Below are 118,324 nucleotides of genomic sequence, written 5' to 3'. Positions count from 1 at the left end.
GTTACGAAACCGGCTCGTACCGACGAGCAGAGCCTTTCCTCAAACGAGTGGTTCCGAGCGCTGATTGCAGAAGCCCCGTTTTGAGGAACCACAACCACTCGGGCTCATCGCTCCCTTCACCACGGCAAAGCCAATATCCCCACAAAGCCGGGCTCGTGTTCCCAACGAGCCTGGAAAGCCCTTTTATCAGGCCGCTGCCCTCTTAGAAACGCGCCCAGTTAACCGCCCGCTCGCGGGGAAGAGCCGTTCCGGGTACGGCCCTCACCCGGGCTGCTGGCCCCGTGCCTCGGCCTCGTAGCCAGATAGTCCCGTGGTTTCCAGGCTGAACCGCAGGGACCGAGCCGCCGGCTCCTGCCCCCTCTTTGGTAGGGCGTTAACAACAACTACTAACAGCCGTGGTTATGCACGGGGTCGTTGGCTACTCTGGGGCATGGAAGCGGGGAACCTCTGCACAATTCCATGCTATGATGCGACTAAGCAATCCTTCCAGGCAATATACGTACAATAATTACGAAGCTGGGAGCACGCTCCCTAAGCGGCGGCACAGCGGGTGCAGCTGGAGGCCGGGCATCGGCACGGGCCGTAGCTGGGTTCTGGCAAACCCCGCCGTAATTAATGCCGCGGCCAGCCTCACCTCTTCCCGGCTGCCATCCCAGCAGCAACCGGGACTTGCGTTTTTGCAGGCCCTTCTCGCGCCCAGCCTTAATACTAAGCACCACCAAGGACTCAAATTCCACCGGAGATGACACTCAGGGTGGGTTTTCCCGACCACGAGTGAAAAAGCAGCGTTGCTACGCTTGCTGCACCAACCACTGCAGTTTTTCCCAGCCCTTAAGCCCTCCCAAGCCCTTGCAAATGCAAAAGCCATCAGGAACCCAGCCCAACTCGTCCCGTCCCCTGGCGTGAGTCAGCGCGGCACAGCCCTGCCTCGGGGGCACCGGGATGCCGGCTGGAAACCCCAGTTTCCCTGCATCTCTCCCCACCAGCACAACCCCCCAGGGAGCCCGCTGGTATTTTCCACTGCCTCACCTGCCCCGGCTCCTCCTCCCGGTGCATGGCAGCCCTGCCCTTCCCCGCTCGCGATACCTTCCTTCTCTAACCAAAGGCCAATTTCAAGAGCTGTGCTATAAAACCAGAAAAAAATTACCTACATCTGCATACGTTTTTTTTTTCCCCCTCATACAGATTGTTTTGCATTTTCAGGCTTGGCCACCGGCTCAGGCACATTCCCCCCGGCTCCTTCCCCTCCCCGCAGCACCTTTCTGTATCAAACACAAGCCTGTTGGCTCGAGCAGCTCCATCAGTTGGTGGCTATAGCAGGTTATTGTCTTCTCGGCAGGTTAGCTGCGAGAAAGCGAGGGGAAAAAGCACTTTAGACAGTGACTGTCACCGATCCTGCGCGGGGAGAGCCCAGCCCGAGCCGGAGCAAGGTCACCCACCCTGCAGAGGGGCCCTGGAGGCCGCGAGCACAGAGGGGACATTCATACAGCCGCTCCTCGTGTTCCCGCTCTGCAAAGCTGAATATTGGCCAGAAACGGCCTTTTCCACGGCAGCGGGGCCAGGCGAGCCGGAGGCGGCTGCACGTTTCTGCGTCGCCTTGCTCGAGCCGTTTCGGCTCTCCCTGCACTCGGTTGTTCCCTTGGGAGCAGATTTCTTTCTCCTCTCCCCTGGCGCTGCTGGCCCCGGCTGCTTTGCCCATCTTTAAATGAAGGGGGCTCGCTCGCACCCCTCGGAGGGCAGAGCCTGGCCGGCTGCTAATGCCCCTGCCTGCTCTGCCATGCACTTTGCTGTGGGCTAATGCATTCGCATGCATTTCTTAGGCTCGTTTGCCTTTCTAGCTCCAGTAGCCATCCTGGCATGGGTATTTATCTGAGGGCAGCTCGAATCCTCCCCGCGGTAACACACACTGCTTGGTCCAGGGCGGGCTGGTACCTCTCCAGGGTGTTTATCCAGCCAAATATATGGGATAAAGCCTTTGCTTGCACAGAATCACCAAGGAGGAAACAGGAGCCCCAGCGGGAGCCATCAGCAGGCAACAAAAGGGCCTTTCAGAGGGGCATTTGATGCCCTGGTGCTTGCAGGAGATGCCAGGCACTCATGTTACTCTACCTTCGTGGCACAAATCGGTCACCAGCCATTTTCCCCTGCTTTTTTCTGCCCAAAGGAAGGTGCTCAACACGTACGCTAAAGTCACTGCTGCAAAGCCCAGCCCAGAGCGCAGCCACGTCCCGGGATTCCTCCGAACCTTTCCAACAGGGAGCCAAAACCTCTGCTCTGGGTGCCACGCCGCTCCTGGGTACCGGCAGCCAGATGGCTTGTCCTGAAAGAGGAACAACCCGTCCATTTGAGTCAGGTCAGCAGAGCCACCAGGTTATGTATGTGGGCGAATACAGAGAGTTATTTTTCACAGTTATTTAGCGCCAGAGATACAACACAACTGGGGCAGAGAGGATGCTCAGGTCTCCCCAGTCCCACAACCCTGGAGCCACCCCCTCCCCTGACCCCCAGCCTGTCAGGAGGGGGGAGGTTTGATTTCCCCCCTCCCGGCTGGGGGACAGTCTCGTCCCGGGCACTCGCACCCCGCCGGGGGAAGCGGGTCGCCAGCGGCGGGGACGGTGCATTTCTGCCCACAGCCCGCAATGCTGCGCCAGCAACCGGCACAGGAAAACAAACCGGGGGGCCCGGGGCAGCCCGAGTACCGATCAAACGATCGGCTGCGCTAATTAAGCGTCGTAACGCTCACGCGAAGCACGGGCCAGCGCGGCCCTGTTGCACAGACCCAGGTGCAAAAGCCCCTGCGGCGGCGAGTCCTGACATGCCACACACAAACCTGCCCTCGGGGGCCGCATCCAGCCCCTTCCCCAGCACCGCCAGCCGAAGCGCCCGGCTCCTCGCTCGCCGCGGTTGCCAGCGTGTGGGTAAACACCGGCACAATATTTGCCAAGCACACCATCTGCCCAGGGAGCAGCTGCGCCGCCGTCTGCACCGGCAAGCTGCCCGCTCCCAGCCAGAGCTTGGCCCCGAATTCCCGGCCCCGCGCTCCAGCCCGGGAGAGTTTTCCTGGCGTTTCCCAGCATGGCAGAGCCTCGGCTTTGCCCCTGGGATGAAAGTCCATCCCGGCCCGCTCTGTGATGGGCTCCCTGCCCAGCTCAGGGCTTCACCCTCAGATCCCAATTCCCAGCCCACATGCACTGGTCTATACTGGTATCTCTCTTCCCCATGCCTTGGTAGCTACACCCCATTAAAGAGCGCCTGCTGAGGCTGCAGGTTGGGAACCTGCTGGGCACGTGGGAAAAAATGGGAAAAGCAGCAGCCCAGGAGGCATCTCCGCACGCTCCTGCTTGGCACCATCCCGCGTGCAGCCAGGGGAAGGATGTGACCCGCCGGCATCTCCCCGGTGAGGCGAGGAGCCAGCTCTGCCCCTGCGCTGCCCTTCGTGCCGGGACCGCGCTTCCGAGGCGGCGCAGGCAGCGGGCATCCCTGGGGGCTGCCGGGACGCGGCGTAGAGGACGACGGTTCCGGTACAACCAGTCTAACCGCCGCGCCAGGTCGCCGTCTGCCGTTTCAAGCACACGCACGTCTGCAACCTGGAAAACAGCGTAAGTTCAGCTGCTGTATTAATAATACGAGTAAGAACTAACCCGCAGCTTCCTCCTGGTGCCAGTCTGGGGGCTGCTGCCTCTCACCTGTGATGCTCTGGCTTAGGCCTGCCTTGCCAAAGCGCGGCTTGGCTAGGCGGGACAACCCTCCCCTCGCTGCCGGTGCAACACATGGGAGAAGGGTGAGGAACTTCTTCATTTTCCTCGGGGCTTCTGTGGCCTGGGTTGTGCCATCGGGAAGCGAGTGGCTTGATCGGGACAAGAGAGGGCTTGGGAAAATGAGATCCAGGGCTTGAGGCTAACAGGGCTGGAAAAGAAGAGCTACGGTGGTGTCGCATGGCTGGATATTTAAAAGAGCTGAGCAGAAGTTTAACATAGCTTTGCAGAACTAGGAGCAGACGGTGAACGATGGCTTGTGCCTGAGAAAGGGGAAACGCTGGGAAATCACTCGATAATAAAACGCCAAGGAAACCTTATTACCTGGATACGGGGCCTGACCACAGCTCCAGCATCCTGGTCGGACAGAGCGGAGCAACTTGGTCTGCGCCGGTGCTCATGGCTGCATCAGGTCAGGGCAGCGGGAAGCCAAGGACAGGGGCTGAAGTGGGGGACAGTTGCAGGGACAACGCTTTGGGATGTCCCAAAGGCCACGCGGGATGCCTGCGGCAAGGGATGCTTTCGGGCACGGCCGCATCCCCTGGGCAGTGCCGGCGAGGACTCCGAAAGGCATTGCCAACATCGGCTTCGCACGCACAAAGCAGCAAGAGTAGAAGACACCTGCAAGGAAAACACCGAAAATGGGGCAATAAACAACAGGGACATTTCCAAATTTTCAGCAATCCCAAGCAATAAACCAGCAGCTTCAGCGGCGGCCTTTGGCCCTGGCGTCTGGGGAGATGCCACCGTTGGCGGCCCCCATCCCCCCCAGCCTGTGACCAACCACATCTCAAAGCCCACCAGCCATCCCGATGATTTATTCGGCTATTCAGCACACACAGGTCTAGCCCTTCAATGCAAACAATACGGCCCAGGGAGGCGAGATCACCTGAGCCACGGGGTGAGTCAGGGCCAAGGCAGGACACCTCCTCAGGACTCACCCCTGCCTCCCTGCTGCAACCTCTCAGCCCCGCTCCCGACCTACAGGTGTTAGCGCACGGCTGCGGCACGACGGGTAAATGCGGCTTCGGTTATAAAATCACCCAAAAACCAAGCCGGGATGAGCACCGTTTGCTTATACGCCGGTAAAGGCGCGCAGCGGTCCCCGGGTACCCCCCTCCGCAGGGCACCCCGGCCGTCCCGGCACAACGCCCCATGCCCTGGCACGGAGCAGCGATATTTTCCTTTCTCGGTCTAAAGTCCTCGCTGGGGAAACGCGCTTGTGACTCCATCTGCCCAACAACGTTATCGGTGCAAAGTGCACGAACGCGTTGAGCTAGACCTAAAATAAACACATCCCGGGCTGGGCCAAAAAACTACCTCACATTGCATTTGTTGGGCTGCTTTCTGCGTCTCTAAGCCATGGATGAGTCTTAGTTTCAGGCAGGAGTGCTGCGGGGGGTTCGTTGACTTTGGGCATCAGAAGTCAACTGGCCGCGCAAGCCTTTGGCCATGGCAGTGGGATGCAGCGTGGGTGTGGGGATCCACGGCGGGCAGCAGGGCGAGCGGGGCGGCCGCGGCCTCCCCTGCGTTTCCCGGGGTGGCTGCGGCGGCAGACGCGCCAGAGGCACCGCAGCGGGCGGGAGGCCTGGATGTGGCTCGGGGACTGCTCACACGATGGCAGCATCGCAGCACGCTGCAGCGGCGACGCAGCGGGGACTCGGCCGACATGCAAGGGGAACGCAGCAGCCATGCAGCGGGGACAGGCTCCTGCAGCCCCGGCGTGCCTGTCCCCCACTGCTGGGGAAATGCAGGTCCGGGGAGGGGACGAAGCCACCACGGAGACACCCAGGACATCATCCACGGACCGCAGGGAACAAGCCCGCTCCGCTCGCCCCGGTGGCAACCAGCTCTGGCGCAGAAGACGACACCCATTTCCCCCTCCCCGGGGACACGCGTGGGCCCCGGGAGACCCAGAGTCCCCACGGCACAGGGACGCGCTCCTGCTAGCACCAGCGAGCCGCAGAAGCCACGCCGGGACCGGCGTTGCACCTACAGCTCTGAAGCTGCTGAAGGGCACCCAGAGCTTTTAAAACCACGGGTGGGGTGGGCGAGCACCCGCACCCCATCCCTTGCACGCTGCAAGCGACAGCCAGAAACAAGTATTTGCAGGGAACCGCTCCAAGCGCGGCAAACACTGCCACGGCCTGCACCCGGCTTATCTCCGCCACCCTCAATAGCTACGCTTCAGTGCAATGCTTAATTCTCATGCAGGTGACAGAGCTGCGTAGCCAGCTGGCTCTAGGTTTTTTTCTTTTTTTTCTTCCCCCGCCCTCAAACTCTCCCCATTTCAGACTGTGGTGGCTCTTACCTGCTCTGCAGCCGCTCACCAACCCAGAAGGACGTTTCTGTTAAAAAAAAATAAATAAAAAAAGTACATCTCTTCAGCTCTACCCTCATTATGGTTTTGAAAAACAGAAAATTATTGCAGGTCTTGAAATGGCTTTTCCTCACTCCCCCGCCCCGGTCAATTGTAGCTTGAGTACCTCGAGCGGCTCCGACTGCAGAGAGCGGGTCCGGGGGATGCTTTCCCGACCCCGCCGTACGCCCTCCCCAGGGGTGCCACCACCACCCGGCGCCGGCCCCGCTGCACCCACGAGCCACGGGCCCGCAGCAGCCCTTGCCTCCAGCACGCCCGTCCTCCGCTTCGCTCCAGCCTGCCAACGCAGCCACAACCCCAAGCCAGCGCTGGGCCCCGCTGCAAGTGCTGGCACAGCCCTACAAGGGACAAACGCCATCCGTAAATCAATAATAATAATTTATCCACCTGTAAATTATTAACAATAATTTATCTACTATAATAATAATATGTATCCACTATATATATAATAGTATTTATCTACTATAATAATAATTTATTATAAATAATTTATCTCCTAGCAAGTATTAGAGCACAAGAACAACTCCTTTCTGTCCCACCTGCTTTTCTTGGCTGTACATCTTCCATATCCATGGGGGACATCTCCTGGCTGTTCCCCCCCATTCCCAAATCTCCACTTACCTTAAATCCTTACATCCCCATTTCATACGGATGCGCTGGCAGCCCCAGCCTCCCACCAGCAGCACCGTGGCCAGGTACAAGCACTCGGCTGGCAGCCGCTCGTGGGAACGAGCTGGTCCAGGGATGCAGCCTTTGCCTGCATCCCCCCATCACCCCAGGGCCCCCGATGCGCACGGCAGCCGGGGCAGCGGTGACGTGCACCCAGCCCTCGCACTCACGTGGCTCGTGCCCGGCGCCACCACAGCGATGCCCGCCTGCCGCCGCCAGCTCAGGATCTCCGTCAGGCAAGCAATTAAATCACATGGAGGTCATCCGTACTTTAAAATAAGCTTTATTTAGATCTTTTATAATTTTATATTTGCATCCATGCCTTCAAGGATTCTCCCCCACTCACGCGGGGAAAAGTTAAATCTAATGTTACCCATAATTCATATGCTATTTATCGAAGTTCTCTTTTAAATAAATCATCCTCTTAGTAATTTTTAGAATTATTTCCTAATTTACAAAAAAGCTGAAATGCAAAGGAAACTACTCGATAACAAGGAGATTGCTCATCTGTTCCCGTGGTTTATAGTTTAAATTATAAAAACGCAAGGAGAACAAAAAAAAAAAAAAAAAGAAAAAAAACCAAAACCTGAAAACCAACAAAACGTATAAAAATGCTTCTCTGCAGAGAAAAGATGCCACGGGGCAAACCCTGCCCTGCCACCCCCCGTGGCCTCTCCGCATCATCCTGTTCGCAGGAATACACAGCACGAGGGCAGCGGCGGTTTAGTTCGGTGACTTCAGACAAAATACCCCTTTTTCAACCAGGGCGCGCGTATCGGAATTAAGAAAAATAATACACTATGATAGCATCATTAAATAAATCTTAATACATTTTTTTAAGAGCTTAAAATTATATCGTAAGCATTAAAGCATAAGGTACTTATCTTGGCATAAGCAGAGCGCGGTGCGTGTTAGTGGAGAGGGGAAGCGGCCGCCGCGCCGGGGGGGCGGTTTTGGGGCATTTCCAGGGGATTTGGAAGCACAAGCTCCACCTGCGCTTAAAAATCGCCCCGGCGCCAGAAAAACCTCCCCGGTGGGGACTCGTACCGATTTCCCCGGCCCTCCCCGACGGCGATACTGCCCCAAACGGGAGCGGGGCGACCGGCCCCGGATGGGCGACGTCTCGGGATACGGGGATATCTCGGGATATCTCCTTTCCCCTCCTCCCAGCTCATGCCGGATCCCCCAAAATTTTACTCAAAGCAAAGGGCGAGCCCCCCACATGCGGGGAAAAACAGTGGGCAAAGCTCCCACCAGCTTCCCCCACCGTCTCATTTCCCAGCACGGATTTAGGTTCGTGTTTTCCAAGGCGTTAAGTGCTCCTGGGGCATCTGCGGCCGCGGGGCCGAGGGAGCCCGGGACGGGGGGTCCGCGGCCCCGGCCCCCCCCCGCAGCAGCTTCCCAGGACAGTACAGTACAAACACACCCTTCCTCCTCCCCGCCCCATCCCAACCGACGTGGAAAAATATAAAAATCCCAAAACTTCTGCAATAATTTAGTTAGAATAGCTCCTCTGGGTTTGTGCAAATAAATTAAAACAACTAAAAAGGAATGTTAAAACACTTATTTCCAGACCGGCAGGCGTTACAACCAGCCCGTGTCGCCTCCGCGGGGTTCGGCCAGGAAGACATCACAGCAAATGAGATATCGCTTTTGTGTGTGTGTGTGTGTGTGTGTGTGTGTGTGTGTGTGTGTGTCTTTTCTCTCTAAGGTCCCTCAGCTGGGCAGGTCCTTCGTCCCCGAGCGAGGACATCCCGCGGGCTGGGCTCCAGAAAACAGCGGGTTTCGGACAAGAGACGTCACAAGCACAAAGTGCACAATATTTCTGGTATTTACAGAGACACAGCAGTCCTTCAAGTTTCAAGTTTCGTCAAAAGAAGGAGGAAACAAAAAAAAGACCAACCAACAAAAAAAAAAAACCAACCCAAACCGACAAACTGAAGCGACAACGAAGGAGTTACCAGTACGGAAAAAAAAACCACGAAAAAAAGGGAAAAAACTGAAGTTACGACACAGCTGCATCGCTCCCAAGACGACAGGTAACACGTCCACAGGCGGGGCTGGGTGGGAGTATGTACACGGGCGACGGCGAGGCCGGGGAAAGGCGCCCGGCGCTCGCCCGGCGCGGGGGGGTCACCAGTCCGCGTCCTCCTCGATGTAGTAGTCGGGGGCCGTACCGTCGAAGAGGCCGGGGTCGAGGGACTTGCGCTGCTTCCCCCGGGCAAACACCCTGGAGATGGAGCCGAAGCCCATCTTCTCTTTCTTCTTTTTCCGTTTTTGGTCTTCCAGGTCCTCTAGAGACTGCGGGAGGAGAGGACACGAGCTCAGCCACCGAGCTTTTCATTTGCCACCCCCCCAGCCCCACACCGGGGACGATGGACCACAGGGTCCGGGTCCAAAGCAACGTTGAGGGATTTTGGCCTCTTAATTCAACCAGCTCCGGATTTCAGCTCCAGGCACGTACGGATGGTCAGAGCAAGGCTCTGTCCACGGCTTGCTCGAATACCCTGCCGTTTTAGGATCAAATACAGAAGAATAACCTGATCTAGGTCGTGCCTTACCAAAATCAAGACCACGATGGGCGCTGAGCACAGCAACCACCTATGGCATTACCTGCATTTTGGGGCAAATCATGGCAACCTGAGACATCCCAGACTTAGAATTTAGGATGACTTGCGTTCCTGTTTTGTAAAAACCCAAATCAGTGCCCCTGAGCCCCCTCAAATCACTCACTAGCACAGCACCGGGTCTCACGAGCAGGATTTAAAGAGAGCTTTGTGCCCTACCTGTACGATTGGGTTGTGCAAGTTCTTCTGTACCGGTCCGGGACTGTCCCCCTGCGGCAGAACCAGACGGATCCAGTTGCATCAGCCCCAACACAGCCCGGGACCCCACCACCACCCCAGCAAAAAGCAGCTCGTCCAGGCGGCTGTGTCCCTGGGAGGCTGGGATAAACCCCAGGAAAGCAACTCTCCAGGTCAGCAAACCTCCACCCCATACCCAACAGCATTTTTAGAAGCAGAGGACCCACTGCATCCTCAGCCGCACACAGCGACGGAGCAAGCCCCCCATCAGAGCAAGCCCCCCATCACATAGCGCCTTACGTTGCAGAGCGAGTGCGTTCGATGCCGGGGCGAGTTGATGTCGCTCGGCGTGGACGAACGGTCACCCTCGGCCGCTGAGGCGTCGGAGATGATGGACGGCTGCCGGGAATGACAGGGGCTCACTCTGACCGCTGGAAGGCAGGGGAGCATCGGGGGGTTAGCATCAGGCCAGCAAACCTGACCCCACGCAAAGCCTCTGAGGCACTTCCAAAAAACCTAGTTTTGGGGTGTTTTGCCCCTTTTTTGTCCTCTATGGGGGAATAAGGCAGCTCCCCAAAATGGGTTTGGCCCTGCGCCCTGATCTGTGCTGGGGGGGCTCACCTTGCCGGTCCGCCGAGTGCTGGGGGTGCGAGTGGTAGAGGGTCTGCTGGCTCTGCCGGATGGCGGCCGTCAGCGGGAGGTCGGCCTGCATCACCCACTCCTGGTTGCCGTTCAGCACCGTCTCGCCCGGCATGGCCAAGGAATGGCGTTTGGGGACGTCCTTGGTCAGCGTGGCAAGGGACTGCTTGGCCTGGGGAAGGACACCAAGGTGGTGGTGGTGGTGGGGGGAACGGGACAGACGGACAACGACACACACACCATATGAACATCTCCCAGAGCAGCAGAACCAGCAGCAACCCACCCGCCCCTTTGCAAATAAATACCCAAATTGTGTCGCTCCCTGCACCGAGGATATCCAGCTCCTTTTTAGCGATGGATTTTTTTTTTCTGCCAATATTGCAATAACACAACTGCTGCAGCAAACGCATGCAGGCAACCACTTAAATACAATATTGCAATAAATATTTAACTTCAGCAAAACTCGCCGGGGGGTTTCAAGCACTCAAGCTGCTGAGCCGAGCACCTGCAGCAGCGGCGCAGGGCTGACCCTCGAGTCGTGCCCGCCGTGTTATCGAGCTCACCATGGCCAGCTCGGCCTCCAGCTCCTTCATGCGGTTGTCTTTCAGGTCGAGCTGGGAGCGGAGGGCGCTGGCGTGGTCCGTCGCCTCCTTGGCTTGCCGCCGCAGCTCCCACTTCTCCCGCTCCAGGAGATCCTTCTCCTTCGCCAGCGCTTTCACCGCATCCTCGCTCTCCTGCCGGGACACAGGGTGGCCATCAGGACGGGGAAAGCCCATGCGCTACTACAAACCCCTGTCCGACCCTCTGCCGTGACCCCCTCGGGGGCTACCCGACTGCCCAAAGGGCAAGCGGTACCTTTGGGTGTCACGAGAGCCCTGTGCTGGCAGGGACGGCAGCGGGCAGGAGTGCGGAGCTGCCAGAAGCGGCCAGTCCCCCAACAAGGGATGCCCACTCTGCACCTGGTTAAAATTACATCAAGTTGCCCAGGTCTGGCTCACTGGCTCGATTTCCTCCAGTATTTATTTACCCTTACCCTGCTGCGGTCCAGCCCTCGCAGCAGGGGAGCGTCTGCCCGTTGCAAGAGGCCGGCTGGGGCTTCGGGGGGTTTTTTGCCCGCTTACAAACTGGGTGTCGTGCTCACGCTCCTGCCAGCCCCCCATACCACGAGACCACGGTGCTGGGCTCCCGCACTCACTTTCCTGTGCTGCTCGTAGTTCCTGATGAAGTCGCGGAGCTGCTCCTCCCGGCTCTCCAGCGTGGCGTACAGCTGCTGCATCTGGCTCACCAGGTCCGTCTTCTCCACCTTCAAGCGCTTGCGGTCAGCTTTCATGGCTGCGGGAGAGACGACGGCTCAAGCACTGGGGGCACGGCAGCCCCCTCACCTCCACTGCTTTTATTTTTCAAGGAAAAAGCAGCACAATTACGACTCCAGGGGCTGGGCTGGGAGCAGACGCCCAATTCACCCCCCGCTGCTGCACCTCCTGCATGCACCCAGCAGCCCCCCGAAACACCCAGCGCATCTCCACTGCGTCTCCTTATCATCGCCCACCCTCCACGGGGCAGCTTGGCCCCTGGAAGAGGAGATTTGGGAGCAAAACCGCCGCCGCAGCCTCAGGGCCCAGGGCAGGAAAACCTGCTGCTCCCTTTCCAGGATAAATAAACCACAACCGGTTCTATTTTTAGCAGCTCGGCAGATTCCTGCAGCGTCCCACGAGCCCAGGGCACGGCTCCCTGCGCGTCCCCTTCCAGCTCGACGATGCTGCGGCGCAGACGAGGGGACAGAGCGGGAGGCTGGGGGAGCAGGAGGACGCGATGGGGGCATTTTGCCAGCCCTGAGATGAAACCAAGACCTTCGGGTTTTCCTTCTCCCACAGACCAGCGAAGGATGCTTGCTGATCACTGACACAGAGACAGCTTGCTGGAAGCCTCGTAAAACCCAGGAGATGTACAGAAATACCGTATAGGACACGGGACTTCAGTAATTTCTGCACGTTAAGTGCTTTGCCTGGCCTTGAACCTGGTCCTTGGCGTTGCTGCAGAAATGTCCTGCGGCTCCCTGCTCCAGATACACCCCACCCCACCAAAGTAAGACCCCATTTAGGATTCAGAATACAAATATTGCTTCTCACTACAGGAAAGACTTTGTGTGCTTTTCCACCCTGAGGAAGTGCTGCTCTCGAGGGAGCGGGACGGTATGAAACACCCGCTGCCCCTCCAATGCTCCCTGCGCTCGCTGCATTGCAAGCAGCTGAGCCTTGCAAGTCATTCCTCTATATTAAAAAAAAAATCCTAAAGCCCCCAAAACCCACCAGAAAAACCAACCCCAAAGCCACCAAGAGCCGTCTACATTACAAAAGCCGCCAGAAGACGGTAGCACCATCACGAGCAGGACCCGTCCCCACGCACACACGGTTCCAACCTATTTCTATTACAGAAATCCACGACGAGCGTTCCAGCCCACGCGGCGTCTCCTACCCTCCGCTGCCCCCTAATCAGCCACTTCTGGGGCTTAAACCGAGCTCCTCCCAGCGAGACGCATGTGGGATAAAGACCTGACTGAGGAATACAAGAAAACCATTACCGTGGCATGATTAAAAGCACATTAATGTCGTTCGTGCCATTCGCACCTCCGGTCCCCTCGGCTTCACGCCTCTGCCTTCTCCCAGCACAGGACAGCTCGTGCCGGGGAGCTCCGCTCCCACCCTCCTACGGCTGGGGACCCTCGTCCCCCCCAGCTGCTTTCTGTTACATACTCTATAAATGCATTTCCACCTGCGCGTAAGCAGGGACAGCGTTACTATTAGATAGGCACTGCAGACCTGAGGCAGAATAACCTCAGGAGGGGGTACCGCCCGGCCCCGCGTACCGCCGGAGCGCGCTGGAGTAGCCCCCTACAGAGGGGGGGCACCTCTGCTCTGCCAGCTCTACCGAGCGCATTTCAACCGCCCCCCGCATCCCACCCAGCAGAGATTTCCTAGGGTACGAACCCATTTCTGCGCACAGGTATTGCTGTTAGCATGTGCCGGGAAGACGTAGAATAAAACAAGTGCTTGGGATGGAGCCAGTAAGGAAGGGAGAGGGCTTGCAGGTTAGTGGAGAAAAAGGTGTGCGTGGGGAAATCAGACCAAATAGCGGAGGAAGAGGGAGATGTTTGGGACAACTGAGATTTTTACCTGTTCAAAACCAGGAGATGAAACTCTTTGGACCAACTACTCTGCCATTAAGCATCACATATAAATCAAAACCCAGAGAAACAACACACCAGCTAAGAAATGCCGGAGTGATTCACGCTGTCCTGCGACAGGGAGCGCTTGGGGTGCTTCCTCGCTCGCTTCTGTGAACGTGGCTCCTGGGACAGCTCAGCCCCTTCCAACGCCGGGACCTTCCTTACTTTATTTCCAGCTTGGGAAATTGCTACAGACACCCTCTAAAAATAATCACGTCCGGACCACATCTAAGTTTTTAAAAAAGCACCTTCCCGTCGCCTAGGCGTATTTAACAACGACCTTCCCCTGGCCCAGTTATTTCACACAAACTAAAAACTTGCTGAAAAAGAGAAATTAATACTAAGTTGACCGAGCCATACTGGGGTGAGATCCGGACCCCACAGAGGCGGGTACCCCGCGGTACCGACTGCACTGGCCGCGACTCGAGGACACGTCAAGGGCAGCCATCACTGATTCGGGTTTTTGAGGGGGAATTTTCAGCCCCCGTAGCCCTTCCCAGACCAGGTCAGGCTCAGCCCCATCCCTGCAGGACAACGCACTGCTGAAAACCCCTCTACCTTCAAGCTCTTGAACGCTTTGCGACACACATACACATATTTTTAATTTCCTCGAGGATACTGAGAGGCTCTTATAAAATTTGAAGTCACATTTTCACTCCCTGATGCTGGAGATGACAAAATGCTCCTAACGAATTTAATTACATAGCCAGTCCCCTATAGCTTACAACCTGCTTTAATCAGTGGCAGCGTTCAGGGTCCTTAAAGATTTACGGAAAACACTTCGCCGCTTCCCCCCCAAAAATATAAAATGCTTGGAAGTACTATGAGGAGAGGAGTACACACCATCTCCCAAGGTTGAATATTTACCACTATTCACACCAACCAGTACCGCAAGAGGATGATGGACTTGGGGTATTGCAAGAGCAAGTTTTTTTCCTGTTAACCCAATAGGACAATTTACCATTTGTTTCCGTTCCTATGTGAGAGATGTGCTAAAATTAATACACTTTTTTTCCTCCTCTATTACCACCACTCTCCCTCCTTCAAAACCGATTAGCTCCTAAGCTTAAAGAAGATTTATCAGTCAATTGAGAACTTCATTCCAGACTCAATTAATAGGAAATTAATTGAAAGAGGCAGGAGAAAAATAAAAAGTTATGCAGAAGTGAGCTATTAGGGCTGCCAGCAATTCCTGGACCACGCACCGCTCGCTGTGGCGGCTTAATACATCCTTAGCAAACAAGCCCGGCTAATTACTTGGTCAGGGAAAACGAGCCGTTGCGATCCACGGCACGACGGCAGGGGCAGCCAAGGAGGAATAAAGCAGGTTTCCAACAGCCATCGGGACCATCCAAGGAGGCAAAATGGCTTTTTTCTTTAATCTGATGATCCAGGGCCAGTTTTCCGTATCCCTACCCCCCAGGAACATCTAAATAAACTCTCCTACAGCCCATCCGCATGGTGGGCTCTGGCAAAACCTCCGACCTGTTCATAAACCCAAGACAACAAGAGAAGCAAGAAATCCTAAACCCTGACCATGAGTGGAAAGTATTTAGCTCACACAGCTTATTTGCATTATTTATTTTCCCCTCCCGCCCAAAGCGCGCGACAGAAGTAGAGGGGGAACCCACCAGCCCTGTCTCAGACTTGGCAGCTCGGCACCGACCCCGGCAGCAAGCGATGGGAAGGACGGGTCGGGAACAGCCACGTGAATCCCCCCAGCTCTCATAGAATCGTTTAGGTTAGAAAAGACCTTTCAGGTCATCGAGTCCAACCCAGCACTGCCAAGTCCACCACTAAACCATGTCCCCAAGCACCACACCTGGGCCCACTGCTGGCTCACGTTCAGGCGGCTGTCAACCAGCACCCCCAGGTCCTTTTCCGCCGGGCAGCTCTCCAGCTGCTCTTCCCCAAGCCTTCAGCGTTGCCTGCGGCTGTTATGACCCAAGTGCAGGACCTGGCACTGAGCCTTGTTGACCCTCACCCAGCTGGCCTGGGCCCATCGACCCAGCCTGGCCAGGTCCCTCTGCAGAGCCTTCCTGCCCTCCAGCAGATCGACACTCCCACCCAACTGGGTGTCGCCTGCAAGCTTACTGAGGGTGCACTCGATCCCCTTGTCTGGATCATCGATAAACATATTAAACAGAACTGGCCCCAGTACTGAGCCCTGGGGAACACCACTTGTGACTGGCCGCCAACTGGATTTAACTCCATTCACCACCACTCTTTGCACCCAGCCATCCAGCCGGTTTTATTACCCAACGATTGTGAGACTTCTCCCAGCTGCTTATAGAATATTTCACCTGCCTCTTCATCCTGGTTGGGTGGTCTACAACAGACTCCCACCATGACGTCTGCCTTGTTGGCTTTCCCCCCCCGATTCTCACCCATAAACGCTCAACCCTATCATCACATCATTAAGCTCTGGACAATCAAACCACTCCCTAACATACAGGGCTACCCACTGCCTCTCATTCCTTGCCCATCCCTTCTGAAGAGTTTGTAGCCATCCATTGCAGCACCCCAGTTGTGCAAGTCATCCCACCATGCTTCTGTGATGGCAACTATACCATAGTTTTCCAGCTGCACAACGGTTTCCAGCTCCCCCTGTTTGTTGCCCATGCTGTGTGCATTGGTGTAGATGCACTTCAGTTGGGCTGTTGATCCCGCCACCTTTTTGAGGGAAGAAGCCTTAATTCCTACGTGACCATTCTCAGGTGCTTCCGTGGTTTCTAACACATCCATAACCCTTGCGTCTTTGCTGCCGCATGGATCTCCATCCCCTACCTCCACTGAGTCGGCAGACCGAAGGACCTTGCTAGCACGCCATCCCTCAAACATCAGCATGCTGTCCACAGGCTTATCTCTAGTAAGCCTGGTTTTATCCCTTTCCCCCTTCAAATCTAGTTTAAAGCTCTTTCAGTGAGCCCTGCTAACTCCTGTGCAAAGATCCTTTTCCCACTTTGAGATAGGTGTACCCCGTCTGTCACCAGCAGGCCTGGTGTCGTGTAGACTGACCTATGATCAAAAAACCCAAAATTCTGCCGGTGACACCAGGCTCGGAGCCAGGTATTGATCTGCTGGCTCTCCCTGTGCCTTCCCCCATCGTTCCCTGCAATGAGAAGGATAGAAGAGAACCCTACTTGTGCTCCCAATCCCTTAACCAGTCGTCCCAAGGCCCTGAAGTGCCTCTTGATTGCCCTCGGACTTCTTGTTGCAACTTCATTGCTGCCTACCTGAAAAACCAGTAAGGGATAGTAACCTGAGGGCCGTACCAGGGTAGGAAGTTTTCTCTTTGCATCTTTAACCCAGGCCCCAGGGAGGCAGCAGACTTCCCTAAGCAGTGGGTCCGGTCTGCATATCAGGCCTTCTGTTCCCTTCCGAAGGGAGTCTCCCATGACAGTGATCCATCTTTCTTTCTTTACGGAAAGAGTTTTGACGCAGGGCGTAGGCTGACTTAACCTCGGCGACACCTCCGAGCTAGATGAACCATTCTCCTCGTCATCGTTCGGTTCCGCTTGCAGAGCCTCATACCTATGACGCAAGGGCACCCGGGAAGGTGGGGTAGTCAGAGAGGAGACGCGCCTGCTGCGCCGGGCAGGGACTTGTCACCATCGCTCCCCATCCCTTAAGTCCCTGTGTTCAGCCAGGTGGAGAGAGGATAGCGAATCCTCCGTATCACGCGTCCTCTCGCCATCACCCCCCACATCCCCGCCTGCACCATTCATCCTGCACGAGGCCAGCTCGCGCTCCCGTTACTTGAGCTTCCACCTCCTGCCACACGATCCGTCGTCCCCCGAGCATCGCTCCTTTGGGAGAAGGATGACGGACACAGAGCAGTAATGGGACCCGCTCTGCACAGGGCTTCTCTCGCAACCAAAACTATCAAAAATCCCTCCCCAGCGCCTTCTGTTTCTAGCTTTACCTAACGAGCTGACACCTAATCACTCCGATGTACCAACAACCCAAGGGGCACAGCCTTACCCAGGGCAGCAGCACGGCTGAAACCCCCCAGTGATGCCACCACCCCGTGGCCCCCGTCTGGCCTCAGCTTCTGACAACTTCTGGAGGGGAATTAGCTACCACGTGCTAAAACCAGGCATTTTCCCCCCTAAACTGAGGGCTGCTGTAAGTACCATCCCCTCCTTTGAAATTAATAACATCAAATTAAGGGAAAATGAAGTGGTGGTGGTCACACCATCTAGCCCAGGTTTGCCCAGAGGGCATCCAGATAATTAGTTTGACTACCCTGGTAATGAGACAGATGAAAAACGACTATGTTGGAACCATAGAAATAGTCTCTCTGCCTGGCTTCCCACTCCTGGGATGAAGTGGGAGAGCCCAAACACAAGCCAGGGTACTGGCAGAGGACGCAGCCCACCTCTGACCCTCCCAAAGAGGGGCTCCCATCTGCTTGTGAGTACTTCTCTTGCCCTGTGCAACGTGAATTTGCATGCCAGAAATAGAATTAGAACCGACATTATCACTTACTGATCCATCTACTTATTTTCTAATACTGGGAAAAGTGTCCTTGGGGGGCACTGCTCAAGCCCTGGCGATTCCCCATGCAAGAGGAACGCATAAATCCATCCTGTCCATTAACATTCACTTAATTTCTCCTGTTTCTCCATCCCAACCGTGAAATTCAATATTGTCGCCATGACTAACCCATAAAATCGGTCAGCCCTGCGCAGGAACTGCAGCGCCGCTCCTTGCTACGTAAACAGGCACGCGCGCTCCCCGGGCGCAGCCGTCTCCATCTGCAGAGAAGATCTTGCCGCTGAGGATGTCAACGTTACGCGGCGTCAGGCAGCGCCGGCACTCGCTCCTGGGCGTGCGGAGGTACGGTGCAGGCAGGAAATTCGAGTGCAATGTTGAATTTCAGAAAAAAAAAAAATCAGGTGAGGCATTTGCCTCGGGGGAATTGACCTGGAAACGCCCTGCTGCGAGGCCAAGGGCTTTCCAAACCAGACCTGCCATGGTTATGACAAGGTGATCAATGACTTCTGCTGTGAGTTTAAGGTCGGTCTTCAAAGCAGCACAGTAGGTTTGCTGACCAGAGCCCCATGTCCTTTAAGGGGTAGAGGGCTTCCTTGGCCGGGTCCATGGCTGGGACACCCATCTGCCGGGACACCCATCCGCCCGTTTCTTTGCTACCCACCCCCTTGCTGCAGCCAGCCAGGGATGCTGAAGGTTTCAGCAGGAGGCTCGTCCCAGCCCAAATGCCATCCCCAGGGGGTCACAGCTCCGAGCCCCAGGTCTGGGAGGGAGGAGACCAGGCTACAACCTGTTTGTGGAGCAGACGTGAAGTCGGTTCACGCCTTCCTGAGCAGCAGGGAAAGCCAGCCCGAGGTCTCCACCTTGGCACTCGAAAAGGAAACAGAAACCAGGTTTGCTCTCCGCGTGATAATCCCGCAGGCAAGCTCCAGCATATTGGATAAACCTTCCCAGAAATGGGGTTTCTGCCATTAGCCCACACGCTCGTAGATGTCACCCGGCCAAGAGGCTCCTCGAGTCCTCCAGGCGCTCGGGCACGGTCCCTTCCCGCAGCAGGACCCAGCAGTAATAAAGCTGTCTGCAACTTCCCCCATCGGAGATTTCCACATCAGAAATCCAGATCACATCCATCCCTTTCCAGCTGGGGCTGGGGAAAATATAATTGCGCTAACACTGTAAGCACGATCCCGACTCCCAGCCCCAGCAAAGGAGGAGAGGATGATAGGATGCAGTGCTACAGGATTTTTATTTGGATGTTAATTGATCAAAAAAAAAGTGCAAGAGATGGAATTAGCCCAGAAAAAGCAGCAATACAGACGCATGAAGTACATGCTGCCAGGGATACAGAAACTGCTGGAGTTACTCCCGCAGAGCATCCTGTGCTGCTCCGGATCCCCGCTCCCTCCCTCTGCAGCAAGCGCTTGTTAGCACAGCACCGGGAAGACGCTCCAGGGGCTTATCGCCAGCTTTACCCCTGTGCTACATGCTGTCGGAAAGGGCTGGAAATGCACTGCCGAGGGGGAAAGGTGAACCCACCCTCCTCCCTCCAGATCATCACAAACCAAACCCTGTGCAGCCAGGCAAAATGAAGGCTGTTAGAACTACTGGCACCCCCAAAAGTAACTCCCGCCGGCAAACCCTCTCCGCTTCCCTCTGTCTTACGGCCTGGTGAGCCAATATCTATCTGAACGGGCTGTGTTGCACTTCCAGGCTCAGAGCCAGCAGCAACGACAGATTTCCATATAATTTATCCGCTAATGACATTACACACGACCTAACGCGGGGCGCGCGCCGCTGCAGGGGCAGGGATGCCGATGCTGCCGGGCGCGGGGCGTCCTTTAGCGAGGACCGCGGGGCTCCGCAGCGCTGCGAGGCGATCCTGGGAGACGCTCTCTGGCTGTGGGACACGACCGACACAAACCCGTGACCTACACGACGGCACGGCCAGGTTTCCCCAACCTCCTTGCGCTGCCTTTCCCTGCACCCCCTTAACATAAAGCTTAATATAGAGCCATTATTTCCCCAAACGCCTCTATCGGCCGATACGTTTCTCCTGGCAGAACCATTCACCAGGCACAGTTATCGCCATTTTTCCTCCCCTTTTGGCTATGTTTCTCTATGGACAATTTTTCACAGAAAGGAAAAAGGATTTTTTCCCCTCCTCCAGCTGCTGATCCCGTTTCCCCATCACCCGTCTCCGTATCCGCTGCCGTGCTAAGCCTGCTCTGCTGCCCAGCGCCTCCAGCCCAGCTCGCGGGGCCGGAGCCAGCACAGCAAGCTTTTCCAAATTACGCAAAAGCTTTCCAATATTGCATGGGAGGGAAGGAGCACGGATTTTAAAAGGCTTCTTGCCTTTCCAAGTGCAAGCCGAGAGTCCCTCTTCCTAGCCATCACACCTGCAAAGAAGCCCTGGAAAACCAATCCCAGCGGCTCGTATGGCGGCCAATAAAAGCCCAATAAACCCCCAATATTATACTCCTTAAATACTCACGATTCTCAGGCCAAACTCACTTTTTCTCTGCACTATCCTCCGCAGAAGCGTGTATGACCTTACTGCAGCTTCTTAGATGACTATTTTTTTTGCAAATAGTCTTAAAATAGTTCTGCTTGTCTGTATTTTGCCTTTATCAGCACTTCCATCTCCCTGTCCGTGCAGAGCAAATATTCTCTAATTAAGGTTTTTCTTCTCCAATTACGGTTTTATAAACCCAGAGCATTTCCTGCTGCCGGAGGCTGCATCGGTGGCGAGGTGGGCAAGATTTTGAAGATATTTTGGCTGTTCCTAATTTATAGGGATGCTTTTGCAAATCAGAGAGCGATAAAATAAAAAGCACGTAGACTGGGGTAGTTTTTCCTCTTCTTTTTCCAAAATCCTCCACCCAAATACAGACTCAGCCCAATTCCCTGCCCCTCCCTGTGCATCTCCGCATCCCGGACGGGGGGGGGACGCGATGGGCTGGGGCTCTCCCCCGCCGCTGCTCAGCCTCTGAGCCTGAGAACTTTTGACAGCTTCTTTTCATAATCCGCGAACGCGAGCTGACAAGTGGAAGTTAGACGCGGTATGCTGGGGATTTGAGATGATATTTAGAGCCGCGGCGCTGCCAAGGTTTGACGCACGAGAGCTTTCCCCTGCTCAGGATCATTCCCCGGCTCCTGCTAACAAACCGTCCTGGCTGGACGTACTGCCAGCTCGGTTTGGGGAGGAAAAGCTGCAATATTGCGTTTTGCCCTGCACACCCCAGTCCCAGGGCTCGCGGCGAGCTCGCCGTGCAGCTGCCAGCGAGGGAGGGAGAGCCTGGCTCTGACCACCGTGGGAAAACACCCAAATCAATGCACGAAGAAAAGAGGAGAACCTGCACGTCACCTGGAGACCCAGCCTCTGCCTTCTGCAGCGCTCCCGGTAACGCTCACAGGATAAGGAACATCGCACTCACCAGGAAACTTGCTGCTTCCCTCCTAAAAGCGTCCGAGGGGCTCAAATCCAACCCGCCCCCACCTCACAAATGCTTCCAGCTGCATTTCAGCTGCTCTCTTGGCTCTACTCTACAGCTAGCCGTGGAGGAATTACTTTGCAATGCTGCAAACGCACCCCGCTTCCCAGCACCCTGGTCCGTCCCAGCTCCACGCTGCTGGGGCAGGACAGCGGCGGGGCCCCGGGGAGCACTGCCCTGCGATCAACCCCCCGCCACGTGTACATGGTGAACGCACGCTGCGTAGTCCCATTAAAAGGGACAGCTTTTCCTTTCCTTGTTAATTAACTTCTTGAAACCGGAGGGTCCCGGGGAGAGGTGCAGGAGAAGAGGGACGCGCAGCCCTTACCCTGCAGAGCCTCCTTGGCGCGCGCCAGCTCCTGCTCCTTCTGCGCCAGCTGCACCTTCAGCTCGGTGGCCGAGAGCACCTCCGGCGACTTGCTGCCGTGCGTCTCCTCCAGGTCTTTCGTCAGCATTTCCTTCATTTGCCGGAGCAGGTGAACCTCCTCCTGCAGCTGGGCCACCTCCTCCCGCAGCAGCGCTGGAGGAAGAGGAGACACAATGCAAGGAAGTGACCGACGGCTCCCGGCACAGCCCCGCGCCCCGCTGCAACCTCAACCCCGGGGCGAACGCCGCCGGGACGATCCCCCTGCTTGCAAAACTGCTTTGCACAGCCCAAAACTTGCAGCGGTGCCTGCGGTGCCCCAGGACTGGAGGAAGAGGAGGAGGGACGCAATGGGGAGGCACCGGGTAGGGAAGGGGGAGCCTCCACTGGGTTTTGGTTCCCAGTTTTTGCATTAAAAAAAAAAAAAAAATCAAAAATTGTTAATGTTAATACATAATAGCAGTAATAGCAATAGTAGCAATAGTAATAATAATAGCAATAATAATAATAATAAACCCAAGAACCACCTCCCCATCCAAACCACTCACTAATGGGGTGCTCATATGGCCAGCGTCCAACAGAGGCTGCCGAGCTCCGCTGCACCCCATACGACGCGCTCCAGCTCTGCCTCCAGCCATCCCCGCCTTCAGGGCGTACTCCGCACAATTTACCAAAACCACTCAGACCGGAAAGGGGAAGACGGCACTTTTACCCACGCACCTGAACCTTGCATTTTTCAGATGTACGCCTAGCGACCGCTCTGCCCCGCAAAGCAGCCGCGTCGCGGGAGCATCCCGGCGCACCCCAGCCGGGGTCCCCTCTGCAGCGAGCACTGGAGAAAAGCTCCAGCAACCTCGTTTCCTACGGCTGCACCCTCTCCCTAGCGTAATAAAGTGCTTTTCTGCTATTTCCACATTGCACCCATCGCCCTCCTCTCCCCTCAAAACACCTTTTGGACGTGCGTTGCCACTGCAATCCTCTACACAAGCCAGATACCGCGATCCAAAGTGATTTGTGCAAGCGTGTGAACAGTTTGATTTTGCTTTTCCCCCTCCTTTGAGTGAGAACACGCGGAGAAAACCAGTTACTCATCCAAAGGGGCTTACTGATTTCTCAGATTTACATCACACCCGTGAACATGGGGAGAAAAAAATAAACCCCTCAGCATGCACTCTACAGTTAACAGAAAAATAAAATCGAAATAAAAAATAAACACCCCCTCTCCGAGCTCCTACAGTTGGGCCCTTTCCCCACCGCCACCATGTATCAGCCAGCCTGGGGGACGCCAGCCGGGCATGAAATATAGGGGGTTTTCCCCCTCTTTTTGCCAAGGTCCCCCTGCACGCCACCGCTTGGGAAGCGAGGCGGGGAGGCGACGCCGGCGGCAGGACGGGGAGAGGTGGCTCCCCCCGGCCTGGCCGGCAGCTGCGCCAGGAAGGCATAAAATCTGGTTTGCATACTTGAAATGCTTCCCGTATGAAAACTGGCAAGGCCCCATTCTGTAAATTATTTAGCAATAAAGTCACTAACGAGGAACAGTCGGGCTCCGGGCTGGGGATTTCGGTGCGGTCCAAAGCGCTTGCTTGAAATCCGTGCAAAAAGCAGGAACGAGAGGCGGCCAAGGCCAAAGTCACCTTCCCCTTCCCCGGGGGCTGCCGAAACGCAGCCTTTGGGAAACCGGGGAGGGGGATGCCAGGGACTCGCGTCTGGTGTCATATTTACCGTGCAAAACCCACCCAGCGCCTTCGCCGGCCACGGAAAGCCCCACGTGGCCCCACAAAACACCCGTGGCTGCCGCTAATTACCCATTTTTCCCCACTGATAATTCATTTGCACCTTTTATCGCAAGCTGCTTTGCTCGGGACGTGCAGCGGGCTATTCCCTGGCAACTCATTAACCCGCAGAAGAGGATCCAGGCAGGGCAGCTTGCGCAACGGCCACCGACCCCACGGGATTTCTGAAAATTGCAGCATTTTGGTAGGAACCCCAGAAAATTCCCCCTCCCCGGCAGGGATCCCTCCAGGGACGGGAGAGGGGAAGCAAGGCCAAGGAAGGGCAGCGCGGGGGCAATGCTGCAGCAGAGCGTCCCGGAGGAGTCCTTTGGCACGGCCCAAAAGCAGATTTGCAGCTGTTTCTTACAAAGCTCCTTCCTATAAAGCGCTGCACAACGCAGCTTCCCCGAAACCACGCCATTCCCCTCTGGTCCCGGTTAGAAAACGAGGGGAAAAAAACCCCAACTCAAACGCATTCCTCCTCCGAAGCATGCAGCAAGGCATTTTAATCCCCAACTTAGCACTCAGCTCCCGATGCCGGCAGAAACTACTGAAAGATTAAAATCCAAGATCTATACGAAGCTATAGGTGCAATCTGTAAAGGAGCATGCAGCACCGCGCTCCCCACCCCACCGGCTGCATGTCAAAGCCTACGGAGAAACCTGAATTATTCAACTCAGGATCAGCCAGATATCCGAGCTTCTGTTTTTTATATATTTTTATATATATATATACACACATAAAACAAATTTAAGATATATATACACACACAAAAAAATGGATTGCGCTTTGTAATATACGTTTATTTTTGCAATATATAGCTATTTTGCAATATATAGATTGCAAAGCACAATCCATTTTCTGTATAGAGAGAAAGATATGTATAAAAATTGCAAAGCCCAATCCACGCAGCCAGGGTTTGAGGGGAAAAACCCTACACCTCTTGCTAGGCTCAAACAGCAAAAGACGCGCCCGTCAGCTCTTTCACTACATCGCCAAGTGCTGCGGTCCTTGCTCTCTTCCCAGCTCCCTCCGGGGGCTCCCGCCGATGCCTTCGCCGCAGAAGCCAGGAGCGGGTTTCGAGGCAAGTCAAACCCTCCGCACTCTTCCCAGCAAGTTTTTAAAGGGTTTTCTGGGAAAGAAGCTGGCGTTTCAGGGAAGCAATGGGGATGACGACATCTCCTGCTCTCCTCAGTTTCCTTAGGAAACCACGTAATGCGCAATTTCTTGCGCTCTATCAAGCACCTGCTGCCAGGAGCACTGGGGCTGGACCGAAGCGGCCATCCCATACGCTGCCCTCTCCTGTAATTACCCTCATTCCGTACAGGATTTCCATCCCGCTCCGACATTCCCCTGGGCTCCCCGTCCCCCCCCAGTCCGTCAGCGCTCATCCACCAACTCCGCACCAACACCATTATCCCCCCAACGCCGCTCCCTCGCCCCAGCACCGAGCATCTGCTCGCAATCCCTCTCCTGCAAGCTCCCATCCCATCTTAACCGGCACCTCCCGCTCGAGAGGGTGCTACGGAGAAAGCCCGTTTTCTTTGCATAAATTGCATTAAGAGAACGACTCGGCTCGAGAGGAAAATTTTAACTTCATTTTAAGACGGGGGGAAAAAAAATCCCCGCTGCTGTGCCAAGTTTAAGCACCTAAATAAATGATCCGAAAAGCACCATTTGCAGGCAGCTCTTTGCGATCGTTACAGAAAAGTTCCAATAACCAGGAAAATAGGGCCAATTATTCAGAAACCTCATTTCAGCCTCTCTTTCTTCCACGTACGGACGGCTCGGCGGGGATTTCCATATGCCTTCCTGCGAGCTGGCTGGGTCCGTGCCTCTATCCAAAACCCTGCGGGAGCTGTACGCAGCCCGAAGTGAGCATCAGCCCTCTCCCACGGGGACCGGGGCTCAGCGCCCCGCACGAGGAGGTCCACACGCATCCGCAACACGATGCAAAAAACACAATCCAGAGAACAGAATAATTGAAATTTTTTTTTTTTTTGTAGTTCAACCTTCCAAATATTGGTATATTGGGGTGCAAAGTTAAATTTGCTATTAGGAATCGCCTCCCAAATGCAACAACCCCCCTGCACAACGCTGCCACGGCACGTTTTCCACAGCATTTTTGCCCTTTTTTATTTTTCCCCCCTCTTTTTAACCTTTTTTTGGGGGGTTGTCTGCACACTGTAACTCCTGACCAGCCGGGGCGGGGGGAAGGCGGCACCGCCGGCTCATTCCAGCGCCTTCCCAATCTGCCGCAAGTGGGCAGTGATGAAATTAATGCGATTTAAGCGTTTCCCGGACTAATTGACAAAAACTACCATTCACACCAAAATAATTGGCTGTTAATTATATTTCAGTTGATAGCATTAAACTGCCACGACACTGTCGGATTCTGCATCCTTTACGCTTTAAGCACTGATTAGTGTCAACAGACAATGTAAAGAAGATTTTTTTTTTGGGTTTTGGGGTTTTTTTTAATTGCCGTGACCACCTCCAGACAGCATTTGGGGCTGATGTTTCCACTCTGGTTCCTGCAAATCCCATCTCGGACTCTGCTCGGCAGCAGATCCACTGGCCGTGCAGCAGCAAAGCCTTTTACTGGCCTTGGAACAGGCATCCCTTTAAAAACATCCCTTTAAAAGCCCCTTTTTTTTTTTTCCCCATGTAACTCAGCTGACACAATTGCTGTACACGCGCTTCTGTCTTTGGAGGCTACATATTAAAAATGAATGCAGTATAAACGACAAGGTTTATGTTGGTGAAATCAGGATCTTAGGCGAAAGCTGCATTTTGTGCCGCTTTTGCAAGTTTACCGGCAAGATGGTTTTTGCTTTGCTGGGTGCAAGTCAGGGTTTTTTTTCTTTTTTTATTCAGGACATCAGCAGGAAAACGGCCAAAGACACAAACGTGCCCTGGGCTGCAGCAGCGGCACATCTACAACGGTGGCCAACAGCGGGCAGAGAGAAAAGCCTCGCTTGTGGGCCAAGAGCTTAAAATCAGCAGTGGATCACCCCAAAGGGTGATTTCACAGGCACTGCACAGAGACGCAAACGGGGGAAAAAAAGGGGCGAAATGGGAAAATGCAAAACCTCTCTGCTAACAGCATCACCTCACAGACCCTCAGCTGTCGAGAGCATGGTGCAACCCTTCCTCCCTCCTCCCTCCTGCAGAGCTTTGGCCCAGAATATATCTATCTATTTTTTATATATATATATATATGATATATATATATAAAATATATATATATATAAAATCTATCTATCTATCTCTATTTTTATATATATATATATATATATAAACACAAATATACATGTACATACACCTCTGTCCTGGGATGGGAAACAGAAGGGTCATAGGATGAAGAACATTATTAGAAGAAAACAACGATTCAAGCCCTAGGGACGAGTCCAGCTAGTATTTTAAAGAGCATCTCATCACCTTTGATTATTAAGTAGCTCCCCAGCTTGGAACCCGAGCCCCTGCAGAGAGGTTCACCCAAAGGCTGTTCCCGAGTAGCCGGCACGACGTACGGTTTTCCCCTCTCGGTCCCTCTCTGCAAGGAGGGATCTGGAGGGAAAGCACTAATCGCCAGGCACCGGGCTGGGCGGCAGCCGGGGCAGAGCAGGGAGACCGACCACTGCCACCCCCAGGCGGGCAAGCAGCCAGCCTCTCCACGAAGCACAGGTCACGCTCAAAAAAGCATTGGGCCAGCCCAAAATACACTCGGGTTTGCAAAAAGACCCAGTTACCGCCGCTGCCCGAGACCTACCGCTGCAAAGCCAACGCGTCCAACCTCTCCCTTCGACACCCGGACACCACGATGGACCTGCAGCGGCTCTAAACCGAAGCCCACGCAGCACCGTCTCCTCGCGAGGACAAACACGAGGGCCCGTAATTTGGCCATTCGCACTTTCAGCTGAGTCCCGCTGCCGCGCATCCCGGCTGCATCCCTGGGTACGGCGTCTCCCGCAGCACCGCGGCGCTCCGTGACCTCAGAGGAGCTGCCGGCCACCACCTCTCCCTCCTCGGTGGGCACCGGGGCACTCAGCCACACGCTGCAGAGCCTCTCGGGCTAATAAAGCAAATTCTGGCTCCATACATTCATCTTTTACTTTTAAAGAAGGAAGCTTTAGACTCCATCCCTTGCTACTGCTGCGATGCTGCAAGCAAGCGAGCTGTCACACCTGGGCACAGGTACGGACGCTTCTTAGCAAGTTTGGGTTCAAGTTTTCACCTACCAAGCATAAATCCCTGCAAACACCATCACCGATCATTTCCCAAGTTGGACACCGGCTCGGCCCCGGCGCTTCCATATGCTCACAGCCCCGGGACAGGACCCCCAGTCGCACGCTCGGACCGCGCACCATCAACCAGCGCTCGCACCCAGCTCGCTCGCGGCCATGGGGCAGGACACGCAGAGACCGCCTGCCTGCAAAGTTACCCCCTGTGTCCTGGCACCCCCCCAACACCCCAAAAAAAGGATTATTCCCAGCAAGCCTAAGCCTGCTCGCTCGGCTGCCCCGTCCGCACGCTGGCGGGTCTCTCACAGCAGATGTAAAGAAATAAAACCTGCTATAAACCTCTCGTGCACGCCGGCGGGAGTGGGGGGGGGGCCAGAGAGGTTCAAGGAGGCAGGCTGGAGGTTGCAAAGGCTTTCCAAAGCACACACGGTTTAACAGCAGCCGGCCGGTGGGCTGCGACCTCCGCAGCGGCCCCCGGAGCCGGCCGCCGAGCCCTCCGCGAGCTCCCGGCGCGCTCCAACTTCTCCACGAGACAAAATGGACTACGGGGCGCGGGCAGCCGCCCGCCCACCCTCCCCGCCGCTGCGGGGGAGCCGAAGCCCCTTGGCCCCTGCCCCAAGCTTCGCCCTCGGCGCGGGGGGACAGCACGGCAACCCGCAGCCCCCCTCCTGCGCGGCCCCGGCGAGCTTCGAGGCGCGCTCGCCAGCGGCCCGGCGTTGTTTTGTTTCTCCCAGGAGGAAGCGAGCTACAACGGCACAAAGCAAGCAAGGGAAAGAAACGCACGCCGGGCTGCATCCCCCCCGCGCCGCCACGCAAGACAGCAGGACCCCCGGGGACCCCCCTTACCTGCGTGGGCTAAGCAGGGGCACAGCACCCTGCCCCGACCATCGTCCCCGGCTGCCCCTCGCCGTCCCCAGGGACCCGAACAATAGGCCGGGCGCGGAGCAAAGCCGTGCTCGCAGCGGCACGTCCCCGGTTTGCTCTCCTCCTGCTCCGACTTCATGGCGGGGGACGGCGAGGTCGGGGGTCCCCGGGGTCGGGGGTCCCCGGGTGGGCAGGCTCCTCCCCGGCACGGAAGTACGGCAGGCGCTACCTGTGCCGGGAATTTGACCCCTCGCAGGTCGCCGAATTTCCCCGGCCTGATGTCACGCCAGCAGAGGAGTGGCTTTGCCCGCTGTCGAGCCAAGGTGTGCGGGACGGGGGCCCGGAGCAGGCGAGCGCTCTCCCCGCTGCCCCGGAGCAAAGGGCTGCGCAGGAACCCGGAGCCCGGTCGGTGGCGGAAATGATTCCCGGCTCGCCGGCCATCGCTCCTGCCGCCACCCACCGAGCAGGCGGCAGCGGGTAACGCCGGCGATGTCCCAGCTGCACCGGCTTGGCCACCGCTCTGTTTGCAATACTCAGCCATCACCGGCAGCACAGCGGGGAAACTGAGGCACGAGGAAGGTAACACACCGCAAAGCAGCCCCATCTCTGGCATAGCTACAGCTTGTGCTAGCTGTTCCTTGTGAGGGAAGTAGATGCAACGTTTTTTTTGCCACTGCAATTATTATTTATGTTGTCCAGGCAGGTTGCAATTGCGCGACACCCGTGGCTGCGGGAGCACCGTCGCAGACCGGCCTCACCCTGCAAACCGCCGCGACTGGCCCTGCAGCGAGTAAGGGCAGAGAGGGGGAGCTGGAGGATGGGATGAGCAGGGACGCAGCAAAACCCAGCAAGAAAGTAGGGGCCACTTGCTTTTAAAAGCTGCATAAATGTACACCAGAAAAACCAAACTCTGAAACCCAGCTGTTTTGGGTTCCTTGGGTTGTTTGGGTGTTGCTTTTTTGCAGTGGCCGCTCCCCCAGAGCAGGGACACTTTGCAAGCAGCTCCCAGCCCGCTGCCTGCGCGCACCTCTCGCCCTGCCCAGGAGGGCAAGACTTGCACCAAGTTCAGAAAACACAATCTGAGATGGGAAAAAAAAAAATTAATCACCATATTCTGCTTTCCAACAGTGCCCGGCACGCAAAGCCTCCGCCAGCCACTGCAAATCTGGCTCCCCCACCCTACAGCAGCAGCATCTTAGGCATGGGGAAACTGAGGCACACCCTGCGTGCACTGGCTTTTACATTTTTGGGAAGCCGGTGACAGAGTGCAACCATGGGAGGAGCAAGGCGCCCCTGGCTAGGAAGAGATGCAGCCACGGCCGTCGCATACGCCAAATGAGCTTGGGTCAATAAAACAGGTCCTTACCAGCCCCACGCCCCGCTGCCAGGCATTGCCCCCCTCCCCACTGCTTCCTTGCCAGCGGCTTGCGACCGGGAAGGGAGTTGGTTTTGTTTTGCAACAAGCCGTGGTTCTTATTGCAACAAGCCCCGGTGCATGCAATAGGGTGGCACTGACACTGCTTCATGTTGCTGGCAGCCCGGTGCATGCCGCAGCAGCACCTGCGGCATCGCTGCCGGGGCGTGCAACGCACCCATTGCCCCAACCCCTGCCACCATCAGCCTCGGCTCCTCGGAGCCCACAAAACCTCCGCTCTTGGCCGCTGCGTCACCTCCTATCGCTCCTTGTTTGCACAACTCCCCTCCTCAGGGATCAAGTCGGAGCGCGCCCGCCGGTGCCGACTCAGCTCCCGATGCGGTGGGGATGCCGTGGCAGCCAGAGCAATCCCACACGAGCAAGGAAACACCGCCAGGTTTGGGAGAACCTGCTGATTTAAATCTGCTTTACAAACCAGCACAGTGCAAAGGTAACTGTGCACCTCTTGGATTGATCTGCCACGGCACGGGAAGGTACAGAGCGGCGATGCCCCCAAACCAAAGCAGAGAGAGGAGGTTTTCCACGTCACGGGCGTTGCACAAGCCCCAAGCTCCCCAAAAGCAACTCCTGGGAGCCTCCTCCGACCTGTCACGCTCCTCCCTGGCTGGGCTTGCGTCCTTGCTCGTGCTGACTAATGACGGACCAAGCGGCATTACTCACACCCGCAGCACCCGTCCTCGTCCCCAACGCACGCATGCGGCGGGTGCAGTGCTGCTGCTCTTTAATCCAGCAATGCCGCCTGCAGGGATTCCCTGCAGGAATTTTAATCTTACTCCATTAAAAACCCCATTAGAAGGTGCACGGAAAAAGGGTGCCAGTTAATTAAAAGGCGACGCATGCCTTGGCCGGGTGTGCGCGGTGCAGCCCGGCTCCAAGCGCTGAGCGTGCCCCTGTGTTGGGCAGCAGTTGCGCTTTTGGCTGTGCTTAAATTGGGGCTGGGGTCTGGGTTTCGTCTCTCTGCTTTGGAGCAACCCGTTACTGCGTGCCAGAGGCGGCTGCCGCTGGGAGGGAGGCGATGCGTCCCCTCCGGAGACACCACATGGAGAAGGCATCAGCCCTAACGAGAGCCGGCTTTCCTGGTGTCACAGCACACCTAAGCGGGAGGCTGGGAGGGACGAGGTCGGTAACGGAGCCAGTATCTGAGACTGGGATTTCCACGCGACCCCAGACACCCGTATTTCCGCATGAGGCGGTTTTGCTAATCAGCAAGTAAGCGGCTTCTACAAAAGATTTATCCTTGCCCACGCACGTGGGGTGCTGCTGCACGCAGGATGCCTTGGCCGGGGCTGAGTAAGGGTGCGAGCGGGGCGGAGAGGGGACGCCGGCCCTGCGCCGGGAGGAAGCCGAGGCCGGGGGTATTTTTGTCCACTGAGTCACTTCCCGCGGATCCCGGCGGCCGCCTGTGCAGAGAAGGGGACAGGAGCTGGGTGTCAGGGCAGACGGGTCTGGCCCTTCATCCCAAACCCCGGCGGGGACCCGCTGGCCTCCGTCAGCCCTCCTAGCCGAGACCCTTCTGCAGGGTCAGGGCAGGAGGGACCGTTGCCACCCAAGGCCGACTCAGGAGGTCTCTGCAGATGAGGCAAGAGGGGGCTGAGCCAAACCGGACAGCCTCCGCTCCAGGACAAACCTGCATCTCCGGGTTCCCGGGCTTGCAGATCCCACCAGGGTTATGGCTCTGGAGCTACGGGTGGTCACCACCAAAATCTCCCAACTCCTTCAAGGCTAGGCGGAAAATCCCAACCATCACCAACAAGGGCAGGGGCCACCATCGACTTGCAATAGAGAGTCAAGTTGGGGTCAAGAAGCACTTCAACTTCAGCATCGCCCCTCAAAAAGTTACCCTTCTCCCCAAAACTTCACGGCAGTTGGTGGTTGATTAAATACAGCTTGACCATATGGATGTCAATGGACATTATTGCCCTGAAGGCCCAGGCACCTGCAGTGACTGCTGAATAACCTAAGCCCCGTGAGAATTATCTCTGCAGAAGGTCAGCAATGCATTTATGTACCTCTGGACAGGAGCTGGTCCTTGCAGAGCTGCATTTGACCTGGAGAACAGAGCTGTCCATAAAAACCACACCTCCATCGACTGGAACAGAAAAATCAGGAGACCTTGCACGAGGTTCCTTGTATAAGATCTTGTACAAGGTCTCCTGCACCAAAACGCCATCTACTTCTAGCAAAAGCTGCTAAAACATGTCCCCCGCGCCTGTGGAAACCCCCTTCCCCATCCTCATATCTCACCAAAAAATAAAATAAAAAAAAAAAAAGCAGCAAGGAGATGTTTCGAAACAGAGCTGATTTATTTCCCCCCCCTGCTTTTTCTTTCAAGGAAAACTTTTCTCAGAAATGACACATTTTTGTCAAACATTTCACTCGTGACAAATTGGCGTTGTCACCGAGGAGAGCGCTCGGCTGGGAATTTCGGAGGCACTCCGGGAAGCCTCCGTCTGCTTTTACCGAGTTAAAAATCGACGGCGGCGAGACTGCAAAACGTTAACGCGTAAGGCAAAGGATTAATTAACATAGATCTGGCTCCAAAACCAGAGGCGGTAAGAGTAATTTTCATTCAGGATCTTGGCACTGCTTGGCACCTCCTCCTCCTCCAGCACTGCCGGAGTATTTTAAGCTCCCGAAAATTGCACGTGCATCGCCGAGAGTTTTTGCATTGATCAACTAAAGCCAAAACGGAAAGAAAAATCCCCAAGTGTTTTTTTCCCCGTCCCCACCCAGGCCATACACAGTGACTCTCCCCGTCTTTAAAGCAGCATTGCAAAAGCCGTTTCCAACGTAAAGAGGCAAAGAAGTAAGGAGTAAAGGGCAAACATCATCGTGCCGGTTCCCGTGCTCCCGGTTGCAATCTCATTTGGTACAGTTTCCTGAACTCGTCACGGTTATTTCTGTTGGGTTTTTATTTTATCGTGAGAACTATGGTTGTTATTACAGGCGTTTTATGCCTAACAACTTCTGGCCTCCTTACGATCTTTTCATTCAAATGCTAAACGGCTGTAATGACACTAAGATAATGGCCCGCAAAAATAAACGATACAGATCAGAATAGGGGAAATTTGGTTAAAAAAAAGAAAACAAATAGAAATTATCCATCCTAATTAGCCTTCAGAGAAAGTAACCGGGGAAAGGAAAAAAAAAAAAAAAAGTGTATTCTGGGGAAGGTTGCTTCACCCGGCAGCCAAACCCCAACACAGCCGGCCCTGCTCCATCCCGAGCACCTCCGCATTGGGGAGCGGGTAGAAGGGACCGAAACCCCAATATCCCCATTTCTGAGCTCGTCGCCAGTTTATATTCACGGCACGTACGGGCCACGCACCCCAAACCCCAGGTGCGCCCTTCGCTCGCGGCCCGGGGCGGCACCAGCTCCGTGCTCCTGCCCCACCTGGATCCGGAGGCAAACGTCACCGACTCCCTCCCGCCCTCCCCAGCTTCGCCAGCGCCAACGAGCGCGCGGGGAGGCGAGGGACGCGCCGACAGCCTGTCGTTTGCAGCCGGGGAGGGGACAGGACGCGGCCGGCCACCGGCTTGGGTATCGATCGGCGAAACGTGGGCTCTCCGAGAGCTTTGAACCGCTGAACCCCACCAGAATCAATATTTTCCTTTTTAAAATAACGCTGGGGGGAAAAGCACATCTAATATAGATTCAGTGTTATTCTGGGTTTTACATTATTCATTGAACCTCATCCCGTGTCATGCTGCAGCGAATATATTACCATATATGATGACAAAGAAATTACACAACTCCTGCAAATATACGATAAAGCGGCAGCCCGGGCTGCTAAAACAGCCTGCTCGATTGGCAGCCTCTCATTAGCAACATGTAATTAAGTTGCCATACATTGAGGTTGTGCCTGTGCCACCAGCCACTTTATGGTGAAAGAGGAGAATAATAAATCAAAATACGAATATATCGAACAGCAAGAAAACCCAGGGCTGCGTGGCCGGTCTCAAACTTTTGGAAGCATTTTCTGGTCGAGGTTTGCAAAGCCTTATCTCGCCCGCTGCGCAGCCGGGAACGTCACCGCAAGGCCACCGAGGGCCATCACGTCCCCAGGGCCAGCCCGCTCAGCCCGCCCGAGCAGGGAACAGGCTGCATGCTCAGAAATAACAGGGGGGAAAAAAAAAAAAAGCCGCCTCCCAGGAGAGGTTAATAATTTATCCCGATGTAAAAACGTGCTCCCATTCCTAAAAATCCCTTTGCATCCTCAACGACATGCATGATTTTAATGGGGCTGAAGGTAAGCAACTTGCCTTGGAATTTGGACGCTATCTTTACTAACCAGATGTTACTGCCTTTTTCTGATTTTTTCAGAGCTGCACTTTAGCTTCCAGAGAGTTTCAAATAAGCAATTCTAATCATCCCTCTTCACGAAGCACTCCAGCAATACATGCACGCGTATTAGGGAATCCAGTACAGAAAACATCCTTTTACGACACCTACTGCCAGCCAAGCTGCTGCCCACGCAACCCACCGCATTTATCGACACGAAAAGCACTTACCCAGAACCCATTTCTCTCCCCCCAAACCTGCCGCTCACCGGGCGCGGAGGCGCGGGACCGGGAGGTTGGGCAGAGACCACCCGCATCCCGCTCACGTCCCCATCCGCGCCTCCAGCGGCCCCAAAGCTGCAAGGAACCAACGTTTCACCTCCTAACGTTTTTGGGGCCCCGTGCAGCGGTCCGATACATATTTGGGAGCAGATGAGACGCACCAACGGAGCTGGAAACGTGCATCACGCCGGCACCTTCTTTGCCACTGGTGAAGCTGGCAAAGCACAAACCTCTCCTTGCTGTGCCCTTGGTTGTGCCCAACATCCCAACGGCTATTCAACTAGGACCACAAAAAGCAACAAGGTTCGTACCTGCACATCAATAATAAAGACTCAAAATGACGCTACAGGACAATTTTTGGTGGCTGGCGGGAATTGCAAATAAAAAAAAAAAACCGCTCGGCTTTGCAAGGCAGGTTAGGAAAGCCCGGGGGGGCTGCACGGATCAATGACCCCATGTGCCCGGACATAGCCTGTTCCCCTCCCATCCACTGCGTGTATCAACAGAATATTTATAAATCAATTGAAAGCAATTAATCAGCTCGAGGAAGATAAGGGATAATGAAGAAAAGAGATTAGCTGGCGATGCACAAACAGAGCTCCTCTGGGGAGGAACCGCTGTGGTTGGAAGCCTCCCCTGCAAAGCCTATTAGCTCCACTTAAAAAAGAAATTTAGAAAAGGCAACCTGAATAATTAAAAGGAAGAGTTAATGGTTCATGCTAACAGATTATAAAAACCCGTGGCAGCCGTGTTTGTTAACCAACGTGGCCCACCGACAAGAGGACCTGCAGGACAGCCATCGCCCCGTGCTGCGGAGGGCTGCTGGGCTGGGGCTGCATCCCCGAAGCCCCACAGCCGCCCCGGACCGCGGGCGCCGGAGCCGCGGCTGGAGCCAGGGAGGCTGGCGCAGGCGCCGTGAGCCGCACGGGGCCGACGCTGCCGCCCCGCTGGGTTCGTTTATGTGACCCACCCCTCCTAGCTGCGTTATAAATAACGGAGAAATGACCCCAGGACTCGAGGGGAAGCCTCCAGGGATATACAGCCTAATATTACCCATGCGACATATCCCACGGTAGCCTTCCAATCACCAACCTCCTCCATGTCAGCAACGCCGGTACTAAATATACTGTCATTTCGCTGGCCGACTGAAAACTTCACCTCTGGGCAGAGCAGCCAACAGTCCCATTTTCTCTAAGTTTTCCTACCAATTTTTCCATCCTAATCCTTTCACCCCAAACTTTGGAGAGCGTCAGGACTTTCCTTGGCCCTATTTCTACCATCAGTTACGTATTTCACAGCCACAGAGGATGCTAACACCAAGGCTGGGCTTAATCCAGACTGCAGGACCAGCATCACCACGATGGCGCTACCACTTTTCACCAATATTTACACCCCTGCGCTGCTCCGAGGGGGGATCACAAGCTACCATTTTGTTGGAGGAGCACCCAAAAACACCCCGTCCCCCAGCTGGGACCTCCATCCTACGGGAACGTTCCCAGGGATGCCTACAAGAAACTTGCCCAAATCCGTGCTGCAGGATCCCACCCGAGAGCTGACACCCGGGTGGGCATCTTAACAAGAAAGGGCTCAGAAAGAGCCGTCTGTTCCGAGGACTAAAGGCAGCATTTCAGTACAATACTCGCCTTTTTCAAGTAACACTCGACAAAATTGCCAGGTCAGGGCTGAAGCCCACGTTTTGCGGAGGGGAAGGAGAGAAAGCATCTCCCCGTCTTACTCGCCAACTTACGAGGTAGCAATTTAACCTTCAAGGAAGAGCTCAAACTCATTTAGTAACAGCCCTTATCTACAGGCTGGGGGCAGAATAATTCTACCGAGAACAATATATAATAGATAAAAATAACTGCACTGCAGTAAGGAGACGGATAGCACGGTGCAGGGCAGTACCGAGCAGCTTTCTCCCTGCTAAAGCAGCCCATCACTTTAACGGCAAGTTACCAGCCGACAGCAGGAAAACTGCCCCCAGTTCTGATGTTTAAGGGGCTAATGTCCTTATGGCTAATGTAAAAACCTCGCGCTTGTCTCGGCGGGCGTGAATTCGCAGGCTGAGCCCACGTCGCGCGTGGCTGGGATGCTCCCCAGCAGCCCCGCTGCATCCCTGCTCCCGCGTCTGCAGCCCATCACTGTGAAGTGACTCAGAGCCCCGCTTCCAAAAGCTTTTTTCTTTTTTTAAATAAAAAATAAAAATAAACCTGAAGATCTTTCCAAGTTCCTAAGCAGCGAGGGAGACGTATTTTATTTATGTGCCACTTAACGAACTTCCAAACTATGTTTATTAAAACTTCCTTCGCAGCAAAGCTTGCCTTTCCCTGCCAGGAGGCGTAGGACAAAAATACAACACCTGAAGGTTTTCAACCATTTTCTTCCCCAAAACTTTACCACCACACTAAATATCACGGCACGCTTGACTGCAATGAAATGAATATACCCCTGCACCATAAAAAGACCAGACCGACCCCAAATCGGCAGCGGCAGGCTGAAAATGGGGAGCCAAACCCCGACTGCTACCAAAAACGTGCTTTTTTCCAAAATACCCGCAGCGTTACTCGATGGGAGCGTTGTGGCGGGCAGCCTAACACCGCCCCTTGCACATGTATCTTACGCGCATGCACTAAGGCAGAAAAAGCGATTTAAAGCTTAGAGGGCTGCACTTGGTGCCTGCCTGGAATTAAATAACGCACTAGGTTGCAAAGTTAATAAAAGTGACAGCCTTTTATTAATCTTAGCTCGCCCCGCAGCGCGTGGAGCTGGCAGGCAGCCGCTCCCACGAAGGTATCGGCGCTTTGCGCCAGGCAGACCCAGGGCTGGGAAAATAACATATAAGAAAAATTTTAAACAAAATAAAAATCAAAAAGGAGCGGCAGAGGCCACAGAAGATGCACGCCAATGCTGGCAGCAGAAGCCCAGCTTCTGGCAGCACCAGGTTGGAGCCCGGGACTGGATCCTCATGGAATGAGCTCAGTGTCAAGACCGCTGGGGAGACCACTCCTGCTAGGGTGGAAAATTGCATCCCGGAGAAGGCAGGCGTGCGAGGAAGCAGAGCAACCCAGCTAAGCAGAGAAAAACCTCCTATTTTTTATTTCCAACCAGATGAAGCAAAAAAAAGTGATGCTTTCTGGAGGAAGCCATGCTCTGAAGTGTTTTATCTGGACACGCAGAAAGCCCAGGGAGGCCGAGCATCGCAATTCCTCTGGCGACAAAGTGCCAGGGGAGCCCGGAGCGGCCGAGGACGTGGAGCTCCAGGAACACACGGCATTTGCACCCGCTCCCGATGGACGCAAACGCTGCACCGTGGCTGGAAAAAGGCAGCCGAGGGCTCGGTTTGATTTTTAAATTGCATTTAATACATTTCAAAGCTCCCCAGGAGGCATCCAGTGCTTAGTTAAGGTTACAGGTGGATGTGCTACAACCCTTGATGCCTTTTCTATTTTAACGGGTCCTGCTGCCCTTGCACGGGATGGTGGCCAGGGGACGGCAACCACGGGGAGGGATCCTGGCTCCGACGTGACATCCTTGATACTCCCAGCATCAGGGCTCGGGAAGAAGGAGGGGCACCGGGAAGAGAGGTGGAACAGGAGTTTATGGAGGGAGTAAAGACGAAAAAGAGGAGAGAGATTATTGGAGCAAGATGTGCAACAACGGGAGCTGCCAATTTTCATTTCTTCATCACAAGTCTCACAGTAATTACAGGGTTTGGGTTGTGTTTTGGTTTGGGTTTGTTTTTTATTTTGATTTTGTTTTTTTTTTTCCCCCTCCCAAGCTTCAGTTTCTTAACTCAAATGGACCCTTGAAAATCTTAGCTTTCAGCTTATAAATAAAAGTTCACAACCCCGCTTTTCGTGCAAAAGACTTCTGCCTTTCCCTCCCACCCATGTCCTCCACAGGCTCAGAGAGCAAAGCAAATAAAAGGAACCCTTATCTCTTCCAAATATACTTTATAACCTCAGCCATGATTTCCGAATAGCTAGAGTTAGAAAATGAAAAGAGTAATAAATGATCCTAGGAGACAGGTACCCAAGAAGCAATCGTATTAACTCAAAACTAAATGCAATCAAGAATAATAATTCAAGTACGGGTTTTCAGCACCTTACTCGAGCAAGACAAAAAAGATGATGTTTCCTGCTGTTTACTCGCATAAAGGCTTCGATGTCGTGCACCTTTTCTACGCTGCCCTCGCAGGACCTCTCCCGAGCTGTGCCCAGCACTGGGCACCGCCCCAGAAAAAATATTGTTGTACTGAAAAGATCAGGCCAATAATAACAAAAAAACCTGACCAGGGCCAACTTGGGGATTTGGAGGGGAAAAATACGCCATGAAGGAGCAAATGCAATGCATCTAACTGGGTGCAAGCAACGGCACGTGGGAAAAAGACGCCCAGCTCTGTTTGCAAGATGCATCAGGCGCGGGGTGTTTGCAGGGGGGGATGAAAGAAGGAGGCGTTTCTGGGAGAGCCCAGCTGCGTGCACGGACCGGCACCAAAGCCCGGAGCGACCCGCGCGATAGCGTCGGCGAGCGGGAATTCAGCCGGGTTAGACCCATGGCTTAGGTGGCTGTGCCCTAAACCCTCAGCACGGTAAATCAGGGTTTCCGTGGATGACTCGGAGCCCGGAGCAGTCCCCTGGAGCCAGGGATGTGCTTGTCACCCAACGATGGCTCCACGATTAGGTTTAAAACTAGAAAAATTAAAGAAATAACTGGTCATTCACACACCGGACACACCCCCCCAACACACAGCTCAACCAAAAGCTCTCAAAGACTCAAAATTGTTCAAAGCTATTTGTTTCCTTAGTAAGATAGGGAGGTTTTTAATATTTCAGCTGCTTTATGCCTTATGCGTGCTGGGACAGGACGCGGGCCAAGGCCCTTCTCCCAGGGGCTGCCTGCGAGACCAGAAGAAAAAAAAGTATCTAAAAATCAGGCTGGGTGAAAGGGTCGCCATCCGACAGCTCAATATTTCCAAATATAAAAGCCTCGGGCAATGCTTCAAATACCCAACTAAGAGGCATTAGGAGAGGCACCGCGGAGCATGGCCCCTACCTTCGCCAAGCTTAGCCGTGTTTGGTAACCGCTCTTTTCACCAATTCCCCCCCTGCTACACTGCAGAAATTATTAAAAAAAACAAAACAAAACCAAAAACCACCCCTTTGTTTTCCTGAGCGAGATTCACCCTCGCATCACAGACCCCGCAGGATTACAAATATTTGATGCAATCAGAAAGAAAACAAAACCGTCCCGAAATGACAACTGAGAGGGAAACAATCTGGGAAGTTTTAACCTTCAAAATCTGTCTCTTAATTCTGGTTGCGATTTCTGCAGGCGAGGGAGGAGAAAAACACAACCCAAGTGGTGTCTGCTGCGTTACAAAGGCAACTTTCGATGGGATTTTAAAATAACATGACTACGCTATAGTTAATGCTATTAAAATTCAAAGTACAAAGACAACCGATAATCCCAGCTGGTTCCTGGGACAAGAATCAAAGCATGCAACGCGCAGCTATCCAGCGCTGCTCGCTGCTATCGATTTCCTTTTATTGGAAGGGGAAAAAAAAAAAAGTGAATGGTCAACAGGGAAACCAAAACCTCTTTAGTAACCCAGCCTGCCCACTCGCATTCAACGCCAGCAGCTCAGCAAGCGAAAAGAAAACCGCTGGCAAACTCTGCACTAAGTTTCCAAAGTTAAAAACAACAACCAAAAAAGATTTGGAAGCAAAGTCATTCCCCCAGGCTGCTGAACCTGCCCGGGCACGGATTTATGTGCCTGGGAGAGCTGCAGACCAGCAGCAGGGCACGTCCCGGAGCAAAGCACGGACCAGGCTCATCCCAGGGGCTGGGAAGCAGCGGAGCAGATGAAGAACAGCCCCAGAGCATCCATGGCAAGGCACGGCCTATAAACGCGACAGTATTTCCATCTAAAAATCTTGAACCTGCAGCACTGCCCCGAGAGCAAACGCTTTTGACGCCTGAAGTCCCAAACTCGCACACTGTTCTGCACCTCCACGTTGCTGCACCCGTAGATCAGGCTCCGCACGTGCAGGAGCCACCGAGGGATCATTTAAGAGATAACACGCAGAAACAGTCACTTGTATTTATATAGGGTTTGGGTTTTGGTTTTCTTTTTTAAACACAGGGCCAAATACAAGCTTGATTTTATACCAATTGATCCTATAGCCAGAGATTTTACTCTGTTCTTCAGCTACTTGCAAAATCCTCCCGAAAGATTGCTGGGAGTTGTACAGGATTAGATTGTTTAGTGAGCCAGTTATAATCTCTCCGATAAGAGGAGCTGATCTAGGTGGAGAGGCATTGGCTATTTGCAAATAAAAGTTATCTCCAAAGCGTGGCAGAGAGCTATTATTTGATCCAACTCCAGCCAGGGAAGGAGAGCAGGCCTCCCAGGGGAATTCGGCAAAGGCAGCTTTTGCAGGCATCGGCAGCCCTAAGCACCGCAGAGAAAGTCGAAACGCAGCCCTAGAAACACATGGCGGGACCTGCACACTGGGAGTTTTGGGGACAGACACCTGGAAATTGGGTGTTCTGTGCCCATGGTTAATTATATGGGGAAAAGCACCTATAAGCCGTACCAGCCCGGCCCACCGGCACAGTTAAAACGTTATAAAATCCCTTTCTTATTGGAAATACCCAGCTGGCTGGCCAGAAGGCAGCCGGTCCCCGCTGGCAGCTCCCTGGGGCGGAGGCTGCGGTCCCAGCCGCCCGCCTGGGGCTCGGGGAGGGCTGGAAACGCAGGCTGCCCTCCGGAGAGATCCCCGGGGAGCCGAGCTCAGCTCCACGGCATCACCAGCGACATCTCCAGCGATAACCAGTCCAAAAGAAACTCCCCCCACCTTCGCAGCTATAAATAGGGTAGGACTGGATGGTATCTGTGATGCTTAACGTAGTTATTTCGGTTAAGTCACCCTTGGGAATTGCAACCGTGACTCTTCTGCTGCTGGAAAATTATCTGCAATTAATAAAACATTTTTTTTAAAGTATTTTTTGCTCTTTAGATCTAGGGTCACAAATGAAGCTGCCTGGAGCAATTTGTTTCCTTAAGCGTGGATGAGGAAGGGCCAGCACCACACAAATCACTCCTCGACTTTAAATGAGATTACGAGCGGGTGCAAAAGAATGGGGGTTGTCCCCAAGCCAGCTTTTCCCTGGAAATTGCATGTTCGGGAGCAGGTTCCTTTCTGCCCTCCTTAGCGGCCGTTGTTATTTGGGCTCAATCAATAGCACCAGGTCCCAGTTACACCTTCGAGGGGATTTTTTAAGTCTTAAATACCCCGTAACAGTAACACGAGCAGATTTACACACAGGAGTATCTCTCCAAATGCCTGGAGGAACTGTGTTTCGGGAGGAAAAGGGGGCTTTTGGGGGGATATTCATATTTTAAGGACTGCTGCGACTTGAGGACCAGACAGCCAGCATCTGCTCCAGCCACTTCTCACGCCTCTGCTCTGCCATCACAGCATTGGAAGGGCGGAAAAACGGATCAAAAGAACCGTGCGGGGAAAAGAATGAGTTTGGGTTGTGCCGGTGGCACGAGATGCAAGTACGGAACGAAGGAGGGCCAGAGGAGCCCACAGCAATAGAGGGGGGATATAACGCACGCCATACAATTGCACGGGCACCCGAGGCCACGCTGCGCGCAGCCCACGCTGACGCCGTGCAGCCCCGCGTTTACCCTGCCCCGCTCCGAGGGACAGGTCAGGGCATCGCCCCTTGCCCAGCCCGACCCCGAGCCGCATCCCCAGCCCCCGGGGACCAGCTCAGCCCCCCTCCAGCCGAGGAAGGGATCCTCCTTGCGCTTACACCAGCTTCGCCTCCGCTCAGCTCCCGCCGGCAAGGTGCTCGCTGGTTCATACCCATGCAAATGAAAAGGGCACCCACTAACAAAGCGCTCGGAGGAGATCCTGCTACACCCCCCTAAAAGAAAAGCATCACAGCCCGGGGTGCAACCCTACCAAGCCACTGGCTCTGGGCTTGTCACCTCCTATTTACCCTACATCTCTGCTCGCTTGCCGCATTGTGGGGCTGCCACCCGCAGAAGAGCACTCGGCTGCACAACCACTAAATGTACGGTCAGCAGCAAACAGCCCCTGCCCTGCAAAACCATGAAACCGCCTTAAAAAAAAATCCCAAGAGTAAAAACGTACATACCGAGTTTCTTTTCCCTGCTACCAGGCTTTTGAGCACACCTGATTTTTGAGAAAAGATACGGGGAAACACAGAGGAACTGACAAACGCGTTGCAAACAGTGAAGCACCGCGTTCCCGGGCACTCACGGGCACAGACATACAGCGCGCTTTCCGAGAAAAAACAGCTTTTCAGCAGGGGCTGCAACCAGGTTTTTCAAAAATATTATCCTAACTCAAACACAACCCTTCTATTTTTTTTGATAAAAAAGATAACTATGTAATGATGCCACGGCCCTGAATACTCCCAACAGCCTCACTGAATGGCAGGGTATGTTGGCATGCAAATATGAATTAAAAAACTCATTTTTATGTAACCAAGGGTTTTTTGGGAAACAAATAACAGTGCCTGCTCTGAAGAAGCAATAGCGGGACATAAAAATAAGCCAACCGCTGGGCCCTCAGCGCCGGTATCCTTCAGAGCGAGCGCACAACGCGGGATTAGGGGCGACAGAGGAAGGCAGCAGCAAACCCCGCGAGGGGAAGCACGCCGGCCGAGATGGACAGCCCCGAGATCCCGGCCAAAATATTTTATGAAGCAGCTGTGCGTTAACAACAACGCAGAGAATCACCCCGGCTTCCAGCCTGAACCCCAACCACTCACGTACGACATTTCCCTGGCTGCGTAACCGCCACAAAGCCTATTATCTTCCATGCCAGTTGTTGAAGTGCCATGAGGGCAACTGAAATGAGAGGCTAAATTCTCCTATACACACCATTTCAATAATTACAGCCCCTTTATATTCAGCAATACACAGCAAGGGAAGGACAGGGGAGGCTGCCAGGCTGACGAACGGGATGCCCAGGCCCTCCAAGGGCTGCAAATTGATTGTTTCCCCCCCTCATCTTTTACAGACCAATTCCTTCTTGCTCCTTTAACAGCTCCTTGAGCAGAGCTTTCCTCCATTTGGGGAGAAACGCCGATCACCGGTACGATGGAGATACGCACCTCCGCCACGCCGGGGGGATTTCATAAGCTGGCATAAACCATGCATAATATTGCCTCGGTTGTGCAGGACTTTACAGCCTGCTGCAGGCTGCGATCGCTACCCCCGCTCGCCCGCGTCCACCGGCCCCCGCAGGTCCTGCGCCACAAGCGATGCTCCACGGAGGCTGCGCTTCCCAAGCCCTCTCCATCTTCCAGAGGGGTTCCCAAGAATAATTTAATGCAGTCTAATGCACTCTTTTACCGAGGGAGGCCTTTTTAATTTGTGTAATTCGAAATCAAAAGCACGTTTTAAATTAACGCCCAAAACAAGCGGGAGGGGAGAAGGAAGCATACTCCAAAAAAATTATATTTGCAAGAGATAATTCCACACATGAACATCCTCAGTCATCTCCCCATCCCTCAGTTCTCCCTCTAACCTGTCCCCAAAGCTGCCAACAGTAACTTCAAAGCCAAACCCCGTTTTCAACTGGAAACGCACGGACCGGTCCCCAGGGAGCCGCAGGAGGCGGCTCAGCCGCAGGGCAGCCGGGATGCTCAGCCCCAGCCGACACGTCCCCGGGGCTGGGCGCGTCCCCTCTCCGCTCAGGGATCACCAGCCCCAAAACGACCACCCCACCTTTCTGCAGGTATGAACGTACATATTGCCTCGACTGCACCTGCCCCCAGAAAATGCCGAGGACCAAAACTCGCCCTTCGCAAGGCAGCATCGCTCCTGCTCGGCAGAACTACGCAAGGACAGGACGCTTGGTGCTCCTCAGCATACCAAGACATGCAACATCCCAGAAATAACAAGCCAAGGAGGATGCGGGGACCCGGGGAACACGCCGTCTAACCAGATTAAGCTCCAAAATCATCTCCCCCGACACAGCAATGCAGCAGTTCTCCCCAGAGTGGCCGGGGCACTAAAGACGCAAGCCCAGACCTGATTTCTCTCCATCCAACAGACCCCTGGCATTTATCTTTGCTGCCTGAAGACCTGCTGACATCCAGAGGATCTCACCACAAACCAGTGTCAGGCAGGGCTCGGCTGACGCGGGCCCTCCTGCAGCCGAGCAGCACTAACTCCCCCCTAAACGAACGGCACCAAAATCCAGGCCGAAAAGTGCCATTTCAGAAACGCTGCGATCCTGGGCTTTTCAGCTCCAGCATCCCACATGAAAGAGAGGAATTTCCCTCCCAGTGAATAGCGGTTTTTACATTCTTTGGCAACGGCATTACCATTAGCAAACACAATCTGTATTTCTGCCTCGCTCATTTGTTTGCCAAGCGCATTTAAAAAGGAATATTTTATCCACCACGAGATAAACGCCGGAGGCTTCGCCTCCCGATGTAAGCGACCGTGCACAAGTTTCGCTGCAGGCGAGAGCCCTGTTCCCGCAGAAGGCCACCTCGAGGAACCCCACCTGAATAAATCCCATCTGCAAAAGGCATCTGAACAGCTTAACGCGAGGACGGGGGGTCGAGGAGGTGTCACCCCAGCCACCGCCTCTGCCGACAGCATCCCAGCCCCTCTTCTGACCCAGAATAAAACGCGGGGGGGAATAAGAAGGGGGAAATTGAGCCGCACCAGAGCATGGTGACAAAGCCATGTTGGATCACGGACAGAGAAGGTAAACCCTTCTGGGTCCCCAAACCCAGGACTGCCACCTGCAACGCTGCTTCAGCAGGCACCGGGCCCCCGCCGGCTCATGAAACTTTCCCAATTTCTGCCTTTCTATAGGTTTGGCCTAAGCTCAAGTCTGCTTCCTAGAAGCAATAACATTGGGTTTAAACTAAGCCATTTTCAGATTATGGCCCAGTTCATTTTCCTAGGGTATCATTTAAATGACAAGACTCCCTTAAAACACAAAAAATGGACATTTGTGGTTCCAAAGAATTTTTTTTCCCCCCTCAGTGATCTGCATATCAAATACACTTCATTTATGAAAAAAGGAGATGGAAGAAAGGGCTTGTTTGACTTATTTTCTTTTTCCTTTAACCCAGCAAGCTCCTGCAGGCCAGCCAAGCCTTCCCAGCATCGCCGGGGCAGCAGGAGCGATGCTCCCAGCCCTCGGGCAGAGCAGCTCCCGCTGCAGCCTGCCTGGGAACCGCCAAATTATTGCAGCACCTGCATAAGAACCCGGCTTATACTCTCCTCTAAGCAGGGTCTAACAGGAGCCAAAATCGAGACATATCCCTAACCTGCAAGCAGAGGCTGCTCTGAACACACATGGGAAGGGATCTGCGAGGAAAGGAGCCGCCACCATGCAAAGCACCATCACCCAGCCCCAGCACACTTAAAAGGCCTCTTTTTTTTTTTTCCCCCTATATGTTTTATTTAAGTTTTTTTTTTCCTGCTTCCTGGCTGCGCTCTGCTCCGACAGCCAGGACAGCACATGCTCCCGCGCAAAACTCCTCCAAACCCACACCAGGGGCTACTGCTGCGAGAAAGAGCAGCTCAAGCGGCTGCCGGGAGTCCCAGCAAGGGAAAAGGCACCCCAGGCGATGCACACACCCAACACCAGCTCTCCCCTTTTTTCCAGAGCACCCCCAGCAGCCCCATACCCAGGCTGGGGGGCCAGCCAGGAACTGCTGGGAAGCTCCCCAATCCCACCGGCAATTCCCGCAGCCATCCGGTCCCACCTTTCATTTCCAGCTCAACCTTTACCCTCTTTACTTAGCTTCCAAGTTCAGTTGAAGACATTATCCTAATTACAATTAGCTCTGGCACTGCTCTGACAACCCGGAGCGCTTCGCTCCCGCTCGCTCCCCCTGCATACAGGCGACCCTGCTTTTACAACTTGTCCCAAGAGCTCCTGCTCGCTTGGGGCTTTTTTGTTCTATTTTTTGGTTTTTGTTTTGTTTTTTAAACAGCTCCACTCCAGCCAAAAGGCACGAGAAAGGGAGATGCTGCAGGGGACTAAGAATAAATGGAAAAAACTGTGCCAAGGGTGGTAACAGGGGAAAAAATCCATCATTTTCAATTAAGAGTATGTTTGCCCTCCCCAGATTTGAGCTAAGGAAGGGGTGATTTAGGAAAAGGCTTGCAGGCATGGAGCAGACAGCTCGGGTTTATTCCTTACTGGCAGCCTAGGGCTAATCTGGGGAGCAAGGAGGATTTCCCCCGTGTGCACCCCTGCAAGCCGTGCACCCGGGGATGCGGGGAGGGCTGGGATCGCTCACTTCAGGGTACGTTTTCAGCAGCTATTTAAGAGCTCAGCAGGATTTTCAGAAGCACCTAAGCCGGTTAGGTGCCTAAATCCCACTGAAAGTCCTTTTGAATACTGCTACCTTCCTAAATCCCAGCCGGTGCTTATTAGTGGTCATTAGCCACTTAAATACCTCCATCCACACGTCCTAATCCCACAGCCGGGAAGCTGCTGACCACCCTGAGCTGCAGCTGCCAGCTCACCAGCTCTGCAACATGGGGGGAGACCCCCATTTTGGGGCAAGACCCCCATTTTGGGGCAGTCCAGGCAGGCACCCACTTGTGCCGCTTCCCACCCTTCCCCTGCCGACCCGGGGGAAGGCAGAGCAGCAAAGATTTAGATTTCTGTCTGTCTTTCCCCCCACCCTTCTTGCTCTATCACTGCAAGCATCGTGATGAAGGGGAGATCGCTATCTACAAAGTCTTTTTGAAACAGGCGTGCAACAAAATCTGTATTTCCTCCTGCTTCACACAGGCCCCCAGCGTGGGATAAACCTCTAAAGCAAGGGGCAACCCGAGCAGGAGATGCGTTCCAGCCGCCGCTCGGCACGCCGGCAGCGCTCCAGCTGCACAGATGCGGCTGCGGCGTTTGGAGGCGCCCAGGGCTCCAGCTGCAGATGCTGCAAATCCAACGCTGGGTACTGCACAGCCCTCCCAGCAAATACACCATTGCTCCAAATCAGGGTGATTTTTACCTTTCTGAGCTTGCAAGGACAGGAGAGGCAGCTGCGAGGTGTGTTTTCAGGGGTGCAGACCCTCCCAGCTCTCCTTCCCCCACCCCTGAGCCAATTTAATTCTCCTCCGAACCTCTCCGATAACACAGGGAAGGAACATGCCCGAGCGCGTTTGCCTTGTATCATGTCAAATGCACTTTAATTGGTGATAATTTCTGCATGCCTGCTATATCCAAGTGAAAATTAAACGTATGCGCTCCTCTCTGCTCTGCAGCTTAACATTCCTCAGGAAGTCGGTATTAAAAACAAGGGCTGCAGCAACAGGAACAAGAAGATCAACTTTTAAAGGGCAGCTCTTCCAACAGCATCACGAGATGTTTGAAGTTAGCTACGACCTAGGAACAGGCAGCAAACTCCAATTTTAATAACTGTGAGGGATTTAGAGAGATTCTCTCCTTCCCCTGCTGAACGGAGGAGGGATGCGTGGCATTAACGCAGCACCCGGCGGGGCACGTTCTCCTCCATTTTACATCCAGCCCCCGCGGACGCTTGATGTCCAGGCAAGGACGCACCAGCTCCCCACCACCGCCGCCCGGCTATAATAATTTAATCGATAGCCTTATTCACATCCACAGGCAGATGACGGCACCCGCTGTTTGCTTCTCCATCCCTTCGACCAGCGGACAGAAACACGATAAACCCAGGAGGGACAGAGCCCCCACAGCAAATAAACGCCGACACGGCCGGTTTGTGAATTATCCGCTGGGCGAGGAATTATCGACCCAGGCTATAAACGGATGAGCAGCCAGCGCTGGCACAGAAACCTGAATGGGGTCGCGATTAATTCACCCACACACAAAAAATAAAGCTAAATTCATGGGATAATTTTATTTCCCATGGTTAATTTGGCCAGCTGTAATTATACGATAAACCAGATTGATGCTCTGTGTCCTCCTGAAGTCTCTGCCTGCTCCCACCTGCCTTAGGGCTTCGGCAGGGGCAATATTAGGGGGTTTTGGGGCTCCGCAGCAGGACAAGCCACGGGACCATTCGGGAAGCAAAAAGCACGCGATGAAACCACAACGCCACGGCAGCTTCTCCCGCGCCAAGCGAGCGGGGGCACATTTTAAGCAGCATTTTGCACAGGTAGTCACCAGCCTGGGGAAAACAAGATCTCGCAGGTCCCCAAGGTTTCCAGCCCCGTTTTTTTGCCGGTGTGCTCAGCGCTGGGGCCACCGTCGCAGGATCCCACCTCGCAGCTGTAATGGAGCTGGCAGGTGGGAACGGCAGCCAGGGCCTAGTAATTCCAATATTCCTCGGGGAGCACCAGCAAGAAAAGCACAAATCTTTCCTTCGAGCCGCATGTGAAAGGCCGTCTTTGTGCTCGGGAGCATCGTGTGTGTTTTGAATCCGGGCTGGAAATCTGAATCCAATGTGATCGGCACTTTCATTTTTTTAAAAAAAACAAGCCCAACAACTCTATATAAACAAAATCTGCTGAAGCTCTTGTTTTCCCTCACCTGCCTGATTGTTTCTCTCCCCCTTGCTTTGCTGTATCAAAATAAACAAACACCATCTATCGATTCCGGCTGTTCTCAGAAGATTTGTGGCAGAAACCTGATGTTCGCTGAGTTATTGCGGAGCGATAACTGCATGCCCACTGGTTGGAAACGCTTCCTTGGAACAAAAAAAAAGAGATAAAAAAGCGGCTCTATCATAGCAACGGACATGCTTTGCTTTCTCAGACTGGAAGGAAATGTGAAGTATGACTTTTTAAATAATTCATTTTGACAAATCTCCATCCTCCTTGCTTTTTTTTTTTTAATTCCAGGACACTCTAGCAAAACCAACACAAGAAATACAGAGGTTTGCTTTTATTTTGGCTTCCAGAAAGCAGTGGAGCTCACAGACCCTGCATCTCCTTGGATTCAGCACACCCAACCATTTTCACCAACCATTCCTGCAGAAGTACATTTTCTCTGTTGCATCTACACGACGGCACCAAATTAAGGGCTTCGCCCTCCCCGATACCTTCTGCAACCCACAAAACTTCAAATTAACCTTTTGCTTTCAGAGTAATTAATGCTGCAACAACGCTAACGACCTGGTTCAACCCCAATACACCAGGGAACTGCCACAGCCCAGACTGGGATGCCCTTGCAGAAAGGCTGTCTTACTGGAGGCAGAATTATAATCTTCTTAAAGATTGCTGTTTAGCTCTGTAATTGCCTTACATCGTAAAATCCTGCAGAAAGCAGCTCATTCTGCAGCACATTTGATACGTTCCGGTCCTTCGCCGAGCTCTGCACAAGTCCAATGGACCCTCTGGGCTTCTTCCCCCTTAAATTTTACTTTTTTTGAGTTTTCTATATGGTTATCACAGCAGGATTTAGCATATTCCACAAACAGGGACCGAAAGCACCAGCGACACAAGAAGAGACCACAATTCAGAAGTCCTCTAGACCAAAATTCACGTGAAATTGCACAAAAAAAATCTGGATTAAACCAACCACCATAGTTTAAATCGAGCTACCTTGACCCTAAAACCAGAATCCAGCCCAAACTAACGCCAGTCTCAGGTTTCTGAGGTTTACTCAACACCACATACCTTGTCCCCGCAACCAGACTGATGGTTGCGCTCCACGAGGTCACCACCCCCGCGTTTCATTTACCTTCTCCGGCAACGCTATTAAAAATCTCATATGCCCCACTCATCAAATGAGCAGATTTTGTCACAAACCTACCTTGAGCTGACCTCTCGCCATCAATAATGGAGCACTTCTGCACCACGGCCAGCCCAGGGAAGCAAGGAGCACTCAAGTGGCTCTGCTCGCCCCGCTGCCTCGAGAGCTGTGGGCAGCATCCTCAGCCACCCGTCTTCCAAGACCCACCCATCTTCCAAGACCCACCCTTCCCTTCAGATGTTCCCACTTTCCCCGTTACCTGCTAACGGACAAAGAGGAAAGACCCCAGCAAAGGCACTCAAGGCAGGTGCTAGAAATCAGGAGCTTCATCCAAGCCCAACCAGGGTAGATATCACCACCAGCTATGCAAAACCAGCCCACGGTCGGTTTATAAAGAAATTCTGTTTATTCACAAAGCCCTGAATCTCATCTGTGCAAAACCGCTGCTCAAAAAAACCTGGGATTTGGCCAAAAGACCTAGGACTGTTGGTGGGGCACGACCACCCCAGGTGGTTCTCCTCCAGGAGAACTTGATGCCTGCAGCTGCATTGCCCGAGGCTGGAAACAAGCTCCCCGCTGCCTATCAGGCTGCTTTCTTTTTTCTATTTTAAGACTCATGATCACCACTTTAAAGAAGGAATTAAACTGATGGATTGTGGATGATGCAAAACCTGGATGTCCTAGAAAGCCGCACAAATAAACGCTATCAGAGTAGCTAAAAGGGGAGACAAGCTAATTTTGACACTAAGTGGTACTGAGATGGTCTGAATTTTCTCCATCTTCCCTAAATCACAGATATTGCTGTTGCGCAGTCCTAGTATCGCCCACGTACAAAACCATCTGCAAATCAGTCACCCTGCAGGAAAGGTATCGATCAGAGCAACTTTGGCACCAAGAATTCACCTTGTCTTTCCATCGAGGAGAGCTTTAGCAGACCAAGCAATGGCCACCCACCTCCTGCTACTGCTGTCAGCCGCTGACCCGGAGGACCGGGACCAGAAGCAACCTCAGGCCCCAAAAGGGAGATGATTTTTTTTTTTTTTTTTTCTTCCAGAAATGCAAAAATAGCACTAATCACATTGTCAGGGTATCAGCTCACTGCCAACAAATTAGGCCAGTTGTGCATCTGCATTTGCTCATTTGGCCACTAACCTGCTTTAGCAATTACGGATAATTAAAACATCGCCCTGCAGTCATTACGATTCAAATCAGTCCCCTGAAGAAGAGCACCGTCAGCTCCGATTTCTGCTGTGCCCATCTCCCGCTGCTGCTCTGGACTTCAGCTGGGAGATGAAGGAAGGGGGGGAATCTTCAATGGGCGTACATCAACGCGTCTACATCTGCTCTCGGCAGCAGTGCAACAATTTACACGAACAGGAGAGGTGACCGGTGTTGGAAGGCAAGGAGAACAGAACAACAACAAAAAATAAATAAAATAGAGTATTCAGTCGGAAGGGACCTACATCTAGTCCAACTGCCTAGGAGTTGGAGCAAGAGGAGTTGGAGCACTGAGGACCAAGACAACCCCCTCTGCTCTGTGCAGCGGGGCCATTTTCCATTTGCAGCCCAAAAATATCGTGCAAGGCAACGCCAGCCAGATGCAAGAATGGACTCCCAAGTCTAACGAACGTGAGTGACTTAAGCTGCTGGGGGAAGACAGTGCCAAAGCCACCAAGTACCGTGAGCCATGGAGAAGAGCTGGACCTTTGCCAACCACCACAGCAGACCGGGAGACCATTTCTGCGCCCAGATGCCTGCAAGGGCCGTCTGAGCTTTGCTCCACTCACACAAATACGCTAAAGCCAGATATTTTTCCTCTTCCCAATGGCATTTCTTTCATCCCTGTGATTTACAGGCTCGACACCTCTGTTGACTCCGTAGTTCATGGTGGCTGCAGCAGGGCTGCCTGCAGAGCACGCCGCTCCGTGATTTTACACTAAACGGCCCCAAAGGAGAGGGGGGAGCCAGGCAAAGGCGAGGGGAAGGCAGCTGGTGGTGCCGAGGGAGCCGGGGCTGCAGGCAGCGTCTTCAGAGAAGACGCCAGAGCCTCCAACTCCTCTTCAACCTAGCAAATATGGGTCTGGGGAAGGTCTCGGTAGCCCCCTAAGTACAGGGGCTTTGCTGAGCTGGTGCCACCTCGGTACTAGAGAGACATGCAGGGGGACACACACGTTTCTATCAAGTACTACTGAATATCAAGTATATTTGAAGAGGGGTTTATTCTCCTTCACCCCAAATTCACGCCGAGGATGCACGTCCAAGAGGACTGTGCATGCTGACTTCCAATGCCAGAGGCCGCTACAGGAAACTTTCTTGAGGAAAAAAAGATGAAAATAAAAACCTGTCAAGCTTTTGCTCCTAGGTGCATTTGGGGGATGTGCCCCCAAGGTTTACCTGCGGATCCGACCATGCCACCCAAAGCTCTTGCTCTCCTTTCTGAAGAGCAGAACAGAGGCAGAGCCACTGCAACCAGCCCATGTGCACCGTCCTCCTGTTTCAGCGATAAAAGGGGGGGAATAACTTCGTGACTACATGGCACAGGGGGAACTGCATGGGCAACCAGTTAAATGTAAGTATCTGTAACTTGTGGGTGTTCGATAAATACCAGAAATTACACGGTACCACAGATGACGCACAGAAAAACAGATTTTTGAGGCTCTCTCAAAAACTTCAGGCACATTCTCCCACTTATTTCAATCACATTCCCTGGACACCACTCGTAAATGAGGCCTTTTTACCTCCAAACCTGCACACTCTTCCCTGGATAGAGCATCCCTTCAATGACGGGAGGAAAATACCCGCTTGCAGCCCAGACATCCCCAGACCGCTGTCTGTCTGTCCCGACCAGACCGTTGTCACAGCAGTACCACGCAGAAGAGCCGTTCACACAGACATGGGTGCCTAACGGCTTTGCTGCTATGAGAAGACCTCATGCAAGGTACTAATTGCAAAAACGCCATCAAATACCACACGCGTGTACGTCAGCAGAGGACCTTTGGGGATGGCTGTGCGTACGTTATTGTTGTCTTAGTGTCCCTTTGTGTTTGAAATAAAAATAAAGTCCCTTTACATGCTCTGCTTCTGCAGGGATAGCTGTCGTGCAGCCTTGCAGCTCAAAATTAAAGAAATAATTAAATACCTGTAATTACTTAGTCAAAAGAGAGCTCTCCAGTAAAAACAGGAGAGCGAATGTCCTCAGGATAGTAAAGGTTATCAAAATACCAGGGTTTGGAGGAAAGGGGCTGTTACAGCATCGCTCCCTAATAACAAACAGCAAAGCAATCCCTTCCAGGAGAAGGAGATAAAGAATTTCTTCCTCCGCCCGCAATAAATCAAAGGGCACTGTGCAGCTGATGGGAATTGATTTTTCTCCCTTCCTTTGCACTTAGAGCAAAGCGGGACCGCGGTGAGAGTCTCCAGATGCGACAGAGCCGAATCGATGGCAGGGAGGGGACGCGGCGGGGACGCTGGGCACCGGCACAAGGCACCACCTTCCCTCCCGCGGCATCGCTCAGGCTGCGCCCCGCTCTCGCCCCGATGGCGAGATTCAGCGTAGCCCTTCCCGAACGCAGAAGGGCACAAGTGAACTTGAAGTTGGCAACGAATGAGATTCGATCCCAATAAAAACAGGGGGAGAATAAATTCCCGTTAGCACAAGCGGAGCAAACGCCGTAAGGGGTGAGTCCGGTGTCGGAAAGGGACGGGGCGAGGGACAAACCCCACCGCACCCCCTTGCCCTCACAAACAATAATTAAGAGCCTGCCGGGCTGCCCGGCAAAACAAGGCAGAGTCTTCTGCTGTTCCAGCTAAAGCACAGCTCCAGCACTAATCCACTGTTAATTAAGAAGATTTTCACTATAGGCTCCCCTCAAACCCAAACCCTTTTGCTTTTCATGCACACAGAAAGAAAGAAAGGAGAGGGAAAAAAAAAAGCTGTTTGTAACACACATCATCCAGAGATCGATCCCTCTCCCACTCGCCAAACTCTTTAGTAAGAGTCACTGAAATGCAACGATTTTTCCCCCTTTTGTATCGAGCATCACGCAGCCGCAGGATGGGGGCAACGCTGGATTGATTTGGTTTCACTCTAAAACCCAACGACAGCCTAAGGCTGCCGCACGTATAAGCAGAGGCCTGATTTAACAGGTTATAAAGCTCCACTGTTTTCTCACTATTGACTTTTATCGCAGCACATAAAATTTTTAATGAGAAATAAATTGATAGAGATACATTACTACGGAGGAACCATGATCTGCTCATTTGTGAGCTATAATGTCAAAGACCACGTTTTTGAAATCCAGAGAGAAAAATGCGCTCACGGTGTATTTCTGTCGATATTCAGCTGGAATTAGCAGTGAAGTGCCACCTGGATGGTGACAGTCCCCTGCAGCGGGACTGTGCGACATTGGGCAAGATGCTGGTGATGGGATCAATGCAGGAACCACCCAAAGGTGATGCCCAGCAAGCGGCTTTGCATCTGCGGACTTACAGCACATGCTGCCATAGAAAGCAGAGCCTGGAAAAGCTAGGAGGAGGAGTTCAGCTACCCAAAACCATGGAGCTTATCACCTTTTTTCCCCCCCCTTTGGTTTCCACCGTGTCTGCGTGCCTCGGCAGCAGCCGAGGTGCACCCCGTGGTGGAGACATCTCAGTGCTGTCAAGATTTATATCAGCCAAACCCAGCGGGGAGCCCTTTACATATCACCTGCTGTGCCCCGAGGAAGACAAGGAGGGTAAAAACCAGAAAATACAAGTATTCCAACAAAGAGAACAAAAAAAGGAAGAAAAATTGGCACAGCGGGGACGTGCTGCCCTATCCCAACCTGAGCATCGTATCTTCAACCCCGTGCCACCTTCTGCAAACCTCCTGTGTCCCCTTTGGCCACCGCTTTGTGTGGGCTCTCCCACCTTTCCCCCAGCTCCGCCGTACCCAAGGCAGCTTTGCGGTGGCTGTCCAAAACGCCGGGACACACGTGCCAGGGTGACGGCCTCGGGAGGAGGACGATGGCAGTGCCCATGCGACCACAAAGGGCACCTCGTGGCCACCCGAGATGGGGGGACCAGAGATGACCTCTGTTATCGGCATTAAGCCCTGCCCCCAGACGTGCTGCCAGGGGAGACGGCAGCTGCACATCTGGGTAAAACCCTTCCTTTTTTGCTCCCCGTACCAGGAGCGGTTGGCCACAGCACGTGCGTTGCAAGAACGACGTCCAGGAGTGCCCCTTCCACAGTCCTGCCACAGACAAAGCGCTGGATTCCGTTCTTTCTCCCTCCCATAAGCCTTTCCCTACGCACCCAGCGCTGCCGTTCCTACATCCGCGCACCTTCGCTCTCCTACACCAGCGGTACATCTGTGCAGATTTACCTAGCAATTACTATTTTTAATACAGATTCAGAGAGATATTATTATTTTTAGCATGGAAAACAACACCTTGCTTTTTGCCAGCTTCTACCTATCGCTTTGCAGCCAGACTTGGACTGACGACACTGTCATTCGTCCATCGTTTTCCATCGGCAATTTCCCCCCGCTCCAAGAGGAGCGCACAAATTGCATGGGAAGAGCGTACCGATAGCACAACGTGCCTGCACACAACAGCTTATTAAACCCAGCACAGCGAAGACAAACCCCTCATGTTTTCCCACATCTGACGGCACCTCCCGATAAGGCAGATGGGTACAGGGTCCTTCTGCGACCCCGACAGCGCGGTCCCCCACCGCAGACCTCTGCCCCGAGCCGTCGCGGCGTGACGAGGGGCTGTCTCCTCCCAGAGAGCAAAGCAGAGGGTTCCTTCAGCACAACGTTAATTAACAAGTGCTGGAGCAAATCAATCCAAATCTCTTCTTCTGCCCCTTCTTCGGCTTTTGCACTGACAATTAGAGGGAGAAAACAAGCGGTTTAGGCAGCTCTTCAAAGATGATGCTTTGATATTCAGCGTGCTGGGAGAAATCCTGGTTTCTGCAGACGATGTTCAAGCAAGTGAGGACAAACATGCATATTCAAAGGAGGAGCAGAGCACTTTGGCTATAGGAAAACATCTCTAGGTGGTAATTATTGTGCTTGTAAAATAATAAAGAGATCTTTATCAGCTTCCAGATTGCCGCTGATCGTTAATAATCCACGTCCTAGTGCTGCTGGACAACAGCATTTGGAGAGCGGTGCCTTGCAGCGCAGCGGCGCTCTGCAGCTCAGGCAGTACGGTGGGCCAAGGGATGCAGGCGCATCCCCATCCAGGGGGCTTTCAAAAACCAAACCAAGCAAAAACCAGCAACAAACCTGATTTTGAAAGGTGTTTATTTTTGATCAGAGAAAAGAAAAAAAAAAAAAAAAAAAAAAAAGAGGGGGTATTTTGTAATAAGAAAGCATCCAGGCTTCCCTCCACTCCAGGGTGGAGGGGTTATGTGAGTGTCTGCCTTTACTTTGAATATAGCCCAGGGCTGCCAAGTGCTCCCAAAACCAAAGTTAATGAGTTTCCAAATAATGGCTGGCACATTCCTCTATTTTTTTTTTTTTTAAATTCTTGCTTTACTTTCCAAGCAAGAACCATCTCCCTCCCCCTCAGCAGTCCTGGCACTTTGCACGATCATTTCCTCACGCTAGGATTTCCAAGAAACGCGCAGAGCCCCTGACCTGAGACACGGAGGTGACTGCAAGATACTTCCAACGTTTTTATTCCACCACCACCACTTTGCCGGGTGCCAACGCGGAGCGCAGCACACGCGTGGCCAAGGGAACACCTTTCCCATCGCCCACGCTGAGCTTTCAGCGCAGCCCCGAACTCCAGGAGTGCGCGGCTGGTTCTTAGCTAACACCCCGGGCTTTTCCTGGAGAGGGCCTACGGGCGGCGGGGCAAGCTGCTATCTCGAGGAACAGAGTACAACAGCTCGTCTTGTCTGCAAAAGGCACGCAATATTCAGAATCTGGCATTTTTATAGCCTTTTAAATTGTTACCTTCTGAAACTGCTGCAGCATCTTATGCATGGGGAATAACCAAGAGAAATGGCTCAGCCATGGCAAGAGGGAAAGCCAGCAGCAGGGGGGGAAGAAAAAAAAAAAAAAAAAGACCCCAAACCTCAGACTCTCCCTCCCCAAAGTACCCTGCCTTGGCTTTAATAACTCATTATCGTATTACAAAGCAACGGCTCACAGGATTAGGGTGTTTAGTAATATTATAATGGATGCGAGCCAGCCTTCCAGCAAGCTTTTTGTATTCCTGCTTTGTACTGACCTGGCCTCGGACCTGGGCTTTGCGGCCCAGCGTGCTATCGAAGACAAACACCCCTTGCTCCACATCAGTAAATACACATGCATTTACTGAAATGTATGCTTAGTTAATTATATATATATTAAAAATATATAAATATCTCTCTAACACAGGTACGAGGGAATTTTGGACCACGATGTTCTCTGGCTGCTTCCACTCAGCCAAATAGATTATAAAATCCTTCAGCAGCAAAATAAACAGCTTAGAGCAAACAAGAGGCTTAGCGTGCCGGTACTTTGTATTTTCTGGCTGGGGCTGGCTATCACTGAGGCCACCGAGCCCTTCCCCGCGGTCCCCTCCTGCTCCTTCTGCACAGCCCAGAGACCTGCCCTGCTTTTAGTCCTTTGGATCAACCAGCACTGAGAGCAGACTGTATTCTGCTTTCTTTTGCTTCGGTGCTGCTCTGCCAGCTCTATGGACTTCGGCAGAATTTCTTCTGGCACGGATCAAAGCAGAAAGGGGAAAGCTTTGGAGAATAACTTGGACGCTCCTATGCTCTCTGATACACTGCAGAGCCATCCTCAGTTTCTAGGATGAGTTTAAGCGCTCCCAGGTGTTACCCCCACCTCCTGGTCCCTTAACTAAAAGGAAACTAAATCCTCAGCGGAAAAATCGGAGTACGTACCCAAAGCTGTCGAATACACAAGAAGGCAAAACAAAAGAAAACATGTTTTCCTCCACCTTTTCTCAATTACAGCAGCAACCAAGTTTTCATACCAGCAGAATTAGAACTGAGAGCAAAGGCATCATTTTAATGTGAAAATAAGATCCAGTTTGGGTGGTTTGGTTTGGTTTGCTTCAAGGAAGTAGATGCATTTTTGCAATTCCTCTTCAATTTCAAAACTTCCTTTCTCCGGAGGAGCGGAGAGTCACATCCCACCTGCCCGACCCAGCACGGCGCCGGGGCTGCGCTCCCTCTTCCAAAGCCAGGAGGGGCGATGGCTGCCTCGCCAACGCCCTCCTCCAGCTCTTCCCACCCCGCTGCCACCAGCTCTCACCGATTTCATGGGACCGGAATCCCGCACGAGCCCCACGGCTGCAGCCTACCTCCCGTAACGCGGCACTGCTGGGCAACACCTGCGGCTCTGCTGCCTTTTCCAAGAGTTTGTCAGCATCACAGGAGCAGTCTATCCACATTGCTACTAAATAAAACCTACATTTTGAAATTCCAGCAAGTAATCCTGCTTAACAAAGAAAGGGACGTTGCAACGTGAGTGAGAGTAGGTCCACATTTTACTCTTTTCTCTAGCATTTTCACACTAGCCTTCTCCCAGCCACATTACTGAATTAGAAATAGCCAGCTTCATCAAGGCTTACTTTGTCTAAACAGGATTTGGGGTCTCTAAGGGCCGCTGCAGAATATCATATTTAAAGAGCGACGTTAAAGACATCAGGACAAAAAGGGATGCGTTAATGTGCCGAGAGCCAAGCTCCTTTGCTGCCACTCTCCTCTTTCGAGACAAAATTACACAGATTTAAAAAAACCCATGAGAACTGGACTAGCCCACTTCTCTTGCCAAGTGATCAAATGAACCTCCTACAAACCCATCCCAAATTCTTGCATTGCACACTCATGAACCCTTGCCAGGAATCACAGGAAACTATTTCCTAGCTGGGAATGAAGCAAAGTCCCGGTGGCCAAGGACCAAGCCCGTGGCCCACGCCAACACTTAACCCAGAGCACAGGACGGAGGAGAAGGAAGCTACGCCATACAAATGTCCATGTGGACAATTTATATGCTATAGGACTCCTCTCTTCTGCGCAAACGATCTTTTCACAGCTTCAGCTTCCTCACAGACAGAAATAAATTTCCACCACTAAAAAGGACTCGCATGGGATATGGGCAGATATATAAGGAACTTGTAGAGAAATCTGCATTGCAGGAAAACCGCTAAGATGAAGCCCGGAGCAGAGGGGTCCAGCCCCACTTCCACATCTCATCACCCCTTGCAAGAAGGGAGGGCACCTTCCCCGGACACGCGCTGCAAAGCCAGCGAGACACGCTGCTGAGACACGTGTGCTTCTTGTTGGCCCCCTTGCCAGTCAGCAAGAAATATTTCAGGCTTCAACGAGGCCGCGAGATGCCTCTAGACCCCATCCGCTTGCCTGCACGGTGTTTATACGCTGTAATGGTCCTCCCCTCTGCTTCAAGCCTCCTTATGCAGAAAAACCTCCAGTGAAAGCAGTGGGAGTCTCTTAATTGCATCCGCTCCAATCAATACAAACAGTGCTCGGCAATGCCAACCGCCACAGCAAAGGCTGACTCCCCAACGACAGGACTTCCACGTTTTTCTACCATTTCCACTGCAAAAGAAAGCTTAAGAGAAAGCGGGCTCTATGTGCATAGAGAGGCAGGAGGTACCGGAGGTATGGCTTCTAGGATGAGTCCACCAAACCCTGTAGACCTCTGCCGAGGACTTAGCTCCAATCCTGAGCAAAGGTTTATACCAGCCAGGACCATCAGCCACCAGCAATTGCTCTTCTAAAGGCTGGAGAGAGCTGACACTCGTCTCTGTACATGCCCAGCTCTCCTCCTTAGCCGCCTTCAAAATAAGCAAGGCCTCCAAGCTCCGCTGCCAAGCGGGACGCTGAGGACGCAAGTCAGCCCTGCCCTCACATGAACCGCTGCCGCTAAGAAACAAAACCCGAAAGGACCGAGCACAAGTATTTTGATTTAATGCCATCTGTAAAGTATCGAAGCTTATACTTGGCGGGAGGGACGGCAGCTGGGATTTTTGAAGACGCCGGGGGAATTTGAGCTCCCAGATCTTCTGGGGTCTTGGGATATTTCAGAGTCGGACTTAAGCCTGCTTAACCCAAACAAAGCACAAGAGAAGAGTCTTCCCTCATGTTACAAAATCCTACTTCAAACCCTGAGAAAACACAGCAATACCAGAAATGTATCTGAAAAGGCCAGGATTAACCAGTTCTTGAAGATGCTACCACTTTTTATCTGAAGTGAGCACTAACTTGTCTTCTAAAAATATGTTAATTCACAGGGTTTCACCAAGTTTATTAAACAGCTGTCCCAGTCTCCTGCGTAGACAAGTCCTTAGCCCTGCAGGTTTCTAAAGGTCTTCCATTCAGTAAATTACTGCCTCGCCTATGCTATTAGATAGCCTGCTATCCTCATTCGACTCTCCTGTTATAATTACTGAGGTCATTTTCACAGGTAATTTGGCATAGCTGTCATCGCTTCCAAGTTCAATACGCCTTCATTCACAAGCGCCGCACACGTGCATTTCTCATCCAGTCCCAAGAGCAGCCCAGAGGGCCACGGGTAGGATTTTCCAAAGCATCACAGGACCACGTGCAAGGTATCAGCATTACACACCCGAGCAAGGCACCAGCAGGACGAGCGGCTGGCTTCTCCCCAAATGACTCACAGTCTTTGGGATAAGATGCAAGATGCCAGCTTAACACGGAGAGATGGGAGAGGAGCAGGAGTAGACAAGGCAATTCTGGCCAGCACAGCAGCGGCAGCATATTAGGCTTGCAACAGACCAATGCATATATATATTAAAAAACAAACAAACAAACAAACAAAAAAACCAAAAAAAAAAAAACATATACAGGGTGGGAGGCCAATCTTCACGATCCTGCTCGCTCCACGCCAAAACCTTCCCATCAGCGAAAGCCACAAAACAAACCATAAGCCTCGGAGAGCCCAGGGGAGGGAGATGCTCACCAGCAGTTAAGGACAGCAGGGACCCGCTGCACCACGAGCAGAACAAGTCCCTGGATGACCCCGCGTGTGCTTCCAAGCAAGCGTTTGACTCGGGACAGTGCTGCTGCAGGATAACCACGAACCTTGGCAAGCCAGAACTCTGCCCAGGACCTCACTGCCCACCACTCCTCCTACCTGTGGCCTCACTAAGTGCTTTGTGGTTTTCCTTCCAAACCAGGACTCTCAGCAAGCACTGGAAGAGGACATGGACTTTAGCCAGGCTGCAAAGAGCACCAGACTCCCTAATTACTTCATGACACTTCTCCTTAGTTATGTCCATTTGAGCACAGCTGTATCATGAAGTTTGTCAGTGTTACCAAAGCAGTCCTCCTCCAGAGACCCATTTACTCAACAGGGCTGCAAATGGGATTGGCAAGAAATTAATTCGGGGTGCAGTAATACATCAAAAAGGAAATGAAAGAAAACAACAGCCCAGCCCCACTGTAACGGGGACATCGGCTCGCCAGGGCATGAGGAGCAAGACCAAGGTAATGACAAAAAACAGGGGACCCACACCACAGTCATCTCTACAAACCAATCCCAGAACAGAAAAAAAAAAAACCAACCCACTCTTGAATGGTAATGATTGGGTTAAACTGGGATCCGAAGTTTAAAATGCTTGCTTATGATACATTTCTGCAGTCTTTCTTCAGGTTATAAATGTATTCATTCTCTTTCCCATAAATCTGGGCTTTCTTTTTAATCTCCTTATGATATTGTGGGGAAAGGACTCCAATTTCATAGACCACGCACTTAAGACAATAACCGATAAAACCCATTAGATTCCCGTACAAAGGACTTTAGAAGAGCCGATGAGGAGGAGATGCCACAGGTTGAGAGGAGGCGGAGGACTGCAGAACAGGCTTTCCAACGCAGAGGAGGTTACACAGCCCACTAAGCCCCAACTTGCTCGAAAAGCAGTTTTCCGATGAGTATGAGAAAAATAGCGCGTCCATAGTTAGCCTGGAAATTGCCTCTCTTTATAAGCTTGAGAAAGGGGAGAAGAAAGGGCTGCCATCCAAAATGGCAGAACACGGGTCCTCCTGAAGGTACCTCCGAGACATCCATCGCTCAAGGGGTCCTGCCCGTTTTGGCAGGGAAGGAGCAGAAATCCCCCAGCCTTGCAGAGAAGCCACGGAGGGCCTCGAGACAGCAAGTCACCAAGTCCCCTTTTTTGCAAGAAACGAGACTTCACGACTGCTTGCAATCCAACCCAACCGTGGGTGCTGCCGCAAGCCACCCACATCAGTGCCAGCCCCCGGCGGCTACATAAACCAGCACAGATCCTGCACTACTGGTTTGTGCCTTCAGTCCTGGCATTTGCAAAGGAAAAACCATAAATCCGTCCCAATGATATACACCCCTGCTCTTCCTTCCCTACCTGCTGCGCGGGGAACATCTGGAGGGTGTAGGTTGCTCCATCCAAAAGGACGGGAGTTTGGTGAGGGGCACAAACAAAACCTTCTTCGTGTTTTACAAGCGATGGCGAGTTTTTCTTTCCACAGAGAAACTGAGAGCCGTTCGTGGCCGGCTGTGACTCTAAATGCTCGTGAGAGGGCTGCCATATGGGTTCAGATTTATCACTTGTGTTTCCTAACTTGCACATCTGTTTTCTATAAGTAGCTGTCCAAGTCAATGCATCTCCCCTTTCCTCACAAACCGCCCGTAGAGCTTTTCAAGGACAAATCATCATTGCTTTCGGTGTTTATCTGCTTAGTGGTCTCCACTATGTCATCTTAATGATCTGAAGTACTTTTTGTAAAAAACCCAGAGCGGGCATTTTTAGGCACAGTCTCCCTCCCTGTGCTCTTTGCAGGGCTGTAAATTTGCCGCTGGAGAACCATGCCAGGGCGCCTACAAAGGCAAGGTAACGTGTGGGGGTTTAATCAACGTGCTGAACGAGAAGACGGCGGGCTGTTCCCATCAGCAACCCGGGAAACTCCCCGTCAGCTCCTCTAATTCCATTGAAGTCATCAAAATTATTTCCACTGCCCTCTGCCAGGGCATCTTCTCCTAAACCGAAAGCTGAACGCAGGAATTGGAAAGAAAAGGGGAATTCCTCTAGGGATGGATGGACACATTGGGAAAATGGCAACAAGCCGGGGGGGTCACGAGGAACTAATGAGACTTCCCAGACCCCAGCTCATCCGGACACAAGGAATGCATGGCATGCAGAGGGCAAAAAGGGCCAACACAGCTCCAGGAGAGCTTGGGTCCTGTAGATGGCCACCGGAGCAACAAAACCTTATTGCTTTGAAATTTTAATGAAGAGCCAATAATTTCTCTTTCTTCCTGAAGAAAAAAAAAAAAGGTGGCCTCAACCATTTCTCTACCAAAAACGTTGAGTACGATCCATTACGCCTTCTGTCTTTGGTGTTTATAAGAAACCTGTCAACTTGGTACTGAAGTACTGGGATAAATGGAATAAATAAATAGAGAGAAAAGACCGAGAAAGAAAACAGAAAGCATTTACTCGGAAATTTGTGGTCTGAAAGTTAAAGACACAGCTCTGCACGGCCTACCAGCTTTCAGGGCAGCGGTGCCAGCGGGTGTGCAGCACTGCTGGCACAGCTAGCATAAACCGTACGTGGACATGCAACGCAGCCCTGCGACAGTCACTCGGTCATTCCGATTCGGAAACGGGTCCAAAGGCAACGGCTGATGTCGTGTCACTCCAGTAGCTCCGAGGGACTTGGAGATGGGTAAAAGCCAGACGCTATATCATTGGAAAGCGGTATGAGAAGAGGGTGTGCAATGCCATCTCGCCTCTTCAGGCTGCGAGATGCTCTCGGACAGTACGCATTCTGCTTCGAGACGAGTACAATTACGCAGTAAAACTGTTTTAAAATAAATTAGCATGCTCAGCTGGTAATGGTGCCCTTCAGCAGAAGTACGGGGCACGGGCCATTGCCATGCACGAGAGGAGCCATGAGCAGCCCCTCACGGGTTAAAGAGCAGGGAAGCACTTGAGCAGACGTGTAGATGCAAACCGGGGGGATTACAGGCGAGCGTATAAAAAGCGATAAGAGAACAAGCGGCGGCTGCAACAGAGATTGCAGAGGATATTAAAGAAGAAACGCTCCATCCACAGACGAAATCAAAGGTCAGTGGAGGGAGACGGTGACTTCTCTGAAGAAATTTCACAAGTGCTTTCCTGACACAAATAATGACAGGAGATACAGATACGTAAAATTAATGCAGCTCCCCGCCCCGACAGCACAGAGGGACACGGACCATCTGAACGGGGAGAAATGAAAAAAGCAGGGTATCTGAACAGGTAACCGCAGCAAAGCGTCACTCGCGGCAGGCCCGAGTCACCTAAGCAGGACACCTCTCGTTATTTAATATATACCCTGAAATCCTGCCTCTTGCTCCCCCACCAAAACACCTGCGAGGAAAGGGCAAGGGCGGAGAGCGAGCGCACCCGCACCTCAAACGCGTCTCTAAATTCACAAACCTGTATTGTAACAGATTAAACCGTAACAGCGCAGCCCAGAGAGGACAGACAAAATATTGAGCAGAATTAAGCCTTAAAGGATGTTACAGTCCTTGGAGAAAAATGAGCTTGATTTCTTTTATCCTTATGTTTTACAGCAACTTTAAAAAGCCTCCTCTTTAGATGATTCTCCGCAGTGCCTTTTACACCTGGCTGTCGGCAGCCGCCCCTCTCTCTTCTCTAACATAAATCATCTAAATCACAGCGATCGCAAATGATATTGCCATTGCAAGAGCTTTATTTTGGAACACTGGCTGCTGCAGTAGTCGCAGAAGAAATTAAAGTCTGCTTTTGCACCTGAAATTTAGATTTACAGGAACAGCCATTTATTTTAATTCCAGACTAATGATTCTCTCTTCCCATCAACGCATTTTTCTTCCTCGAAGTTCCAGAGTTATTTCGCAAGTCTTCCTCCTACTTCTCCATTAATTATCGCTGACAACACAGCAAGACTTGAAGCACTCCTCTCACTTCTGAGATGCTGGGGAAGACGTCCCACTGCTGCCAGGGCCGGCGAAGGCAAAGATTTGGAGACATCTAGAGCCACCGGCTGGTTTTTCCCAACACCACAACACACTTCCCCCGGCATCGTCAGCTGGGCTGCAGAATAGGGCAACCCCCCATCTTTTTCATTAAAAAAAAAGGAAAAAATTAATAAAGCGGCTTGTTTTCTCCTGCTGGACCTCATGCACAGAGAAAAAGCAGCCTCTCCGCTTTCTGCTACGTCTAGACGTTTCTTTTTTTTACAACATCCCAGCCCGACTCACCCATCAATAGTCTTTAAATATTGAGAAGGGCTCCCGCTGCGATCGCTGCTGCTCCTCGCGACCCATGCGTCGCTGCCGGGGACGGCCAAGGCCATCAGACAGAGGAGGTGGCATCTGCCGGCGTGGGCGCAGTTGCTTAAGTGCACGGCGGCAGCCCCCGGGAAGCGGAGCTGCACCCAGCTTGAGCCCTTAATTATTAATATTATTTAGATAGTGCCGCCGGGGAGCAAAGCGCGTTGCAGAAGCGCAAGAGGAAGACTTCGCCCACCGCTGCGCATCACGTCCAGACCAGGTTTCCAGCAGCTCCCGCGCCGTAGCGCGCTTCCCGGTTGTTTGCATGGTGTTCATGTCCAACAGCTACGCCAGGCTGGGACCGAGGGATTAGCTTCTTAGCATCAAAAGGCAATTAGAAGCATCTCTTGGTTTGCTGATTTAGCTTACGGGAGGTCAAACGGCTTGCAGGAAAACCTCGGGTGGCACAAACAACGCCGCTGGGGAAAATCGGCACGGGGGTTTCGATTGCATCGTCTCACTGCGAGCTGAGCCGCAGAACTAAGAGCTGCAAAGGGGCTGCGAGCAAAGCCCCGCAGACGGCCCGGCATCAGGGCAACATGATTGCAGCTCAGCCAACGCAGGCACGCCGAGTGGAAATCCGGGTCTACAACCCGTTTTTTCCCTTACATCCACGCAGGACAGTCTCGAAGGAATGGAGCAGTATTCAAGCCAAACTGCAGCCAAGGCTGGATGCAGCTCTTCCTTGGTCTTTACGTGCTGCAGCACGTGGCCGGGCGCTGCCTGGACCATCGCCGGACGGATCCAGCCATCCCTTGAGGTTATTTACCACGCTGGGATGTTTCTCTGCCCCTCGAGTCCTGGCAGCTTTGCTGGCGGCTCTTGACTTCGCCTGAGGGACACCATCTCCTTCCCGCTGCTAGGCTCGTCCTTCCCCCCAGTTTCAGACCCTCATCTTTCCTTTGTTCCCGGAGGACAGCTTTGTTCCCTGCATAACAACAGGTGATTCAGCTGCTGTCACGTTCAGAGGCTGGAGGATTTGAAGGCAACCTCTGTTGAATAAAATGTGCTCCTGGAGTCCCTCTGGCTGCCACATCCCCCAGAGCCAGAAGATGACAGGGGAGGGGAAAACTCACTTTAAAGGCAGAAAGACTCCACTTGTCCGCAGACTCAGTCCGCACACGCGTGCTGCGGCCCTGAACGGGCACTCCCAGCCCTCCGCAAGAGGCTCCGACCAGCCGATGCCTAGAAGCGCCCGGTGCAGACCGATGCCTGGGTCTCACCCGAGGCTTCCCCGCGCTCGCAAACAGCCGGTTATTCGGGCTGCTATAACGACACCTCAATTCCTTGCAGAAATGAGATGCCGCAGCCAATATTGCCCCCCTCCCTGCCTGCGTGCCTGGACGGACACGCTGCTTGCGGCTCACTGACGCCGCAGCATCCTTGCATTTACTAGCACCTGCCTCCGGACCAGAACCGGCCAAGTTTGGCATCGCTTTGATTTTTGCAATAAAAGCAGAAAAAGAGAGAAACAGCCCACAACTAACTCAGTAATAAAGCATCAAATAACTCTAACACATCAAGTTATCCCAGGCGCCATGCTCTACCCCAGCCAACTCCCAAATCCCTCCCAATCCCAATTTACCCCTCACCCCTCCACATCCAGCCCGACCCTCCCACCCTGCCCCAGGCACAAGCCCTGAAAACATAAAATATCCAAATATTTCGGTCTCTCCATACTTCATCATGATGAACAATAAGCCACACCGAACGAGCACCGGGGAGGGACGGAGGGAAGACACTGCCCCAAAAATCAACGCAATTCCTTTTCCTTTGGTGCCCGAGACACGGCAGCCTGTGCACTGTGTTACACTGATTTAAGGGTCATAAGGCTGCGGGCTGGATCCCGTCAGCGAAATGAGGTATGAATTAACACACCATCAGGCTGCGCTGAGGCGCAATACCTAGCTGCAACGATAAAATTATTCGGCCAGATTGTCCGCCTCCGTCCCTCCCCAGACTCCCAGCTCACCCCCCCTTCTCTATCTCTCCGGCTCAGCCGTCCCCGTGTCTCCGGGCGACTCTTCTTCCCTTTTACATCAAGCCACCAAACGCGCAGGCATCTCACGGCAACCCATACCGAACGGACAATGAAATTAGAAGGGAACAAAAGAGCAAACCTCGCTGCGCCATGGCCTCGCGCTCAGTGGCGGAGGGGCAGCCGGGCAGACAATGGCCCCAGCTGCTCCCGGGGAAGCACCCAGCCAAATGAGACCCGGCTCCGGCACCGAAGAGGGTCCCGGCTCCCTGGGGGCAGGAGGTTGTCACTGGAATATGCATCTCATTGGTTACCTGTCAGCCTTCCTGGGCGGTTATGAAGTACAGCCGCTGCCGGAGGGTATAATGGGATGTAATAACGAGACCGCCGGCTCGTTTGACGCCGGCCCTTTGACAGAGGAGCTTTGATTAGGTGATGGGAACTGGCAGCATCCGCTGGCTTTAAAAAAAACACAAGCTCAAAGCCGTAAAATAAAGGGATCCCCAGGAATGCAGCCATTTTTTCAGGCTGGGAGGAATGGAAAATAGAAATAAATGACAACTTTAATTCCTTGCCCTAATCTCTCCTCCCTTGGGAGCTCCCATCCTTGCTGTTTCTCTACACTTAGACACTATTTCCCAGCTCCTCAGGTATGCTAGAAAAATGACATGTTATAATGCGAGGGAATTACAGCCTGCAGAGGGGGAAGGAAGAAAGCTCCCTGCCCCAAAAATCAGTGCAACCCTCTCCTGCACGGAGCGTGGTCGGCAGCTCGAGCCGCAGCCGCCCGGGGAGGCACCCACGAATTCACCCCGTGGGACCGTGCCACAGGCGGGATTCGCCTCTCCTCCCTTCGTGAGCGCAGTACCTCACTTGTCCCGTCTGCATCCAGCAAACTCGCTGCAAGACGCTTAAGGCAAAAGCATGACTTCAATATTGCTGCTGCTCGGTGCCCTCAGACCAGGCGAGCAGGGACCGCTGGCTTCTGGTTGGAAACTCTGTTTTTTCAGCTAAATGCAATTTTTGCGGCCGGTGACACAACCGACCGCGCAGCACCCTCCACCTACCTCCAGCGCCAGCACCGCCGTGCCCTGGTTTCCCCGGCACAGACGTCTAAGCTGGTGCTGGGATGTGGCAGAGAAAAGCAGAAAGGTATTTTTCTTCCCCGCGGGCTAAGAAAAAACACATGCAAGCAAGATGGATGCAAGAAAACCCTGGGGTTTAGGAATGCCAACTGGAAGAAATAAAACCCCTGACTAATAAAGCACAGGCTGGGGAAGCTGCTGCTGAGGCCAGCGCTGCCGGCAAGGATCCGTCCTGCTCCCCTCCCGCCGCGGAGCACCCCAGAGGTCCCGCCTTCACGCTCCCATCCTGAAGCTGCCCTCGAGAGCCGGGAGGTTTTATGGAGCAGCTCCATCGGCCACGTCTCCAGCGCTGCAGCGAGAGCGGGGACCGACCGGGGTTACCTCCAGCACATTGCACAGCCCGGGCAGGTCTCGTTTGATCAGCTCGTGACCGGTGCATCCTAAAATCTGCACGGAACACGACGGGCTGTCAGGCTGCGTTTCAGCTCACAGCGTTAGGAGGCCAGCTCATAGCTCCTGCCAGCACGAGCTGCGCTCACGCTGCCTTCCACTGTCTGGTGGACAGGCCTTCTGATTAGCCTTGGTTAACGAGCTACGTTACAATGAAAGCAAGGATTTAGCTCAAAAAAATACATCAATTCAGGGACTACGTTTGGCTGTGTTAAGTATTTCTCTCCCCACTTGCCAACGCCCTCACGTCCTGCGTTTTTAACCAGATGCAAGCGTGGGGAGGAAAGTAACACGCAGGTTTGTGAACACGCTAACCCCCAACCCTGCAAAAATCAAATGCAATCAATCGCTCTGCAAAGGATGAGCAGCAAGACAACAGCCAGGAGAAAGGAGGCAGAGGGGAACCCGCTGGCTGCGTTACCCACTTCTCAGCCCAGAAGGGAAGGGGGAACTGGGTTACCCGCTGATAAATGGGTTTTCCCTCAAATAAGCGGATCTGCACAAAGTTGTGATTATTTCCAAGCAGCCGGCGATGCTCGACCACGCAAGGCCTTGCGAGGGGCAAGCGCACGGCTGGGCGCGGGGCAGGCTCTGGGGCTGGAGGAGGATTGCTGGCGGCGAGGACGAGCTGCCTGCGCTCGCGGGGGTGGTACAAAAGTAACGTGGCATTTTGCAGGCTCAGCACAGCTCTTCCTTTCAGCACGAAACCCATAAACAACGGCCCAACAGCTTAACAGGACTGAAATATGACGGTATTCAAAGGCGATGTCAGAAGGATTAATAGCCCGTCTCCTTCCAGCTCGCTGCTGAAGCCGGGCTAGGACCGGAGAGTTTACGCCGCGCTGAGCGTGCGAAGTTTTACATCTTCTCCATTAAGCACAAGCTATCGGCGGCTCGGCGGGGGGAGGCTCTCCCCTCTCCGCAGCCACGGTGGGGACACACGTTACAGCTCCCGCTCAGCGCTGCCGACACCGGGAGAGGCGACGTGCCACCGAGCGCGAGGCTGCAGCGACGGGCTTTGCTGCACGCCGGGCGGCTGGGAAGGGAACGGCCACCGGTGCTCTCCCTTTGGCACCCCATCCCTGGAAAAGCATCGCTACGGGCGTTTTTTACCACGGCCAAGGGAACCAAACGGGTACGATGGTCATTAAGGAGAGTGAGAGCTACTTAATGGGGAGCTCCTCTTACCAGGACGTATTTGGATAGAGGGGAGGGATTACGTGGTGTTTGACCAGATGCTAAATCAACATGAGGATCTAATAAGAAAGCCTGCTATGAGGCACTGTAATATTAAAATACACAGAAAATAAAAGAAACATTAAAAGAGCAAACAAACGCAGAATGTCATTATGTTTCCTCTCTATCTGCCACGCAGAAGCGAAGGCTTGACGGCACCTCGGGAGGCTCGCCGGGACTCGCCGCTTGCGCACGCAGCCGTACGCGCGCCCACTTCGAGCACTGGCGAACACCAGCCAGGGGACGTGCAAACCTCAGCAGCGGGCAGCCTGCAATTCTGTTTCATAAACTGCACGTTTGGAACCTTACGCTCTTTCAGTGCATTAATGCACTTTTTTTTAAAAACAGAACCAAGTCCAGACAACTGTTCCTGTTTTTATGGGCTGACGCACCTACACATCTGGTCACAACTTGAGATTTCAAGACAACTTTTTGAAATTGCAAAGACCTATCCCAGTGCTGCACCACTGCTTCCTGCTAATTTACATGACGTAAATATTTATACAATTACTGTTACTATCCTTCAACGACAGAAGTTATCGCCTTTCAAAGGATCTATATTTAAAGAACACAATACCCTGACAGCAACGCAGCTTTAAATTTTAAATAGCCGTGTTCCTCCTTATGCATTGCGCCGACGCACGCTGAGCCCTCGGAGGTGCCCGAGAATTCCCATATTCTCCACGAAGCCGCAGCAGCTCCTCCCCGGCCCCGCACGGCCCCGCATCCCAAACCCGGCGCCTGCCGCCCCACGCGCCTGCGGTGGCCCAACGTCTGCCCGCCGGCTGCAGGGAGGGCAGGGCAGCAACGGGATCGCTCTGCAAAACACCGATTTGTAGCGGCACCGGATTTACCATCCTCTGGACAAAGCCAGAAGGAAGAGCAGGTTATTTGTATTATAATAACTTGAGAGCGTCACTGCCCACGAGATCGGACACAGCGGTTTACGCCGATACCGACTGCTGCTCCTCCCGTCCCCTCGGATGAACGAGGGCTGCAGGTTTCCCTCTGTGAGCCCGTTATTCCTAAGCACCTGATATTTCACTGGAAATTCAATATTAGCTCTTCATCCCTGCTTTCTGAACTCCCTTCTTCACCAAGTGACGATGCAAAATCAGAACGAATAATAATAAATCAGGATTAGGAATTAATAAACTGGGATCAAAACACCTTCATCAATCATTTCATGCTCCCTACGTGTGGGTGGGTCTAATTACTAGAGAAGGAAAAAAGATAAACCTCACTGAAGTCAGTGCAATCCCCTTTCTTTGCAGCAACAAAAACCCTGATGAATTATCAGCTACAGAAATAAGTCAAGAGGTTTTCAGGTTAAACGTGGAAGCATTGGCAGGGAGAAAGCAGGGTGCAACCCCCGTCGCTGTCCCCGTCCAGCCCATCGGCCTCCCCGAGGGCTCCTTTATCACTGCCCCCCTCTTTCTCCCTGACTTAAGCAAAAAATAAACACCCCTTACTACCTGCGGTTTGCAAACTCGGTCCTGACTCGTCTCCAAGTTCCTCTAATAGAAGTAGCACAAATAAAAGCAGAGGGGGAGGAAAAAAAAGACCAAGGGGAAAACCACATTTCCCGAGGAGGGAGCGAGCATTCACTCGCTGGCCTCCCAAAGCAGCACCCCCCAGCTGCTTCATTCATAAATATTTTACTGGTAAGAAATCAGCCTGCCAAATCTGAACAACTGCTTTGATGAAAAATATAAAAAGGCTTTTCCATTAGTGCTTTTGATGTTCTTTGCATACAGAATAATGAATGCAGGAGATTCATCTTCTTCCCCTCCTCTGTCCTCCCTCACTTGCGTCTTTTATCTGGCAGAGCCAGGCACAACCTCCCGAGCCCGGGAAAAAATCGGAGGCAGAAGGAGCGGAGCCGCCGGCCTGTTCGGGTTTCCCACAGCATCTTCCCGTTGCTCTGGCTTTTCCCTCCTCAGGGGCAGGGCAGCAACCAAACCGGGGCACCCGCAGGTTCTGCGGATGCTGCTGGCACTCCGCACACCGCTTCCCCCGGCCGGACAATACTTCGCATCAGGACTCTACCAGGAGTTGCTCAGCAGAAGGTGACCACGAGGTTTAAAGCCCTTCAAAAGCATTTTACCGCAGACAGAAACGCTAACGCCAGACCCCGGGTGCTCCCCAACCTCTGCCCGCGCAGCGTGACAAGCTCCAGCTCCTCCTGAGCTTTATTCACCCCACGGGCGGCGAGATGGGGTCCCCGCCACCCCGTGACGGTGCTGCCACCCCCAGCACTACCACGGCAGTCGCTGAGCGTTTTGTCCCACAGGGATGGGGTGAAACCACCCCCCCGTGCCTTGAGCCGGGCTGTCCTGAGCCCCCTTCCCCGGCATTTTTGGGGGGCCCATTTGGGGGAATCTGGGAGGAGAAAGGGGATCCTCCTTGCGGCACCAGAGAGCAAGCGATGCGGGGCAGAGGCAAATCCAAAGCAGGGGAAGCAGTAGAGTGACCTTCTCCCAGCCTCTTATTGCTATCAGGAACTTAATAGCTCAACATTTATCTTAACTCAGCAGAGATGTGCTGGGGATAAAGTATCCATCTCCCAGCACTCCAGCGTTTCCAGCCCGCCGCTGCTGAGCTTTAAATTCCACCTTTTATCGTCTTTTCGCACTTCGGCTGTAACAGGGCATCCAAAGCAATTAAATCCAACCTATTTTTTCCTACTTTTATTCCTTGAAGTGGAGCTTTCTTGTGTGGGGCAGAGATTACGGGGTTTGGGCTGGATTTTGATTCACATTCATTTTCCATTAAGGACTTGACTACGCTCATCTCAACTGAAGCTTGCTGCGAGTTCAAACTCGACGAACCGAAATCGGAAAGTAGTTTAAAGGAAAACAACAGAAACTGGTGCTTTGCAGAATTTTTGCAATAAGAGTCCTGGAAACACAGATAGCATTTTAAGGGACTTGAAAGGGAGCGACGTCTTATCAGAGCGAGTGGGATGCTAACGTTTGCAGGAGAGTTATTGCTGCTCATTATTCATCCTCCTTTTTTGTATTAGAAGCGATTAGGAAACCCATCACCCGCCAAGCTGCAGGGCTTCTCGGCAGCGCGAACGCGGCAGAAAACTCCCCGCGCGCAAGGACTAAGGGCTCCTGCCCCTTGGGGGGCTGCGGGTTTGTTTTGGGGTCATATACCCCATTTTCTGCTCCATGATCCCAAGGAGAGGGGAAATACCCCACTATATTTGGGGTATGCCCCAGTCAGGTGGAGGACATGGGGGTCTCGGGCACTTGGTAGCCCCATGGCCACAGACGGGGTCACCCAAAAGGGTCCATGGGGACACAGGAGAGCTCGTGCCTTGCCTGGGTTATTAAGGCAAGCCGTGCTCCTCCTTTTCGGATCAGAAGGGACAGACCCCTCCCAAGCACTGAGTACCAACACGTTATTTTGCTGCAGAACGCCCAGCAGACCAGATGAAAAAGCTGCCGAGGAAACCCCCCGTACGGCACGCACGCCGCCGCGCCGGGGCCGCCGCACAGCTCTTGATGCTGGCCTTCCCCTGCTATCTTGCAGGCGCGCCGCTCTTCATCTTTTCATCCAAAATCACCTTCCAAACCGGCACGGCACTTTCCCATTAACGTTCCTCTGAGCCCAAACGCTTCTCCGCTAAGCCTTTCTGCCCAAGCCCGCACATCCTACTGATAGGGTTGTCCTTGGAGGGAGCATCGCTGCAGCAGGGTGCCAACGGTGCAGGAGGGTGCCAAGGGTGCGCACTAAATGAACATTTATCCCAAAGGAGCCAAAACGGGCACAGGGAAAAGTAGAAGAGAGAGCGTGGAATGGGCTGAACGTCTTTTTGCCTTTTTTTTTTTTTGTTTTCGGAGGGTCTCAAGGAAATATGGGTAGAAAATTAAACCTGCTTGCATACTTTTTTATTACTGACTGAAGGACAGCAGCACCCAGAAACCAGGCTGCCTTCTCCACCCGGGAGCAAGACCAATCCCCACCCCCAGCAACTTTGCATGAAAAAACAAGGCACAAAGCAATGAAGTTACTTCTATAGCAAATGACCGCCAAGAATTGGAGCAGAGCAGCCTTTTCCAGCAATTTTCCCCCCCGTTTCTTGCCCATTGCACCCCCCCCAGCTGTAACACAGAGCAATATGCTGCATTTTCTCTGCTTGCTTCAAAAGCCTCCGGGATGCTGCGCTCACAGAGCTGTGCAAGGGCACCGTGGCACCACAGGAGAAATCCGCTGCAAAATAACCCAAGTATTGCACATCCAAACTTCCATTTCCCGGAGGAATTTAAGCCCTCTGAATTATGCCCCCTTCTCCCGGAAAACAGGCCCTTCTGAAGGGCAAGGCTCAAGACACTGCAGGGATGCAGATTTTAAAACCGTTCATTATGCAAATGACTCATTTACTGCTGCTGAGCTGAAAGCAAGAATCCCAGGCATGCAAATAAACACAAGGAGGGAGCAACAGCGAGCAAGTGCGTGATGGCACCTGCTGACTGCGGTAATACACAGCACGGACCCGGCAGGCAGCAGCTTCTATCGGAGCTTCAAACCACAGGTTGAAATCGGTCTCCAACCAACATCAGTGCCTCCCTGGGCTCTGCAGGACCACGCAACCGAAGCATCTCTAGCAAGCTGGAAGTCACCCCAGTGCAGCAGATCCTGCCATAAGCCTATTTATCCCAAAGCTTTACTCGTCACAAGACGCCTGAGCTGAGCAGGGCTGCAACTCAATAATTTGGGGTGACCGGGCACTTGCCGACCGGCACAAGGGGGAGAGCCAAGGCGTGAAGGGGTTACGGGTGCTTTCGCCGGCAGGGTTGCAACAGCGCCAGAACTGCAAAGCTTTCTCAAAAACCTTCATGAACATCCCGGTGCTGGGTGGGAACGAATGCTAATTAGCATCTGATAAAGATTCAGAGAGAGAATCTGGCTGGGAAAGGAGACAAAACTCAAAATTAGCCATGCAGGCGGGAAATTTTAGGCAGGACTATCCTGGGAACAGCCTGCCTCCACGTTTCTCTTCTTACCGTCCCTGGAAGCACGAGAGTCGCGTGTGCAATGCTCTGGAGCCAAGGATGAGCCTTTGTCTTCCAGGAACTGAATCATATACAAACATTTCTGAGGCTCAGTGCCTTCCAGCTACCGAATCTAATTCGGGTCCAAGTCCTGGAAGTGACCTGGCACGGGGTATCGCTGCGCATTACAGCCATGGGAAATAATAAGGAACTGAAAAAGCAAAACAGAGACACCGAGCTGAGTATTAAAGAACCTTTCAAGTTCAAACGTGGGGGAAAAAAATGCGATACCGAGCCAGTCCAACGTCAGCACTCAAGGTCAGATGGAAAAAGAAATCTCTGCAGATTTGCCTTTAACAAGCTATTGTTAGTAGCATTATGTTAATATCATTAACACAGAATCATTATGTAAATTCTCTTTTTTAAGCTCGGTCATAGCTATCACAAGGTAGTTTTAATGTAGAAGCAAAGTAAAAGCGGCTCGTGCAGCGACCTGGGCTTAGTGCCCGGGAGGACCCGGCGATGCAGGGCGGTCCCCGGCTGGCTCAGTGCTCAGAGCCCACCTGGACAGCACGCTTAGCATTCACATTCTCCCGCTACATGCAGGATTGGCTCCTTTTTACATACTCCTATATCCTTAAACAGCATCAGCAGAATTCTAGTTCAAAGCATGGTAAAGTCTCATTGCCATTTTTGCTGCCGAGTGACCAAAATGACAAGAGAGATCCCGACAGGGCTGCAGGATCTGGTCAAGCGTTCATCAACAAGCAGATTAATTGCTAAGACAGAAAGGTCCTGATACACAACCACCCGACAACAATCGTGTAATCAGTCATTACACGTCTATTACTCAAAGTCTGGGAGCTGGCACGACACCCACGTCTGGAGTCACATCAACCCACGCGATGACAAATATCGCTAAATGTTTCCTGCCCCAAAACAGCCGAGCTCAGCAATTTCAGACCGGGGAATTGGAAAGCATAAATTTACCTGGGCCTGTAATTTCACAGCAATAGCTGTATTACATTAAAAAAAAAAAAGTTTCTATAATGGAGAGACTGTTCCTCGCTTCAAACAAGAACATAAGAAATAATGTACGTGCAACAATACGCCAATTGACTTCGCGTTTCAATAAGCATTCACGCGCGCGGTCCCGAACAGATGAAGGACAAGTGCTACGGGCTGAATGGGCTCCATTGAGTAAAGCTAATTAGCTGTATAAGCATATGCAAGATCGGGACCTAAATTTGTTCTCTGCCTCCTGGGACACCGATAACTCCTTTTTCTTGCTGTTGTGCGGTGTAGATAGATAGCGCATGTCTAAGGCAATGCTATAAGCCCCGGCTGTCACATAGCATTTTTCTCGCAAAGACGTTAAGGTCGGGAAACAGCAACTCAGGTGAAAGAGCAGCCTTGTCCACGGTCTTATCACAGGTTATTGTCAGATCTGGAAGCAGGACTCATCTCTCCCGAGCTGCCATTAAACGATGCAAATACCCAGCCGTGGATAACGGCACCGAAATATTGGCTGTGAAAAAACCAGCGCGACGCTCGGATAATGGATCTGATTATCAGAAGCTGCATCCAGCAAGACAAGGCTCTAATTTCACTTGTCTAAAACACATACTGCCACCCCAGAAGATGAAGTCTGTTATTACAGGCTTGATCCCGTGACTCTTATTTGCACCGTGGAGCTTTGGCACAATTTGCTTTTGTCTGGCCGGTCCCTTCATGGCAGCGAGGAAGAACGGGAACGGCAGCTTAGGCTACGTGGGGCGTAGGGCTAGAGGAAATTAAACACACATCAAAATACGGGTAACCTCCACCAGACCCCTCTGAAACGTGGCTTTTGCAGAGGACAGAGGTGGACACGGAGGTCTTCTGAAAAAGCTGCCCGTGTCTTTCAAAAAACCAGCCCCAGCTGTGGCTGCCGGCTTCTCATCCCCAGCCAGAGCATACAGCAACTATCCCAAGGGAATAAAACTAACCCAGCGACTGAGTAACGCCTCTGACCCGCCTAACGAGAGCGACTTAGATTAAGCAGTGTTTGCAGAGAGCTCTGGCGATCCTTGCGTGCATAAGGAAAGGAAACTACCGTCAAGGCCTTGATCCCATCCCGGCTGGAATTACTGGCAAAGTTCCCACCGGCTGCAGGAATGGGGCTCCAAGGGTTGCAGAGGACAGAGTCAGTAACAACGAAGGCTAAAAGGGCTTAGCAGACATGAAGATGAGGCGTGTTCCCCATCATCTCATGGAGAGCCAGGCGAAGTAACCCAGCCCAGACGCGTTAGTGCCATGGCACTGGGTGCGGGCATCGCTGCTCCTCCCGCAGAGCCGTGCACAACGCCGCAACTCAGAGCCCAGCTCCTGCTCTAACCACAACTCTCCTTTCCACACCAGCACCCGAAAACCCCACATCTGAGATGTTTGAAAGATAGAAACTGATACGCAGTTCAGGCCTTTCCTACAGGATTTGTCCCATTCCTATCTACTCATGCTATTATTGATTAAAGGAAAAAGGAATATGACTGAAACACGCAGTAACCGAACAGAGTTCTTGCTACATTTTATTCCTTCCTTAATCTAAACATATAAGAGTAAGATATTTGCTATAAGGAAATGAGCTGTCAAGTGATTTACGGTCTTGCTCTGTCTCCGTCTCAACAGCTCCAAGTCTTCTCCAAGACCTATTTTTAGCAAGCTGTAAATTAGAGGCAGTAAGAGACAGGGTGGGAGCCAGGAGTTGAGAAATGTATAGAGCAACCTTACCTATTTCTCCGTTATCCTAACGCACCTCTCACTGCTCTATCTAGGTACCATATAGACAACCATCGTCAGCATCACATTGCCTTTACTGCTTAAAGTTGCCTTCTTGCACGCGATCAGCCTGTGCAGCCACAGCCCACGAAGGAGCAGTGACGGGGGACACGTCACGGGTTTGGGGTTGGTTTGTTGGGGTTTGGGGGTTGGTTTTTTGTTTGTTTTTTTAATAATGGCCAAAATGGCTCATTGACAACGTGTACAAGGAACCCACATGGTGCATCGATGCTAGACAAGACCCAAATCAGCTGGAGTAAGTAGAGGCTTTGGTTTTTTTCCCAGGACAGCTCAAATGAGACCTACACCTTCCACCGATTTCTCATATCTTTCAATCATCTAGCTCCCCATCGCTTATAAATTCAATAGAAGCAGTTGCATTATTCACATTTTATTGGTCATCCCAGCCAAAATTATTCTAATAATCCCCTTCAAGAAGAACTACGGTCCTATCTTGCAGAAACTTTTATTTCCAGCGCCTTCGCTTGCAAATGATTACAATAATTATTCTGACTCCCATATAGCACTTTCTATACAAGAGCTTTAAAAGCTTTAACAATGGAAAGTTATTACCAGAGCTTTAACAATAGAAAGTTATTACTAGCATCCTTATTTGTGAGAACGAGGCGCAGAAAGATCAAATGCATTGCTGAGGATCATTCTGCAACTCGGTGGCAACGCCAGGAACAGAACTGTCATCTGCTGACCTCCACCCAGCGCCGATTTGGACGGGGAAAAGAAAAAGCATCCTTGAAGCATGTATAAAAAGGGAGAGGTTTGTTTTTACAAGCGCTGAAAATGAGCTTTTTCAAAAGGAGGGTGGCAAACAGCCTTATCAGGTTACGTGAGGTCTGATGAAATTCTGAAAAAGATTAAATGATGCTATTTATTGCTGCATAGCAGCATAAATACGGATAAAACGAGAAGGGATGTGCCTTTTGGCCACCGCCTTTTCTCCACGGGGCATCTCAAAGGGGATTCCCCCACAATCACATAGGACACTACCCTCTAGTAGGAGGGATGGCACATTTAAGGATTACAACTCTGCCTCATCTCTCCTCTTCGCTTTGTTTTGGCCCCTGAACTGTCAAAGTTGACGTATCCAAATTCAACAGTGAATTTTGACCATCTTGGCCAATGTAATTTGCTCAGAAATACCAAACGTACGCCGAGTCTCTGTGAAGCTCTCCGCTCTCAGAAGTATTTTATGAGACAATTTATTTAGGAGAAAGAACAGACCTTAATCAGCAGAAGAACCATGGAGAAACAGAATATTTATACGACACATATACCATCCTGATACCAAACACGATGAAATCCTCCGAGGCGGCTGTTAAGGAGATTGCCCAGCAGAAAGGAAATTCAGCAAACCAGATTATCTCTAACAGGCTTATCCACTGGAAAAAATCATCAGAGCAGCAATGAGATGGTTTTGAGAGACAATTAATGAAAGGTAGGGGAGAGGGGAGATTGTAACAGGGTGACAAATAGCGAGAATCCATAAAATACAGATTGTCACGGCTTATCAGGCGTAAGGACATTATGTGACCCATTGTACGGCTGGAAGAGGAAAGGGGCGTCAAGATGTTCACAGCGCCTTGTGTCTACGGCTCTGCCAGGGGCATAACCGCTCTTATCTTTTTTAATACGGCAAGAAGAAGAATTCCCCTGTTAGTTCAGTTGATAGCCATGAACTGGATCAAAAGAGAGTTTCCACCAGCAGCAGCGCGCTCTTCCTTACAGCCCTGCTGCTCATGTCCATAGCTACGTCCCACAGCAGAAGAAGCCGCCTTCTCCAAAGCGTGGTCCCAAACGTTTAAATCTATGGCAAACCTCCAACAAACTAAAAACGGGTGAAGGAATAAAGCTCATGGGATGGTCTTGGACTGGAAACCACGAGAGATGGTTAAGCTCTTCCCACTGCTGCAGATTTCCCGGAGGAAGCCACCGCTCCTTGAGCTGGACCACGATGGCACACAGACAGCACGGAGCTATTGCTCTACATCGCATTGCTGCTGGGCTAACAGGGCTTTCTCTTACAGGATTATTCCATGTTATTTCCAGCCCAGACTCCTCTTAAATCTCTGACCTTAAGTCAGAGCTCAACAGCAGACAAGATAGGTAGCCCTAAATCTCTATGTTCCCCCTCCCTCGCCTTGAATGTACCGCTACCCCCGTGTGCTCCTCAGCAGTGGAACCAGGCAGAAAAATCAAGAAAAAAAATCCCAAGGGGGAAAAGATGAGGGCTCCTGGCCTGGGAAGATGTCCACGCCATTAGCTCTGGCTGCAGATGGGACAAGCAGGGACAGACAGATTAAGGGATTTGCCGGAGCTAATGACATGGACATCTTTCCACTGACTTCACTAGGCTTTGGACCAAATTCCTGTACAAAGAGCTGCACTCAAGAGCTATCAAGGAGCTTAATTCATTAGCATTTTTTAAGTACTTTTAGATTCTTGAATGAAAAGCGCTATCAAAGTGCAAAGCCATTTTATTAATGATAACAGTCTAAGAACTGCAAGTTGAATCCTTCAGTCTAAAGCCTGACGGCACCAACGGTTTTGTAACTCGAAGACGCCACAAAGTCCTAAGAGATACTAAAACTTCCTTTCAAAGACTTCTACTAGACACTAGTTTACTAAGATTCCCTTTAACTCCACAAAATCTGTTGGTAACTTTTAAATTTCCATGCAGCAGCGTGGACCTAAACCCACTTAAGGAAAGCAAGAGGATGGAAAGCCTACTGCAGCCCCCAAAGGCTCTCGTGGGTTTCAGCAGACTTGGCGCGCTTGGTATGCCGTGTCAGGGCACTGACCGCGGAGTCTAACCGCAGGGGACCCGTGCGGCCCTGAATTCTTCCCATCATCTTGGGAAGCAGAAAATGAAGCTATCACGGGCTTTGTGCATGCGGTTCTCCAAAATTATGCAAAGGAATGCAGGCAGGCAGCGCGAGAGGATGCAAGGCAAGAAGCCTGGCACGACCGCAGGCTGGCCTTGCGCATGGTTACTTTTCTTCTCCAAAATAAAATCTCAAGCCTATAAAAACATTGGCAGCAGGCGCCGGAAGATGCACAGTGTACTCTTCTATCGTTTCGCTGGTGGAATAGACTTCATCCTGTTTCCTCTGGCCCCAGATCAAGCAAGACTCCTCGCAGGAATTTTCCATTATCCTGTGGCAAACATACCAGGGCAATCCGGCCGCTTAACCGCCTTACACTCTGACCCCCCTCTTCAGCAGCGGCGAGAGCATGCATAAAGCACAAGCCATTTCTCGTACCATGCACTGATTCCAACGCCGCAGCCCAAGCGAAGAGGGGCTGGAAATCCCAGGCTGCGTTACAGGACTGCAATGGAGTGACAGAGACATCATTGGTCTCCTCTTCTCCACCTCTGCCCTCCTGGCAGAGCCTCCTGTCCCCCATTCCCAGCTGCTGAGCCCCGAATTTATTTCCAGAGCCCAATAGACTTGAAACCAGGGGAAATACCGAAACCCTCACCATCACTTGCTCTGTTACTACTTTGGTAAATCCTTTGCTTGCACTGCTCTTACCCTAGCCTGCGAACTCCTCTCCAAAGCCCATGCAACCAGCTCACCATTGTTCACAGCTGGATCTCCACGTGAAAGCCACGGTGAGGGCCCAAATCCACCCTCAGTACCTTGAGGGAGAACATCCCAATGACTTCAACTCCCGTCCCCAGGCAGAGGGGCTCTGGAAACACATCCAAACCCTCCACCACCTTTGCGGATACATCAGAGACCATCGATTAACACAGGTGCCCTTGAACCCCCAAGGATCAGGAACCCCCTTTGCATCGCGGGGTGGTGCGAGGGGTTTGCCCAAGGTGCGCTCACGGCACTGAGAAACGCACAGAGCTTACCGCAGCATTGCCTATGCCACATTTATTTGCTCAAGAAAAATGTTAGGCATCTCCTCATCCCTGCTCATTTCCAATGTGGTTTCTACTTTCCCCGGGGTCACAGGCAGCGACAGGCATCCCTGAGGCTTATTTGTGCTTGGAGCCATCTGCTAAATCAGGGAGGGCTGAAACAGTCTACAATAACAACGAGCCACTGAAGAGCACTGTGGTTTCCTTGGTAGGGGTGACCAAGTGACAAAAAAAATTTGGTTTACTCCCTCTTCCCAGAGATCTGGTCTTGAATAATGCGATGGCTCAGCTCCAGCTACATAATCTCTTCTAGCAGCATGGTTCATATCATCTTGCAGAAGGCTGCAACTCCAAAAAACCACATGCTTAATTACACTGCAGCCTATCAACTGTTTCACTCGGTCTAGTTTGCAGGGGACGGGGAATGCCGGGATGTCTCACCCCACAGATATCTGCGCTTGAGTCATAGCAGTCTGCGGGTGCCCACTCCCTCCCCTCGGCCACCACACCCTTCATTAAACAGTCTGCAAATGAACTAAAAAAGCCTTAATCCTGCAAACAGCTCCTGCATCACGAATAGAGACCAGCTCCGCTGCCAGCATTACACGAGGGGGAGAGGAGAAACCGTCCCCCAGCGCGGGAACCGGTGCACAAAGCCCACATTGTCCCACGCTGCAATTAACTCCAGGGGGGAAAAAAAAAAAAAAAAAAAGGCCAAAGCTGTCTATTTGCAAAGGGGCAAAGCTTTTCTAGGACATATCCAGCAAACGGCAGGTTCACGCCCTGCAACGTGCAAGATATTGCTTGTGCAGCCCCAAACCCCATTTGGGGTAAGGGCCCCCATGGCACCCAGGGCCGCACGTGCAGACAGAGACGCTGCCTGCCCAGGGAGCTGCAATTTCACTGTACCAGCCCCAGCTCACGCTCACTGGCGTTTTTCTACCATAATGAGTTTTACAGGGAAAACGAAGATCCGGAGCCTTTCAAACCCTCTTTACAATTTGTCGGCACCTTCCTCCCACTGTAAGGGATGAAGTTGTCGGGAACGCCGTGAAACAAGTGCCACATCACCTCTTTGAAACAAAAATATCAAGGGACCACATCACGTCTTCAAATATTAATCTGTACTTACCAACTAATCAGCACTGACAAAAATAACTCATCTAATTATCAGAACACTACCACTTAAATAATGAATTATATGCCTTATTAAAAAGTATAATAGATTAGAGGACATGAAACAATTGCAATTAGTAAAACAAGAAACACTAGGAAACAGAAACCCCTACAAGTGTGATCTGAATTGTATAAATTAATCTTCCAAAAGAGGAGCTGATCTCTTCAGGCACATCAAATGGCAGGAACATTTGAAGCCTACTGCAATTCAAAGAATACAATTCACCTTAAAATTGCCGAAAACTCCTTTTAAAACCTTGCCTCCGCTGCTCAGAGCATCTGAGCGTCTGCAGCTCTTTACAGGCTCTCTCCTCAACCCCCCTGCACATCTCTCATGCCCGCACAACCCCTTTGACACCCAAAAATTTCTGGAATACAAAAAACGTTGGTCCAGCCAGGAGCTCCTCGCACCACGCAAGGTGCAAACCCAGCTCTCGCCCGTGGGAGCTTTCTGCGGGAGGACAACTCCTGCTAAACCTGCAAGGGCACTGCGGGAACCAGTCACCTTCTCCCAGCGTTACCGGGAGCCAGCACGTTTCTGTGCATGTAATTGCTTCGTTAGACGAGACGGGGTGGGGGACAGGGATGCTGCTGCAGATAACAGCCAGGGGATCGAGGGATGCCTTCAAGCGCTCAACGCAGGAAGCGTTCTCGCAGTTTTAATATCACCCGGTCCCTCCGTGCCGCACATGAACCAGACTCAGCCCCTGCCCTATATAACAGCACGAGGTGGAGAGGAAGGGTGGGGGACACAACATCAAACCTGCCTCTCCCTGCTCTCGGTCCAGCTCTCCATCCCCACGCTCTCCCACGCGTACCCCCATGGACAACGTTTCCCCGTCGCACGGCCACTCCAGCCTGCGCTCTTAGGTGAAACACACCCGGGTACCCGTGTTTTACAGCATGGCTTAGCCTTTTGCTTATCTGCTCAACCATCGTTACCGGCACAACCTGTGTATCTTTGCAGGGATCTTGTAACCGGGGCTTTTAGCCATGTCATTTCTATCCGTCCTGATGCAGAACGAGGAAAAAATTAGTCTACAATCAATGCTCAAAGGACCCTGAACAGAAGCAGAGCAAGCAAGAGGGAGGGTTTTTTGAGTTTTCCCCCCAGCAAGGGGTGGCTCTAGTCCCGCTGGATGAGCTGCAGCATCTCATAAGCATTTCAGGAAGGCAGAGTAAGGGGCCTCCTTGTGCCACTGCAGCAATGCCCAGCGCCGGGGCAAACGCGGCAGGCTCCTCTGCCCACGTCCCCGAGCGCTTGCGAGCGCCCAGCCTTGCACCTTTGTGGGTGACTGCTCAAACAGACGCTGCTTCTCTGATCCCAAGCCAGACCCGGTCTTTCCCATCCATGGTCTGCGAGATCCTCAATCCCCTTCTCTGCAGCCTTCAAACATCAAGGGGTGGATTAATCCCCCAGATGCTGTTGGCTTGGTTTTTTTCCAGGACTCCTCCTCCTACATCCTTTGCAATATTTACCTTCCGAGGGCTTTAATGCTTGCTACAGTCCTGGCGCTACTCAGATGCGGAATGGCAGCACACACTCCTAATTGTACCCCAGGGTATAGCACAAAGAAAACATAGCACAAAAAGAAAAAAAAAAAACTGTAGAGGGAAAAAAAAAAAGCTATCGATTGCAAAACATTTTAAAAATAAATAAATCCAAAACACTGGCTGTCTTTGAGATGGCATAATAGGACCTGAAGAATGGTAACTGATCTTTAAAATAACATCCTTCTTCCAACCAAGCAGATAGTGAGCTAGCAAAAGTCTTCATTTTAAACCAGCCTTTTAATAACCTGAGTGCTGTTCCTGTGGATTGGGGGTTATGACAAGGACAAATTAATTCACCTAGCATCCAAAATTAATTTTATTTAGCCCAGCCCCAAATAATTAATGTCATTCCTTGCAAACAGGTCCTCAAATTCCTCCCTCCAATAACCTGCACCAAACTGGACGTTGGATGAAGAGGATGAGGCTTTTGGTTAAACTTCCCCTCGTAGTGCTCAGTACACTGTAACTCACAGCTGCGTTTGCTGCTTACAGATAACCCACGGGTACATTTACCAAAACAAAGCATCTTTGGTTTCTTTAATGAATACACCACCTCGAGCCTACTCCACCTTTAAAAAAAGAGGCTTTCCCCCCCCCCAAAAATATTAACACTTTGCACAAAAATATTTTCCATCTGAGTTCACTTTTAAGGGCAAGTTGCAGCTGGAGACAATTAGGAAGGTCAGGAATACAACCCAAAAAGCAAAGGGGAGGAGGTTACGCACTGGCAGGGCCGACAGCCCACTGTACATGCATTTAGCACGGAGCACGTGGCTACAACACACTGAAGACTGCGGAACTGCCTGGGCACTTAATATCTTGTGTAAGAATACTTGTATGTGTAGATCCTTCAAGAGAAACTAGTCAGCCCCGCCTGCAGAAATTTTGCCTCATGCTAGAAAACAACCATTTGAAATCCAGACTAAAAAGTACATCCCCTTGCCTGCTCGCAGCTCGGAGTACTACACAGCGTGCTAATGCACGGGAACGAGAGAAAGCGACGGGAAAGGGAGTTAAGTACAACCCAAGGTGAAGCAAAGTTGATTGTTTTCATTACTAAAACCCACAGAAAAGAAATGCAAAACACGAAACAGCCCAAAGCCAACGGTGAAAATCCCATTCAGTCGGAGGACTTTGAGAGTAAATGTTTGGTTTTATCCCAGTGCACTTAGGTCGGCTTGAATTTATGTTAATACCATCAATGGAGCAGTGCCAAAATACTCACACTTGACAACTTGTAGGTTGGGTTTTTTTAAAATATTAATTCATCTTCCTGAACCTAAACACCCAGCATCCCCCCCTTTCCCATTGTGCCAGTATACACCAGTATAAGCCTGCAACACCTCCAGCAACACTCATTTTGGCCTCGATCAGTGGCAACTGCCAACAGCCCAACACCCTCGTTTATTCTAAGCATCATCTTCTCACCAAATCCCCATTCTTCACATTTTTGTCTGCTACTGTGAGCACGGTAGGATTTGCGTGTGGGTTTGCCACCTCTTGCCTACGTTTCTTGCCTGACTCTGGTCTCTCCGTGCTAAATTTCTGTCCTGCCTGGTGCTCGCAAGTTAATCATCAGTTGTGAATGTAATTAATGTGTTGTTTCTCCCTTCAACCAGTTCATTACTAGGATTGATAAATCAAACGTGCCATTGTACTCTGTAACACTGGATTTGTGATACTCCCCAGAGGACCAGGACACGTAAACGGAGGGATGAAATTCATTGAGACATAAATACAGCATCCTCATCTGTGGCAGTCGGATATAATCATACTCCAGCGATGTGAGCACTATGTAAGGGAACGTCGTGCTCTCGCCTGCTCGACAGAAATGCCACAAGACCGATACAGAAAAAACACAATAAACTGGCTGGCAATTCATTTCATACATCGCTTCTCGTTCTCCTTTTATTTGTGCTGCCAGATCAGTAACATTTACTTTTGTTTCATAGAAGCTCAGGTAGAAAACAACACTGACGGGGCAGTATTTTTATTTATTTTAAATGGAGGATGGAGCCTCAAGATGGGGAATGCTCCATTTGTCATACTCGAGGCTGTTAGGGGTTTTTTGCCCCCCCTTACAACAATCAAGTTGATCCCTTGTGCACCGTGGTGCTTTCCCATCGCACCCCCACGGGTACCACAATCCCTGGCATTCGTAACACCATCAGGAGGCGGTGACAAAAACTGAAGACCAAAGCAAAGCAATGCATACAGCTAGCATCAGGTTTGGAGCAGGCTAAGGCAGCCCCCCAACAGCAAGCCTTACACCCTCCGTCCCCACTGCAGACGTCCGGCACCGCAATATCTGCGGCCTCACCACCCATCTGCAGTTCACCAGATCCCGCGGTTACTCGGTGCATACAGTTTTGCACAGCCACTGGCCAGGAAGGAGCTATCAGAAAGCATCTTTAACAAAAAAACCCACCACACACACAAAAAACCACACACACAAAAAAACCACCACCATAAAAAAACCTCGTCCCTGTGCAATCATGTGGCTCGGCTTTTATTTCTGCTTTTCTTTCGGGTTTGTGCTGAGCAGCCTGGCTGAGGAGAAGTTCCCATCTCTCAGAGCACCAGCAATGCGGAAAGCTCCTATGGCGAGCCTATTTAAATGCTAATGAAAGGGGCAAGGCGAAGCATGAAGAGAAGAGGCAGGGCCTTTTGGGTTGATTCACCTGACAGCACTGGCACCTCCTTTCTGCTTTCACCCAAAGGACCTGGAGGATCAATCCAAAAACGCAAGGGTCCTGGATGTGGGTCACGACCCCAAAAGATCCGACAAGGTCTTCGTGGATGCTGCGGGACACCAAGACTTGACAGAAGAGATGCCTCCCCGAGTGGGTCACGGAGACGCGTTGGGCAACCAGCAGTGCTGGGAACACCCTTGAGGAACCAACTCTGCTTGCAAGCGCCTCCAGATGTAATTTGACGCAAGCATGACGGCCTTTACCAAACGCAACCCTTAATTAAGCTGAAGCGGTGCCTCAGCAGCGATACAGCCAGCGGGAGAGATTAATGTTACGGGTGGGATCATCTTGCCTGCTGCCCTGGCTCACGCTACAGTCAGTGGGGAGAGACCGGCATCTCTGGAGGACCATTCATCTCCTCCCGGGATGTCTAAAATATCTGGGAAGAAATGCCCTCTGGAGGTACCGGTCCCTCCCCTGCGACTGCGCAGGGAGCCCAAGCAACCGGCCCGGACAAGACCCGTACCTGTCAGAGGGCTCAGCTCGGGCGTGACGAGTCTCGGCGCGGGAGCCCTGCCAAGGTTCAAGTGCTTCGCAATTAACTTTCACAACAAACCAAAGCCTCAAGAGCTTTTAATCTCCAAATAAGTAGAAGATGTGGGTCCACGCCAGGGCTTTCGGGCCCTCGTTTATCGATGAGGCGCTGATAAGGACCTCGCTGCTTTTTGTCTGTTTGCGAGCACATCCGCACGATGGGAGCTCCGGTTATCCGCCTTCATTTCCATAGCAGGCTAACGAAGAAACGCACGGCGTAGCTGTGCAACAGGTTAAAACACGGGGAACATTTGCTTAGCAGTTCAACCTCATGCAAATAAGCTTAAAGGAAATGCTGAAGAGCAAAGATAATTCCAGCACAGGTACCCTCCACAGCAAAAAAATATGGTTGTGCTGCTGTTCTCCACCGTAAAAATAAATTAAAAAATAAAAATATTTTTGAAAAATATACATTCATGAGTTCATCAGAAAGTAGCTAACCTTCCCTGCTAGCCATCATTTATAAGAGGTGAAATAACTAACAAAGCAAGTTCGTGCTTGCCTGAATAAACAGGCAGGAAGGAAGCTCTGCCGCGCGCCGATCCCAGCCCGGCAGGACAACGCGCCGGCTCCCCATCAGGATTCTTTGTCGGCGAAGGCACTTGTCACACAGACAGACACCGTACGCGTCTCTATGGAGTTCAGCGCCTCACCAGCACCTCGCCGTGATAATACTTTTAAAAACGCGCAGACCAACTCGCCTGTGAATAGCACGACTCTCCTGCGCGCCCCTCCTCTGTCGTTACGAAACGGAGATGCCTGCAGCAGCACGCGAGCACGCGCGCTGTCTGCTGCTTTACCCAAAGTTTTAGCTAAAATTCAGAAAGAGTTGGCTGCATATTGCCCAGGACAATATTTACCCAGCTTGAGCGTAAGCGCACTGATAAAATATGGTGTTTTCTGCAGCACTTGTACTCAGATCTACGGGCTCTGTTCTGCTCTGGACAGGCTCCCGTAACTCCCCCGGACACCGGTGGGAGCCACGCTCACGTCCGCGGAGGCAGAAATGGACTTTTCAGCACCGCGTACATATTGAAAAGGGCTCTGGCCCAATACGGCGGGGCACCTGCAGAAACCACGGGGCGAGGGGCTGAGTTACAGGTGGGCAGCTGGCATCCTCCTTGATTTAGTCCGAGTCTCGGCTGTAGCATCTGTGGTACCCTACGGCACCTCTCCGCACCCTTGTTCCCTAATAGACTGGAATAAAGGAAAATCTTTGTGCTTTTATCCTATATTCATTCAAAGTTCTGTGCTGGTTTATTTTCCTTTACCATTTTTTACTCATTTTCAACAGAACAAATGATGAAAACTTTTTGGCGATGTTAATCACCAACTTAATACTGCTCTCCTAATGACATATACACAGATTTACGATGAGATCAGAGCAGTTCTGCTAATCAGGGATAAACCTAGTATACTACAGAGGGTTACACTTTCTTGTTGGTCTTTCTTGTTGGTCTAATTAATGGTATTGCCCTCTGCGCTGTGTACACACACTTAAAGAAATTCAAGATACGCTGAAAACATGCCCCAGAGGAACCAGAGCACGTTTAATAATTTCCTACCGGTTATCTCGGGCACTACATCCATTCACGCCATCCACTTTTAGCCAGCAATACCCAACTCACCCTTCTTACTCAAGATACTTGGTTTGATAAGTGTCTTTGGCCACGGATATAAAAAAAGCATGAACAAATTTATCTTCAGAGCATCATTCCAATTTTTCCACTTCCCCTCTCCTCACCAGACTGTCACAAAGATATCGACACTCATTTGCTGATTCAAGTCCAGGAAAGATGCAAAACGTTGCTGCAAAATAAGCTTGTACTTGCATCGGCAATAACGACCAAAAATGAAATAGCAAACGAGAGCTACCTCGCAAAAACTGCAGTTAAGCAAAATATCCCCCAATTTGGAGTCTTTGTGTACAGCTGCAACTAAAAGGAACCAGCATAAATCACAGCAACTCTTCAAAGCTTGGATAATTTTCTTTCTCCAAGAGGACCCAAAAGCTCAGCTGCTCCCTGCTCGGAATATGCTGGAGGATCCAACACCAGCATTTTTGAAGGTATCTGGGTGACTTCAAGCACCCAGCCCGAGATGACGTTGGGCATTAGTTCCTGGAGCAGGTATCTACCAACCCAACAGCCGAAGCCCCTTACGCACGTCTTGATCAAGGGGCAGCTCCCTGCAACCACACGGGTGCCAAAATACCTCGCCAGACCTTTCGGCCCCACAGGCTTGGCTCGTGCTGTGGCAAAAGAACTGGATCAGGTCACCCCCGTTCTCACAGAGCTGGTAACCATCTCCTGGCGTGAGGATGGCACCAAGGGGTGGAAACGACCCTTTGAAATTAAGGGAAATGAACCTCAGCAGCAGCACCGAATCCCATGCGTCCAAGAACCAGGTATATCAGCACGTTAATAAAGGCCCTGAATTAGGCTGCAGCCCTGCAAATCCATACCCAAGCACTGCTCCCAAGGCCAGCCACAAAGGGCCTCTCACCAACGAGGATTTACTGGCTTTCTCCCTGCGCCACATTCACGTCCACTGGAAGACGCGACCGTGCAAAGCCAGGTTTGACTAAACTTCGTGATGAGGTCAAAGGTGTGCGCACTGACATCACAGTATCAACAGGCTGTCGCTGGCGCACCAACCAGCTCTGCTCATTTAATATTATCTGGATCATTTAATGCTGCCAACAAGTGGAGTTAATGCGTTATCTGCATATGGATTTTTAATCCTGCAGGGTGGTCATTACCACGTTATTGTTGGACTAATTAACAGGCAGAGCTCTCATGGCTTTTTTATGCACGCTTCCCCCCTCCAAAGTAAAACAAATATAAAATAATCACAGCCATATATCCAGATTTAGCATCGGGCTATTTCCAGGAGCTACAGATGCTCTGGTGTGCAGGAGTCCAACCCCGGCAGCGCAGGGAGCACTACAGTCCACAAACCACAACAGCATCAAATAAACCTCAGCCCACGATAATATGGTTCCATTTAAATGAAAAAGAAAAGAATCTTTAAGGAAGGCGTTTTCCATTCATCTTGCCATACGTGTAACGCTGAATCAAAGACGTCCTGCCACTGCAGAGCCAACGTGCCCATCAGAGGAATTATGCCCAAAATGAAACTGGTCCCCAACGAATGCACTCAAACCACAGTGCTAAGCAGGGCACAGAAGATGTGTTAAATTAGATCATTTACCAGCCTACCCTGGAAATGATGCATGTCCGAGGAGGAAGAGCAGATAAAAAGGTTCTCTGCAAAGGTGGCGAAAATGCAAAGTGCTTTTTGAGGCTTTGCTCTGCCCGAAAGCAACAATAAATTGTGCTCAGTGCTGCACTGGTAGCGACCTCGGCAGCTGCCGGCGACCTGCCCGGGGGCCGCACGCCTTGCCCCGGGGACCGACGGCCGCTGCAGACCTCTATGCAACTCCAGCACAACTTCAGCAGCTTGCACAAAACTTCTGGGAGCTCAGGTCCCAGAGCTGGACCAAAGCCACACCATGACACGGGCATGAGAACATCGGCAAGCAGGGCAGGGTGGCAGCTCCTAGCCCCTGTTCCAGCACGCCCCGTTAACCCCTTTCTCTCCCTTTGAAGACTGCTCATTCAGCAGCTCCTGAACAGGGGCAGACAGCGCTGCGCAGGGGGCATCCCCAGGAGGAGATGCTCGGGACCGGCCGGCGGAGAGCCGCTCAGCTCCCCTCCGTTCCCAGGCTCGCCCCCACCACCGCCTCTCCCAACAGCTCCAACAACCGACCAAGAGCATCTGTGTACAAAGCGTCAGGACCCCAGGGTCTTGCAGGAACCCACCCTGCAGCCGACACTCGGCAACTGCCCGGGTACCTCGTCGTTAATAAAACCTGCAGCGTTTTTGCTTATATTATAACACACTACTCCAAAATATGCCTTCATGGCATTAAATACAGCCTTTTCGCTAAAGAGGTGGCCCTTCTACAGTTTCTCAGGCCCACGCCCCCATGAGCTTTTTATTTTGACGGCTTTTCCCACAGGAGCTGCACAGCTTCAGCCCCACCAGCTCCTGCTACTTTTCATGGAAATTTATAACTCCTTTAATCAGGCCTCTCACCCCAAACCGTCAGTTTTGGACCTCTCTCCACCACAAATGGAGATCGCGCAGGAAACCAAAGCTCATTTGAACAAAACCCTGCGCGGCTTTAAAACGAGCTCCGTTCCCCAGGATGACAACAGCCATCTTTGCAGATTCAATTATATGATGCAAATGTGGCGGGGAGCACGCCGCGTCTCCACCCGAAGCGGCTCCCCCTCTCCTGCCTGAGCCGTCACTTTGGCAGGAAAGAAATGACAAATTTGGGCAAAGCCATTTAACAACTCCAGATACATTACGGGGGATAGAAAAGTTCAAGGAATTAACGTTAAGAATCTGCAAGTGGATAAAACGACAGGTTTTGCCCGAGCAGATAATGCAATAATTGGCAAACATAAAAGCAAATAATTGGGTGCATTTAAGGCTAGAAAAAACAGCGTCAAACACACACACAGAGAATATATTGCCATCACAGGACGAGGAATCTGTTTTCTGAACGTGCTGCTGTCACACAAAATCACACGACGACGTTGTTCAGCTCCGAGGGAGCAGCCGACGCCCAACGAGCAACTCCGAGCTGGGCTCTGCTCCTCCTCGCACCTTCAGCAAGGAGCCACTCCAGAGAAGCGCTGCAGATGTGCACGGCTCCGAGCTGAAACCTGCTCCCCCGGGGTCTGCTCCAGCAGCACCGTCGTGCCCAGAGCCCACGCAGCAGGCTGCAACGGCCGTGCCAAAACACGCTGTGCCCTCCTGGCTTCCGCATCAGAGGGCAGCTGCTATTCAACATTCAAAATGCAGCTGCATTTGGAGATTTTCCCCACTGAAAATCTCAGTACAGTCCACTAAAACCTTCCCAGCAGTCCTTCAGGTTTCTTCTACGATGTTCTTTTTCCCCTCCTGCAACTTAAGAGAGCATCTAGACCATCTAAATCTAGGCATCAAAGGTAAGTTCCTCAAATCTATTCCTCAAATCAATTCACTTTGCTTTCCGCCCCTAACACAGCACACCTCCCTGGAAAACAGGCGAACGCTGCCCATGCTTGCGCACCCACAGCAGACTTCACCCCACAACGGTATCTTACAGCAATCAGAAATATCCTGGAAAAAATACCGCTTTATGACGGGAGGGCAGAGACTGCTCAAACCAGCCCAAGTACCGCAAGCAGGATGCTACAAAGACCTCTTAACACATCTCTGAAGGGCATGCAACGCTCCCGTGCATACCTAAACAAGAACAAAACACCAAACCAAGCATTTTAGGATATTCTGTTAAAAGGGAGCAAGGGAAGCTGTTACTCAGGGCAGGTCGCCTGCCGCACGAATGCTGCGCAGACCCGGCGCGGGGCTTCCCGTTCAGCCCATCGGCGAAGGCCAACGGTAACCCCACGCTATTTTTCCCAGTTCATTTCCAGGGGAGGATGACGGACAGTTTGCTTAAAAGTAACGGGCTGGAGCAGAAGCGTGCGGGTGCTTTGCCAGCCCTCATCTGTCATCAGCTCTGCGCTGAAACGGCGTGCATGCTCGCATGCATTCGCTGTTGGAAAACCCTCTCGTCGTAAGGCGGCCGAGGGATTGGGTTGGCAAGTTAACGTACTGGGTAGCGCAGGTTGTTACTATCAGAAAGACATGTCCGCTTCTGCACATCCCGTGTTTTTGCAAGAATTAAAAGGCAAATAAAAATAGAGACAAGTCTCAGAGAGGCTCTCGGTTACTAACCCCACACATTGTCAACAGCCTAAATCTGCTGGGGCAGAGGCACCCATCATCTTCTCTGCAAAAGAACGACTTCTCCCCAGCAATGCCAGCTCTCCGGGTTTGATTGCCGCTGCAAAAAAGAGTCACAGAAAATCCTGAAGATAGGCATCAGCACGGCATTGTGCTCGCCTGCTTTCTTTACAACCCACATATCATACCTATTCACACCAAATACTATTTTTTTTTCCCCCCGATGCCATGCAATTTTCTGCAGAAAGGAGATTTAACTCCCCACTGAGGGAGGAGGCACACTCTCACGAGAGAGGAGGTGATGGAGAGGTTTGGGATTCTCCTCCGGATGCCACCCAGCGAAGCGGGACAATAACGCAGATTGCATGGGAGAGGAGCGTGTCCCCAGGGACGGCGGCGGCAAAGGCTGCGACACGCCAGCTCCCCACCAGATAACCCTGAAGGTTCAGCTCCCAGATGCAGCCTGTAAAACCTGTGAAATTTTAATTTAGAGGGAGAAGTAGCATGAAAAGATGCGAGGCAGAACAACTCTGTAAGGACCGAGAAGGGCACGAAATGGATTTAGGGATGCCCTCAGAAGAGATGTTCCTTCCAGAAAAAAAAAGTTTGCAGAAGCAGCAAGAGAGACAGGCGATTCTCCAGGACTGGGATGCAACCCAGCCCTGGGCCACACCGCAGCAGAGCATCACTCAGTCCCTTTTCCTTCTTCAAGGATAAGGTTGATCCTCTCCCAAACGCTGGGTCTCCTGGGTGCCCGCAGGAGACCCGTGATGCCTTTAACATGGCACCACGCTCCCCTTCGTCCTCCTGCGGGCATCTTTGCTCCTCTCCCATCATCCGAGCGATCCAAAAGCAAACTCCAGCCACGGCGCTGCATGTACTTAAAACCTGCAGCTGACCACAGGTCCGAAAAGCAAAACTCGAGAGCTTTTTGCATTTCTCACAGCAAACACGGCCCTGCCTGCTGCAGCCCATGCAGATGTCAGAAATCCTAATGACAAAAGCCCATTTCTCATCAGCTGCTCTATGCAAAAACACAGCTCTCCTCTGCAGCTCACCTTCTGCACTCGTAAGCAGAGGTCTTCGCAGTTTAGCAAATTTTGGACACAGATGCCACCTCATCAGGCACAGCCAAAAACCAGAAATCTGCCCCAAAAGCCACCCACACCGAGTCTAGCTGGCACCTGGGAGCAGCCAGCCTGCATCGCCCATGGCCAGCTCCGTCCCCATCCCGGCGGCTCCTCGCAGGGAGCTGGGGAAGGAGAGGACTAACAAGATCAGAGAAATAAGCTATTTATCAGATTACCGACGCCACGCAGCCGGAGCCCGGCTGAGGGGCCCTGGGGTATCAGGATGTCCCTGGGAGCCGCCGCCTCCGGCCAGCGTCACGCTCAATCATAATCACTACATCTGCAAAGTTGTTCTTACCCGGCGACGCACTGTCCGCCTATAAAGCCCCTGTTATCTTAGGTCCCCTTAGCTCACAGCCTGCCACCATCGCTCAGCCTCAGCCTCTCACCCCAGGGCAGGCACCCCCAAACCTCCAATCACCCGCCTTGGCCAGGGCTGCGCGAGCAAAACTTCGGGAGAGCTTTTCCTCCCCTCTGCAATTCCCGCAAACAAACCGACTACGAAAAAGATTTCGGCCAACGCTTCCAAAAGCGGTTATTCAACGTCTGTTCTGCTGGGACAGCTCAGACCTGCTGCTTCTTTTTCTCTGAAAAAAAGCTAAACCCGTTCCACCTCCCGCTAACACAGTACACATCTCCAAACATCAAAATACGTATTTTGTTTAGCTCGAGGTCTCCAGACCTGTTGCTTCCACAAAAATCTATCTCAATACCTGAAAGCATCAGCCTCATCCAAAATTATACAGCAAGAGAAAGCAGGAATAGATTACAAATTTGCCAGCAGCGAGGCAACAACTCCCTGAGCCTTTCGCCTCCCATAGGTGAGGACGTACCCTGAAAAATGAGGCTTCTGGTTGACCGATTCCCCAGGGTTTCGCGCGCGGAGGTAACCGCAGCCGGGCTCCGCACGCCGCGCCGCGTTACGAGCGCACCAGTTCTGCAAGCTGCTGCGTCAGTACCAAAGGCTCTTATCTCACGCTTCGCTGTCAACAAGAAATTATGAGAATTGAATTTTAATAAGCTGGAGACCGAAGCTTTGCTACATAACACACCAGCGCTGAAGTTTAGTGCCTAGTTTATAGCGATGTACTTCGGCCCTGTTTGGTGCAAGGAGAGGAGCAGGGACCACTCGAGGAAAGCCGGCTGTCCCCAAAGGCCGGGCAATGAGCCTCCCCAGCTGCAAAGCCTCTTTCGGCAGCTCAGAGAGTTTCGTACTAAGGATGCAGATTTTTCTACATCACCTGACGCCGGTGCCAGAGAACACCGAGTTTACCAACGTATCTAGAGTAACGACAAATAAGTAATGGGAGGAAAGGCTGTCCTTTTGGAGGATACCCAGCCCCATCAGTGATTATGTGAGAGTGCCCGAATCCAACAGACAAAATTGCTCTTAATCTTCCCCGAGTTTAAGAGCGGGACCTGTTTATACCTCCCTCTCCCTGTCTGCAAGTCTAACACCCGATATCTTCGTGGTTCTGCTACAAACCCAGGAGTCAGAAACCCTGGATTAAGTCCTTCAACTTCAGAGTTTACTTGAGCTTACTCATCCTCAGGAGCTTCACTAAAACTCCCCTGGACAGGCCCTAAGGGGACAATAATCTAAATATTAAGCTAACCATGCCAGATGAGGCTTCCGAATAGGAAAACTCCAGAAAGGATATTTTAAGTTAACATCTTCAAAGACTAAGATGTAACAGGGACATGAGGTGCTATCTGCAGCCAGTTCCTCACGTCTAAAGCAACCATGTGAATATTACTATGCACAAATTTATTTCCCAGTGCATACAACTGCTTCAGAGGATGAAACTAATTGCTCCCCCACCCCATGAACTCTGCAGGACAGAGGTAAACAGAGCAGGAAATTATTAGAAAGAGTAATAGTACAGCAAGACCTTGATCTTGCTATAAGCTTGGTGCAAAAAGGCTCCCAACACCCAACTGGACAGCAGTATCCAAATTCCTCAGGTTCCTTTACAGTATCAGCTCTCAAGCTCTGGAAGAACAAATAGCAGGGAAGATTTCTGAAAAGATGAAAATGGTACATTTTCAACAGCCTGAGATGATTACTCACAAAATAGCAACAGCACAGAGCAGAGAGGTAACTGATTGCCTCCTAGGCAAAAGTCAAAGTCTTTGCATTGTAGCTATGAAAGTGTACAGAGATCAAAGAGAAAGAGAAAACTCTATTTTAGGCTGTCATGAGCATAAAGGTCCTCCTGGCCCTTTGGCATCACCAACTACCAAGACACAGCTGAAATCTTTCTTATGCTGCGTGTGCCAGAGATCACCGCGCAGCAAGGAGGAGAAATCCTCTCTTCCAGCAGCGGGGTGCAGCTCCTGCTCCCTTCCCAGCTGAATTTTGGCAGCATCTGTGCAAACACCACCACCCCCATCATCGCACCCCAGCTCCACGCAACACGAGGCGAGACACAGCGACCACCCCGTGCCACCGACGCTCAGAAATAGGAAGCGAGATAAGCCAAATGCTGAGCGAGGGATTATTAATAACACTGAGCTATTGATTGCGCTTTACATCTTCAAGCTCTTTACCAACATTAATTAATTAAGGTGTTTCCATTTAATGCTGGGAGGAGACTAAAGCAAAACCATGAGGCTAAACAGGCCAGCCGCCTCATTCGGCGCAGCAAGTCCTCGCACCCAAACTTTGCATTTCCCCACATATGTTGCTTTTACTCAAACTACTGAAAATACAGGTGTAGATTCGGGAAAGACCCTAAGCCAACAGCCCAGAGGTGCGCCCAGCAGGAAGAGGGGCCACCAAGCTGCAGCAGCGCCCGCTGCGACGCTCTGCCTGCCCGCCTGCATCCCCCCCATCACCACGAGCATCCCACCCCGCCGCCGCAGCCTGACCCAGACCACGGGGCACAGGCGCGCCTTTTGCTCGCAATTAATTCAACCAATACTAATTCAAATGAGAATTCAAACACGAGGGTGCTGACACACGGCTCCAGCGATGCTCCCGAGAGCTGCCTGTAATTGCTGCGCTAAGAGCCGGGGACACGAAGTATTGATTTCCACCCTGACGGCATCCAGGTTTACACGGAGGCTGCAGCCAAAATACTTCTTCCAGCAAACTCGCCGTTTAAAAACGACTGTCAGGCCTGAGAGGTTCGGATGATGAACGCTCACGCTAAGGACTGTAACAATACACAAGTTTCATTCCTGCCTACCTACGCACACCCACCCTCCAGTCCCGCTCTCCCTCTTTGCTGAATGTTTCTAGTTTTGTTTTAAATTACGTAAAAGAGGCCTTTGAAGCATACCTCGCCGCTGCAAAAACAGCGCGTTATAGCAGAGAAAAGTCTCGGTGTGCACAAAAGGGGCAGAGTTTTTACCTCAAGTTGTCTCAAGCTGCACTGTAATTACATAAATAACACCTTTCACAAACTCGGTATTAATTACTGACCGAGCATAGCACAGAGGCACACATTCACCTCTTTCCACGTGATCTGGGACTGACCTGGAGCACCTGCCTGCAGCGATGCGATCACCGAGCTCCTTCCCTCAACGAGCAAAGGGACCTGACGATTCTCCCACGTGCTTCTCGGCCAGGACCAAAGCAGATCCCCGCCGCAAACCCCTCGGCCACCCCAGCACCACCAGCATATCCCACGTTAGCGCTTGCAGGTAAGCGGCTGCCCACCCGATTCACCAGCCTCCTGCCTTCCTTGAACGTATCTGCGTAAATCAAACAGCCTGGCAACCCTCCTACTTGTAAGACGCATGACAGCAGAGCTATTCAGAGATACTTGTTTTCACCCCATCCTTCTCAACGTCGTCTCAAAAGCCTTGAGGAATAGCATAAGGCTCGCTACAGATATCTTGGGCCTGCCTGTACAAACACAGAGTGATGTAGGAGAGCATTTATGGCAGTATATAAACAATAGTACAAAACTCAGGGAGGAAACCCAAAACAGAGAATAAAGCTAATCAGTGGGTTTTGTGGAGGCCAAGTACTCTCCCCCTTCTCCTCAATAAGCATGACGAATGCAACACACTTCAGATGCAATTTTACACTTAACTGATTAGCTTCTGTTACAACACCAGTGGTACATGGCTGGATATATCACATTTTAAATAATAGCCTCTTAAACTCGTGAGGAAGGGAAAAAAACACTTCTACAGCTACAAGGCCATAGAGTCACACCTTGTTAGGGAAGCATCCTCTCCCCTAGCTCCTAGACATCAGCGCGCTGAGCCAAAATCGCCAGCTTAAAGAGTGGGAAGATGGAGCGAACCCTCCAGCAACTTCAGCAGCCGCCGAAGGCACCGCTCTCGCACCCAGCCAAAGACGGGACCGCTGTTCGCCACCGGTCGCAGGGACCCCACAACTCCACAGCACACATGATTATAGTCATGGAGCAGAAACACGCACGCTTTAGGGAACGGAGCGCATTTCTTCAGCGCCATTACAGCGTACCGACTGTTTTCCAGCATGCCGACAGTAAAGGAACCCAAAGAGGAGTTTTTCCATCACTCAAGAGATTAGAAAACCTCTGAGGAAAAACAAAAAAGAAACCCTGGCCCTCAGAGAGCCACGCACCCCTCCCTCCCTTGGCAGGGCACGCTGCGGGAACAAAGGCACAGCCCCTCCGCACAAACACACACATCTCTGCAAAAGCCTCCTGGAGAGGAAAGGAACCCGAACGCAGAGCGCACCCGCAGAAAGAGGCGTGTGCGCGGGCAGCCAGGGGATTTCACCTGCTTTCCTAGCTGCAAGGCTGCATTTCCACGCTGCCGCCGATGCCCTCTGCGGCGTGTCACCAGCTGCATTCCTGATCCCCCCGCTCCGCTGAGGGAGGATGAAGGCATCCTCTTTCTGCCCTTTCAGCGGATTTTTGTAAAAGAAAGCACCTCGGTAGCCTGGACACAGTACATGGCAGGGTCTGGTTCAGACTATACCAACAAGCGCCTACGCATATCGGTTCCGAAAATACCTGACCGCACAGGTAACTTCACTCCCGGTGTACCCGCGGCTACCGGGAAGCTCGGCTGGGTCCAGCTCCTGCCGCACAGCAAACACGCCTGACGATGGATTAACTTTGTTTAACAGGTGGAATTCCACACACCACACCCCCGCTACCAAACCAGCAAAATACAACAAGCTGGATGGAACAAATCCACAAATTAATCCCTCCAAATCAATTTGCATTAATGCCACAAACAAGAAAACACCGGCGGTGCAACAGCAGCCCGCCGGGAGCAGCGATGCCCACCAAGAGCTATGCTCCCTTTCGAAAGCTGCAGCTTAACCAAAACGCAACTGTTAAATAACGCCTAACCACCGCACCGCGAGATACGCACAGTCAACGAGTAACAAGTAAATAACAGCCACTGACTGTTTTATCACGCAGGTGTAAATTCAGTTATTGGGAATGGGGAGGGCTTGCGCTATTTTTGCTCTGACACCAAGGCTGCTCCAGGGTGAACTGTCATGCAAGCCTACAATTATTTGGTAAATATATATATATATTTATACTTAAATGTTTCTAGAGTAACAGTAATGGCAACACTACTTTGATCAGCAGGAAACGGTGAATTTCAGCCAGGCGAGAGCCGGACCCCATCAAGAGCGCTGCAGAAACAATTTGGACCCCGTTTGTCCAGCTTCCCGCAAAGCCCAGAGCAGAAGTCACCCCCCACTCCCCCCTGCACCCCCTTTTCCCTGCTCGGCCTCCGCCGCCCCCGCTCCGGGGCCTGATGACAACTTTTTCGGGGTTCCAGGGCAGAGGGAGGGGGAGGCATGCACGGCACAGGGGCTGCGCAAGCCGCCTGCCCCAGCCCCGGTACAAACGCCTGGGGCCCCGGCGGGGCGGGGGCTCCCTGCAGCCCCGGGCCCCGCCGCTGCCGAGGCGGCCGCTTCGGCTGCCCCCGCCGCCGGGCTCTGCCCTCCGGGCCGGCGGCAGCGGCGGGGCCGGAGCGCCCGGATCGCGGCTGTAACATGGCTGCTTTCCTACCGAATTACGAAACCGGTTATGGGAGCCGGGGTACCGGGGAGAGCCGGCGTGCGGGCAGCGAACGGGCGAGTTCAGCAAGGGGGTGAGGATGGGGAGGGGATGCGGGGGGGCCCCTCCTCGGGCTGGGGGTGCGGGAGCCGAAAGAGGTGGAAGCAGCAGCAGGGAACGAGGAGCCTGCTGAACACCCACGGGGGAATCCGCACCGGCGGGTGGAGCCGGCTCCCGACGGGACGCGCCGGCCCCTCAGCGGCGCCGCTCGGGCACCGCCGCCGCCCCGCACCCCGCCGCCCCGCACCCCCCGGCTCCGCACCCCCCCGCCCCGCGCCCCGCCGCCCCGCAGGGCGCAAACACAGACACGACACAAGATGATAACGGCCGGGGGCGGCTGCCAGGCGGCGCCCGCGGAAGGACAGGACCGACCCCCCCTCCTCCTCCTCGCCCCCCGTCGCCCCCGGCGGCACCCACCTTGCGCGCTGTGCGGGCCCTGCTCCATGGCCGGGTCGTTGCCCAGCTCGGCCAGGCGGCGGCCGGTGGCGGCCAGCTCGGCTCGCAGCGCCGTCACCTCCTGGCCCGCCGCCTGCAGCGCCCCGTCGATGCGCAGCGCCAGCTGCTTGTTGTCGTCCATCATGTGGAGGATTTTGGCCTGGGGGAGGGAGGAAGAGGAGGAGAGAGGTGAGAGAGCGGGAGCGGCGTGCGCCGCCGCGGGGGGGGCCGGGGGGCGGGCGGGGGGCTGGGCGGGGGGGGGGCGGGCGGAGGGGGAGCCGCACCAGTGGGAGGGGGCTGGGCGAGGGGGCGGGGCGAGGGGAGGGGGCTGGGCGAGGGGGGGCCCGGGCGAGGGGGGGCCCGAGGGGGGTGCGGAGGGGAGGGGGGGTGTGCAAGGGGGGCTCTGCGAGCGGCGGGCTGGGGGGGTGCAAAGGGGGGGATGTGGGGGTGCAAAGGGGGGGCTGCAAGAGGGGTGCAGAGGGGAGGGGGGCTGTGCAAGGGGGGGGTGCAAGAGGGGAGGGGGTGCAAGAGGGGTGCAAAGGGGAGGGGGTGCAAAGGGGAGGCTGTGCGGGGGGCTGTGCAAGAGGCGTAAAGGGGAGGGGGGCTGTGGGAGGGGGGTGCGAAGGGAAGAGGGGCTGGGCAAGGGGGGGCTGTGCAAGAGGGGAGCAAAGCAGAGGGAGGCTGTGCTGGGGGGGTGCAAAGGGGAGGGGGGTCTGTGCAAAGCGGGGGCACAGTGGAGGGAGGCCGTACGAGTGGGGGTGCAAGGGGGAACAGGCCGGGGGGGGGTGCCCCCTACCTGTTGCCCCCCCCGGCAGCCCGGGCAGGGCCGCGACGGAGGCGAGCGCGGCTCGGCCGAGGGCATCCGCGGCGCTCAGCGGCTGCCGCGGAGGCGGCTCCCTCCTGCGCGGGGCGGGCGAGCACGGGGGCGGGGAGGGCTACCGTGCGGCGACCGCGCTGCGTTTATAGCGAGCCCCCCCCCCCCCCCCCCCCCGGGGAAGTTTGGGCGCGGCGAGTGCTGCAGTGCCCGCAGCTGGCCGCGCTGCGCTGGCAACGCCGCTCGTTAAGCGCCGCTCTGCTAATTGGGCTCAGGTTCAGCCCGGTGCGGGGCCCTACCCAAACCCAAAAGCTGCCGGCAGCAGGTGGAGGTAAAATGGGCTCCAGCAATCCCCCGGCAGGGTTTTGGGGGGGAGTGGAAGAGCAACCCGCATGCTCTCGCTGCTGGAGCGGCGGCTAACGTGAGAGTCTGTACGCTGGCGGTTCATGTGGCACGAACCCACGGTGAAAAATCGAGAATTATTTGGTATCATCGCTGGTGACTGCTAGAGGGAGCGCTGATGTTTCCCTCTGCCTTATCAATGCCTCCGAGGGATCCACTTGTGTGCTTGCCAGGGCCTGGGCTGCAGCAAACCTGCAGAGCTGCGATCCTCACCCAGGCAGCCGCGCAGGCAGGCTTCATCCCCACCAAAATCAACTGATGCTGCTCTGGAAAGCGTGGCCTGCACGGCTGCGCCTCCCCGAACCATCCCTCCTTCTGAAAGCTGCGGGCAGCAGCGCTGCCTCTTTTCACCTGAGCCATGCGCAGCTGGAAAAGTTCACAAATGGGTTTAGGAACTGGGCCGGAGCCCCCAGGGCAGCGGGGTGGGAGCCTGCGGGGCCCTGCCGAAACGTGAGCGGGTGCGGGAAGCGGAGCAGGGAGCCAGGGCCGGCGAGGAAGGGCTCTCACCGAGGAGAAAGCCCGAGAAAATCACAGCCCTTAAGGAGAGAGGGAGAAACAGTCCTGCCTGCGTCCGTACGGTTTGCTAAATCCTCTGCTATCTGCCTAAACTCGGGCTTTGGGCTGAACAACCTGAGAATTTGGGGCATTTCTTTGAACTTGAGGATGCTCCTTCTGCATCACCGCTGGCATTGCAGAGACCTCAGCCAAAACGCGGTAAAACCGACAGAAGAGCGCTTCCCTGCTCAGAGAGCTGCAAAGATGACTCTGGGAGAGGTTGGACACGAGCTAAAGCAGAAGCAGGTCGCTGCCCTGTGCGGTGACGGTCCCTGCGGAGTGCTGGGATGGGGCCCCGCAGAAGCACGCAGTCTCCCCAGGCAGCTTTTAGGAACAGAAATAGGTAAATCTGCCACGTCAGTCTGCTGAAAAACAACGTTAAGATCAGTCTGGGTCCCCCAAAACCTCAGATCTGGTCTGGGTCGTGCGTACAGCCAGCTCTCTTAAGAGCGAAAAGGACCGAATCCTTGTCAAGCGGCATCTGGACCTTGGAATCTGTAAATGGATTTTGTAAAACAAAGAAAAATCTAGTATTCAGATAAATGGTACAGTGGCTTTTTCAAGGGAAAGTTATTTTTGACTGAGAGTTTCCGGCAGTGTTTGCAACCCAACCACTAGCGCTGGGCCAGGGCGCTCGGAATACTGGTGGAAAGGGCGCTTTTCCTTCATGAATTCCCAACGGGCGGACAAACAACCCGCAAGGAGAATAAATGCCATTTTTTAAATTCTTTCTCCATCATCTATGCAGCCATCCCCGAACAAGATAAAATTCCTTAAGTATATATAGAAACTGAATTCTAATCAAGATAAATGCCCAGTTTCATGCCTAATTTGCATGAGTATTTGCTGCAAACCGTGCTTGCAAATGAGAATTATGTATGTAACCAGATAACCTCAATGTGCAATCGCAGTACCACATATGCAAAACTTTGTCATTGCACTTGAATAAAACGTAAGCTTCAGCAGAAAGGAACTCAGCTTTAAAGTGCAGGCACATTATTTTTATCATAAAAAATCAGGTTAAAACTGATTTGAGCCTTCCAAGAACACATTCAGCTGCTGGAGCAAAGTCCAAATTACGCTTCGTACTCAATCTAACCTTAATAATAGACTGGTTGAGTTGCTGTACTGGCAGCGCTAGAATCTTTTTAATTTACCAACGCAAGAGAATTTCTACATTAGCGCATGTGCTATTTAATAATATGTTTCTTAAACTTGGCTGTGGACTCATCCGTAAATGAATAACCTTGCTTTAAAAAATCTTCCTTATTACTTTAAGTCCTTTTGAGATTACGCTGAAGATATCTCGAAAGATTTTCTCCCCTTCCCCAGACCCCTCCTGCCCTTACTAGGGAACAGCTGGGCCCATTTAAAATTGATTTCGATCTCTCAAAGCAGGATTTGATTTTTCCCAGCTTCCGCCTGGAAAGAGCGCGCGATGCCGCGGCAATCCCGCGATACCAGCTGGCAGAGCTGGAGCCGGGCAGAAAGCGAGCGGTGCAGGCACGAGCGCGGGGCAGCAAAGGGATTTCCAGCAAGGAAAGCCGGGCGACGTGCCCGCCGTATTGCTGCCCCGGGTTTGCAGCGATGCTGACTCTGCATCCCGCACCCTGTGCCGCACGTGCACACCCCTACGCGTTCCCAGCCCCAAATCTCCCTGCGCTCGGAGCCTGGTTCTGAGCTAAGGGTCCCGATCATTGCTTCGGCAGCAAAACTGCCTCCAAGACAGAAGGATTAAAATAAATCGCATTCAAGGCACGATACCCGAGGATTGTGTTGGGTTGTGCTGATTCCCGTTCAGAAAGCCAAGCCTTTGCTGCAATCCTCAAAATTGGGGTGAAATGAAGTGTTAGGAAATGAATTGGGCCTCATTCCCTTTTTCCTGTTACTTCTGAATTAACAAAAAATTAAATTAAGAGCTAATTAAATGGCCAAAATTAGAAACATATTATTTCCCAAAATTGCCTTGCCTTTTTTTTTTTTAATTCCAGCTTTTACCAGGAGCTTGACAGCTATGCAGCAAGTCTGTGTCCCCAAGAGATGCGAGTCCCTGGCCACGCCGATGAGGCCCAGAGAGGCCGGGAATATTTCCTAAGGACGCGTGGGAAACCTGAGTCAACGCCAAGAAGTCTCAGGTCTCCATTCAGCTTTAGCTACACTCAGCATCTTTTCTGGCAGAGCAAAGGTAACCTTGAAAAACCTGAAAAAAACCCTCAATTTTGGGCAACGTGTTCTAGTAGTAGCATCGCATCCAGGCAGGCTGTTTCTCAAGAACATATAGATGGCATAAATGCGGATGGAGGAAGATTTGGGAATACTGCCCATCCTGTTGGCTCTCTTTTCAGCCTAAGGAATGCAGCAGAGGGAATATGAGAAGGTTTAGGAGATGAAAAAGGGCTGAGTAGCACATGGGTACCATTCAGGCCTTCCAAACACTTTAATTTGCTATTCAGATTACCACTTTTTATAGTTTAATGTGTACAATATGCAAAGGAACCAGTTTAACTAAATGGGAAAAGTCTTTTGTGTTAAGGTTGACCGTAATCTAATACGGCCCTTTGACTTGATTCAATTAAATCCTTTCTTTTCCAATTAAATCATCAGCCAGAAGTTAATAAAAATGAATTTCAGTGTGTCATCCTGCAGAATGATGACCTCTGAGATGGTGACGGCTTATGTAAATTCCGCTGATCGCTTTTTATCTGCTTGTGCCTCACTTCCACCAAAAAAACATTGCCTTCTGTCTGTATATTTACATTATTTTCTCATCTGCTCCATGTATCTCTGTTTGCAGTAACAATTCCCAGCCGAAAGGGCCGCGAGCGTCACCAGCTTCTTTCAGCGCATCCTCTAAGACTGACCTTCCGTGATTGGAAAAGAGATCACCAAGACGGGATTCTTGCTCTATTTTGTTACGCCCTGGCACGCTGCAGCGCAAACAGCGGCGGTTTGGCCCTTTCCAAATGTCACCAGAGGCATCTGTGTGGCCATTCATCAGCAAAGAAAAGCACACCAAGAAAATCCGGCCCGAGAGACCGGCAAACTTCAGCAGCAATCACCAGAAAAAGCACAGCGTGCCCCGAGTTCAATAGTCTCTTGTAGCACATCGCCGCTAAATAATTTCCATCCGAGTTACAATAGTTGCTAATGCCTACATTTTTTTTTTTCCCTGTACAAAGGTCACATTTGTATTTGTGTATTTATAACTGCATTTGACCCCCCTTCTCGCTCTTAAAATACCGAGCACCAACTCTTTTCTTGCTCGGTTGGAGAATACAGCAGCACCTTAACGCAAACCTTGCGGATGCGTTACTGCTGCGCTGTAGCTGAAGTGCTAGTGCTTTAGTTAGTAAGTTATTAAAACGGGATTAAACAGAGGTAAGGCTAGGCAGGTTAAAAATTTGGGTGAATATTCTGGTTTTCCCTGCGATGCTGCAGGGACACGCTTCCCCGTCTCCATTTCTGTGCGGGTGAAAGGGTCCCGGCGACCTTCCTGGGCTGCACGTCCCTCGGGACCACGAAAACAAACCCATTAATGTTTATAAAGTGTCTCGGACTGGGGGAATTACCTCACCGCGGCGAGATACAAGCTTAATGGATCAAAACAAACCCCAGATCCAAACCCCCCAGCTTAGACACATCTCAGTTACCCGGCGCAAACCTCAAGGAATCCCACTGAGGAGGGATAATTGAGAGAAAAATGTGCTCCCAGAGATTTTTCTCCAGTAAACCCATTTTACGTTAATAGGAACCAGATTTCTAGACCCCTTGCAAACAAATGACTTCCACAGCATATTTCACAGCTGAGCACATCTATGGCACCAGCCTTTCTACGTGCCTCTATTAAACCCAACATTTGTTTAATGAATTACAGCAATCCAATGAATCTCTGTACATTCAGCCTATATTTAAATGTTTCTGGGGGAGACGTCAGCAGCCAGCTTTTCAGAAGCAGGTATCGGTGTCGGCGGTGAGCTCCCGCTGCAACGCACCCAGAACTTGTAACGTTTTTTGGTGTCTGCTTTCCTGACTGTTGTGGGCAGTTGGTTGGTGTTTAGTTTTATAAAACGGCAAGTGTAATTACCCGGGAGTTTCAGGGTCTGTGCTTAATGTAAAACTGCTTGGATTCAGCGCAAATTCGGGGGGGTTTCTCCCCATCGATGACCCACGTCTGTCATCTGCGAGATAGAAACCGTCGCACGTCTCCCACCTGGCTGGGGTCAGTCCACGCAACCGAGAAGTGAATTAAGCCATTAAAACTGACGCCGTCAAACACGGTTGACATGCTGCAGCTATTTCCAAGGTGACTTCATCTCACGGGTCACTATGTAAACCTTGACAAAATATCTAGCTCTGGTCCACCCTCCTGTTTTAACGTATCCCCTGCTGCAGACTATGCGTGAAGCACTCCCTTTCATGGCATGTAGAAGCAATAGTAATGATGGTGCTGTGATAATATTTAGCTTTCTTGCATCGATACCTCTGATTTGTGGTGGTCTCCAGCCCACCTCTCCCCACCCAGGAGCAGGTTTGCGGGGTCGTTCCTACGTAGGTGCTGTAGGTCTCACTAAGAGAAGGGGCGAGCCTCAAAGGTGCATCCACGTGAGCAGAGCTGCCTGGTTATACTTTGCTGCAAAAACTGTTTTCATTGTAATTTGGGCTGAAATATCCCTAAGGTTTTAGCATTGACCAAGTGCAAAGTCACACGTGATCCAAAGCGGTCCGCAGCCGTTGCCCTCGGCCAGCCGCTCCCCAGGAGCAGGATGGAGAATCATAGAATTGTTAAGGTTGGAAAAGACCCTTAAGATCATCGAGTCCAACTGTTAACCTATCACTGCCAAGGCCACCACTAAACCCTGTCCCTAAGTACCACGTCCACCCGTCTTTTCAATACCTCCAGGGATGGGGACTCAACCCCTGCCCTGGGCAGCCTGGGCCAGGGCCTGACAGCCCTTTGGGGGAAGATATTTTTCCTAATATCCAACCCAAACCTGTCCTGGTGCAGCTTGAGGCCGTTCCCTCTCGTCCCATCGCTTGTTCCTAGGGAGAAGAGACCGACCCCCACCTCTCTACAACCTCCTTTCAGGCCGTTGTAGAGAGCAGTAAGGTCACCCCTCAGCCTCCTCTTCTCCAGACTAAACAAGAAGGATGCCCTGAGCTCTGGCACTGGCCCCTCGGGGCGGTTTCGGAGCCGAGTTGCCTGGCAGGGGCTGTCCTTGCTGCGTGGGTGCTCGGTGGTGGCTCAGCGAGGCACGGGACCGCTGGCAGCAGTGGCTGGGTGGGACACCAGCGAGTCGCGCAGACCCACGAGTGCAGCCGGGGGTTACGAACTAGCTCGGGAGCACGCAGTGGGAAGGCACTCGCAGAAGCAAGGAGAGCGAGCGCAGAGCCAAACGTGCACACACGGTACCTGCGCGCTCGGCAGCGGTAGCGAAGTCTGCATGCTAGTTCTCTACAACTGCTCGGATCTCACAAATACCTGTCCATAAAGGAAGAGAGAAATAGGGAGCAAAGAGAAAGAACTTCAGGCAAAGTCTGGATGAAATGCCATTTCCCCCTCCTTTCCCCGTCGCAAATTAGAGGGGAAAAATGTAGTTAGGTTTTGCAAAACTGCTGGGGTGATTTGGGAGATCAGGTCCTAGTGATTTACTCCAAGACATCGTCTGTCCTCTTGGGAAGGAGAAAATGGAAGTCCACAGGGACGTTTGCTTTGCAGACCCATTTTACCAGCTGTTCAGACACTATCACAAGGATCATATAAAAACTTAAATGAATAGGGAGATTCTGAAGCACTTAGATAGCAGGATAATAGGTGCCATGAAAAAAATCCTGTGATCAATCAGCAGACAAATATATACTTAAATTAGGTGTTAGCGGGACAGACGCATGAAAGGTGATTATGGGTTGCCTCGGTGTTTCCTTCGGCAGCAGTGATGACACACCGGGGTGGGTCAATGCATCCTATCATTAATACAGCATCAGCATTCATCTGACAGCTGCTTTGTCCCGTGAAGTCAATTCCGATGAAGATTTGACATTAGCAAGAGGCACGGGGAAATTCAGACACCTTTGAATTTTCATGACCCTCTAGGTGCTTTCGCCTGGCAGATTACAGGCAAGATCACTGTCCTGAACTGGGGAGGAGGCAGGAGTAAACATTCGTACCCATCCATTTCAACTGTGGCAATAAATACCATCGCAAAACCAGTGGAAAGGCAGCCCTTCCCTCCCTCCCCAGCAAACACCACTAGAAACGGGGTCTGCAGGGCAGAGCGCAGGGGAAGAGCCAGCTAGAGCATCCTGGAAAAGGAAGATGTTAGAGAGAAATGCAATTTTTGACTACACTATTTGTGAATTAAGTAAAAGATAAGATCTTGAGGGTGGTTCAGGCCTCTAAAATAATCCTAAAATTAATACAGAAGCGGAGAGCTCCAGAGAGGAAAGGAGAGGGGATTTAGCGTGCGCAGCGCAGCCTCCCCATTGCCGCCTGCCACCCGGGGTGCGCAGCAGCACCCACCAAATTCCCGCAGGGGTTCGGGGACCCTACAGCGCAATCTAGACAGGAGTGACACTGAATTTAGCCTTACAAGGCTACCCGAGGCAAAGCATCCTTCCTTTTCATTTCCAGTGAGAGAAAGCGTGCTCTGGTGTCAGCGTCGGCATCCTGCCTTGTTTTGTTGGCGGCACCGGCAGCGGGGGCACACCTAGCCTGAGGATTGCCCCACCGAAAAACCAGCTGCTTTTACAACAAAAGAGAGTGGCTGGGGAGCGTGGAACAATAAACCCAGCTTTTTTCTTTTTCTTTTTTTCCTTTTTTTCAAGAAGCTGCCAGCAGGGTGGACTGATCCTGTATTGCATAAGATTACAAACGTACAATTATATTCTCCACTAAACGATGAAAGCTCTAAAAATATACATAGATGAAGTGGCAGCACTGAGAAGGCAGCAGAAAAACTGGAGCGATATTCATATGTTGACACATTACATGATTTATAGTCATGTTTTAAGGCTTCAGTATGTATTAATTGATTCTATGCATTTGGGGCTTGGAGGGTATTGGTGTCCGTCTCCTTAATTGTTCGTTACGCAGATTGGTCGGAGTCATCTGCTCTGGGAAAAATAACACTTCTTCAGGACTGAGAGAAATCCATTTACATCAGATAATTCACAAGTATTTTATTTCTTTGGTTAGGTAGGAAAACACTGCAAACCAGGTAGGAAAATCCCACAGACCTCACTTCACAGGATGGGGAAACTGAGGCACAGATGGGCTGAAACTGGGCGCGAAGGGGTGCTGTGGCCCAGTGGGAAAGGGCACCTACCGCAACCCATAACACACAGCAAGCCTTTCCAGTTAAATAAGGAACAATTCCTTCATCTCTTGCCTAAAGGATTGTAGCGTTGTTGGCACTCGGGTACGGTGCCCCACGCGGGAGGAGCGCCAGTCCGCACGAGACGGGCGATTTTCCTCGTGCGCAGCGAGGCAGAGGTGCAGGGATTCTGGTTAAAAAACGGGGACTGCGAAGCTGCAAGCGAGGGGGCATGGCTGTGCTGGCTTGACTCAAAACGCCTCGGCGTCTTTTCTACTTTAGTGCAGTGTAAAAGAACAAAAAATGGTAACAATACCTTTTCAGGGATTGCAGTAGCACACGTTTTGTCTAAACGTGAGTGGTTAATGAGATCTGCTGGAGGTTGATTTACCCGCATGTAACACCCAGCCATGGAAGGGCAAGGGCTATGCTGCTTCTAATAAAGGCATTTTAGCTTCTGACATAATTACTTAAAAAAAAAAAAAAAAGAAAAAAAAAGAAAAAACAAACAAACAAACCAACCAAACCCCACCAAAGACACAAGCGTGATAAAGTATCTCAGTACAGGATCAATACCGGGGCGATTAGCAGCCTTTGAAAAATTCTGGCTCTAAGTTGGTTCATGGCAGAGATCAAATGGAGATGCTGTCAACTCACTTGGGCATTTTACTTTGCTTCTGATATGTGACAGTTAAAATCACCTGAAATGATTCCCATTATTCCCGCATTTTCTCCTTTCTCCCTGGGGCAGCCCCACGCAGCCGGGCACCCATCCCACTCACCTCCCAGCCTGCAGCATCACCTCCCGCCGAGCCCTCCCCATCCACAGGATGGCCCGTGTCCGGGGGAATCCCCAGGCTGTCAAGGCTTTCTTACCCGTCCCTCCTCTTTTAGGGATAACTGGAGATAAGCCTGACCAGCCGGGAGCCGCCGCAGCCGGACCCGGGTCTGATTCCCGGCTGCCGCTGGGAGCAATCTGCAGTCCCAGATGGATAGCCCTGGTCATCGGTCGGCATGCCAAGCGGAGCTCAGTCCTCTCTCAGAGAGAAGGACTGAAGCATTATCTAGCCCTTCAGCTAACTCAGGTGAGAGTTATTAATATATTAATATTATCGATATTAATAGCTTTTTGTGAAAGCGGGGAAGTTTTCCCGGCACCAGAGCCGGGGGAGATGCCTTCAGATGAAGGCTTGGTGGAGCCAGAGGGATCCAAGGGAAAGCTGATGTTCTCATCAGGGAGGGAACGCTACGCGTGGTCTCAGAGAAAGCCAGGGCAGATATGTAGCACTGTCTGAAAAAAAAATAAGGATGCAAAATGCTAAATAAATAATAATTTTTAAAAAGCACAGCTGGATGGATTCCTTAGAAAAATCTAAATGTGTTGTTAAGCTCCGGCGCGTGCAGGAGGTTCTGTGGGTACCAGCACGTTCGTCACCCCAAAGGTCTCCGGGACAAGACTCAAATCAGTAAGCCGGCAGGACCGTTGGCGGGGGATTTTAAGAAGGTGATACATCCAAAACCTATCGATGGCAATTAAACAGAGCAGGACAACTGCCAAGCTCTTGTGTTTGCTCACTGTCAGTAGGTTTTATGGATACAGAGACAGGTATCTACAAAGCTATGTGAGTCCGTTTGATTTTTCCAATACCTGCGTCCTGCAGCTTGGGTGAGGGTAATGTGTTCATCCTAGAAAGTCAGTGATTCCACAACGCGGTACTTGGCTCTGGGGCAGTTTTTGTGTTACTAACTTCCTTCCAGTGCATATAGAAAAATAAAACCTCTCCCCATCGAAAACCCCGGGATGAAGTTTTGTCGGGCGTTGTGCGCAGTTTGTCATACTGCCAGAGGCCCAGGGGTGGAGGCTAAGCTTGGAAAAATCTGGGATCTCAAACCTGATGGAGAAGACGTGAACCGAGACGTGGGAAACACAGGGCTGGCAGGTGGGGAGCTCGCTCTGTCACGGCGCAGGACAACGGGACAAGGAAAAAAAAACCATGGTACCTTTTGTAACACCCGTGTTTATGTCCCTAGACTAAATGTTAGGCCAGACCTGCAGTGAGAGGAGGTGATGCTCCATCCCTCACTCCCCTTGCTATCCACAAGGTCCGGACAAGCCCGAGAAATGACTTAGGACCACTCCGCTGGTTTTCTTGCCTTCTGATGACGCCCCATTAAAACGAACAGTTCATAATCTGCACTGGACCAACTCGCCTCAAGATAAAGATCTGCCTCATTTGCAGTTACATAATTAGCAATTACCCTAATTTCACTTACATTAAATTACATTTTTTTTCTTTAAAATAAACGCTATCTTTTCTGATGAAAAAAATAAAGCAGCCTGGGTCTACTTCAGACTATTCTACAGAAAGCAGCAGCATCATTATCCTGTTCGCAGATACAACGTCTAGACACTTTTAATGAAAATATTCATTATTGCTAATTTGCATCTCTTTCGATTCTAGGATGGAAATCAAATGAAGATGTCAAAACAGCGCTACCTCTGCCTCAGGCAAAAAGGAGACACGGTGACCCCTGAGTCCTTCCAAACATCAGCTTAGCTCGCGCGAAGGGAAAGCATCTCCGGCATCCTCCTGACTGAGGGCAGCGCTGGATGAAAGATGGGCAAAGAAAATCAGAGGAAAATAACGGTGTAGGAATCTGGATCTGGGGAAAATCAGGGAGCTCGGCAGCAAGGCACCGAAACAGCACAGAAACCCTCCTCGGGTGGCTTTAGTTTTGCGAGGACACTGAGCCAGACCGAGTTATAAGGGGGGGTCATAAAGGAGAGGAAGGGACTTTGCTTCTGACCCCCCTCTGCATTTCAGTGGGAGCGGAGGCTCTCAGGTCCCTTAGGCTTATTTGAAAAATCCCAGCCTTAAACTGCAAGATGTGTTGAAATACAGACGTTAATCAGGATGGCGATAACTCACGTGGCTTTAGTAGAGACTTTCCCTGAAGATAAAGTACATTTTAAACGCACTCCTTACTTGCTAGTAATAAAACTTCCCATTAGTACAAGGAAATATATATTATACCTCAGAAATACACGCTTCACCGAGCTTGGAGAGTAAAGCTGAAATAATCTTTTTATAGCAAACAGGGATGAATACTTAAAAATAATAAAAAGTTGGTGAATATTCATTTGAACTCCTAAGCAAATTTGCCCTTGTCATATTTGCATCTCTCTTGTGTTCTCTTTCTGTGCGATGGAGTTTTATTAGCATGAACATTCACAGAAAGTGAATTTGAAGCCTGAATACCCATGGGAAATGAATTTTAAATTCACTTGCTGTGTGCAGTCACCCAAGAAACTTGATCATAATTGTTTATTATGCTTAAATATTTATATTGTGGAAGCACTTGTTAGATAAAAAGGCCAAGGTGCTCCTGTGCTGGGTGCTGTACAAACACTGTCCCGGGCTTACGGAAATTACCTCCATCCCCAGCAAACACAACCGGCGACGTGCGACAAGTTTGACCCGGTTCGGTCACGTAAGAGAGGTGAGATGGCAGGCGGCAAATTTCAAGGTCAAGAACAGGCACTGGGGTGGAGGGGTGAAAGATCAAAATGTTTCTGCAATTTTCCAAGAGAAACTGCGAAAGTTGCGGTGTATCCACTAAATGGCACGGCCTTGCACGGGGTGTGTTCCTACGGGATATCGGAAATGGAGTCGGGGATTTAAAGTTCATCAGAACCATCCTCGTCCAAGCTTTTTTACTGCCCCAAGTCCATTGCCATGGACTCCAGCTTTCCTCGGAAGCTCAGATTTCAGCTCCCGCAGTGCCCTCAGGGTTTACAATGGATCCTTACATTTTCCATTCCCCTCCCCTGCTCCCCATTTGCATCTGTAAATGCTCCAGAAAGCGGCACCCACTGCTGCACACAATGCTGCCGCCTCCCCCAGCAGATTCCTGGTGGGACAGCGGCGGCTCCGGAGCAGGAATCACATCCCTGGTCACCAGACCACTTAATACCTTCCCATCTGGCAAAGTCGGCAGCAGGAGCTCGCTGTGCAGGGCACCGTTGCTCCCAGCTCACCCCTGTGCTCCAAAGATGCCTCTGCGGGGGTTTTGGGGAGAGATGGGTGGCACTTTCTGCAATCGAGGACTCCGTTTTCGCTCGGGCACGTAGCACCCTACAAGTCGTCTGTGCCCCACAGACCTCATAGCAAAGCACGGGCTGCCCCTGCTTGAGCTAGCACTGGCTGCACGCTGGACTTTGCAGAGGATTTTGTTGCAAGGCGCCAGATAAACTGTATTTTTGGGGGGTTGGAGGGAGGCGAAGGATGATTTCCAGCCTGTTCCCCCAACCCTCGGGTGCAGCAGGGCTGCAGTCGTCTCCCAGCTACCTTCCACCCTCCTGAGCGAGCGCGGCGAGGCAGAAATCGGCCACTCGGGTCACTCGGCCGCGTGGGAACAGGCCGAGGGGGTGCCCTGACAGCTGGCACATCCCAGCACGCCGGCCGTGTCCGGCGTCCAGGAGCAGACCCCTGCAAAAGCTTGCAAGCAGCACGGCTGCACTCCTGGTCTTCAGAGGAAGGGAGGAGGCACATCGAGAGCACGCTTTAGACCAATCTTTGCTAAATTGTTTTTCTCTATTGCCTGCCTCGGTCTAGAACGCAACGAGGGAGCGAATTTTTTATGATTATGCAGAAATAACTGCAAGGCCGAATCCCTGCTGGGAACGGGGCAGGGCTCTACACATTGCACCCACGGACTGGAGCACGAGCAAATTACCAACTATTAAGGGCTGATGAACAAAAAAACCCCCTGGAATTGAAGCTCAAGTTACAGTAATAAGGATGCAGAAGAGAGAAAATTGCATTAGGACATGCACTATGTTATGTGTTCCCCTAAAAGTGGCTTCACCAGCGGGAAGAGGGGATTCGGAGCCGCCCCTCGGAGCAGTGTCAGGTCTCCGTCAGCTTCCCTGCCCCTCACACACAACTCTGCCTTTTAATTATCGCCCATCGTAGACCGATTAGGGTTGCCTGCATCAATTTGCATTTGCAACACACCGCGGTGCAACAGTTCCCGGCTCCTCTATAGAAATAGCAGGTGTTATTGACAACGTAATTACATACCATCAATAATTATCAAAAATTTAAATTGCCCTAAAGATGCTTGCAAGCAAATCGGATATGGTATTTCACAGCGTTTCCTTCAAATGCAGGCCACCGAGGTGATGGTGGTATCAAAGTGGAAAGCTGTAATTAGGCGAACGTGAGACGGAGAAGGGGAACCTGATGAGGCAAACCAAGAGAAACGGGTGCTGGGGACCCTGTCGCTGAAACGGCCGCGTGAAGGGTCGGCGGCCTGGGGCTGAGGGCACCCGCTCAAATGAAATTGTTTCTGAGACAGCTCGAGCTGCTTTTGAACGCTATTTGAGATCCGGAGGGTTGGAAAGGGGAAGAGCAAGAAACGGGCAGTGCGGAGGGGGATGATCTCGTGCAAGGGGGGATAACGGGGCTCCATCGCTGGACGGAGCATCCTTGCAGCGGGAGCAAAAACGGGGACCCCCGCTGCCCAGAGAGCTCCGAGGCTGGGGGGGCACACGCAGCACTGCAGTACCCACATACCTCCGTTTATATCTTCTTTCATCAAACAAATAAATAAATAAATAAGAGAAACTAAATGCTACGAGCAGGGTCTCTCTGCCGCCCGAGCCAGGCAGTGTGGCTCAGTCCTCTTTGCTTTCCACCACCACGGCAGAAGATGCCACATGTCCCGGGAGCAAGATGGATGACCAGGGAAAGGAGATCACAGAATCATAGAATTATAGGATCGTTTAGGTTGGAAAAGACCCTTAAGATCATCGAGTCCAACCGTTAACCGAGCACTGCCAAGGCCACCACTAAACCCTGTCCTTGAGCACTGCGTCTACCCATCTTTTAAATACCTCCAGGGATGGAGACTCAACCCCTTGCCTGGGCCAGGGCCTGACAGCCCTTTCGGGGAAGAAGTTTTTCCTAATACCCAACCCAAACCTGCCCCGGCGCAGCTTGAGGCCGTTCCCTCTCGTCCCATCGCTTGTTCCTGGGGAGAAGAGACCGACCCCCCCGGCTCCAGCCTCCTTTCAGGCCGTTGCAGAGAGCGATGAGGGCTCCCCTCAGCCTCCTCTTCTCCAGGCTGAGCCCCCCCAGCTCCCCCAGCCGCTCCTCCCCAGCCTTGTGCTCCAGCCCCTGCCCCAGCCTCGCTGCCCTGCTCTGGCCACGCTCCAGCCCCTCCATGGCCGCCTTGGGGTGCGGGGCCCAGCGCTGAGCACAGCACTCGAGGGGCGGCCTCACCAGTGCCCAGCGCAGGGGCACCATCACCTCCCTGCTCCTGCTGGCCACACTGTTCCTGATACAAGCCAGGATGCCATTGGCCCTCGTGGCCACCTGGGCACCCTGCTGGCTCATGTTCAGCCAGCTGTGAAGATGAAGGTCCTAAGCTCAGTACATGGCGCAACGCCACAGTAGCTTCTGTAAGAAAATTTAAGTGCCAAATGGGCTAAAAACGCCTTCTCCAGGACCGTATTCTGTTGGTTGCAGAGGAAGTCAAAGTTGTCTTTTACGGCTTGAAGTGGTTAACTATACGGCTTCTTTAAACCAGGGAATTAATGACACTGAACTTCACAACAACAACAAAAAATTAAAGGCACCCCAAAGAATGTTCTCTTAATTGTAGCAGCTTGCTGCATTAAAGCTGCTATAGGAAAATTCATTTACAATTCAGCTATTAAATTGCAAACCATTACCACCGCTTTTATGGCTTTATATTCCTCTAACAAATTTATTATGTAATTACTCTGTGCAACAGCATCGTTTCTAGCAAGTGAAGTTGAAATAAGGCACCTATTTCAAAATCCTAACAATTCTGCGTTTTCCAGAGGTAATTTATACAAACCAGGAAAACCATTACGGTGCGGTTTTCTGCTTGGGACTCTGAGACATTTGAGTGTGGAGCCGGAGTCTTGACGATCGCCTGGCGATCAGAACTAATCGTTCTGATTAGTAAACACCCAAATTTTGACTCTTTGGGTGTCGAAGAGCCGGGACTCAGACCCCGACCAGGACCAGCGTCAGGGGCTGTCGCGTGGGCCGTTCTGAGCCGGAATGGGCAAAACCGGGCGATGAAGGCGGGACAGGAGCGCTCGGCTCTGACAACCGCCAGTTATTTCCGTAGGAAAGGCGATTGCTTTGCAGGCCTCGGGCCCTGCTCCGCTGGCTCTCTGCAGCCGCGCAGCTGGGGCTCGGGGAGCCGGCGTTTTCCCACCTGCCAGGAGGCTCGGCCAAGCCCCGGCCAATCGACTGCTTACAAAATAAACCAGCATAAAATAAAAATAAAATAAAAAAAAAAAAAAAAAGGAAAGGCATTTTCTGCCTCTCGTTGTCCAACTCTGCAAAATAAATCTGTGAATAAATAAACAAACAAACTCTTGGGCGTCATAAGAAAACCTGCATAAAGGGGCATTAAGCAGGACACACATTTCCCGGGCAGAATGACTGGATTATTGTTGGGAGATGCAAATAAATTCACATCATGTGCCTTTTCTTTTCTTTTTCTTTTTGTACCACCCTCATCCAAAGGAGGAGATAGTGTCGCTATCCAGCTCAGGAATCTCGTGAGCAGACTAAAGAGCCAATTATGCTGGATTT

The 118,324-nt window shown here is 52.2% G+C and overlaps 1 protein-coding gene across 3 annotated transcripts; it reads right to left on the bottom strand.

Moving 5' to 3' along the window:
• Window positions 1-7,160: 7,160 nt before the first annotated feature.
• On the bottom strand, window positions 7,161-101,784 carry KAZN (kazrin, periplakin interacting protein). 3 transcript variants are annotated; one of them, XM_082328820.1, is made up of 8 exons: window positions 101,586-101,784; window positions 21,790-21,981; window positions 11,443-11,579; window positions 10,811-10,981; window positions 10,230-10,419; window positions 9,909-10,039; window positions 9,591-9,641; window positions 7,161-9,105 (listed from the first exon to the last, which is right to left on the bottom strand). In XM_082328820.1, the coding sequence occupies exons 1-8, from the start codon at window positions 101,746-101,748 to the stop codon at window positions 8,938-8,940; spliced, it is 1,203 nt and encodes a 400-aa protein (XP_082184946.1). In that variant the 5' UTR covers window positions 101,749-101,784; the 3' UTR covers window positions 7,161-8,937. The 3 variants fall into 3 exon arrangements, with proteins under 3 accessions (XP_082184946.1, XP_082184947.1, XP_082184948.1); XM_082328821.1 differs by lacking the exon at window positions 101,586-101,784 and adding an exon at window positions 28,688-29,127; XM_082328822.1 differs by lacking the exon at window positions 7,161-9,105 and adding an exon at window positions 9,221-9,485.
• Between the last annotated feature and the right edge of the window lie 16,540 nt (window positions 101,785-118,324).

Source organism: Platalea leucorodia (assembly GCF_965183815.1).
Source record: "Platalea leucorodia genome assembly, chromosome: 17".
Classification (NCBI taxonomy): domain Eukaryota; kingdom Metazoa; phylum Chordata; class Aves; order Pelecaniformes; family Threskiornithidae; genus Platalea; species Platalea leucorodia.
The sequence above is the reverse complement of the archived record's forward strand: the minus strand, read 5'-3'. Positions and strand labels throughout refer to the sequence as shown.

Excerpts from the sequence above, each read along its gene's own strand:
- KAZN (XM_082328820.1), bottom strand. The coding sequence starts at position 101,748 with ATGATGGACGACAACAAGCAGCTGGCGCTGCGCATCGACGGGGCGCTG. Across the intron at positions 10,420-10,810 it reads TGGAGGCCGAGCTGGCCATG|GCCAAGCAGTCCCTTGCCAC; the intron begins GTGAGCTCGATA and ends GTCCTTCCCCAG. Across the intron at positions 9,106-9,590 it reads TGCACAACCCAATCGTACAG|TCTCTAGAGGACCTGGAAGA; the intron begins GTAGGGCACAAA and ends CTCCTCCCGCAG.